The sequence below is a fragment of the Ischnura elegans genome, chromosome 7, assembly GCF_921293095.1.
Source record: "Ischnura elegans chromosome 7, ioIscEleg1.1, whole genome shotgun sequence".
Lineage (NCBI taxonomy): Eukaryota > Metazoa > Arthropoda > Insecta > Odonata > Coenagrionidae > Ischnura > Ischnura elegans.
The window spans coordinates 103759591-103903769 of record NC_060252.1 but is presented as its reverse complement, the minus strand read 5'-3'; the positions used below and the strand labels follow the sequence as shown (position 1 = coordinate 103903769).

General features: G+C 41.2%; 1 protein-coding gene and 1 non-coding gene across 3 annotated transcripts; both read right to left on the bottom strand.

Moving 5' to 3' along the window:
* Positions 1-52123: 52123 nt before the first annotated feature.
* On the bottom strand, positions 52124-132285 carry LOC124163092 (protein sprouty). 2 transcript variants are annotated; one of them, XM_046539890.1, is made up of 2 exons: positions 130627-132285; positions 52124-57036 (listed from the first exon to the last, which is right to left on the bottom strand). In XM_046539890.1, exon 2 carries the CDS (start codon positions 56920-56922, stop codon positions 55894-55896), a length of 1029 nt encoding a protein of 342 aa, XP_046395846.1. In that variant the 5' UTR covers positions 56923-57036; positions 130627-132285; the 3' UTR covers positions 52124-55893. The 2 variants fall into 2 exon arrangements, with proteins under 2 accessions (XP_046395846.1, XP_046395844.1); XM_046539888.1 differs by having other exon boundaries at positions 52124-57039; positions 130627-132283.
* Positions 132286-138131: 5846 nt separating this feature from the next.
* Positions 138132-138203, bottom strand: Trnae-uuc. The gene has a single exon. It is a non-coding gene; the product is annotated as a tRNA-Glu (tRNA).
* Positions 138204-144179: the final 5976 nt, after the last annotated feature.

Sequence of the window (144179 nt, the reverse complement as noted above, 5' to 3'; positions counted from 1 at the left end):
TTCAATCTATAGGTTCATTGAGAATATTAACAGTCGGGGTGTTGAAAGGAAAATTATTGCGTGAAACAATCATTGGAGCAATCGCTGGAGCTGTCCCTCGACAGGGATGAAAAATATGATCTTGCAGTCCAGACTATATTCGATTCGTATATAGATTCGTTGAGAATATTAACACTTGGGGTGTCTCTATTCTCCACGAATCTTAAGTACCCATGCTTTCATTGGGAACTCTATCCCTCGAGCTATCGTGGAAAATTATTGCGTGAAGCGATCATTGGAGCAATCGCTGGAGCTATCCCTCGAAAGGGATGGAAAAAATGATCGTGTAGTTCAGGCTACAGATTCCTAGAGAATATCAACACTTGGGGTGTTGTTATTCTATATGAATCTTTACCCATACCCTCATTGGCAATTCCATCCCTAAAGCCATCGAGGAAAATTATTACGTGAAACGATCATTGGAGCGATCGCTGAAGATATCCCTCGAAAGGGGTAGAAAAAATGATCATGTAGTTCAGGCTATAGATCCGTAGAGAATATTGACACTTGGGGTGTCGCTATTCTCGACGAATCTATTGTACCCATACTCTCATTGGGAATTCCATCCCTCGAGCTATCGCGGAATATTACCACTTAATTTTTTTTCTTCTTATCTTGACCTCGTTTAATTCTTGTAAAATAGTCCTCGGAGTATAGGTCAATGTATGTGATGCAAAAAGTTTTAGCCAACGTATCAGTTTATTTGGAACTATCATCAGGGATTAGCTTTGCATATATTTATTGATAAAAACAAAAATATTGAAGAAAGCCGTATGTGCAAAGCTAAGCCCTGATGATAGTTTAAAATAAATTGAAACGTTGGCTAAAACTTTTTTGCATCATACACATTTGACCTATACTCCGAGAACTATTTTACCATGAACATTATTACGTGAACCGATCATTGGAGCGAACGCTGGAGCTATCCCTCGAAAGGGATGGGGAAAAATGATCGTTTGATTCAGACTTTACCCTCCCCTCCTTCAAGGGACGAATTTCTGGCAACGCGCTCGATGTAAATAACGCGTGTACGTACGATTGGGGGGAGAGAAGGTGAGCCAAGGAAAAAGCAGCGAGTGTCCGTCGAGGAAGATCATTGAAGAAGGCTCTCATCCCATTTGTGCGTGCGGACGCTCTCTGGACGGCCCGTGCGTGCGTATTTAAATGCATTTGTAGCCGTGCGTGCGATCACATCGGTTGAGGGGGAGAGGGGTGTATATAGAGGAAGAAGAAGGAGCAGTGGAGGACCGCGCCGTTACGTAAGGAGGTGCGAGAGAAAGAGTATGAGGAGAGGGGTTGGGGGTTGAGAACCGTTCTTCAAGTCCAGAGAGAGAGAGCGGGGCGCATGCGCGTGATCCATCAAAATGTAAAGCTCAATCCCTCTCTTTTCTCTCTTTCAGCGTTGCTGACGTCACCCACCACCTCCTCCAAAACCCCATCCTCACAAGCAAACCACACACACACACACACTCCTCCATCCCTTTACCAAGAGAGAGAGAGGAGTTTCCTCGCCTTTACATGCCGGACTTCGAGGAGAGAGAGAGAAGTCCTCCTTTACACATCCTCCAAACAACCTCCCCCTTCCCCCGCACCCACCCCCAACCAACCGGTCCCTCCTCCACTCCCGTCGCCATATCTTGAAGAGGACAGGGCTTCCTCAGTTACGCGCGGGCGACTATGTGCCACGGGGGAAGGAGAGGAGGAGGAGTAGGAGGAGATGGTGGTTGGTATTTTGGCGGCGTTGCCACGTCTCCCCTCCCCGCTCGTGTGGTGGTGTGCCAGAGGCAAGGAGTGTGGTGGTGGTAGGCGGTTGGGGGGGGGGAGTGGGGTGGGGGCAGTCGGGTCGGGTGACGGTTAGCCCCGCTGCTCGGAGGGAAGAGCGCGTTGGGCTTCCTGCGGTCTCTGAAGCAATGGCACAGTCCAGTCGCTGGAACCAGCTGGAACTGTCTATAACCATCCCGATCCTTCAATAACTGAGCTTTTGGCCCTTGCATTCTGCTTGCTGCATCTTCAGCATTTATTACTGTGCCCTTGGCACTAAGAGAGCATTGGAGAATAAATCGCGACATAGGGGACATGGCATTTCAAGCGTGTGAGGGACCAGTGTATACCTTTTCCAGTGTAAGTGAAGGAGAAAATGAAAGAAAGTCTGCTGGTGAGCGTGTGCATTGCACTCTTAAGTTTTGGAAGAATAAAATTAATTACATGGTGATGAAATTTCGCTAAAATATTCTAATTCTAAAAAACTCAAATAAAAATATTTATACGGGCAAACTGCTGTTGTGTCGCCCCCCTCGCTGCGCCACTGCTACTATGCCATACCAAAGGGTACGACAGAAGAGCAGTTTGCCCGTAGAAGTATTTTGCCTTGCTGCTGGTTATAGACAGTTTAATATCAATAAATAATATTAGATTACTGCAGTGGACCGTTATTTGGCCACGTGCCGGCGCCATGTAAAGCAGATTAGATTTGAGTTTTTTAGAATTAGAATATTTTAGGGAAATTTCATCATCATGTAATTAATTTTATTCTTCCAAAACTTAAGAGTGCAATGCACACGCTCACCAGCAGACTTTCTTTCATTTTCTCCTTAACTTACACTGGAAAAGGTATACACTGGTCCCTTACACGCTCGAAATGCCATGTCCCTTGTGTCGAGATTTATTCTCCGATGCTCTCTTAGTGCCAAGGGCACAGTAATAAATTCTGAAGATGTGGTCTGAAAATGCACAGAAGGGCCAAAAGCCCAGTTATTGAAGGAACCAGGATACAAATCCTATTCTTTTCCTTCCCCTCCCTCGTTTCCCTAACATTCTACCCTCTAACACCATTTTCAACATCCCCTCCCCGATAAGCACTAACTCCATCCATACCTTCTGTCTCCTCCGTATCTCATCTAAAAGCTGCCTTTCCTCGCCAACCATGCCCAGCACTTCTTCGTTCCTTATCCTCTCCGTTTGGTATGGAATTCCCCCAATTAAATCTCGACCCGGAGAACCTCTCACGGGAATTTAAAAAAAAAACTTTAAATAGTGAGTTTTGAGTTTTTTTTCTAAAGTATGTATACCATCACCTTTAAATCCATAAAATCCCCTTTGCACTTCCATTGAAATCCTTCATAAGACTTTCCCTATACTATCTGTCACCGAAGTAGTCTGTACCTGCACTTTCTTGTTGTCCTTTTGTTTTTGTAAATGTAATTATTGTTTTCTACTTGTTATATTGCGTCTTCGTCCTCCAGTAGGAGACAATGATTTATGGTCCGTGTGATTTCGGAAAAAAACAACATGGAGCACGGGTTGATGGACGGCCGAGGGTGGTTTTCTGAAATCTGCGACGTAGTTACTTTTGACGTGGTTATTATCATACGACGCTGAGATTTCCCTGATGATTATTCAATCTCATGTGAAGAGTCCTCTATGTGCCAGTCGTATTTTGCCTTTTTTATTTTCCACTGCTGAAATTCTGCCACGTAACCTCAAACAAAACGGTTAATGAGTAGGACAAGAATCGCATGCGACGGCGCATTCGAAGAGTATCGGAACTCTTTCCGCCCTTACGTTGCATTCACTGAAGCTATTATTTAAAATTTCGGATCCAGATCCGCGACTTTGGATCCAATGTATCCGATGAATGTCAATATCCGCGGATATTTGGATCCGAGGTATCCGAACCGACCATCCCTAGTGCCGGGTCTACACTAGTAACTTAAGTGACTACTTAAGTTGGCTCTGTACTTAAGTTGGTAGTCTAGGTGTCACCAGCTTCATTTAAGTACACCTCCACTTAAGTCATCTTAGAACCCAACTTAAATTGCGTAGGCAACTGTTTCCGCACGGTTGAAGCTCTCCATGTGTTGTAAATGGCACATAATACCTATCTCACATCATCCCGTTGATTATGTTCTAAGTTGTGCTGTATTTTATGATGTGGTTATTGAGCGTTCTATTTCGTTAGTTAATTTCTAGTGTTGGGGATATTAATTCGACGAATTTATTTTGTAGTGTTTCTCATCTTATTGTTGGTTTTATTTCCGTGAAAATTAATTGCTATGCCTGTTGCTCACGGTGAAACTCGATTTATAAAACTTAGAAACGTTTTAAGGAATTTTAAGACTGACAATGAGACGACGGCAGAGGATCCGGTAAAACAGTTCATTTTCCATGGTGTCATAATCGAAAATAACGTAAACGAATGCACTCAGTAACTTCCCACACACTGTTATTGAAACTATATTGCATAGGGCTTTAATGTTAGTCCTTGGGATGCCGAGGGAGATAAGATGTGGCGATTTCATTGGACGTGGGAGGAATTAATGGTTGAAATTTAACATCAATGGTTTTAATAAAGCAGTGGAATTTGACTAGCAATAAGTGTTTTTGTTTACGTTATGAATATGTCATTCCACGAAGTCACGCTTAGTAATTCTAAATTCCTCTGGCTCCATCACCTCTCGCCATATAGCGTTCCCTCAGGAACTGAAATCGGTCTTTCCTTTTAACCTTCTGAATCCAAAATGGTTAATTCACGGAGTTTGGAATTTTATTTCAAATACAGTCGCTTTGGATCAAAGAATCACTAATTGCTCTCCTAGACCTTCATCTGTTAACATAACTGTTTCCCGATATAGACAATCACGGTGCTGAAGTCGACTTAAAGCTCAAGTGTAGCCACCGCACCACATTTAAGATTATATTTAAGTGAAGTCACTTAAGTTAAGTTTGTAGTATAGACAAGGCATAGTCTCCACAGGTTGGATGAGAGGTGCTTGCGGGCCGCATGTAGGCCGTGGGCCAAACTTGGGACACTCCTGATGTAAGGTGACAGAAAGATAACAATCAATATCGGCAGACGCAGAAGAATATATCAAAAATAGAGGTGACAGCGTAGCCTTTGGACCATGTAAACAATATTTTTGTTGCTAGTGCAATACAGGGTGTCCCATTTATCTTGACCACCCGAAATAACTTTTTGTGCAGATGTAAATTCAAAAATGTGTCAAGCAAATGTCCACTAGCCGCCAGGAGGACATTAATTAGCATGATAGCCTTCCTTGTAGCTTTGTTATTTACAAAGATATGAGCAGCGGTTTGTCTTTTTAAAATGGCACCCTATATTTTTTTATTCGGCCATTCATTTCCTCTCCTAAAGACTTATTCAAAAATGTAGCACAGTGGACCATTAACATGAACACAGTGTTATGAAAAATGACTGACTCAATAGCGCTTAGTGCGGGTATTGGAACTACTCCACTTGCTGACGTTGACAGTGAACAAATGACAACATAGTAAAATGCACACCAGTCATTCATGTAAAATATAGGGTGCCATTTAAAAAAGGCATACCGCTGTTCATCTCTTTGTAAATAACGAAGCTAAAAGGAAGGCAGTCATGGTGATTAATGTCCACCTGACGGCTAATGAACATTTGCTTGACACATTTTTGAATTTTGCATCTGGACAAAAAGTTATTTCGGGTGGTCAAGATAAATGGGACAACCTGTAAGTTGATCACAATATCAAAATTATTCATTTGGAGTCACTATGATCTTCCTTTGGACCACTAGCACCGCAAGCCTCATGAGTTGCTCCATCTTCCGTCAACGGAAGTTACTTAACGCTAAACAACAATAGCTTGAGCCTGAGTTCCATGTCATGAATGGGCATCTCAGGAGCAAATAAACACTGTGACGGCAGTGAGCTGCGGTAGCTCTGCATAATACCCTGAGAGCCACGCCGAGGGTATTTGGCAATGAGTAAGTAATCGACAGCATGCAACATATAATAAGTACCCCACGTACACACTATAATTAAGTAAAATTTCCCGGGTTTCTATCCGAATGACGTCATCAGGGCCGTTGATTCACCGTCATCAGGGCTGTTGATGAATGGAAAGTTCGGCAACGATGGAGATGGAGGATCTTACAGAGAAAGTCATCCATTCGCCCGGAGTAAGTAAAACCCTCCATACATGGGCGTACCCAGCGAGGGGTAGGGGTAGGGCAGCCCCCCCGAGAAGAAAATATCGCAAAATGTTTAAGCAAAATCAGTACTGAACTGAAACAAAAGTATACAACAAACTTTCTTTAAACCCACGAAAAATTGTATGCATTAGTATAAGATGTGTAACTAAAATAAAACTATTTTTTCAAGGAAATAATGTCATAAACTAATAAAGCGCTGTTATAATTTTCTAAAAATGCTGGTTTCATTCACCTTTTCCATGCTAAAATGTCACAACTCGCCTTCCCCTCCCCTAGTTATGATCCTGAGTACGCCCTTTTCTCCATACGCAATACATTGCAACAAAAAATTATCAGTAGTTATTAAAATAACACATATTCATGCACGTAGTCTACGGGAAGGGCTTCCTACGGTCTCTGAAGCAGAATTACTGCCTACCCACTCGAGAAAGGAGTTCACTATGATCTACATCTACATAATACTCCGCAAGCAGCCTATAAGGCGTGTGGCAGGGGGTGTTAGGACACCAGCCGTCTACGCATAAAAAATGAAGTGTTCTAACGAAGTTGGGACTAGCCTTTATTAAATTCCTTTATGGTTCGGGGGTAAAACGAATTCCCATATGTATCCGTTCGGCAAAACATCTCTCTTAATTTATCGCTAATATCGGACCTGAAAATATAGTGTGGCTCTAGTGTTCTAGTAGTTTCAGTTCGCGGATTAAGTCTTTCTGCACCGGATCCCATATGCTCGCTGCATCTACATCTACATCTACAAATTACCCTGCGAGCCACCTCTAGGGTGTTTGGCAGGGGGTGATCAATCACCAGCATGCAGCATGCATTTGGACTCCCACATGCACACCACACCGTCCAAGAAACGTCCCGTATAATAACAAACTATACTACTATATGCTGTTAGAAATAGAATATAGAATAGAAATTCAGAAACATGCAGTAAGTTTACATAGGTTAGTAGGCTACACTACAAGTCATGCAATCTATTTACGCGTTCTATTGCTGCCGTTATAATCTCTTATAGATCGTGGAAAAAATGACATTCGGAATCTGTCTGTTCTGCAATCTATCTCTCTTATTTTATTTATATGATCTGATCTTCCGTAGTACGTTGGCGTCCGCAAGATATGGTTAACTTCGTCAGAAAAGACACTGCTCTTGAATTTATCTAAAAGGTTTAGTCTATTTTTCAATCTACGGTCCGACAGAGATTCCCATCCGAGTTTATCTAAGAGGTCAGTTACACTAACAAGACTATCGTAACGACCTTTCACATACCTGGCAGCTCTTCTTTGCACGCGTTCTAACTCTGTTATTAAGCCTTTTTCATGAGGGTCCCAAACACTGGCAGCGTATTCCAAATGTGGTCTAACGAGGGAAAAGTAGCTAATTTCTCTCACTTTGTCGTCGCACTTTCCTAATATTTTTTTAACAAAACCCATTTTACGATTAGCTTGACCGGTTATTTCTCGAATATGTTTATTCCACGATAGATCATTATTGAGTCTAACCCCTAGATATTTCACAGATTCAACTGCCTTTAACTGCGTGCCCCGAATGACATAGTTACGCTGTAGGGAGTTATTCTTCTTCCAGAAATTCATTACGACGCATTTTTCCAAATTTAATTCTAACTGCCAAGCATCGCACCAAGCTTGGATAGCAGCAAGGTCATTCGTTAGTTCATCTATATCTTTGCTGGAACGGATTTCTCTGTAAATTACAGCGTCGTCTGCAAATAATCGTAACTTACTCTGCACTACTTCGCCAATGTCGTTTATATAAAGAAGGAATAGGAGTGGGCCAATGACACTACCCTGAGGAACGCCAGAAGTCACTCTAACCTCATTGGAGACTGCACCGTCTAATACTACTCTTTGGACGCGGTCGCTCAAAAATTCTCTGCATATTCAAGGTGCGGTCGGACGAGTGCGAAATAGCACCTTTCTTTCACTTTTCATCCGAAAATCTTCCCACAATACACTTGACGAATCCTAATATCTTCAGGGTCATGCCACAGATATTCCTTATATGTGTTCCCCACGTGAGGTTCGAGGTTATCGTAACTCCCAGGTACTGCACTTCGTCTTTTGCCTTTATGTTAATACCATCCACAGAATAAACATATCTATAGTTGGACGAATTCCGCAAGAAATGTGCCGACATGCATTTTCTCAGATTAAGTTCGAGTCCCCTACTCTTGGGTCCACAAATAAACGATGTTGAACGTCGGGTTGAACCACTCAGTGGAGTGACAGCGACAATCTTCGTTGTTTCCCCGAAGCATCGTTCCTGCACAAGGAAACTACCGTATTCTCATTTTTATCAATTTACATTTGAAATTAGCATAATTTTTCCAAAGTCACAAGGATGTAAAAGTACTGATGAAGTACTGATGGTTGGGTGGGGCAGCGAACTGCTCGCCCTAAGGGTCATTTTCTCCGGTTGCACCACTCCCCAACCCATTCCGTAGCTCTCTTCAGAGCCCTCCCCTCCCCTCCAACCCATTCATTGCTCCGCCGACAATTGACTCGAAGAAATTGCCTCTGCCAATTTTCCGAACCTCCATCCTCGTCGTCGTCCCTCTTGTGCTGCTCCAACATCCAAATGTCTCATCTCCCTCCAACATCTCCTCATGAGTCTTTCCGATTCATCTAGCACAGGGGTCGGCTTTCATTCATATGATTCTAGCCATGCAATAGGGTAGTTTCCTTCATCAGAGAAAACGAAAGGCATTGAATGCGATTCCTTACCAACTATTAGTGTAATAATAATATACAAATTATTTGGTTTCAGGAATCCCAATTTAGACGAATGGCAATGGTCAATTATAACCGTATTTGAAAAAGGCCATATTGGCGCCCACGCGATGCCACTCCAGGTGACGTCACAGGCACCTAGTTTCTATACGAGTAGATAGGAGTTTTACATCGTCTAAGATTACCAATGCATGCATGAGGCACAGAGCTCAGGGAAACATCTCTTAATAAAAAGTGCCCAATGTCGGAAAGTTTCCTTCGTTTGATAGGGTATTAATAATCTTAATTTAAGCCAAGCGCTACCTGCTAGCAGAGTTACTATCTATTAGGCCATGACGATTATCTAAAGGTATTTTTAAAATCTCCTTTCTTTTTTAAGGTCTTATTTAAAATCTTAAAATTCCATTCCTATGGTAAAATAGGGGAGAGTTGCCTAAATCGCAGATTCCCAAATCGCACCACTATCCTAGAAACCAATGTATTAGATATATATGCAATCTAATGGCTGAATTTGGAACTTCCTGTATCACCAAGTACACCACACTTTAATTGTAGCCACCAGTGTAGTGACAAGTCAGGTGCGTAGGTATTAAGAAAAAAAGTGTCTCTTCTGCTATTTCTATCGTCTTTTTACAAGAATATTGAAAGCAAATAACTTTTATTTACATAATTTTAGCTACATATGATTTTTTTTAGTCTATTTTGTTTCATTTAGTGCTATTAATAGCGTGGAATGATCACTTGTTTAGGCAGTGGAAATGACTTCATATTAAATGGCGCGGTAGCTCCTAAATCACACCATGTCTCTCTTTACATGTGCAATGTTAGAAGTCTTAAAAATGCTGCCGTGAAAGGACTATTCCAAATCATAAACACTTCTACAAAAGACTTGTAATTGTTTTTCAATTATTCCTATTTATCAAGCAAAGCACCGCATCTTTTATAAACGCCAAAGATATGTCTTATTTAACTTTTTTCTTTCTTTATGTTACGGGTATTTTAATGCACATGACTGTTTTGTTGGGGGATCTAAAAAATAACCTTAAATAACTTGCGTCCCTCTCTCTCATTGTATTTGAAACATCGTTTCTTAATGTTGGTCTCCAGTGGTGCAATTTGGGAAACCGGTTGCTTAAATCGCACAGTTTGCATAGGGTTGAAATTGCATTTTTATTTGCATGTGCTCAACTTGGAATTAACTGTCTCCAAAAATGGTGAGAGAAGAAGACATCCCTCCTCATATTCAACAGCATTAAAAACTTATTTTACTTATTTTTCTTCACTTCTTTTTGAGTAAATTCGTTTTTTTTCGAAATTGATGCGATTTAGGGGACCTTCTCCTATGGCATGTCCATAAATTGATAAAAATAATAGTTAACCTTCGATGATTTCAGAGAGGATGTCCGGTGACTTCACTCGGAATTCGAACCCGCGCACGGGTGCGTACTACTTTGAGTCTTTTATAATGCTGCAGTGCAGTGACACATGTCGACTATGTTGAAATAAAGTCTTGTGTGGAAAAGCGCAAAATAGTATCACGTTATATCTCATAATGGATCTTCACAAAGTATCTGCCCCTTCAATAGGGTGGTTTCCTATTATTTTTATTGCCTAAATCGAAAGATTATTACTCCTGGAGTATGCATTTCACACCCTAAGATTTTCGAATGACGATATCTATTTTTCGCGATTAAACGAAAAGTGAACAATTTCAAGCGCGCGAAAACGCGACGGCTAAGTAGGAATGCTGGGAAAACCCCGTGTGACGTATTTCTGGTTCCCGCTGTCGGCATGTGAGGTGACCTTGGGGCGAGACTGAGCGCTGATTCGACGCAGGCTGCCAGCAGTTAGCAGAGTACCCTGCTAGCAGGTAGCGCTTGGCTTAAATAAGGATTATTAATACCTTATCAAACTAAGGAAACTTTCCGACCATAGGCAGTTTTAATAGGTGATTACTAAGAGATGTTTACCTGAGCTCTGTGCCTCATGCATGCATTGGTAATCTTAGGGTGGTTTCCTATTATTTATTTATTGCCTAAATTGAAAGATTAATACCCCTGGAGTACGTATTTCACGCTTTTAGATTTTTAAATGACGATATCTATTTTTCGCGATTAAATGAAAAGTGAAAAATTTCAAGCGCGCGAAAACGCTACGGCTAAGTATGGATGCTGGTAAAACCCCGCGTGACGTCATTCTGGTTCCCGCTGCCGCAAGTGAGGTGACCTTGGGGCGAGGGTATGTGCTTCGCTGCGATGCAGGCGAAACGAAGGAAACTTTCCGAACTTAGGTATTTTTAATGTATGATTATTATGAGATGTTTCCCTGAGCTCTGTGCCTCATGCATGCATTGGTAATCTCAGACGATGTAAAACTCCTATCTGCTCCTATAGAAACTAGGTCGCTGTGACGTCACGTGGAGTGGCATCGCATGGGCGCCAATCTGGTCTTTTTCAAATGAGGTTAAAATTGACCAATGCCCTTCGTATAAACTGGGATTCCTAAAACCAAATAATTTGTATATTATGGATACACTAATGGTGGGTAAGGAATCGCAATCAATGCATTTCGTTTTCTTTGATGAAGGAAACAACCCCATTCAACATACAGGCCTGCTTGAGCACCGAGCATAATCAGACTGAGTCAATAGGAGATGAGTAGGGACAGTGGATAGGAATAGCATCGGTCTTTTGTTTTCCGATTCGCGTGCTTTCAGCAGAGTTAACCTTGGTGCCGCCGCTTAGAATCACGCCATTCGTGGCATCCGTGTTCTCCTCCAGCAACCGCCATCTCATCCGTGTCTCCTTTCCGGATCACCAAACTTAAGAAAAAGCTCGCCTTCTTTCATTGAGGATTTCCGCTCAATCGTCCAACTAATTGTAAGACCCGGGGGTGTGTGTTCGAGACTGATCCATTCATTCCGATCGGTCATCATTTCGAGCGGTCGATAACAAGGAGTTTTCATTAGGAACGCATTAGGAACTTCTTAATAAAAAAAATTCATTCGGACGACGAAATGAATCCTTGTAATGAGTCGTCGCTCGAAAATGTTCAAACTTCACGCTCCTATATAGGGTGTCCCATTTATCTTGACCATCCGAAATAATTTTTTGTGCAGATGCAAATTCAAAAATGTGTCAAGCAATTGTCCACTAGCCGCCAGGAGGACATTTATTAGCATGATAGCCCTCCTTGTAGCTTTGTTATTTACAAAGATATGAACATCGGTATGTCTTTTTTTAAATGGCACCCTACATTTTTTATTCGGCAATTCATTACCTCTCCTAAAGACTTACTCAAAAATGTAGCACAGTGGACCATTAACATAAACACGGTGTTAGGAAAAATGACTGACTCTCTAGCGGTTAGTGCAGGTACGTGGGTATTGGAACTACTCCACTTGCTGATGTTGACGGTGAACAAATGAAAACATAGTAAAATGCACACCAGTCATAAGAAACTCGTCCACAGTAAGTTTATTATGTTTTCATAACGTTGTGTTTATGCTAATGGTCCACTGTGCTACATTTTGGAATAAGTCTTTAGGAGAGGTAATGAATGCCGAATAAAAAATGTAGGGTGCCATTTAAAAAAGGCAACATACCGCTGTTCATATCTTTGTAAATAACAAAGCTACAAGGAGGGCAATCATGCTGATTAATGTCCCCCTGACGGCTAATGAACATTTGCTTGACACATTTTTGAATTTTGCATCTGGACAAAAAGTTATTTCGGGTGGTCAAGATAAATGGGACACCCTGTATATACTCTTAAACGCGCGTCTACCAATGAAGATCCGTATTACGAGCGATTCCTTGCGTTAATTATTGGTTCTTCCTGAACAAGTAAATGAGCCAAAACACTAATGACGTCACCAACTCAAGAAAAGTGAACTCATTCTCGTTCATTTATTTCATGATAGGATCCTTCGCTCAGAAAACGTAGTTTGATAAAATAATTCGGTTGACGAATGCGAAAGTCGTACTTCGAAAAAAGTCTTCCTCAATCATTTATACATTCTCATAACTTGAAAAAAATTAACTTGAAAAAAAAATTAACAAAGCATAAATTGCCACCCATTTTTCATGAGTTAGTGACGTCATTGAAGTTCTGGTTCATTGAGTCGTTCATTGAGTCTAGTTGTGAAGTCTTCGGGCGAATCTCTAGGGCGAAGTGAAAGTCTTTCAATACCAATACTGGAGCGAATGCACACAAGCCAATTCGTAACCAGCCAGATGACTGTTCATCTCCGGCTCTGACAAAAACTTAATACTAATACTTCTTACTTAACTTGTTCATAATTATGTTAGACATAAAGGCTTATAACTGTTAATCAGGGGTGTTTCATTAGATCTAGCATTATTTGGGTATTCACACGCCTGTAATGTTCGGAATAGTATGCCCTACCAGGAGTTTTGTCAGGTGGGGGAAAAAAATTTTTTTTCCGCCTCTTGATCCCCCATCTCTTCCTCCCTCCCCCCACCCCTGAAATACAATACCTACATCCTTGAGCAATTATTTTTAAGATGAGATAGCTATAATTACACACCGTATATTTGCATGGATTTTTAATAGGGATGGTCGGATCGGATACCTCGGATCCAAATATCCGCGGATATTGCCCTTCATCGGATACATCGGATCCAAAGTCGCGGAAGACATCGGATCTGGATCCGAAATATTGAATAATAGCTTCAGTGAATGCATAAGGGTGGAAAAAGTTCCTATTCTATCTTCGAATGCGCCGTCACATGCGATTCTTGTCCTACGCCACTGGTCAGTGGTCAGTGGTTTATCCGAAGATTTTTCCTATTTTCATTTCCAAACCCAAGCGCAACAGTTTAGGTCCTGAGCATGTAAAGATGTTTAAAAAAAACAACTTGAAAGCCTACAAAAATAATTTTTAATTTATGAAAATATAAAAATTAGTATGAAAATCTAAAAAGCATTCCTTCGATTGCATGTACCCAGAATAAACTTGAATAATTACTTCGTTTAATTTGAAAGGAATTTTAAAATGCATTTGGACCCGAAAATATCCGATCCGAAAGATCCGGCTCCGAAAATCAAGGATCCGATCCGAATACGGATCCGAAAAAAGTTCTGGATCCGTCCATCCCTAAATTTTAACAATATAATTTTTTAATAATTTAAAAGCTAATAATCAAAGTTAAATTATTTAATTATAAAATATAAATAACTTTGATTTAAAAAACTATTCAATTTTTGTCGCCCCCGGAAATCTGATGCCCCAGGTACGTGCCCCCCCTGACCCAGTGAGGGCCCCCCCCTCTTTGCGGGGTCACCCGTATTGCCAAACATTGCATAACCAGAATTGTAACTTTTTTATCATGAGATGGCATTGCCTTGTAAATGTGTAGAATCACTTAAATTAAAAATTCTGAAGCTGTGACGTGATTATTTTTTATTACGGTAAAAGTAGAGAAAACTCAGATATCTTATGCGGCCCCCACTCTTGAGTTTTCTTTGTACACGCTGCTGCCCTACCCCGCCCTAGTTCCAGGCTTGAGCCCTACCCGCACCTATCAAAACCAACCTTAGAGTTTAATTAATTAACTGGAGCATGAGAAGTGATATCCCTCCTTTAAATGTTATCAGTAGCCTGAGTCATTGCGACGCATTTACAGGAACTAAGTGACGATCGATTTTATTTATCCGCAGGATTTCTTAGTATTTGGAGATAAAGTACAGTTACCTGTGCCTCAACAAGATAAAAAAAACCACTCATTCACGTGTTCCTGATATGATTTGAGAACTGCCATGATTGACAAGGACGTACAAGGCTGAAAACAAAACAAAGGTCGGATGTGCAAGGAGATAAGTGGTTCCAAGACTCGATTTTCGGAATTTCCTTTTTCGGCTCTTCTTTGAAATGAAGCTCGCGCGTTTCTTTCAGAGAGTGATTTCGCGAAGAAGTTAAAACCGAATTAGGTACGACGTGTAATCGACGAAAGGAAGAAATACAAATTCTTCGCGGAAGCTACAAGAGAAGGTCAAATCAAGTGATTTTGGTGGTAGGTACAAGGTGGATCCATAATATCCAAAGTTCATGGTAGTGTATCACTTAATTTTGAGTTGTTTTGGATTGGATGTTGGTGTGACGATTGATGGGAGGAGTGCAATGAAACGGCGACGTTGAAATTCCTCGAGCTGGAAAAGCTACATTTCTTGGAGTAATTCTTGACCAAAGAATGCGATGGAAACAGCATATTACCTTCGCTACCGGTAAAGCAATGGCAGCCGCAGCTTCACTTGGACCCCTGCTCCATCGCAACTCGAAACTTTCACTGAATACTAAACTGCTTATCTACAACTCCATGATAAAGCCATTACTTACGTACGCTTCGCCAGTATGGCTCATGGCGGCTAAAACCAACCTTAAAAAAGTGCAAACAACGGAAAATAAGATCGTAAGGAAGATAGCTGGGGCTCCATGGTTCCTGCGAAACAAGGATATCCGGAAGGATTTAAAAATTACCCCAATATTAACAGACCTCAAATCTAACTTAGTAACTTTTGAGAAATCTCTAGCATCGACAGAAAATAGTCTACTCATTAATTTTTGGGATTATACTCCTGTACCTGTTGAAACGCACAAGTCCCCAAAAACTGCCCTTCTACCTAATCACTTCCCTTCCCCATAATTCTTTACTAGTTGCCACACTGTGACTACCATGAGTAATTTTACCTGAAATGACGATTTAAGAAACTCACCATAGACAGCCAAATTGGCTGGGAGTGGTGACCATCATAAAAAGGAAATTTCGGCGTGGCGTGGCGAGGGCAATGAAGCGGGCAATAATGAGCAGCAGAGGTTGAGTGGGGGCGATTGCTGTTGACGGCGCGGCATGGAGTGTTTAGGGAGTTGGATGGAAATAGTTGTGGCGTGCGGATGTGTGTTTGCTCCCAAATTTGTTTATACAGGGTAATAACAATATTTGTGAACCATTGAAGAGAATATAAAAAACGTTACATTTTGGCGCCCAACGTGAGAGGCCTGACTACTCGAGAGGTGAGACCACGAGAACCGGAGACAGAAAATGGCGGGTAAAATGAAGAAATTTCCGGAGCTGAAGTCGTCAGAGCGCATCGCAGCATGATCATTAAAAACAAAGCACTATTCCACAAAAAATAATGCTGATTTTAATTAAATAAACGAAAACAAATAAATTTAACAATTTAATAAAATAAACGAAATCTTGTCTTGATTAAGACTCTTAAGTCGTTGAAACTAGTGGACATAAATACAAACATACTCCAACCCCAGACTTTCCCCAATTTTTTTCGCGTGATTTGAAAGAAAGAGATTGAAGTGGCCATGAGTCGAATCGCGTAATTTCGTTACTGCAATTAACACATGGGATGTATTTATAATGGAATGACGATAGCCGCGAGTGAAGACATAGAATTGCGCATCCGGCCATATTGGGGAGGACCTTATCCGTTTAAATGAATGGAAGATTTTAAGAGTATTAGTATTGTACCGATTAAGGTAGGTTTCCATGGAGTATTCAAGAAGTGATTTGGGAGCCTCCCTTTCCTTCCAGCACTGCCTTCTTCAATTCACTGTAAGGCCTACTCTCTTTCAATCTATCTAAAAATCCTATTCTTTCCCTTCCCCTCCCTCGTTTCCCTAACATTCTACCCTCTAACACCATTTTCAACATGCCCCCCCCAATAAGCACTAACTCCATCCATACCTTCTGTCTCCTCCGCATCTCATCTAAAAGCTGCCTCTCCTCGCCAACCATATCCAGCACTTCGTCGTTCATTTTCCTCTCCGTCCACTTCACCCTCTCCATTCTTCTCCATACCCACATCTCGAATACCTCCAATCTTCTCTCGTCTTCTTTCTTCAGTGTCCACGTTTCCGCACTGTAGAGAGCTACACTCCAGATCAAACTCTTCACTAACATTTTCCTCAAACTCTTACATAGCGATCCTCTCAGAAGCTCCTTCCTGTTCATGAACAGCTCCTTCGCTAATGCTATTCTCTTCCTGATGCCCTTACTACTGTATCCGTTTTCCTCTAACGTACTGCCTAAATAGTTGAACTGCTCAACCTGCTCAAGTTTTTCACCACCCACCTTTATCTTAAGTCTCACATTCCTCGCTCGTGATGCTTTACAAAACCGCATAACCTTAGTTTTCTTGTGATTAATCCTCATCCCAAACGCATCCACTAGAGCCTGAAGCCCCCTCGCTGACTGGCTAATCAACGCCTGATCATCCGCGAATCTAATTGATTTGAACATCATTCCTCCCACTTTTATTCCAACTTCTAACTCATCCCATGCTTCCCTTACCATCTCTACAGCGTACATGTTAAAGAGCAGCGGCGATATAGGACAGCCTTGCCTCACACCTCGGCCAATGCTTGCCCACCCAGATTCTCCGTCCGCTACCCTCACTTGTATGCAAGATGCCCTATGAAAATGTTTCTTCAATGAAACATCATGCTGGTTAAGTCTTCAAGGGTTCTCTGACGGATAAGTAAGTGAGACGGCGGCTGCTGACGTTTAGACGCAAACTATGGAATCATCCTTAGGGCATACGGCAATTTACGCCCAGCATGTGATAACGGCCCAGAGTTGGCGCCGAATCCTCGGCATCATTTTTCTCTCGGAAATCCTCGGTCTCATCTTTTATCATCAATTATTCCTTACGTCATTTTTCTCTAATTTGAAAAGAATTCGAAAGTTAAGCAACTGGAATCCTTACTGACACTTTAAAAAATGTAGAAATCAGTCTTCTTAGGTTCTATTCATCAAATTGCAAATACGTACATACCCATTATCTTATGGTGAAGACAAATCTGCTCCCGCATGGCAATGCACGTGAGGTAATGTAATCATCATTCCATTGAATTGTGTTCACAGTATTTGACATGATAAAATTTAAGGCAACTTCGCCGAAAAAAACTCGATAAAGTGGCGGTACTTATAAGTTATACCGCAACCGTCTCTGGAAAAATTGATGCAATAGGGTAGTTTCCTTCATCAAAGAAAACGAAAGGCATTGATTGCGATTCCTTCCCCACAATTAGTGTATTCATTATATACAAATTATTTGGTTTCAGGAATCCCAGTTTAGACGAATGGCAATGGTCAATATTAACCGCATTTGAAAAAGGCCACATTGGCGCCCATGCGATACCACTCCACGTGACGTCACAGTGATCTAGTTTCTATACGAGTGGATAGGAGTTTTACATCGTCTGAGATTACCAATGCATGCATGAGGCACAGAGCTCAGGGAAACATCTCTTAAAAAGTCACCTATTAAAACTGCCTATGGTCGGAAAATTTCCTTCGTTTGATAGGGTATTAATGATCCTTATTTAAGCCAAGCGCTAACTGCTAGCAGCCTGCATCGCAGCAAAGCACAAACCCTCGCCCCAAGGTCACCTCTCACGGCGACAGCGGAAACTAGAATGCGTCACGCGGGGTTCTACCAGCATCCATTCTTAGCCGTAGGGTTTAGCGCGCTTGAAATTTTTCACTTTTCATTTAACCGCGAAAAATAGACATCGTCATTTAAAAATCCAAAAGCGTGAAATGCGTACTCCAGGGGTAATAATCTTTCAATTTAGGCAAAAAAAAAATATTAGGAAACCACCCTATTGGTGGCCAGTGGATGGTGGAATATCCTGATCGCTATGCTGCCCGTTTAACGTATTGTGTTCGCTATGGATGTTCAAATGAAATTCCATTGCGGAATATATCAGTCAGTTTCACCTTTATATCAATATACGGCATTTTTTTCTGAAGAATAAAACATATAATGCTTTCATTCTCATAAAAATTATATTGCATGAGAGTCCTACAGTGAAACCGATTAGCTCAAGACCAATCTTTACCTCAGAACTATGCTAACAATACTTTGCAGAGAGTGTGGTCAATTTCCCCGTGTTTTTTTTACATACATTAGATTTTTGTTAAGGCGCAAAAATTTAATGCATTTAAAGTTAAAAACATATATGAACTTGCGAGAAATAGCTTTTTCTATGCGAACCGAAAATTAGTAATAATTGCATCCCATTATCGTAATTTTCAGTTTCATATAGCACGCATTTTTTTCGACGAACTATCGTCAAAAACGTTGCACCTCCACCACGCATGGTGGAAAACACACATTTCCTTCCCCACAAAGATCCATCAAGCACCCAGGTGCGTTTTATGGATGGATACAAACATGTTTTTGGATTAAAATTTTTATTTTACTTTTGTTCACAGCTGACGCATCATAATCAAAACTTAAGATTTCTCAAAAGGATCATTTCATCACTGTAACCTTGGAAACTAGAATGATCACTATTATCGAGCTTCATGGGCAAGGCCCGAGAGCCTTTGCGTAGTAGCAGGTGCAAAGGCCATTCACTGGCCTTCTTCCCACTTGAGCGATGTTTTTCTATAAGCCAGATAGAGGATGACCCAGACCTTGCGAACATTTAATTCGCAAGATTTGAAAACAAATGAACTTGGATTAGAGCCGAATCGCGAACTTTTTCCACGTTTATGGCCATAATGGAATAACAATACCCCCAAGTGAAAATGCTCAAATTCTTACCTTGGGAATATTAGGGAGTATTTTATGGTATCACGCTCTATTTAAATACATGCACCACCACTCAACCCCTCATGAGCAACATCCTAAAAAACGCAGGACGTTCTACGCCTCACCTTCCTCTACATTTACCGCAATATCCTGGTTAAAGCCTTATTTTCTCCAAGCGCTCATGTTTACGTTACCATACAAGCTCTTACTAACTCGCATCACCAGGATGAGGGCAGAATTTTTTTTTATTTTAGTGACTGAATATATCTCCCCCTTCTATTCCGCAATCATCGCGTTCTTTATCCATCGTAAAGGTTAGCACGCAGTTATGCTCACAAGGGGTGAATGTAAAGGCCGTTTTACACGGTACACGGAATTGCGCAATCGGACGTACGTGCGAAGGCGCAATTAAAATTGCGTCGAGTAAAGCGGTGAATTGCCAGAACATATGCGAGAATGCGTGGATGCGAGACGGCAAAATAGCCCCTGATCTAATTTCGGTCATGCATTCGCGCAATTCCACGCCATTTTTTAAATTAATGCAGCTCTAACCTGCGCAATTCCGTGCCCCGTGTAAAACGGCCTTGAGAAGAACGAAATTTTCGAGGCACATAATAGATATAACTAACAAAAAACAAAATTAAATGTCACTTTCAAGTTTCAGTGAAGTTTTAATCAGTAGGACAGCAATGCCACAAAATCTCAATTTCACACTCTGTCGTACACATAGCATGCATTACACCGTGCACAGCCCCCTACACCAGCTAGGAACAACCAGGTATTGGTCATTTGCGAGATAAAGATGCACGGAATAAAGTTGACATAATCATCATTTATTTATTTATTTTATTTATTTATTGAATCATTCAAAAACAGTCTAAACGGCCTTTACACTGAATAGACAACTTAAAATCTGCAGCTTTAACAAATACAAACTATAAAAAGGCTATAAAAAGAGAAAAAAAAAGGATTCAGAAGATGGCTTTTCGAAGCTGCCTCTTGAATAATTTGATGGGCATTGAAAGATCCAGGGAAGGGTGAGTATTTTTAGCGGTAGTAGTTTGAGTAGGATTATTAAACAATCCTAAGATTGGTTTGACGCAGCTCTCCATTCCTCTCTCCTATCCGCTAGTCTTTTCACAGCGACGTATTTCTTCTCTTTTACATCCTTTATAACCCTTTGTCCTCTGTAACTCATTCGGGGCCGTCCCTTACCCTTTTCCCCTTCCACTAGTCCTCAAACCTTAGCCTTACCATTAACATTCAGATTATTAAAACCACTTGTCTGTTTCCACACACTTTTATTTAAACCGACCATGGTTTCGGCAACTTGTGCCATTATCAAGGTTGTCTCACAAGTTGCCGAAACCATGGTGGGTGAAAATAAAAGGGTGTGGAAGCAGACAAGTGGTTTTAATAATCTTAATACCAAAGATTTCCACCGTATCACGCCAGGAAATGTATCTTTGACCATTAACACTAGTCATTAAAAGTTAACATAGTAAGTGATTCATGTTTTTAGGTTAAGGGAGACAATTTTATCATTCGTTGCTGCTCCCCCGGTTCTAACCCGATAGGTGAAGCTCCAGGATAAGAAGGATGGTATTCCACGTGGTTCCATAGCCACCACTGCCCATCCGGCCAAATGGCACTGTGTGGACACAGAGGAGGTCCTGCGGCTGGCCGCTGACTTCCCGCCGGATGCGATTATGGGGGACGGGGGTTGGGGGTTTAGCACCAGCAGCAGGTGTCACTCTCCGGAGAATCCTCGGCGGAAGTGTGGGGAAGGGGGACTGTGGAATGGGCAGTGCACCGGTCGCTTTGGTCGGACCCATCTCAAATCCCAAAACACACCTTCAAAATACGCAGCGTACCGCAGGGAACAGTTCGGGACTCATTTTTTTCCAAAGAGGGTAGTTTTCTTCATCAAAGACAACGAAAGGCAATGATTGCGATTCGTTACCCACAATTAGTGCATTCATAATATACAAATTATTTGGCTTTAGAAATCCTACTTTAGACGAATGGCAATGGTCAATTTTAACCGCATTTGAAAAAGGCCAGATTGGCGTCCATGCTATGCCTCTCCACGTGACGTCACAGGGACCTAGTTTTTATACGAGTAGATAGGAGTTTTACACCGTCTGAGATTACCAATGCATGCACGAGGCACAGAGCTCAGGGAAACATCTCATAATAATCACCCATTAAAATTACCTAAGTTCCGAAAATTTCCTTCGTTTGATAGGGTAATAATAATCCTTTTTTAAGCCAAGGGCTACCTGCTAGCAGGGTACTCTGCTACCTGCAAGTATCCTGCATCGTATCAGGGCTAAAAGCCTCGCCCAAAGGGCACCTCACTTGCGGCAGCGGGAACCAAAATACGCCACACGGAGTTTTCCCAGCATTCATACTTAGCCATCGCGTTTTCGCGTGCTTGAAAATTTTCACTTTTCATTTAATCGCTAAATATAGATACCGTCATTTAAAAATCTAAAAGCGTGAAATGCGCACTCCAGGAGTAATAATCTTTCGATTTAGGCAACAAAAACATAATAGGAAACCACCCTATTTTCTCTGGCATTTCATTTCAACTTCTTATATCGCACTTTTGGGAATGGAATCGATGTGCTTACGTCAATAAATTAAATTTATTTTTGTGGAGTTATTAAAAATTATCTGGGAAATTTTTGTCCGATTTTTCTCTTTTTCCTGATTATTACCGTATGTTTTCATTGCGTACTCAGTGTAATTTAACTCCATTGTAATAATTTTGCTTCTTATTGCCAAAAGAATTATGCAGGGTATATTTTAACTTTTATCTTTTAGGTATATTATGTGGTATGCATTTGTATTTGCTCTTATGGGGAAACCTCGAGCATAAATAAACTTCAATCGTGTCAGGCGAAACATGATGGAACTCCTCCATGATGTGTCAGAAAGGAAAGACAATGGCAGGTTTAACAATTTATTAATTTCTGCCAGGAATGCCAACTTACAAAAAATATTGGGGGGCCCAAACTGGGGATCTTGCCCCGGGAAATTCTATAAGTAGTGAGCTTTTAAGTTTTTTAAGCATTTTAGAAGAGTCATATGATCAACATTAGAACCCTTATAACTCGAATCTCGATATCTGGACACTCCGGGGAAAATCGACAAGCCTGACACATTTTCTCCTCACACCCATAACGAATTGTTGAGGGGGCTCGGGCCCCCTCAGGCCCCATGGAGTCGGAGCCACTGATTACTGCGACCGGTTTCGATTACATATTGCCTCATGATAGTACTAAACAATCGAAACCGGTCCCAGTAACTAATAAATTGCGGAACCTGCCATTCTCTTTCCTTTCTGATATATATTAATAAACTTCATTTATTTATTCATACGCATTCGAGATGTGGGTACGGAGAAGAATGGAGAGGGTGAAATGGACGGAGAGGAAAAGGAACGACGACGTGCTGGACATGGTGGGTGAGGAAAGGCAGCTTTTAGATGAGATACGGAGGAGACAGAAGGTATGGATGGAGTTAGTGCTTAGCGGTGAGGGGATGTTGAAAATGGTGTTAGAGGGTAGAATGTTAGGGAAACGAGGGAGGGGAAGGAAAAGAATAGGACTTTTAGGGACATTGAAAGGGATTATTGAACACTAAATGGAAACATACCTTAATCGGTAGAATATTATAATAATAATTTATTCATACATCTTCATACAACCCTGCGGGTCACCTGAAGGTGGCCCAGAACGGGGTGACTATTCATAAGCATGTAATGAGCCTCATGCAAACTTCATGATCATCAAAAGAATAACATTCGCACTCTTGTGCAGGTACTGTGGGCTCCTACCGAGCATGAATCGCTCTCTGCCACAAAAGATTAAAATACAAACGAAATCACATGACAAGTCAATTTTTCTTGATTTCCAAAATTCAAATGAGTCAAGCCTCGTAAGGTTGGAACCAAACAAAAGATCGCTTAAGAGCCCAAAATGAAATATTAATTTATTTCCTATCATTGACAGGAAAACAATTCTAGGGATAGTATTTAATCAACATATCGTAAGGAACAGCAGAGGAGGAGGGGGAGAGGTAGCATGCTTCGCCTGTCCCCTAGTAGCATCAAAAGGATTATATCTGTATATTTTTAAGATTTCAAAATACATCGGTATACAGATTTGCAAATCTGTATATTATGCATATTTTATACATGTCTGATGATCCATGGTCCTTGATATATGTCAGAATCTGTATAATATACAAATAATATCCTTACGGCGTAACCAGGGATCATCAGACATGTATAAGATATGTATGTATAAAATACAGATTTACGAAGAGTTATATGCACTTAATCTATATAAAATCCATATTATGGCAGCAGATATAATACGTATAATATCTAGATATTATCTGCGTGGTAGAGGACATTCGCGTGTATTTTATACATATATAATATGTATACAGTGTATACTATGATACGTATTAAATCTAGATTTAATCCTTTTGGTGTTACTGGGGGATCTGTATCATCAATGAAATCTTGCAATTGATTTGTAACCAGGGATGGCAATCGAAACTAAACGAAAGTCAAAACAAGTAAAATTTCAATAGTATCGTTCCCGGGAGCGAAATGACGAAAGGAAACGAAATGGATTTAAACCCGGGGAGCTAAACTCGGGGTCGAAACGAAATCGGAGTCAAAACTACTTCGGGTCGAAACTTAACTAAAACTCTGGGACGTAACGAAACGCAGATAACGTTTCGCACCGGATGGACCACGTGCTTCACCTTCGAACACTTTACTTTCGACCCACACACCGAGTACGAAGTATGGTTGAATGAAGTAGAGGTTCGCCATTAGATACATGAGGCACTCGTATTTTTACCACTTACAGGAGAACGGCGAACGCAAACTGACAATTCGATTTTTAAGCTCAATGTTTTAACCTCTCTGCACGTATGTCAAACGTAATGGGTCGAAACTACTTCCTCTCATCCCCCTCTAAACAACTTCTGGGATCGAAACTTAACTATGAGCAGCGGAGTATCGATTAATTTAGTTTCGTTAGTTAATTTAGTTTCGGGTGTAAAGAGTCGTCCCGGGTTGAAACTAAAACTCCTTAATAATTTTAATTTCGTGCGATAACGTAACTAAACCAAGGTCTCTTATTTTCATTTTCCTCCTGGTCGAAATGAAATGTTTTCGTTTCACTTGCCATCACTGTTTTTAACCCACTTCTGGTTTAATCCACTTCATGATTCAACTCTAAAAAGTAGAAAATAAATAGTATTTATAAGAAATTACCAATGCAGGTGGATGGAGAGGGAAAGAACGGTGTTGCGGTCGACATAGTGGACCTCAAGAGAAAACCTCTAGAAGATATTCGAAGGAGATCGAGGTTTTTGATAGAATGAGTAATAATTCGGGAGAGAACGCTAAAAACCCTTTGTGAATAAATTTAAGTAAGTTGGGGAACAGAAGGAAGGGAATGGCACTGAAAGCGAGAAGGTGTTATCAGGAATTGAAAAGGGAGGTCCAATTTGAAAGTTGAAACTCGTAGAATGCTGCATTTAACCCTACCTGAACCGGAAGAAAAGTTCAATTATCACCCTGGTGAGGCAACAGTAATCTAGTTGTCAGGAAAAAAGTGTAGCGTCTCCTATATGTAAGGCAAGTAGGGATGGGAATCTTCACAGGAGCGTAAAGTTTAGGCTAAATTTACGTGGTAAAAAGACATTAAAACATGCACTAGGGGGTAAAAGGTACCTGTAAAGCAGAACTGAGAATGCAATAAATCAAATAGGTTTAAAATCAGTATTAGAAAAAGAGAAGGGACCTTCAAATCAGGGACATAGTTTTACGTGACAAGGTCGTTGTCTTTTTGGGGGTTTACCATAGCCCCTTGTTAGTATGCAATACCTTTCAGCTTTAATGCGCCTGCTTGTTAAGGCCGTTTTACACGGGGCACATACTTGCAGAATCTGACGTGTGTACGAAGGCGCAGTCAAAATTGCGTCGTGTAAAGCGGTGAATTGCTAGAACACATGCGAGAATGCGTGGACGTGAGATGGGAATATAGCCCCTGTTCTTATTTTATGCATTCGCGCAATTCCACGCCATTTTAGAAATTAATGGAGTTCTAACCGGCGCAATTCCGTGCCTCGTGTAAAACGGCCTTCAGAGACGAGGCTTATATATATTCTCCAGCTATGTTTAATCATTGGAAGTTAAGATTTATTGGGTTTAGCGACGATTCAGTTTTTACATTTCTTCCTGAAACTCGAGCAATTTCACTGTCATTCTTCGACGGGAAAAAACAGGTATTACATGATCTTAAAACGTTTTTGTGATGTTGAAATATAAACCTGCACTGGCGAGACACCTTTTCTAATTTGCTAGCCATTACGAAGGACGGTCGCACCCTCCCCTTTTAATCTGCGCCTACATTTATTAATCTAAATCTATACACTTCACCGGGAACCACCTGAATAGTCCAATGGCTCTGTGGCGGATACAGAAAAAACTCAAGGGGGGTGGGGGTGAGCAAAATATACCTTGAGTTACCTTTACTTTTATCGTAATAAAAATTATCAAGTCACACGCAAAGTTTAAGAAAGTTTTAATTGAAGTTATTATGTAAAAATACAAGACAATTCCATCTTATGATATAAAAAGTAAAAATTGTGGTTCTGCAATGCTTGGCAATACGGGCGGCCCCACAAGGGGGTAGGGGCGCGCTAAATTTACTAATTAAATTCAGAGAAGATTTTTTCTCGGACGACGTGAAATATATCCTTCACATATCGTCGTACTTTGTTAAACACGAGAAGAAAACAATTGAAATAGGCAGTAAACCAGAGAGATTAAAAATGTCTTTCATTCATCGTAATAATATGGATAACAACGGTGTCTTCCATAATAAAATGAATCGCGTCACTCTTAAGAATAACTCATTGCTTGTTGTTATTTTTTCATTATACTAACCCTGCATAGGTTTACTATAGGAATTACTAAACGTTGTCAAATATTGTCTTTGCATAAATTTAGGCATAGGTGGACTTAGGGGGGACACGGAGACACGAACCACACCCCCCCCCAATCGCTTAAGAAAAAGACAAGATTTTTAATAAGGTTATCATTACGTTCGTTTTGTTTTGCGTATTACGAAGCCTCAACCGTTTAATTTCATATTAATAACTTTAATATTAAAATAAAGAGAATACTTCGAACCGTAATTGTTACATGTTGTTTTTAATCTCAAATATGACGAAAACGTTTTCTTATCATACCTTTGTGTCCCCCCAGAAAAAATCTTGGATCCACCCTTGAATATAGGCATGTTTGTTAGCATGCTTAATATTTTTTTATGACCGTGTGATGTGTAGAATGGGGATGTGTACACTGCATGTGTGGGGATGCTGCATGCTGGTGATTGTACACCCCCTGCCAAACACCCTAGAGGTGATTCGCATGTTATTACGTAGTTGTAGATTGGCCTTTCTCATAACCCCCTATTAATTCGCCACTGGGTAATGTGCGCTTTACTTCTACATAATACCCTGTGAGCCGCCTCTAGGGTGTTTGGCAGGGGTTGATCAATCACCAGCATGCAGCATGCAATTGGACTCCCACATGCACACCACACGGTCCAAAAAACGTCACGTATACTAACAAATTATACTACCATATTCTGTTGGAAATAATAATAAAATTAATAAACAAGCATTAAGTTTTACATAGGTTAGTAGGCTACACTACAAGTCATGCAATCTACACTAGAATCTTTACTACAAGTCATACACTACAGCGTCGTCTGCAAATAATCGTAACTTACTGTGAACTACTTCGCCAATGTCGTTTATACAAAGAAGGAATAAGAGTGGGCCTATGACACTACCTTGAGGGACGCCAGAAGTGATTCTAACCTCATTGGTGACTGCACCGTCTAATACTACACTTACTTCACGTAAGAGTGGTAGTGGGGGATTGATTGAGGGATCTGCACGAGTGAGTACGAAGAAGAAAGAGAGAGAGAGCAACCAACTTCCGCCCCTCCTCCCACTTCTCTCCTCTTCATCGCAGAGAGAGAGAGAAGCAAATAGAAAGAGAGAGAGCATCCCCCTCCCCCTTTTCCTCCTCATCCTGCCCCCGCCCAACAACACACCCTCTATCTCGGGAAAGTAGCAGGAGTGGAGAGAGAGGGGGGGGGAGAGGAGAGGTTGTGACGGTTTGGCAACGTCGCCTTCTCCTCCTCTGGCTTTCTGAAAGAGGGGACGGAAACACACGCTCACGCACACAGGCGCACTTTTAAGGGGCGGGGGAGAAAAAAAAGGGGGAGTGGGGGGATGTTCTTCCTCTTCGTCTTCTTATGTTTGAGGAGACGCGTGCGTGAGATCGAGCACTCTCTTCTTCTTTTACTCCTGAAGGCCACAGCCAGCCATTGGATGGATTATTTACTTGCTGGAAAGACTTATTTTTATTGCTAACCGTATCAACAAAATGTAGCTTCTTACATCAACGAAATACACTGTGAACTGCCTCATGGGTGATTGGCAAGAGGTGACAAATCACCTATATAACACATGCATAACAAAATGCGAACTACCTTTTCGGCGTTTGGCAGTGGGTAACCAATCTCCTACCCACAAGGGCGTACCCAGGATCATAACTAGAAGGCCGTGGTCGTTCAAGTTGTCACGCGGAAAGGTTATGAAACCACAAATTTCAAGAAAATTATAACCGCGCTTTATTTTTTTCTTTAAATTATATGCTCGGGAAAAATATTTTTAGTTTAATTACATGTTTTAATGCTGATATAACTTTTCTAGGATTGAAAGGAAATTTGTTCTAAAATTTCGTTTTGAACTAAATTAGTATTGCTTTTAAGGGGAGCCACTGCCCCCTCCTGCCCCGCAAAATATAATAATATTAATAATAACAATAATAGAGGTAAAATTGAAGTAAATTAAGTTTTAAAATTGATTATTTTTACCCTCCTGCTACTTTCCCCCGCTGGGTACGCCCATTCCTGCTCACACTATACTGTGTGTAATACACAATTCTCCTCCATTTACATAATTCTCTGTGATATACCTCTAGGATGTTAGGTTGAGCGTGACAGATCACTTACGTAGCATCTACATTATACTTTGCCGGCTACCTCTACAGCGTTGGGCAGGGAGTGATCAATCACCCGCATGCAACAGGATTCCCATATTCTCACAACATGGTCATCAAAATATTACACTTAATGTAAAAAAATAAGCGCACATGCACGCAGAAGGCAAAACTTTTGTTTACTACAGTTTGTAACTCATATGGTAAATCCATGCTATGTCACAATAATGGGAAAAGAGAAAATACAATCAGTCGTCCAAGCGAGTGACACCATTAATTATATTATCCATACATCTTTGTTATCCCTGATGGCACTAGGAAAGAATGGCACTAGGAAAGAATGGCACTTCAAATCCCCCTGTTATCTCACAATGCGGGAAACCTTCATGCAACAGGTTCCCCACATGCACACTAAATGGTCATAGTCCATGATCATCGGCCATTTCGGCCAACATGTACCATATTACTGCGTGTAATAGCTGAGAAGAATCCAAGCCATCCGCCTAGTAATCCAGAAATATTTCACCACAAATATAATCACAGAGAAATCCAACGGTTAGTATTTATAATGGTATATTCTTACTGCTATGGAATAATGCTGAGTGATTACTGCTAAAAAATACTGGCCTAACAATACTAAAAAATGACAAGAAAAAATATCTATATACATCTACATGTAATTGCAGAGCACGTTCCATTATGGTAGCTTACACTACCTGCTTTGTTATATCCCTCGCATTATTCTAGCCATTCATAATTATTATGTGTACATGAGTTGATAATTGACCGCAGGCAAGTTTCTGCTTTCTCTATGGGTGTATTTGTCAATGGTCTCGAGTTGCATAGAACGAGCAACATCCATGCTTGGTGATAACTCGCTCCTCCTCCAGAAAGTTTACGTGTTATTTTTATTTTTGTACATTTTCAATGACTATTTTGTGTTCATTTGAGGTGCGCATTGCAAGCGCCTTAGACCTAACTCGCAAGGTTAGGCGTATCAATGGCTCGTACTGATGTAGCAGTGTATTTGTGCTCTAGTCTTGTGTTGCACGATTTTCATCGCTAACAACGAACGTGTAGCCGAAACGCATCCACCGAATGCGTTTAATGCGGGGGCAATTTATTATTTTTTTACGTCAATGATTTTTATTTGACCGTCGTGGCATTTTGCCTGTTATAATTTTTTAAAACCTTCTTAGTGCCATCAAAATTAGGTGGTACTAGCGATAAGTGACAACGTAAATTTAAAAAAATTGTGGCAATTTATTGAAATACACTAACTGAAGTAAGGTACTACTTATATTAGAAATCAATGTAGTGCTTATTTTATTGTACTGAAAAGGAATTATTTTTGGCCATTATATTCTCACAAATTGCATAAACTATAAAACACAATGTATCAACTTAATATGATTTTATATGCATCCGGTTTACGCTGGAGAACATATACCGAGCATATATCGGCTCCTGGCACTTTTCGCCCGTGAAAGAAATGCCATTTGGCATCGATGCCTCGAACATTGCGTTAACTCACACCTTCCATTCAAATTAAATGGAAGCATTCGATTTCTCCAGTGGCTGTTGTTCTTTTCGGACGAGGACTTTGAACATTCACACCTCAAGAAGGGTAAGGCATTAAAAGAAGACAGAAACCTAGAATACCGAAGCATTATCCTGTTCTTATTGAGAGGCGCCAAGGGGACCATGGCTTAACAACCTATACGACGGATAGAATATAGAGAACTTGCATATATTTCAGATATAATCAAGAGCCCCAAAATTATATAAAAATATATGTTTGCATACCACGGTGAATTTTTTTATTATTATTATCTGACGCGGTTTGCGATATTTAATTCATCAAAGTTCACGAGAATATTCAAATACAAGTGACAATCGAAAACGCCCGATGATTGGCTGGTAGAAAAGTGACGTCATTATTCAGTACGAGGAGGCACGGCCATGGTAGAGGTTGCATAGTTGAATACAAGCGACGGCGTGGTTATGATTCATTTATTGAGGTGCAGACGTATCGTAACGTATCACAGCGATGAAATTCAATATAAATATCACTTGACACTCTATTTTATTCTTAATCTTATTTTACGTCCACTTCAAGATGGCTCTCTCCTAAACAATCCATTATTTATCTTTTATCACCATGGCATCGTCTCAAACAAAGAAATAAAACAAACAACAAATGAACTTAAAAACAGAAAATAAACTAAGCATATACAAAAAGTGATATTGGTCATAAAGACACATGCATCCATCGGAGTTGTTCATTGTGACTGCAAGACTATTATTTGATCTATTTCTCCTTCATTGAAAGCGATAGATTGCGTAAAGATGAAGGAATATGGTTATTCTTAGGCTGATCCTAGCCAGCTTCCTGTTACTGATTCCTGCACTCGATGCGGCTAAACGCAACATTCAAGCCGGGATCGGGCGATATGAAATATTGCTGAAGACCCTGCTAATTTCCCGATAAGACTCAGTAATATTCGCCAGGAAAGCACCAAATCCTAGATCGGAAATATTTCCGCCCACACAGGGATTTGAACCCGGGCCGATTGGCCTAAACTCTATGGACGACACCAAATCCGAACGCCTTCCTCAGTGGCGGACTATGGAGGAAATGAGGGTGACAGCCCTCCCGTCCACCCGGTCTATACTTCTGGGAAAATAGGAACATGGTAATATAAGGGTGGATTTCGAAGGTAATACAAAGTTACATACCCTCCAGGAGCAAAGAGAGAATGAGGGCCCAAGGGGAGCCCTTCAAGGATACAACACTCCGGGGCCGGGAACCAAGTCAGAGAATTATACGCCCCATCATCCGGGGAGGGGCTGGAGAAGAAGGAAAAAGGAAAGAGGCGCCGCCGCGATAGGAGCCCGTCGACGCCTCTGGGAAGGGATAGGTTCGGAAGGGATGGGACGGGGAAAAACACCTTAACGCTATAGAAGCGAAGAGGGTCCAAATAAATAGCGAGACAAGGCAAAGCCATTACTATTCTAGCGATTTTGGAGGATTATTCTATGAGAACCCTCCAGGAGCAATGAATACACCCAGGATTAAAACTTGTATTTATCCCTCAGGTACATTCCCTAAAGAAAGTTTTGTATTTCATTGTTCAGGTAGTGGGAATAAATTTTATTTTCTGTTTCGAGCAGAATTTTTTCTATCGCCTAAAATATATTTGACCATCAAGCTCACGCTTTAATTTACAATTTCCGTCAATTGATTACAGCGCACGGTATTACAAAAAAAAATCCAAGACACCCAGTGGTAAAGTGAGTTAATTGTAAAGATTTAATATCAGGGGGCCAGCCGTTGAAAAATACAAAGGAAATGCTCTCTCGAAGTTCCGATTAGTATTTATTGAAATTGTTTACTTTTTGGGAGAAATACGAATTCCCATTTCTATAAATTCGGCAAAAATATTCGGCATCCGTATGAGTTTAAATCCGATGATAAATTTCAAAGTATCAGTGATCACTAATTTCTCTCACCAGATTTGAGAACGTCATGAAGAAAGAGCGCGAGCTGTGTTTCGAACGATCTACCCTTTCGTAAGCCGTGCTGACAGCCATGGAGGAAGTTATGACTGTCCAGGAAAGTCATGATATTGCTATCTAAGGTATGCTCGAGTATCTTACCTATAATCCCTCCTAACATCGTTGCTATACCAGCGAGGTTCTTTACAATCCCACTTAAAGTTTTTCTGAAGTATATTCTTTGATTCCTTGGTATAGAATTTCTAATCATTTTCCACTTTACATCAGTGCTTTTATCCCCTGTTTTAGCTACGAAGTGCATGTAAGAATCATTAAGCATCTCGCCTTTAATGAAGGTGCATTTATCAAAAAAATAAATATTCCGTTTTGGTTTTACAGCTGATTATACTTACTTCAAATTTTAAGGGTTCAAAAATTACTCTGTGATCACTTATACCATCAATAATATCGATTAGATTTATCAACTTATGATTGCCTGCTGCCAAAAGTTTAAAATATATTATTCCCTCTCTTAGTTTTGTGAATTACTTGGGCGAGTGGGTGATTTACAGGTGCGTTGAGTAAGATCTCACTTATTATTGAGTCGCTCGCTCGTTGAGTAAGATGCTCGCTTATTACCTCATACTGAAATGTTTAAAGATGAAATCAATAATAATCGGTAGCTCAAGGATTCTCAACGAAATAGATCATAATCACCTTCCTTCAGTTGTAGTTGGTGATCATCAAATACCGTTCAGCGACTCTGTTCGCACTCTTGGACTAACCCTCACAAAAAATTTGTCTTGGAACCAACATGTCAATGGCATCTGTAATAAAGTCAATATCGCACTGTATCAACTAAAACTTCATAAGCACTTACTTACTTTCTATATCCATCCATGTATAAATGTTAATTTCTACCCTGGTATTCCCTTCCTTTGATTATTGAAGTGTTGTTTATAATGACATGCCTAATGAGCTGGATAAAAAGTGACAAAAGCCCGGGATTCGAGCCCGCGACCTCCAGGTTGGCAGTTGAGGACGCAGTGGCGTAGCCAGGGGGGGTTGGGGAGGTCCGGACCCCCCCTGAAATATAAAAGCACATTATTTTCCTCCATAAAAGAAAATAAAATATTGAAAAATCATGAATTTACAAAATATTTCTTTAACAAATAAAGTTTTTCGATTAAGGAAAGTGTTAAAATTAGTTTAAAACCCATTATTTAGTACCCCGTTTTAAAAAAAATTCCCCCCCTGGTTTTGGACACCCGAACGAAATTCCTGGCTGTGAGGACGTTACCCCGGCGCCACCGAGGCCGACAATATAGAGTATTTATTCTAAAATTCGGTAATATAGAGCGATAATTCAAACAAGCAACTACAACATCTAGCGAAAAACCAATATTTAATCGCGGAGTAGATTGATGAAAACTCACCCTCTGCCTAACACCCCCCACGCGGCATGTAATGTATAAGTGTAGATGTCGTAAATGAGAGAGGGACTGGAGGCGGAGGACACACATCCCTGCCCCTCTCTCGTCAGCGGCGGCGGCGGCCGCCAACCCACACCCACGGCCCTCCTCAGCGGCGGCGGCGGCGGCAGCGGAGGCCGACTTCTTCCTCGCTCGTCCTTGTGCCCACGTGGCAACGTCGCAGCCGCAGAGGGGGAGGGTGAGGAGGAGGGTTAGAGGATGTACACAGAGAGGGCGGACCCCCCCACCCCCTCTCCCACTCGGCTCGGCCGCCTCCCCCCTCCCCCTCGTGCTATTTGGCCCCCTACCAGAGAGCTGTGACCTTAGGCTTCGCTCACTCGCCGAGAGATGGAGTGGGAGGGAAAAATAGGGGTGGGGGTGGGGAGAGAGAGAGATCTCCGTCCTCCCCCCCTCCTCCTCCTCCTCCTCTCACGCACGCACAGAGAACGCACGCACGCACGCACGGCCTTCCCGAAAGCAGGAGAGAGAGAGGAGGAATGGGGGGGGGGGGAGGGAGAGGTTCCCAGACGCCCCCCCTCCAAATGTTGGGACCTCCTCCACCGGAAACGCCAGTTACGACTGCCATCTGTGGAGGAGACCATCCGCACCCCAAAAAACCCCCCCTTCCTCCTCCTCCCCCCCTACGCCCAGAAATACCCCCACACACACACACACAAGAGCAGTGCATGCAACGCCATCGAAAGAGCTATAATGGGGCGGAGCGGTTTTTTAGACTTATGCTCATGTCCAACGGGACTAACATTTGTGTGTACTGGAGTAAATATTACGCTTATATAACTTCTGCAATAACAGCATAAAAAAAACGCATCCGTAAAAACAGGGGGAGTACAAAATGCCTTTTATTATTAGTGAAAAAGCGTTTACCCTCCGGTATCCCTTGGACACTAGTACTACCATTCAGCCAAATAATTAATTGCTAAAAGAGAGAAATATGATTAAAAATTCTGAGTTAACGCTGTGGAGCTGAAAATGATGAAACAATTTTTCAAGCATCAGGGAATATGCTACCAATCGTATAAACTACACTACACAATGCATTACTTTCATTACAAAAGTATCAATGGACTGAAAAACAAATTATGGTTCTGTTTCGACGCCATGGAGCCAACAATATATCACCTCATCTTTTCACACCTAAGTTTTTATTCTCTTTCACATCCTCCTTTACCTGCTCCAGAAATTTTATTCGAGGTCTTCCTTTTTCATTCTGGTCGCCTACTTGTCTCTCCACCATTGTCTTCACCAGGCCATCATGTCTCACGATTAGATTGCCACGCCTTATCAATGTCTCCACGAGGCTTCTCTTCTCTCCTAATCTTCTTAGCATGGGCTTACCCAGCGAGGGGGAGGAGGGGGCAGCTAGAAGCCAAAATCGCAAATGTTTTTAAGGAAAATAGTATTTTTTCTAGCAAATAATTTTAAAAACTAATAAACAGCTGTTACAGTTTCCTAAAAATGTTGATTTCATTCACCTTTTCCATGCTTAAATCTTACCTACAACTTGAACAACCATGGCTTTCCCCCCTCCCTTTATTTCCGGCAATGACGCTCTGCTATACGCTGACAATACCACTTTCATAGCCCAAGGTTCAAACCCTAGATCAACGGCCGAACTGCTACAGCGACAAATCGACACCTATGAAGAATGGGCAGACACCTGGAAGCTGACAGCAAATCCCAGCAAATGTGCCCATATGACATTCAGTCGTCGACCAAAAGCAGGCACCGGAAACCCAATTTATTACGGCAACAAAGAAATTAAAAGACAGGAATCAACTTAATTTTTAGGAGTCACAGTCGACAAAAAATTTCATTGGAACCAATCACACTTTACAAAACCATACTGAAACAACTCCTGACGTATGCATCTCCAGTCTGGCTGATGGCTTCGAAAACACACCTCACAAAAATCCAGAGAACCGAAAACGTCCGCCAAAGGAAAATAGTTGGCGCTCCATGGTTTATCAGAAACGAGGACATACGCAAGAACCTTCACATAACACCTATTCTCCACGATTTAAAATAAAATCTAACACAATTCAAGAAATCCCTCAGCCGTACCGAAAATGAAAAAAATAGCCAACCTCTGGAACTATACACCAAATTCAACTTTAAAACACCGAACTCCTAACTCTGCATTCCTCCCAAATCATATCCCCTCCCCCTAAATAATCACACCACCAGAAATACTAAAATGACATAACGAAAAAACACACCAGAAACTAATATTTCAGAAACACACTGGAGACAGCCAGAAGGCGAGGCCCCCCTCCGTAGTTTTGATCCTGGGTACTCCCTTGCTTCTTAGGACTTCCTCATTACGAACTCGGTCGATCCATTTGATCCTCATCATTCTTCTGTTGCGCCACATTTCGAAAGCGCCACTGTTTTGCATTACCCCCTCTCCCCTGCTGGAATTGTCCATGCCTCATTTCTGTAGAGAAACATACACCATTACTACGCTTGTAATCCGTGCGGATATAATTTTTAACACGACTACAAGAGGTATTTGCATAATTTTCTATAGTTCTGCCCTTTAGTTATCTTCGTAAACCGATTTTCCGCTGCCTGTAAGGAGAAGAATGGAGAGGGTGAAATGGACGAAGAGGAAAAGGAACGACGAAGGGCTGGATATGGTTGGCGAGGAGAGGCAGCTTTTATATGAGATACGGAGGAGACTGAAGGTATGGATGGAGCGAATACTTAGCGGTGAGGGGATGTTGAAAATGGCGTTAGAGGGTAGAATGTTAGGGAAACGAGGGAGGGGAAGGAAAAGAATAGGATTTTTAGATAGATTGAAAGAGTAGGCCTTACAGTGAATTAAAGACGGCCGTGCTGGAAGGAAAGGGAGGCTCCCAGATCACTTCTTTAGTACTCCATAGAAACCTACCTTAATCGGTAGAATACTATAATAATAACGTTAACTAGTGATTCAGAACCCGGACCGCTGAGGTCACTACGTTTATATTTTCACCTGAGGTACCCATTCATGACTTCGCGTTCGGCTAGTTGTATCGAATCGCGCTTGCAAACCTCGCCTAGTGAGGCGTTAGACGCAAGTGATCCTGGAAGACTCCTCATGAAAGAGTTTTTAAGCTGGGTATGCATTTTGCCCTAGCAACGCATGAACTGTTAACATTAGGGATGGTCGGATCGGATACCTCGGATCCAAATATCCGCGGATATTGCCCTTCATCGGATACATCGGATCCGAAGTCGCGGAAGATATCGGATCTGGATCCGATAAGGCGTTTTTCCCCGTCCCATCCCTTCCGAACCTATCCTACTCCAGAGGCGTCGACGGGCTCCTATCGCGGCGGCGCCTCTTTCCTTTTCCCTCCCTCTCCAGCCTCTCCCCGCGTGATCGGGCGTATAAGCCTCTGACTTGGTTTCCCAGCCCCGGTGTGTTGTACCCCCGAAGGGCTCCCCTAGAGCCCTCATTTTCTCTGTATTTTACATGTGCAGAATCACTTGAAATAAAATTTTCTCATGCTCTGCCTGTGACTTAAACATTTTTTTACGACGAAAGTAAAGACAACACAAGATATATTTTTTTCCCTCCACCTTGAGTTTCTTCTAAATCCGCTACTGGAAAACACTGTATTAAACCACTCGTGTGGGCAGTTGCACTCCTCGGATCAGAGCCAAGAACAATAGGAATGGCCAAAGGAAAATAAGACTTCGAGACCTAATGCGGGTGTCGAGTGCTGAAGGATAAATTACCGGATAGGGCGAGAAAGAAGGAGGTGTACCGAGGAATAGGAGAATGAAGTACTACACGACAGAGAAGGACTTGGAGAATAGGCCATGTCATGAGACGCGGTGATGCCATGGCCTCGGTGATACATGAGAAATATTATGAACGAGAAAGTAGAAGGCGAAGTCCTAGCAGGAAGGCCAAGCGATAAGTATGTATTTGGGGCTGTGTAAGAGGGTCACTAGGAAGAAGAACATTGAGGAACTGAAGGAACTACCTTGAGTTTGGGGGAAATGGAAGGCTGGAGTACAGCAATAGGGTGGTTTCCTATTATTTTTTTATTGCCTAAATCGAAAGAATATCACTCATGGAGTACGTATTTCACGCTTTCAGATTACTAAATGACGATATCTATTTATCGCGATTAAATGAAAGGTGAAAATTGTCAAGCGCGCGAGGCACTTCGAACTTTTTTTTCATCTATCATTCTTCCAATTCTTACCTACTCTTGTCCCATTTGGTCTATCTCTTCACAAACCAACCTCTCATCCCTGGACTGTGTCAGCAATTTCTTTACCAATATAGTAAAAAATAGAATACCGCATTTACGCAACATGTCCACTAATGCTATTCTCTCCTCCCTCTTCATCCCTAATCTCACTACCCATAGGCTCACAGCTGATTCAAAACTTATTTATAAGATTCTCAATTCCACCATCGACTGCCCAGCATTGCTCTCTTTTATCAATTTTAAAGTTCCACCCCGCCCTTCCCGTTCTCATCCCCTAATCCACATGCCCATTCCTAGATTTTTACTCACTAAACGTTCGTTTTTCTACCGCATTACTTCTGTGTTGAACTCACTCCCTCCACACATCGACCCCTTTGCACTTCCATTGAAATCCTTCATAAGCCTTTCCCTATCCTATCTGTCACCGAAGTAATCTGTCACTGCAGTTTCTTGTTGTCCTTTTGTTTTTGTAAATGTAATTATTGTTTTCTACATGTTATATTGAGTCTTCGTCCTCTAATTTATGTATTGTTACCTGGCCACTATAAAATGGCATATGCTGTATGTGGTTATATTTCTTTAAAATAAAATAAAAAAAAATAAAACGCAACGGTTAAGTATGAATGAGGGAAAACCCCGTGTGACGTCATTCTGGTTCCCACTGTGGCCGTGTGAGGTGACCTTGGGGCGAGGCTCTGAGCGCTGATACGACGCAGGATGCTAGATGGTAGCAGAGTACCATGCTAGCTGGTAGCGCTTGGCTTAAATAACTATTATTAATACCATATCAAACGAAGAAAACTTTCCGACCTTAGCCAGTTTTAATAAGTGATTATTAAGACATATTTCCATGAGCTCTGTACGTCATGCATGCATTGGTAATCTCAGACAATTTAAAACTCCTATCTACTCGTATAGAAACTAGGTCCCTGTGACGTCACGTGGAGTGGCGTCGCATGGGCGCCAATCTGGCCTTTTTCAAATGAGGTTAAAATTGACCATTGCCATTCGTCTATACTTGGATTTCTAAAACCAAATAACTTGTATATTATGAATACACTAATTGTGGGTAACGAGTCTCAATCAATGTCTTTCGTTTTCTTTGATGAAGGAAACTACCCTATTCTCGGACTTAAATACTATAAATACCACACATTAAACGATATAGCTTCGATATACCAGTGGAGAGGCAAAATTTCACTGATTACGTGAATTAATAAAGTGCCCAGTAAGGCCACCTTAGAATATGGCAGGAACATGTTATGTTTCTCCCTGCAGTGACTGTAAAAAAAAATTGTTAAAGAAACTGAAGGAACTAGCTGGGGAAAGGGAGAAATTTAGGTTTGCAGTGCGTAAATCTCAGGATTGAAACGCAGTAAACCCCTGCCCTTACCTTGGATTCGGCTTAGGATCAGAGCTGAAATTACGTGTGCAATTTAAAATCCCAAATTTCACCTATTTTATTTCAATTCTCAAGATCGTCATGAAATTATACGACTAATTGATCAGCGAAAAATATTTTTACTTGGCACATTCACATGCGTTGATACTTGTTTTATATTAACGCGTTTAATTAATTGATTAATTTAACTATTTGGGCAGCACATTAGAGGAAAACGGACACAGTAGAAAGGAAATCAGGAAGCGAATTGCACTAGCAAAAGAGGCGTTCATGAACAGGAAGGAGCGTCTGAGAGGATCGTTGTGTAAGAGTTTAAAGAAAAGGTTAGTGAAGAGTTTTATCTGGAGTGTAGCTCCCTACGGTGCGGAAACGTGTATACTGAGGAAGGAAGACGAGAGAAGATTGGAGGCATTCGAAAATTGGGTATGGAGAAGAATGGAGAGTGTGAAATGGACGGAGAGAAAAAGGAACGTCGAAGTGCTGGACATGGTGGGTGGCGAGGAGAGGCAGCTTTTAGATGAGATACGGAGGAGACAGAAGGTATGGATGGAGTTGGTGCTTCGCGGTGAGGGAATGTTGAAAATGGTGTTAGGGGGTAGAATGTTAGGGAAACGAGGGAGGGGAAGGAAAAGAATAGGATTTGTAGAGAGATTGAAAGGGAGTAGGCCTTAGAGTGAATTAAAGAAGGCAGCGCTGGAAGGAAAGGGAGGCTCCCAGATCACTTCTTCAACACTCCATGGAAACCTACCTTAATCGGTAGAATACTATAATAATAATAATAATTAACTGACTTCTCGTCAGAATTCAACATATGATGCGATTTACCCGCCTATTGATACTCCGAATCGGATTAATATCGCAAAGCCAATGCACGAGTGTCTCATGAACGTACTGTGAATGGATCCAGATCTCCAGGGCACAACAATGGTTTCATCTGTTTATTTAATACACATGACTACATGTAGGCTATCGTCTGTTGGTAATACGAGAATTTTAACAAATGAATAAAAAGTCTACCAATCTAACAGCATAGGAAAGAAACAGAAAATACAATAACAAGAATACCGTACTGTTACTGATATCATCAAGCTTGACTTTGTGAAACCTCTCCATATTGAAAATAAAGGAATAAAAACTTTGTAAGGTTCACTAGTGAATAAATTCGATACTGAAGGTAATATAATAGTGAACCTTACAAAGTTTTTATTCCTTTATTTCGAATACCAAACTAATAGAATAACAAATGAAAATAATCAAATAAACCAATTTCCATCGCTCCATTTGAATCACCATGATATCAATCAAGATTAGAGCAAATCTTGCTATGAAATGTTTTTAATATTTGCACGGAATACCTTGAAAATTTCTTCAGGTAGGCAATCCCACTCCTCAAGTCCGCTAAGCCGGAGGGATTTCTTCAAAACTGATGCGTAGTTTTCCGCGGCGTTGTCTAGATGATGTCTCCAAGGTTCCTTAGTTTTTCACCGCGTGGATTTATTTTGCGACGACAGTTTCTCCGGTGTTCCAACCGGCGTCTTCAGGTAGATGTCGGGATTCAATTTTTGGTGACTTATATAGTGCATTCTTGGCGACAATTTTTCATGCTGGAGAGCCAAGAATGCACTATATAATTCAACAAAAATTGAATCCCGACATCGACCTAAAGACGCCGGTTGGAACACCTGTCGTCGCAAAATAAATCCACGCGGTGAAACCCAGAAGTATGGATACATCATTTCTTCAAAATATTCGTTTTCTGCTTCTTGAACTTTGAATGGGAAATTTGGTTGGTGGAAAGTTCCCTGCCCTCCTCAGTGCGCCCCAAGTATTCGGTGGGAGGAGGTGCCGTCTTCACCGCCACGAGGTCGCCACTGAAGAGTGAAAACGACGACCCCGCGAACGCGCCAAGGACGGCGCCACCGCCGAGGACGACCGACTGACTGCCTGCCACTTCTCCCCCTACCTGCCCGGCTGTACGACGCGTCTTCGGCCCAATTCGACTCGGCGCCATTCGATATGCTGCCACGCTGTTCCATTCGAACCTCAACATCGAATTATTATTCCTCATTCATTCAATTTTGAACTCCAACTCAATGCATGGACCCACGCAGCGGCATAACTATGGGGGGCAGTGGCGCAGCGGGGGTTTTGGAGGATCCCCCCCCCCAGAGCTCAGAGAAATTTTTAAGTTTAATCAATTTTATTTAATTTGATTGATATTACTAATAGAATAGTGTAAGTATGAATAAAATATCCCTCAGAATGCCGTAAAATTCACCTTTTGAACCATTTATCTTTAAAATTCCGCAATTTATTAATCTCGCACCTACCGCTTATCCTGGTGGGTATTCCATACCCCACACACCCCGGTATTAGTTGCACCTAAACCCCCCCAGCCTTAATTCCTAGCTGCGCCCCTTATGGGGGGATGAGGGGGATAGATCTCCCCCAAAGCCTCAGAGAAATAAAAAAAATATTTTAAACTATTGTCTAGTTTTTACATATAATTACTGCGTTTATTCAAAGTGAAATTTTAAGTGCCAAAATGATGTAAAATTTATTTCCAGGCAAGTTATTTTTCAAAAAATTTCCTGGACCCCCTGTTGCTTGGAGGGGGGCCTCACCCCCAGGCCCTCCCATCCCCCCAAAGCATATTCCTAGTTACGTCACTGGAGCCACGTGTATTACAAAAGTGGATTCTCCACGTATTTAAATGTGTTTAAAAAAGCCGCCCCACTTGTCTACATCTACATAATACCATGCTAGGCACCTCTAAGGCGTTTGGTAAGAGAAGGGTGATCAATCACCAGCATGTAGGAGGTCAGTCCACATACCACACGGCCGTAAAATATCACTCATACCAACAAATTATACTTTCACAGTCATGCAAAGTTATAACTTCCCAACTACTTATGAAGACTATCTGCCCATGGCGGAGCGATGCGAATTTCACGAAGAACTAAAGGCCGTTATACACGGGGCACAGAATTACGCAGGATAGAGCTGCATTAATTTCTAACATGGCGTGGAATTGCGCGAATGCATGAACGAAATTAGAACGGGCTATTTTGCCGCCTCGCATCCACGCATTCTCGCATGTGTTCTAGCAATTCACCGCTTTACACGACGCAATTTTGATTGCGTCTTCGCACGTACGCCAGATTGCGCAATTCCGTTTACCGTGTAAAACGGCCTTAAGAAGCTCTCATTACAGCTGTGAACTATAATTTATCCAATTAACAACTTCTCAATACTGATCTTTGAGAATGAAAATGCTCAATACTTGAGCTGCAAATATAAAGAATAAATAGATCTCTCTGCCGTCAACGTAGCGCTGCAGTCATTTTTAAAACTGGTTAAAATCCGCCCTATTTGACGAGATAAATCAAGCTTCAACGGATTTAACTGATCGCTTACCGTCTCACAGTTTGTATTTACACTTAAATAGCCTATTAATGCATCAGCTAATTGTTTCGGACTGCGCATGCTGCGAATAATGAAGCGTGTGGCGCTATAGTGTGCCACGTCTAGCTCTTCTTAACACCTAATGAAAAGGCTTCGATGTTAATAATACTCTTCCCCGTACTCATCCCTAGCTAAGCATATACTCTTAACGTGATCGCAGCAATATTAAAGGTATTCGACCGATTAAGGTAAGATTACATGGGGCATGTTGTTATTTACCCCCGCATGTCCTTCCAAATCGGACTCCCAAATAAGACCTATTTCCGTGCATTTGGCCAAAAAAAATCCTGTTCTTTTTAGCCGTTCCCCTTTCTCGCTTACCTAACATTCATCCTTGTAACACAGTTTTTAAATCCTCCTAACAGGCAAGAACTCACTCCTTGGTTGGTCTATTGGTTAAATACGACATTCCAATTTTTAGACTATTTATTTTAGCCCGACGCGTTTCATTGTAACAACATTCTCAATTGCCACTTAAGAATGTTGATGCGGTAACGAAATGCGTCGTGCTAAAATAAATTCGGTCTAAATATTGCAATGCCTTATTAAACTAATTTTACTAGCTTCTACCATCTCGTGCGATATAATACACAATAATATACAATATATCCCTCCCCTAAATTCTCTACCTCCTCCTTTATCTCCAATATAGGTTTCCTCATACGTCATTTTTATGACGAATATTTCTCGGGTTCTCAGCCAGGTTAGTGCTTTTATACAAGCCAACAAAATTTAAAACAAGCTTTTAAACTTCTTAGTTCTTCGTGAAATTCGCATCGCCCCGCCGTCACCAATATTCATGGGCAGATAGTCTTCATAAGTAGTTGGGAGGTTATACCTTTGCAAGACTGTGGAAGTATAATTTGTTGGTGTGAGCGATGTTTTCTTCTTCTTTTTTTTTCGACCTGGCTGAGAATCCGAGAAATATTCGTCTGAAGTATTCACCAGGAAAAATTAAAATCGTTTGTAATTTTTATGTTTGAGATACAGGAAAATGTTGAGCAGGGTCTACCCTACTTACCCGAAAATTTTCACGATGATATCAAAAGTTTTTCGAGATCAATTCGTCACCAAAATAGACGGTTCGCGGGGGAGGAGTAAGTCCTCTAGAGTATCAAGTACGAAGTAGCATACTTGGTTCGTACTTGATCAATTGTGGCGCGATGCGGACTCAAAGGTCTTTCCCCTTTGCCACTTGGGAGTAGGCGGCCCGCGAATTTAGGACATTCCTCTCTCTCTCTCCCTCAGTTCGCCTTGCCTTTCCTACGGTGAAATTCATTCATACTCGAGCCGCCTGCTCTCGGTCTCATTACGCAACCCTCGCCGACTGCGCAATCCACCTCCTTCCGGCCTCAAAGGTTCTTCGCCTCCGAAAAAGGCGCTCCATTCATATGGTCAACATGTGAACTGCTTTCGCATTTCATAACCGCCTTTTCCCGCTCGATTTAATCGCCGGCTGGGCGCATTCTTTAGCGCAAGAACGCTTTTTACGATCCCCATTAACTCGGCAACATGGCAATAAGATAATCAAGTTTCAAAAAAATAGATAACTCGACGTAAAGTCACGCATTTTACAGTGTAATAAAGTCGCATGATTCGGCCTGGTACGCTGACAGTAAGATTGGTTACAAAGATGATATCAAGCCATTAATAAATATCCACATTTGGTAATACTGCACCGTTGAAGCCTTTATTATTTGTATAACCTATGAAAAGCGCTCAAAACGCTATATTAGAGCAAACCTCAGAACGAAAATCAGAATAGTAAAATTCAGCCTTACATAGAAACAATCTGAGCTAAGTCAACACGAATAATGTCATGATACGGCGCCAATCTGATACTAATTAGATTAAAAAGTATAAAATGCTGGAGAGATGGTTCAGCAGAGATTCAAGTTTTTATGTGAATGCAAATCGACAAATGGAGGTGCTGATAAAGGTTAAGAGTGTTCTCCATTTTTCGCTGTGCTGCGCTGCTCAGTGGGCTGAAATCGAAAAGAGGTGGACAAAATTATAAATTTACATTTTATGAGGTGATAAATTACAAAGATACTCAAAATTGGTTGAGAATCATTAAGTGGGATTCCAATGGTTATGTTCATTGGCCATCGTCAAGAATACATGCAAGCAGACGTGTAAGAAAAATCCTTTTAAAAAATGCTGTTTTTTGGTTTATTGAAAAATCTCTCGTGGCTAACAAGGAGAGAGTTCGAAATCTGGGCCTTAGAATTCAATCAAACTTTGTAGTACCATAGTCTATCGGGCAATTTTCTCGAATCACCCCCATTTGGGGTTATATATTCAGTAGTTAATAAATTGGAAAACATCAGACGCCGCATGTGCGTAAAACATTTCAAGCATTAAAGTAAAATATTCAGTGAAAATCTTGGAAATATTAGTGAATCGCAGGTTTGTGTAAAAGAAAAAGTAGAAAGATATTATGAAAAGAAAGTGTCGATGACTATTCTCGATCCAAGAACTTCTGCATGTCAATTGAACAACGTAATCACTGGACAGCGGACTACAGGAGGCGGAAAAAGAAGTTCTTGGAAGAAGAAAGGCTGTCAAGAGAAATCCATGGATTACACATAATGCCTTAGAGCTCATTGATGAAAGCACAAGAACCGAAGCTCAAACCGAAGAAGAGCAATCTAACTACTAGAAAATAAGAAACTAAATCAGTCGCTAAGCCAGATAGCTAGAGAAATGTGGATACATCTGTGAAGATGTGCAGAACAACTTCTCGCGGGGTAAAATTGTTTATGCCTATTGGGTGGTAACCTTTTCAAGGAGCGAATCTCAAGACACAAGGCCTTTAAAGTATAGGAAATGAGATCTTCTAATTGAAAATTTAGACAAAAAGAGATCTGAGGTTTAAAACGGAAAAATTCTTCCAATCTGTTGTCAAACTAACATAAAATATGTAATCAACAGGAAATATACCAAGGAACTTCGATTAGTGCATAATTATTTGTATTCCCAAAAAGAAGAGAGCGGATAAATGTGAAGATTTTAAGACCATTACCGTAACGACTCATGCGTGGAAGATATTAAAAAGAATGATCCACACGGGAATATAATCGAAAGCAGAGGGATTCCTGAATGAATACCAATTCGGGTTTAGGAAAAACAAGGGGACGAGGTAAGCCACATTGGCTCTTCGGCTGCTCGTAGAGATCGGAGAAAACACACCTACATTTATCGCGTTTGTGGACTGTGAGGTTTCGATAACGTAGATTGGAATGTACTAATGGTCACAATCCTGAGGGAAACTGGAGTGTTACATAGTTACCGGAGAATTATCCACGGTATAGGGTAAAATCGCGTGGTTTCCATTAAATCTGGATCCAGCTGCGAAAAAGCAAGAATGAAGAAAGGATTAATACAAGGATGTGATTCGTGCCCCGTGTTTTTCAATGTGTTCATTGAGAATCCAATCTATCAACAAATTCAAAGAGAAAGCCCCAGGCGTGAAAAATCCACGGTGAAAAAATTAGCATGCTGCGATTTTCCGATGACATAGCAGAGACAGAGAGAGACCTGAAGAAGATTCTTTTAATTATGGAAAACATATCACCCGAATAATGGAAACCACTGCAAAGAAAACAGAGTATTCCTCTGCAGTAGAGGCGAAGACCAACTTGAAACTAGGACACCATGAACTCCTTCAAACAATGAACAACAATGGACAGCAAATGACAAAGGATGGATTATTGTAATCAAGAAAGAAAATAGTCCGTAGAACATCCCAAGCGGAGAGGACATTCCTAAAATAGAGAAGTCTCTTGATGCAGAAAACATAGGCGTTGAAGTCAAGAAGCAATTCATCGTGACTTATATTTGGAGCATGATTCTTTATGGTAATTGGTATTGAGTCGTGGACGATGACAGCAGCGGAGAAAACAAGGTAGGATGCTCTCGAAATGTAGTGCTATGCAAGAATGACGAAGATCGAAGATCGTTCGAGTATTGCTGAAGTTCTAACGGCCGCTATACACGGTGAATGATCATGCGAATGATCATGCTGAATGGTCACGTGATCATTCACAGGATCATGCGAGCAAATTAGAACAGCAAAGCACTGCAGGAACAAGTGACTTCGTACGCAGTCACGCGCACGGGTGCAAAGTTAAATACACCAAAGGATGAAGTTCGCCATGAAAACATATGGGTTTTACCGAACAAGATGTTGACGTCACACTTTGGTGGTGGAACCTGACCGGCAATCGGGAGATCCGGGTTCGAATCCCGGCTAAGTCAAATATTTTTTCATTGCGAACTTCATCCTTTGGTGTATTTAAAATAGAACATGTTCTAATTTTCACTGTATGACCTACGCCTCCTTCCTTGTTCCTTCCCGTCCTTCCCCTTCTGGGTGCAGAGGAGAAAAGCTTGCGTTTATAGTCACTGCCCCAGGAGTGTATCCTTGCGAGCCCGCCCTGGAGTCTCGTTTCCACTGTATGATCATGCGCATGAAGGTTCATTCGCGAATTGTTCCGTCATACACGGTGAATGATCATGCGCATGATCATGCTGAATGCTCATGCGAATGAAATCATTCGCCGTGTATAGCGGCCTTAAGAAGAAAAGTATTTTCAAAATCTTGGGTATAAGACGGTACAATTTAATCGGCCGCATCATGAGACATGACTTTTTGATGAAAATTGTCGTTGAAGGACAGGTGGAACGGTAGGGATAAAGCCCACGGATGAGGTACATGCAGTAGGTGATGAATGATGCAAAGGGAAAAAGTATTCAGGTGTTAGAAGATTGGCCGATGGGAAAACTGAGGGGAGAGCTGCGTCAAACCAATATTAGGATGAATGACTATCGACGATAATGGAAAAGTAGCCGCTGACGTTATTGGAGTATATTTTTGGGATAAAAACATGGAATCATATTGAAACGATATTTCTTATTGATGTTAAAGCCTGAATCACACGATCTTTTTTTTCCATAACTTCGAATGATAGTTCATGCGATAGATTTTCAGCACTATCGGATACAGAAAAAACTCAAGGAGGGGGGTATATCTTGAGCTACCTTTACTTATATCGTAATAAAAAAATTAATCAAGTCACGTTGCGAAGTTGAATAAAGTTTTATTCAAACTCATTATACACGTATATAAGACAATATCTTACGATACAAAAAGCTGCAATTGTGGTTCTACAACGTTCGGCAATGGGGGCGCGGCCCCGCAAGGGAGGGGGCGCGCGCCCCCAATTTGTAACCGCCGCTGGTTTTCAGGGACCAAAAGAGTGATGGCTCGACCCTTCATTTTATGAATCACGTTGTCATTCACATCGTTCCTTTTTCAATCGCTTATCCCGTTACTTCCTGTAGTTACAACTGTCTTTTAATTAAAAGGCAAGCTTGAAAGCAAAGGAAAATTTTCCGAGTACCTCACCTTCGACCTGAAGACGATGACTGCAATGTCAGCGAAACTGTAGTGGCCAAAACACGACGGACGCGGTGAAAACCCGAAGAGAATGCAGAGATTACATTTAATCCATTACCCTCCCGTGTGAGTGGTGCGAAATCGAAGAAGACCTGATGATAGCATTAGATGCTGAAACCCGGGTCGTGTTATTTAAAATAAAGTGTGGAATAAAACGAAGTTATTATATTTTATTCTAGGATGAAGCAATTCCACAAAGTAACGCCTGAGACCGTGTCTTATACGAAGAAGAAAAGTTGACCCCCGGTTGCCCGATGGGGTATTTCATCAACTAACACCCCCTGTTACACGCCTTTTAGGCGGCTGGCGGTGTAGTATGTAAATGTAGATAGATCAAGCACATCAGGTACTCAAATGAAAGGTTAATATAAGTACCTCTATACACATGTGTGTAAAAATAAATTTTCATTTCGCTATGAATTTAGTGACCCATGAAAATCATAATTGCATGGTGAAGCATTTGAAAATTTTACAAATATTTTATGGGCTTCATTTCCGTTAGAACTTCTTCACTGGATTTTTCCTGGAGTAAAGTGCCATTTGATTGAAATTCAGCGCAATGAAGAAGAGAACTTATAGTCAACGGCAATGGCTTTTTACACCCTGATTTCTGAATGCATGTCGGTAAAAACTGTCAAAAGATTGTGTTAATAACTTATGGGGTAGTTACTCTTTTCAACTGGAGCTACTGCAGCACAAATTTTAAATTGTTTTTTGATTTGCCTTCATCTTAGCCTTACTCGGGTCCTTCTTTACTACATGAGGTAAAGAAGATCGTCCAACGTTTGTCAACGCGATTTACTCCGTGAATCTTCATTGTTTCGTATGATAGTTTCGCCGGCGTTGCAATCACCTTCTCCAGGTCAAGTGACGCCCCGGGAAAACCGTCGTAAGAGACAATGAAGACAGGCAAAATAAATTGGGTGGTTTCCTATTATTTTTTATTGCCTAAATCGAAAGAATATTACTCCTAGGGTACGTATTTCACGTTGTTGGATTTTTAAATGACTATATCCATTTTTGCCATTAAATGAAAAGTGAAAATTTTCAAGCGCGTGAAAACGCGACGGCTAAGTCTGAATGCTGGGAAGACACCGTGTGACGTCATTCTGGTTCCCGCTGCCGCAATTGAGGTGACCTTGGGGCGAGGCTTTGAGCGCTGATACGATGCAGGATGCTAGCAGGTAACAAGAGTACCCAGCTAGCAGATAGCGCTTGGCTTTAATAAGGATTATTAATACCTTATCAAACGAAGGAATCTTCCGACCAAAGGCAGTTTTAATAGGTGATTATTAAGAGACGTTTCCCTGAGCTCTGTGCCTCATGCATGCATTGGTAATCTCAGACGATGTCAAACTCCTATCTACTCCTATAGAAACTAGGTCCCTGTGACGTCACGTGGAGTGGCATCGCATGGGCGCCAATCTGGCCTTTTTCAAATGCGGTTAAAATTGACCATTGCCATTCGTCTAAACTGGGATTTCTAAAACCAAATAATTTGTATATTATGAATACACTAATGGTGGGTAACGAATAGCAATCACTGCATTTCGTTTTCTTTGATGAAGGAAACTACACTATTCCGCGAGCAACGGTGCATCATCTACAGTAAGTTTGCCAAGTTTCGTTGCACCCCCTTCACTGCTGGGTCGTGTTCGTGTTCACCTACCTTCCGAGCAGATCAGCCGCGCAGCAAGGAGACTGCATCACAGCTCAACAGGTAGAAAATCTCAGCATTCAGCACCACACCCTAACAGCGGCTGTTCCTGTCCCATGGAAGTCCACAACGTACACTGTTTTCAGCTTATTTACTGCAAACTCTCAGTAAAGGGCTAAAAAACCCTTTAAAAAATCTACTTGTCATAACTTGACTTAAATTAATCCAGAGCGAGGATTCATCAATCTTGAATATAATTGGACACAGGAGCGCAGCCAGGAATTAAGGCTAGGGGGGGTTTCAGGCGCAAGTAATACTGGGGGGTTCGGGGGGGTATTGCATATCCGCCAGGGTAAGCGGGAGGTGCGGAGGCCTTCCCACGGAAAAAATTAAGATAAATGGTTCATAATGGTTATTTTTACGGCATTCTGAGGGATATTTTAATAATCCTCACACTATTCTATTAGCAATATTAATCCAATTAAGTAAAATAGATTTAACTTAAAAATTTCTGTGAGCTCTGGGGGGGATTTTATCCCCCAAACCCCCCCCCCTCCCTGCGCCACTCATTGGACATTCAACCAATTACAGTCTCAAGACCTCGGATATAAGATCCGAATGTTTTTACGACTCTCGATCTATGTAAGCGTCTTCCATGCGATTGGAGAGTCGCAAGATAAATTCTGTTCTCGACTTATTATATGCTGAGTGGAGTCCCGTCGTTTTCAGTCGCAGAAAACCACCATAATCTCTCCTTAAGTTTTCCACAGCATGCATTTGCTAAATTGTGTGAAATAGGCTTTAGTTTCAATATTGATCATTCTGGCTGCGGCCAACTCTACCGCTAGGACTGGCCACCAAAGCGATTAGTAAAGATAATTTTTATAATTAAAGTTTTGGTTTTGATAAGGAGCCCGCAGATGCAATGGTTGTTTTCTGTCTTAATTTCCTCCCATACCCTTTTTACTGAATGCGAAAGGACACATGAAATTAAGTACTTCTATGCATATGTCAGTTAAATTTTGTTGCTATGAATGTAGTGAATCTATCAACATCCATGAAAATCATAATTGCATGATTGAACCTTGATTGAGTATGATACAAATATTATATGGGTTTTATATCCGTTAGAATTCTGCACTAGATTTTTCCAACAACTTTGTCTCTCGAAAATTCTTGCAAATATCAATCACTTGATAATGTGATAAATGAATCATATATTTTTCCAAAAAATAAGGAATACCAAACCTTAGTAAAGCATTTTAATCTTTCAAAGATTCGAGGTGTTGACATAGCATTCTTTTGCAGAACTTGGTGATTCTTTATAATCAATTCAATAGGATGAAAAGACGTTACTCTGCTATATTTGTTCTAATTAAATTATTTATAATATTGAACCTATTTTTCCAGGAAAATTACAAAATTAATGTAGAAAGTAAATGGGCACAAAAAGCAGACGGAGCGGCTCCGAGCTACTGACATTCTGCTGAATGAGAGAGGCTCGGTTGCCCACGATAGAAGTGGCAAGTTCATTTTGGCGGATCGCCATATTGTATCGCTCAGAGAGCAATGAGCGACAACTTTTTCAGCCGGATTGATTCGGAGTGGCTCCGTCGTCTGAATTCGCCCAATGTAATGAAGTTGATCATTCGGGTAAATTTCAATTCATGGTTTCACCTTCGATCATGTAAAAATAGACGGAGCAGTCGTTATGACAACAAATTGGACCCAAGAGCAAATATTTTTTTGTGGGGAGCATGCCCACTAAAGCGTCACACGTGTAGTGCGCATGCGCGACTCGAAACGAGAACATACATTTGCTCCTCAGGTGAAAATATGACCAATGTGACATAAGTGGTCCGGTTTGATGTCGGGAGCAACTAGCTCAACGGCAAAGTGTAGAGAGAGGCCAATATCTGTGTACGCACATGATCGAAGGATTCACCCAGGAAAAAGAATCGAAACGTGCACTGGCATCGATCTTGTGGGGGGACGGGTCCCCCCCAATATTTGATACGTAGGATATATGAGGTATTTGTGAATTAGGGGAAATTTCTTCCGATGGGAATTAAAATAGGGTGATAATTTCAACAGATTCAGGCTTCAATTGGTGGAATTTAGACATTAAAAAAAATAAAAGATTGCAGCACTTCTCCAATCTTGTGGAAAAGTGCTACGATCTTTTATTTGTTTAAATAGGGTGATAATGCTTTAAAATCATAATTTTAGATCTCTCGGAAGCCAATCATCCACAAATTTATCCTGCAATCGATGCCAATGGACACGTGTATTAACTTTAGCCTTACACCTGGAACGCCATTATGGCACAATCTTCCTAGCAGAGAATAATCACTGGCTCCAATACATCAAGTGAGTTGTAAGGCAACAACCCCTTCTGCATTTAACCATTGGAGGGCACCCCCCTGAGCGCCAATCGTTGTTGAGGAAAGAAATAATAAGTCATGAGTTTCATTGTTGGTCTCTGAATTCTATTACAGTTCGTTTATTTACAATACATACAAGCAGCATCGGCTTGCTTTGCTTATTTTCAGCGCGCCACTAACTATACACTATATGGTACATCATTAAACATTCTATATAAAAAAGGTTACACATAAACCATTTTGCTCACAAAGAGTTCAAGACTAGATAATACTGGAAAAAGTCTCAACGGTCTCACCTTTCTGAAGATATATTCATAGTTCATGAACGAATGAGAAAAATAAATAAGCATTAAATGACTGGGACCATCCTTTGATAGCTCGGCATGAGTAGACACATCCCAAAAATATTTCTTATGTCTGATATACATGCGTAATATATAATATTTATATATTTATAAATCTATACACGTAGGTATGGCAAGTGGGTTGCTTTTCCAAAAAAATGTATGGGAAATAAGGTGGTGTTTGGGAGGCGTGTGAATTACAAAAAATATTTCTCTCCCCTCTCTTTCAAATTTTCATAACAAACACACAGACACGCGACCGAGTTAATCCCGAAGCGTGACTCGTGTGCAACACTTTTCCTAATCACCACGGGCCTTATTGGAACTGCATATCGGGACGAGACGATACCCACTATTATGAACAATATATATGCATGTAATACCACCGTTCTGCGATTTCACACACTCTTACTTGTTCGACTGCACCCGACAAATATGATGAGCCGCCGGCGCGGGTGGTGGCCGTACTAAACAGAGATATAAGTGCAACAAATGAAGTGCAGCATCCGAACTCGCGCCTATTCACAGAAATTTATAAACCCCCGAATAAATCCCTTCCCGTCTTCCGGACAAAATAGTTGTTATTATTTTTTTATATAACTCCTTGAAAAATCCCAATCGTCCAAAAGTAATAATTTTTATTTTTCGAGGCGGGAAAGTTAAGGCGCGGCTGGAGGATGAAGTTTCTGACGGGGAAAATAAAACAACTATCATATAGACTCACTCTCGTAATCCCGCGATGGCCGACGGTTGGAATAACAAATTAAGTTCAACGGTGCTTATTTGTACCCGGGTTGAGAAAAAATAAATAAATGTTTCAATTCTTTATACAAAAAAATGTTTCCAATGTACACTTCGCATTAAAAATATATACGCCCCCTTTTCCCCAACCGACCCGAGCTGCATACGATAGGCAGAGAGGAGCGGGCCCTTACAATACGCCGCGTCCTGACACCGCTCCCCCTTTTCCACGCGGACGCAAAAACTTTCCAGAGTGAGCACTCAAGAGTGACTGTGAAGAGAGAGAGACGGAGAGAAGAGGTATAGGAGGAAGAACATTATCATATATTGCGTCCCGAACTAAAAAGGCGCGAAAGTTCGAAGATCTGACAAACTTGGAAGGCTATAGAATATGATTCCGATTTTTTAGAAAACGGAGTTGTTTTTTTTTTCGACAAAAACTTGTGGCAGCCTCTCCATCACACACGCACAGGGATGCATCGTTTCTTTTATATTATAAATACTTATATGACAAGCTATGAAGCCAACACGTGTGAGGAAAATATGATAGGGAATGCAGTGAGATATTTTTCTAATTGCGTTCATGAAACCAGAGTGTGCAATTGCTTCCGAAACTGTATACCACCTCTCCACTTCTCTCTCTTCAATTTACATATACACATGAATACATTATTTTTCCCATGAAAGAAGAGTATTGTGACAGTGAGACGAAACCTTTCGATACACTTAAATATTAATTGCATCAACGGCACCATAAAAAATTATATATTTCAAATATTAGTGTCCCGGACAAGAAAAAGATTGTATTAGGGCGTAGCAAAAATACATAGCTCTCAGATTCAGTGAAATGGATGGGATTTATTTTTCGTGAAATTCAGTTCACATTAACAATGTCCTAATGAAATCCAGCCGGACATGTGATTTGAGTGGCATCAAGCAGGTGCTTACCCTCCGACAAGCAAACGAGAGCGGAGCCAACTATAAATTTCAATGGGTGGCAGAGCAAATTTTAAACCCTTTTTTGTGGTTACTTAAAGCATTAATAACTGAACCAACCATCCCCAGTGCCCATTCAAACGAAGGATACACAAAGGCAGTCGAGGGCGGGGCCCACGCCAACACTGTGGCAATTAATATTAAAACGCTTCCGATGGTCGGAAATTCGCTCAGAATCTGGCAAGCTCACAGGAAGAGCCTGGAGCGAATGTATTTCCCCTGGAGCTTTTCACGATGGATTTGGCCCCGCCCCCCTCTCGAAAAAGCCAGTATCTATTCCTAGAACGCTTCACGTACTAATTTAACCAACTACGTCTGAAGGGCACGGAAGCGAAAGTTCTTCTTCTGCACAGCACGGAGCAACCAACCCAGCGACGTACCTTTCAACAACGAACAACCATCAGTCAGACATTAAAAAAAATTGAATTTCACACATCGAGCACTGATCAACAATCATTTGATTTGCGGGTGCATTTTTAATTTTTTAATGCAGGCTTAATATATAATATTTATCGGAGCAGCGCCTGCGGGATGTAGCCAATTGAGAATCTGACTCAGTCATTTATTTATATTATTATATTTTTAGAAAACTGAATGTGATTGGAATTAAATACTTCGGACGCGAACAGCTTTAAAGCGGCGATCTGACGGATAACAGAGGAACCCCTTCGTTTTCATTGAAAAAATACACTTCTGTTCTGCGTACAGCCATTCATTTCACACATTTTTCTTTTTTGAAACAACCAACATCCTTCGGTTCCCGCGACGGCGTCCTCTTTTGCCTGCCGTCACACATATACATCATCATTGTTAAGATGCGCGGGCAGTCCACCGTCTCCGGGCGGCGCCACCGTCGCCGCCAAATGTTCCTGAGAGTCACTCACACACACACAAACTCACTATAATCCCCCTTTCTTCAATTGCCGTTGCCCTGAGAAGACCCGACGACAGTTGCAGCGCGAACGAGGAGCGGAGAAATGAGAGATTCTTCTTCGAAACGGGGGGGGGGGGGGGGGCAGGAGGCGGGGGGAGTTGGGGGTGGGATGCAGGGTCTCTTGTCTGTATCTCGCGGTGGAACACACGCTTGTTCTATTCTCTCTCTCTCACTCCCTCGCCGGCCGCTGGATGCCGCCACTATCGCCCAATCGGCGGCCATGCCAAGGTCGTCCCATCCTTGCCCCCCCCTCCATTACTTCCTGCCCCGCCGAAGGAAAGGCGGGGAGCCGGACCGAGCGTCGACATACACACACAAAACATATTTTCACTCAAGCATTCGACAATTTCACGCACTCACACATTCGTGCACACACCCCCTTTCCCTCCTTTCTTCACCACGCACACAGATGCAGACACCCAACCCCAAAACTTATTAGTCCACCGCGCAGCATACGACGCAACGTCGCGTGGCACCCGAAAAACTCCCAACAACCCCCCCATCCTCCTACTCCTCGCCAAACGGGCAATCACCACACTTTACTCTCCAAAATTAAAAAAAAATACGCTGACAGTCTCCCTGACTTAGCAAAGCGATAACAACTTCTTCAGATAAATTAATAAAAAAAGTCCTCCGTGCCTCCTTTATAAAACATTTCGCAGTGACATTATTAATATTATATGTACAGGGATTTTTCGAGGCATATCTTCGGGAGGCTTCTGCGAGAGAGAGAAAAATTATTATAAAGAGTTCTTTTCGCACGCCCCCTTCGCTAGCGATAATAATGTCTGCAGAATGAGCACAGCAAGGATTCGCCATCGCTCAGCGATGGACGTCCTCAGAAGTCGGGGCTGGAGGCGAGCAGTCTCTTCTCGGGGGTGAGGTCTCCTCCGGCCCCCCGCGACCCCAGGGGGCCTCCCGCACCCCCCGCGGACGTCGTCCTCGGCTGGCAGCGGCACCCGGTGCTCGCGTACCTGCCGTAGCACCGCTCCACCGCACCCGCCACGCCCCTCAGCGGCCAGTAGCACAGCAGGCAGGGCAGGCAGGCGGTCAGGGCGCAGAGACACGCCCAGCGAAGGCATCGCCTCGGCGGGGCGCAGGAACAGGGATCGTCGGCGCACGAGGTGGCCCCGCTGCCCCCCTCGTAGCCCTCCTTGCCGCCGCAGTGGTAGAACATGCCCTTGACGCAGCACAGGCACGACGCGTAGTCCACCGTCGTCTCGGCGGAGCAGAAGCACGCGTCCCGGCAGAGCCAGGCCGAGGGAAGCGGGCGCGGGGAGCGGCACGCCTCGCACCGGCACCGGTTGCATTCGTTGCACATGATGGAGGCGCCCGGCAGCGCGGCGCCGTCCCGCGACAGCACGGCGCACTCGGCGGCGGACGCGGCCGCGCCGTGCCGCGGGATGCCCCTGGGGCCCTCCTTGGTGAAGGTGGCGGCGGCCGCGGTGGGCAGGAGGGGCGGGGAGGCCGTGGGTTGCTTGGTGATGGGAGCGGTCTTCCCGGGGGCGGGCCGGGGTGCCTCGGGGGCGACGGTCCTCCGCGCGAGGCCCGGCCCCCGGCGAGGCGCGTCGGGGGCCGAGGAGGGGACGCGGCGGAGTGCGGCGGCCGGGGGCGGGTGGTTGGGAGGCCGGAAGGGCGTCTCCACGTACTCGTTGTTGACTCGGTCGCCGTCCAGCCTGGGGGCCTCGAGCGAGACGCCTTCCGGGGGCGGCGGGGGCACGCGGCGCGCCCGGGAGGCGGGGGAGAGCGCGGCTAGGGCGGCGACGGGGCGGGGGCCGGCGATCGTGGGCCCCACCAGCGTCTCCGCCGCCGGCGTCGACGAGGGGTGGGCGTCCGCGAGGTACGCCGTGCCGCCATGTTGGGCCATGGGCGCTAGTCAGTCGGTGCGGCGCCGAAACGCGGGGATCATCGCCCGGGGGCGGCAGTTCGGTCGCGGTGCAGGCCCCCCTCACTTCTCCAACATGGCCGCCGCGGACGCCAGCTGCTGCAAAGAGAGGAGGAAGAGAAAGGCTGTTAGTGAGGAGGAACGCAACCACATGACCGTTCATTCACAATTCGCCCTCCGTGCTAACGGCGGGCACATCAGAGGTAAGGCGAGGGACAAGGACGTAGAAAAAAAATTGGAGGGGTGAATTACCTTGGGAAAGGGGTAATATTAAAAGGATGTTCAACCGCTAAATCGAAGTCACTGTACTGGATAGATTGGAAGGATTCTCACGTCTTTGGGAGAAGTGGAGAAAAATGCACACATGGCTATCTCAAATTGCACGTTCGACAACGCTCGGGTCTATATATGACTCCATGATCATCACTGTTTTTTTTAATGAATGGTCTACAAAGTATATTGTTCACGGAGAAACGGTAGCAATTCAGTCAAAATTCGCTGCAAAACATCATTGTATAACATAAACCAGCATAAACTACACAGAAGTATGAAATAAAAATTCTCAATGCATGTGAATAAAAAAGATTAGCAACATCGAATACAAATGTGTGCTGACGAATTATACCTTTCTTTCGGATAATTTCCTGCACTGGCGACCCGCTTTCAAAAGGTGAGGAATACGTCGATTGTGTTTCCATTGTATGAAGTAACAGACATCACGCTGAACATTAACTGGCAAGAAATTGTTTATCTTTGCAAGGACACATCTTCAGGAAAAGAAATAGAATATTTCAAGCGTCTCTGACATGGAGGATATCTAAATACATAAAATGATTAGACATCAATGTTCCCGCAAGATAAATAGTAAGTTAAAATTACAAAGCTTCGCCTGTTATAGAATCATCAAGTACAGCACCATGTTAGGCACTTATGGGTGACATTAGTTGTGCTTCATAACTCAGTAATGAGGTTTTAAAAAGCAACAAAATATATCGATTTATGGTAAATGTCAGTTAATCACAAATAATTATCATTCAAAAGGCTTAGACTTAGGTGGATTTAAGTAGTATTAAAGGCAATATCCTTTCATGGACTTCCATCACCAGTTCACAGTTAGGCCAATTCCTTTTCATTCTATCGAAAAATCTTATTCTCTTCCTTCCTCTCCCTCGTTTACCTAACATTATTCCCTCTAACACTCTTTTCAATATCCCCTCCTAGCTCAATAACCGCTCCGTCTACACTTTCTAGATCCTCTCTATTTCATCTAGTAGCTCCTTCATCCCATCCACCATGTCGTTCGATCAAGCGGTATGACAGGAAAAAGTTTATTTTACATTTTAATTTCAAGGAATCGTGCCCGATTGATTGTCCGAGCGTCCCAACGATAGTTGATCGAACTAGCCGTCTGAATGCATGTCCTGGCAATAGTTCGCGTAGTTCCGAACGTTGCCACTTTACGATGGTTAGGCGCTGGGAGACCGGAAACAGAAGCGACAAGAGAAAGACGAAAAACTCGTGAAGCTCTATTTTTTCATGGATTTGTCCTCGGAAGGAAGAATATGGGCGGAAGAAAAATTATTTGGTAAATACACGTTGAACACATTAATATCTTGTCCCTGCATACCTCAACAGCTTTGCTAACCGTCATTTTCCCGTTCACTTTAGATGTCAGCACAGGTTGTAACAATCGTCGTGTAAATGCACGATAGTTCCGACAATCGCTGGAACAATCGTAATGTGAATGAGGCATTATTGAGCTGAGGGAGAGAGACGGAGGAGGCAAGCGGCAGCGGTTGCGTTGTCGGGCAGGAAGGGACGCGCCATGAACGAAAGAGAAGGCATTTTTAGAACGGAGGTGATGCCCTTGGGAGGGAGGGAGGGAGGGAGAGGGGAAGGAGGTGGGGGGGAAGCGGCGATCGGAGGGGAGGGCGGCAAATGAATGAACAGTTTCGACACATCCTAGCATGAGCGCGCTCCATGTGAAATGCACTCCAAAAGAGGGGGTGAAGGGGGTGGGGTACAGAGAGAGAGAGGTAGCATAGGAGGGGCAGGGAGAAGCACCTGTCCCCTTTCCCCTCCCCTGAAGCTCCCCGCCCACTTGGGGATGATCTCCCTTCGCATCGCACCTGGCCCGCAAACAAGTGACCCCCCCCCCCCCTAGAGGTCCCATGGGAAAAAGGCCCACAAGAGAAAGAAGATGATGCTGAACGGAATGCCTCGATTCCGACCCTGCGAACGAAGGAGTGCTTCCGTGCCTAAAGGTGGCTTAACACTGGGCCCACAGTCAGACATTACGCCCGTGACGCTATCCTTTCCTCCCTCAGGATATCTAGCATAACAAGCCGCCGTGTCTTATCTGACCTCATGTTTCTGCATAGAATCTTTAGCGGTTCTCTACGGACAAACGAAAGTCTCCCTCTTTTCCGTTTTATATTCCTCCTCGCCCCTTACGAAATAACTCTCTGCCTCACATTCCGCGATTTCGTCTCCCATCTCTCAACGCTCTCTGTTCTACCGAATCCCCTCCTTGTTTAACTCCATAGCTTCAAAAATCCCTTCCCTGGACCTCTTTTCCTCTGACACTAGTTACAAAGCCACCATAAAATTACATCTCAATAATTCGCCATTGCCTAATCAATAGTGCCCCTTCTTACGTTGAAAAATGTTGTTTTCTGTAACCTTTTATTTATTGTGCAATTGTTTGTTATCTCTTAGGTATTATTTATTTAAGGAAAAGCCAATGTAAAAGCCTTTGTGCCGTTTTTGGTGTTGAAATAAATAAATAAATACCGGACTTAACACCCCTCCCAGAACTACCGAACGGATTCATTTTTACTCCTACCTTATCACTGTTTATTTTTGCAGTTAATATTTTTATTGACACATTGCTTTTATCGATACACTGCTTTAGTTTATCATTTTCGTATAAAATTGAAGCATTCCAGTCGTGGTTTTAACAAAATATGATTGCTTTAAATGCGAGGTTCGACAGTATTGCTTTGAAATTCATTTTTCTCATATGCTATATTGTTTTAATGGGATTATCACTGAGGAATTGGGTAAAAAAGCAAAGCATAAACCTATCACCATATTTATTATCATGTTTAAACGAAAAAATACTACCTAGGGTACATGGAAGGTGGGGCGTAAATTTAATAAAATAAAAAAGATTTTTTAAACAGTTGGTAGCTTCTCACTTAGGTAGCCAAAGGTAAATTTTGATTAAACGTGTTCTATTTTTTTCGAAAGCTATTTTTATCGCAAAGCCTTATTATAAGTCAAAAATTATTAAACACCACGGAATTTCAGGCCGGAATTCGAAAAAGTTTAGTCAGAGCAGGGAAATTAAAATCTCAAGGAATCAAAATGACGCGGTAGTTCTAGCGTTAAACCTTTTCGGTCACATATTTTTTCTCTCCGCTGATAAAAATTATTATTTTGACAATGAACTTAATTATGAACACTTTGTCAAAAAGTTTGGTTATTTTTGCGGCGTAAATTTTGTGTTCCTTGTTCATAATTATGGAAAAATACGCACATTGGTGGACTAAATCCCCTTTAGGCGGCATGATATCCCTTTTATCCAGCCTCGGTGTCGGTGGGGTAAAGTCATCGCCCGCCACAACGTAGGTCGCGGGTTCGAATCCCGCCTGAGTAGGTGGCCTCAATCCTGGGAATGGGTGTTCGTGTCGTGATTTGTTAACATCTGAGTTGTAAAGGCCTCTATGTGCTGTTCACGGGGAAGTTGATAATAAATAAACAAAAGTAATGTCCATTTTAATGGACATTATGACTAGAAGGGTCAACACGTCACTTTTACCGCTATAATAGTGTCCCAAAAACGATGCATCGAGGCTAATACCATCACAGAGCTGTACCAAGAGTATCAAAACGCTTCGTGATAATTCGCAATTGGAAAGATGGAAATATATGGGCGTGGAATCCATATTCCCCACCCCCCCAAAAAATTTTCAATGGATGATTCTCTAGACCCCATAAAGTGACATATCAAAGTTTGAGTCATGCATTGAGTCGGTCATACGCTTTCACACCCTTGGCGACCTGATCCACCTCCGCGACTTTAATCATGTGAGATTCACAGACCAGCTCCATCTGTTCCGACACCGATTGCACTTTTTTTTAACGACAACTTCTTGGAAAGCAATGACATTTGCCAGTCCAATCCTTTCCCCACCAGAAATTTGGCAACCTTGGATCCTTCCCTCACTCAATATAAACTCTCCCGCCACTCCCACAAGAATATTTTCAACTCCGACCACTCCTCTCTCGAGTTCTCATTAAGCCTCGTTCACATTACGATTGTCCGAGCGATCGTCCCAACGATAGTTGATCGAACTAACCGTGTGAATGCATGTCCTGACAATAGTTGACGTAGTTCCGAACGTTGCCACTTTACGATGGTTGGGCGCTGGGAGACCGGAAACGGAAGCGACAAGGGAAAGACGAAAAGCTCGTGAAGCTCTATTTTTTCATGGATTTGTCCTAGGAAGGAAGAATATGGGCGGAAGAAAAATTATTCGGTAAATACACGTCGAACACAGTAATATCTTGTCCCTGCATACCTCAACAGCTTTGATAACCTTTTTCAATTTCCCGTTATAAAATATGAGTTTGGTATTTCACGTAGAAGCTTAAATGGCTGTTTTTGAACAATGAAATGAATAATTAGAAGATATGCAGGTAGGGTGAAATAATAATGTTGCCCTTCTGTACCTCAAATTTGATTTCACATAGAAATTACGCGTTTTAGGTATTTAATGCGTCGTACAGATTTTTTGAGTTACAAAAACGAGTGATGCTGACATTAGATACTACTGTGTCAGAACATAAATGAAAAATTTACAGTAATAAATGCTGTTCCAATAAATTACGCCAAGTACGTATCAATTTGTTTCCTCTATTTAAACGTTCTCGATGTATATCTTAGACAATTCTGCGAATCTTAACTTATTTGAATCAGGCAATAAGAGATATGGGGGGCTACTTTATGGATTCAATGCCAACGGATAAGGCCAAAATCAGGTAGACAGCCAGAAAATCATCACGCTGAATGCCATGATTCAAACACAACGTACGATAAGTGCTTCCGCGGAAGGCAGCCACGTTTTTTCAAAGATTTTTCCACAAAATGGAGAAAAATATAGCTAATTATTGCAAATGGTACTTTTATATTTTATGGCTTTATCCCCGTGAGTAAATAAAAAGCTCGCATAGATTTTCAATCCCTCACAGCGGAAAGCGGCAAGAACAGCGAGAAGTTGTTACAATATGCTAGACCAGCGTTTTGAATTGTGAAATATGACAGCTTTGACTTATTTCAATCGACTCACACACATTTTACATAGACACACCAAAGATTCAAACAAAATGCGATAGTGAAGGAGACTAAATACGCACTAAGCAGTTATTTAGCTCCATATATTTCCTGGAAATAGATGCGGAGGATAGAACTCTTAGTTTTGCGATGGTCTTTAGCACTCGATAGCAATTACACGAGGGAATATAGTGCAGTGCCATTGGTTTCGGTATCAGGAAGTATGAGGTACAGGATAAATGGGGAACTCAGGTCTACAAAGAAATGGAAACTTATTTCGGTAATCGAAGACTTAGGCTATAACACTGTAGTGATAAGCTAACCGCAGATAGGCCCAAATCACAATCCCGATAACGGACGACCGGAAAAATGCAATAGGTTAAAAAAACGAAGGCGAAAACCACGAATATTACCTGTCAGTGTGGTGCCAGCCACAACAAATTTAAGTGGGGTTACAAAAATCGCCACTCCCGTCGCTGACTATACGAATATTAAGGTGCAATACGCTCAGAAATGATGCGAACAGATTGGCGGCTATGATGGGTCCCTAAACTGGATGATAATAGGCAGAAAAGTAAATGCGGAGCACACTTACTTCGAAGTTCATAACCCACCGCTTGAGACTCCTTATAGTTTCACTTTGTCATTCGCGATTATTTCTGAGGGGCTTGTTTGTTTTGAATCGCGGAGTTGCGTTCGAAACCCCGTCATTAGAGTAGTTTCCTTCATCAAAGAAAACGAAAGGCATTGATTGCGATTGGTTACCCACCATTAGTGTATTAATATTACACAAATTATTTGGTTTTAAAAATCCCAGGTTAGACGAATGGCAATGGTCAATTTTAACCGCATCCAGATTGGCGCCCATGTGATGCTACTCCACGTGACGTCACAGGGACCTAGTTTCTATACGAGTAGATAGAAGTTTTACATCGTCTGAGATTACCAATGCATGCATGAGGCATAGAGGTCAGGGAAACATCTCTTAATAATCACCTATTAATACTGCCTAAAGTCGTAAAGTTTTCTTCGTTTGATAGGGTATTAATAACACTTATTTAAGCCAAACGCTACCTGCTAGCTGGGCACTCTGCTACCTGCTAGCAACCTGCATCGTATCAGCGCTCAAAGCCTCGCCCCAAGGTCACCTCACACGGCCACAGTGGGAACTAGAATGACGTCACACGGGGTTTTCCCTGCATTCATAATTAACCGTTGCGTTTTCGCGCGCTTGACAATTTTCACCTTTCATTTAATCGAGAAAAATAGATATCGTCATTAAAAAATGTAAAAGCGTGAAATACGTACTCCAGGAGTAATAATCTTTCCATACAGGCAATAAAAAAATAATAGGAAACTACCCTATTGGTCTTCATTCCCTTTTGAGGCATTTGGTCGGGCACACTTTAGTTAAAGGTGGCTGTGTTGCGTTTGGAGGGTGGGGGGTGGTTATAGCGGGGAGACGGAGGATGGAGTGAGGAGGAGAGAGAGATATGTCCATTAGTTATGACCTTGTTACGAGAGTGTGCGCGTCGGAGCTTATCTGCCTACACTCCCCGCCGCCTAGCCTTACTCATAACTCATTTATGACTCCCAATCTGCTGTTATTCCAAGACAAGTCCTTTAAGGCGAGATAACAGTTGCCAATTCTGGGATATTGTTGTGGGATTCCGACACCAACACGGCCGATTCTTTTTATCTGCGAGTGCGTGGTCACGCCATTCGAAAAGGAGTGGCCGAATTTTTCTTCGGCCGGGTTTTCACCTAGGGCACTGCATAGAGGTGAAGGTCCCATTCTCTCCCGTGGAACCTTGATGTACGCTGCCATCTCGAGCCCTTTTCAGTCGGTTTTCAAAAATTGTCCGCAGAGCGGCGTTTACCGCGATTAATTAATTATCCCTGTTTGCGATAATGGTTTTGACCCCACGATGAATAGTATTGAAAAGTTATTATGTATGTGATAGGTAATATTATCACGAATATTAATTTCGGGAAATATCCATAGATATGCGACAAATTGCAAAGACAAGCATGGTTACTTAATTTCGTGGTATTTAAAGTGGTAAAGTTAAAAAAAATCATATCCGCTATGTCAGTGACGAATTGCCATTGAATCTGCACTCCCGATTCCCCATCAACATCATGATTACCGATGGATGTTTTCCCAATAAAATGCGTCCGAGTATAAATCGTCTATTGTGTCCTCAGCATCAAAAAAGATGGTTGTGTAAGTTTCGAGAAGGGACGCGAGTCTTCTCTACGGGCTTTCCCTTCAAAATCGCAGTCCATTCCGCGACGTCACGAGACGAGACAGAGCTGCGGGGAAAACTTTCCCCACAAGCGGCGCCACAAACATAAGGGGTGGCGAGAAGGTGGGCGAGAGGAGAAAAAAAAACAAGGACGAAAATCGCCAGTGAGCTCAAATGGACTTCTGAGTAAACATAAACAGGAAGGAAAATCTTGTATGATGTTTGGCACGATATGGTGGAATATGGTTGTTAATACTATTAAGATGAGACATTGCAATGTTTCCACTGAGGTGCCACTGAACTCAGTGAAAACATTGCAATGTCTCATCTTAATGACAATAAGAAGGACAATCGTCTACTGCGCATGGGACCAGAATGCAAGTGGCAAAATCCCATATCTCTTATGGGTGGCAGTCTACGACGATTCGGTTTTACGTAGTTATATCAATTGGAAATTTCATTTATATAAAATTCAAAAATCACGAATATGTAGACGAAGTATGCTGATTGTTGGCGCCGAGATGTTTGTATTGCGCTCCTTTGCCTGCCATTGGATGACGAGCGTACTTTTCGTTTGTGTTTCGTTTCGCTTGTCTCTTGTTTATGGTGACCAGGAGTGTGTGACCATTACTGTTGCATATACACTCCTGTGTCAATATCGAGTCAATTTGTACATTAAATTTACATTTACGATACAGTCCACTAATTTTATTTGAAGTTTTTATTAGTTTTTGCCCACGCCTTTGGCGCAATAACGCCGATTTGATTGTCAATGAGTTATAATTAGAGATGCGTGAAAATCGCAAATGCGATAAATGCGACATAGATGCGATGACTGGACTTTTATGATATTTTCACGCAAATTTGCCTTTTCGACGGCAACATTCCTACGTTTTGTACCGAGCGTAGTTTAAATGCTCCGCCGACACTCACCGCTTAAAGGGCGTGAGCGACTGGCCAGCTGCTAGTTGGCTGGGACTCTACGTGGCCGCGAACTACAAGTGGGCGCGGGCAAACTACACCTCCACCACTATATGTCTTATTCCTTAATTTATTATTGCTCTACAACGTAATTATTTCAAATATTCTGTACTTTGTCATATTATGTACTTTGCGTTTCATTACATTTAATCGTCATCTACTTCATTATGAAAATAAAAAATAGACGCTACAAAATGTGATATACTGTTATTGAAATTGCGATAAATTAAAAATGAAAGTGCGATTTTCACGTATCCCTAATTATAACCTATCTTTGGTATTTCCTCTAATATTTCCGCTTTTTATTATAATGCCCAAGTCAGATTTTCAATTCATACCACCGCTTCTGGTAGGCGCGCAGTTTCTGGCCAGCTAGCGCGCAGCATGGAGGCTGCGCGCTAGACTTAGATTGCTTGAACAATTGAGAATGGATATCTTTAAGAGCGACACAGAGAACATAATATTAGAGCCACACTATATTTCCAGGTCCGATAGAAGCGATAAATTAAGAGAGATGTTTTGCCGAACGGATAGGTATGGGAATTCATTTTTTCCCCGAACCGTAAAGGACTTTAATAAACGCTAGTCCCAACTTCGTTAGAGCACTTCATTTTTTTAAGCTGCAAACGGCTACACACCCTGCCACACGTCTTTTAGGCGGCTTGCGGGGTATTATGTAGATGTACTTCGAGCGCTCTCAAAGGTATTTTCTCCGAGAAGTGGACTTGGCGTGGTGCAAGACGAGAAGCGTGCGCCGCTTCCTAGTCAGGTGGGCGCCGTGCCGCTCCCACACCCCTTTCCCTCCCCTCCCCCCCACTGGGGTGAATGGCAGACAGGCGACCGAGGAAGTGGGGGGGAGAATCTCTCCATGAATGACCGACGAACACGGACAATCACCTTGGATCGCAAATAGATATCATGGAAAGCAGTGAGAATGTGGAACATCATCGGAAGAGCGCCTCAAACTTGTTCCCCGATTACTACGCATTTTACGTCATCGTAAGGTGCATTGTAGACAACGCGCAGCTTGGTGTAGGGACAGGTAATCACTGTTGCAAACATATTTGACCAACTAGATTCTTGACAATAAATGTTAAGAGATTTTTTTAGTCTATCTTGTGAACTGGTCCGTATAAGTTTGTATCATTTTTCGTCCTCAGGGCTAGAAATGAAAATCGTAGATAAAATACAACGATTTAGAATTAATTAAAAATGATAAAAAAAGAGTTTCTTTAAATTAATGTACTGAATTAACAACTGCATTACAACGACTTTTCCAATGAAATTCCAATCCCTGATAATGACAAATATATTTTCGAAACGTTGGCAAAGAAATAAACACTTCTATTGACCAAAGCTTAAACGCAGCGCTAAACAAATTAATGGCACATTCTTCCACAGTGGCGCCTGTGAATTGTTCTCAGACGACAGTAAAATTAAGTTCCAATAGTAGTAATGATTGAAAAACAAAGGTTTTAAGTGAGTATGTTTTGAGAGATTCGCGATGCAAATTTGAGGTGACTCGGTAGCGGCTTGGACCGGTTATCAAGAATCGGCAGCGTAATGGTAAACTTCCGGTTCGGAATGACAAATGAAAAGTCATTTCCGAGGGTCGATGAGCCCCGCTAGCACACCAAACACCCCCTGAGGACGGGGAGCGTGTGCAAAGGCACGTATTCAATCGAAAGCGACGGAGTGAGAGAGAGAGAGAGCCAAGGACGCAGCAGCCTATCGGCAGCTCCCGGCGGGGACGCGAGTATACGTTTAGAGCGGCGGAGGGGTCTTGGCGGAAGGTGCACGAATGATGGCGCACATTCACAATGCACGTATAATTATTATTATTATAGTATTCTACCGATCAAGGTAGGTTTCCATGGAGTGTTCAAGAAGTGATCTGGAAGCCTCCTTTTCCTCCCAGCAGTGCCTTCTTTAATTCACTGTAAGGCCTACTCTCTTTTAATCTATCTAAAAATCCTATTCTTTTCTTCCCCTCCCTCGTTTCCCTAACTTTCTACCCTCTAACACCATTTTCAACATCCCATCACCGCTAAGCACTAACTCAATCCATTCCTTCTGTCTCCTCCGTATCTCATCTAAAATTTGCCTCTTCTCACCCACCATGTCCAGCACTTCGTCGTTCCTTTTCCTCTCCGTCCATTTCACCCTCTCCATTCTTCTCCATACCCACTTCTCGAATGCATCCAATCTTCTCTCGTCTTCTTTCCTCAGCGTCCACGTTTCAAGTCTGTACCTCATTCATGCATTGGTAATCTCAGACGATGTAAAACTCCTATCCAATCGTATAGAAACTAGTTCCCTGTGACGTCACGTGAAGTGGCATCACATGGGCGCCAATCTGGCCTTTTTGAAATGAGGATAAAATTGACCATTGCCATTCGTCTAAACTGGGATTTCAGAAACCAAATAATTTGTATATTATGAATACACTAATGGTGGGTAACGAATCGCAATGAATGCCTTTCGTTTTCTTTGATGGAGGAAACTACCCTATTCACCTGGAACTTATTTTTTGCCCATCTCACATTGACCCTCATCTTTCAATTGACATCGAAGCCTATTCCCTTTGACTCAACCGATGAACTCTGTTATCTTTCTCCCCCTTCCTGGCTTACCCAACAGCCTTCCCTCCATCTCGGTTATCAATATCCCTCCCCTCCTCTGCTAAGTACACGCTCCATGTACACTGTCTGTCTACTCATTATCTTCTCATCAAGTTTTCTATCGTCACCAGCGATGTCTAGCACTTCCTCGTTTCTTTCCTCCCCGTCCTTCACACTTGTACAATTTATTTATTTATTTATTATGTGTTATGTTCGCCCAACATATACATAATTATAGGGCGAACAATCCAAGAATATAACTACAAAAAATTGAAAATAAATTGGTCACAGCCACAAAAATAGTAACAATCATGATAACAAATGCTGAAAAATATTAACTAAATACTATCACAGCCGCGAAACATATTCTTAACATCTTTTACAAAGCAGTATATCTCTTGATACAAGTCTAGATCGTTGAAATTTTTGTTATATACCACACAAATCCTTCGCATTGGCGTATTGGAACAACAATTTGTTTTAAACTTTGATATGTTATATGTTCTTTTAAACCGGCTATTAACATTTGGAACTATTATTTTTATTTCCTTCAATAGCACGTAACAAATGTCCTTATTGATGACATCATGCAGAAACAGCAGATCGCTCATGGTTCTTCTATTTTGCAGGGCATGGAGACCGAACACTCTTAACAAATCACTATAACAAACATAGTTTTCGAAAAGCGGATACACATGATATAATACAAAATATAGAAATCTCAAAAATCTCTTTTGAACCTGCTCTAGCATTAAAATTTGTTTCTTTAAATAGGGATTCCAAATAACTGACCCATATTCAAACTTATTTCTTACATGAGAGCAATACACATGAATGTAATGCACAATGAATATTTTCCAAAATTTGCCTTGCTAAAAGCTTGGCTGGCTTAAATAGGACAGACTACATGCCCATGGAAGTACCCCAAAATATGACAGGAGACTCTATAGAAGAACATTTTAAGAAATTTTGGAACAATTGAAAAATTTCTCCCGGACCCCAGGCAGGAGATATTCAAAATGTAGGACATGCCCGGGGAAAAGAGCTCGCATGGTCGTTCAACGCTCGTAGAGAGCTGAACGATGAGCAAAGCCATCCAATGCAAAATAATCAATCCATTGCTATAATAGGCCATACTAACCGACACTGATTTTCTAAAACACAAGCCGAACTGCTTTAATCTAAATCAGCATGCAACTTAAGTATCTTATCTGTTAAAGTAGGTTCGAAGATTTTCGCGGCGTTGATCAGATGATCTTTGCATTCTCTTCGGGTTTTCACTGCGTCCGTTGGGTTTTTGCGACGACAGTAAATACCGTAGAGGTTGCTCGCGGAGTACATATTATGTAGACACTTCTACTCTTTTTCCTTTCATTAAACGAAGTCACCAACTATCCATCTGAAGTTTAAAGTATACCTGGACTAGCCGCGGTGATAACTTTTACGGGGGTCACCCGCAATGCACAATCGTGCGAAAAATCCACAGAGAAAAAAATCATCCGCCTTGACCGGGATTCGAACCCGGATCCCCCGATTTCCGGTCGAGTGCTTTATCCAGTTAAGCTACTGAAGCATCATTCTTCCCTGTGAATATTTGTGGACACTAACGGACAAGGTGTTGCTGGACTGCTGAGCATATGATGCCACAAGCAGTCCAAATCTTGCGCACAGCGCCACAGCACAGATGATTTTTTTGTGGATCTTTCGTACGATTGAGCATTGCGGGTGACCCCCGTAAAAGTTATCACCGCGGCTAGTCCAGGCACACTTTAAACTTCAGATGGATAGTTGGTGACTTCGTTTAATGAAAGGAAGTGGAGTAGAAGTGTCTACATAATATGTACTCCGCGAGCAACCTCTACGGTATTTGGAGTGACAAATAACCAACATTTTAGAGACCTCCACTCGGACACCACACGGTCATAAAAATATTACACTCAGTAACAAATTTACGTCCACATTCATGCAAAGGTAAAACTTGCCGAAGGTTAGCAGTTCCTGAAGCAAATAGGTTAGAAGAATGGAAAAATAAAAAAATGCAATAAGTCGTCCTAGAGAGTGAAACTATTAATTTAATCGGGACACGCTGCGCTATCCATTACAGTAAGAGGATTTAATGACATTTTAACGCATGGACTACGTCAAAAGGAAATCACTTTCAGCCTGCTCATTTACACAACGTGTTTTGCGCTACTGAGGGTTAAAAAGGAAGAGGGGAGCTGCCGACCGACACACAAGACTGTTTTTTCCATAAGGAAAACCACAGCGGCCAACGAAGAGCAAAGGGTCCCAAAAATTCTTCTGAAGGAGATTTCGACAGCTGACAATGCCTTTAAGTCGGATGCCAGCTGACGACCGGAAACCAATGGCAACAGGAAAACACTTGAGGAACGCCCTAACACATGACCAGGAGGAAGAATGAAAGACTGAACATATAGCAAGCAGAGGATCTGCAGTTTGCATGCCACATACGAGGGATTCCACACCGTAAACCACTGGTACCCACGCAGTTTCCAACACTGCCTTATATTAATCACAATGTTAAACTTTGGCCAAGTCAGCCCAATCCGAAACTCCAGCTGAAAATTCCCAAATACAAAAACAAATGAACATTGATAACTGGGAAACACGACACTGGTAAATAATAAATCACTTCAAACTTAAAATCTACATTGAAGTAAATTTTTTTGAGTCGGAAGCAATATCTGTTAATATATTAATTCCTTAATGCATACTTCTGAATTGCTCCAGAATTTATAATATTATTTTTTTTGCATGTCCCAGCTTCGTAGTCCGATTCCCTTCATTGGCAGAATATAGATCAATCCCATAGCTCATGTCTCGTACGTAGCGTATATTGTCAATATCCTTATGTTTTTCCCACGTTCACTAACATCTTTTTACACTTGGTCAACGGTAACTTTGTTAACTTAAAATTTTATTTGTTGATTGAAAATGGAACTTATATTTCTTTTTATGTAATTTCTCTGCAAGTAATTTCATGAGCAACTTGACAATGTATTTAACTGCATATATTTAATGTTTGACGAGGGGTTAGATGGAAGATGGGACTTTCTAGTCCCAATCTCGCCCAATAAAAACGTTTATTTTATTGTTATTATATGTTGCGTAGCGCATGTTTGTGGAAGTAAATTTTAATCATCAGGTGTATGTTGGTGATGGCTCACCTCAGTAGGTGTCTTGCAGGTATACGTAGATATTTTTTGGGACGCCCTTCAACTTAGCCCTACATAATGGCACGCAATACAGCTGCTCTCAAGGCTCGTAGGATGGATACCAGCGCGGCTACACTTGGGTAGAGGCTGAGCGGATCCCAACAAGAAGCTGCGACGTGAGGTTTGGTGAGAGAGCGAGAGGGAGGCAAACAGGTGCGCGACCACATAGGGGACTGACGGTGGGGAGGGTTCGGTTCCCCTTCCCCTCAAACCACCCGGCGACCCACCTCTCCCCCTCCCTCGCACGGGGGTGGAGAAGGGGCGGGCGGACGCGGCACCTCCCCCCCCCATCGCCGTTTGAATGGGCTGTGACCCCTCTAGGAAGGACGCCTACGCCCCACTTGGGAGGGAAGGCCGCCCGAAGAGACAGACACCCATCGCACGAACCAACTCCCTCCCTCTCGACAAAACCAGCGATACACGACCAAAAAGACGTGGTCAAACTGTTGACTGGCTACAGCCCTCCAAGAGAAGACGAGAAAACCAAGTATGAAGTGTTGAATGTCGGCAATATTTTTAAGGTTGTGATGAAATAAACTGGAAATGAAAGAAAATCCATTCCTAAGTTTCCCTAGTAATCAGAAACTCATCCTCATATGAACAGCTTAACAACATAAAACACAACTTATGTCAATAACTTAAGAATTATTGCATTAGTGCAAAGAAACACATGCGAGAATGCGTGGACGTGAGATGGCAATATAGCCCCTGTTCTAATTTCGTTCTTTCATTCGATCAATTCCACGCTATTTTAGAAATTAATGCAGCCCTAACCTGCGCAACTCCGTGCCCCGTGTAAAACGGCCTTAAGAGAAGACGAGAAAACCAAGTATGAAGTGTTGAACGTCGGCAATATTTTTTAGGTTGTGATGAAATAAACTGGAAATGAAAGAAAATCCATTCCTAAGTTTCCCTTGTAATCAGAAACTCATTTTTATATGAACAGCTTAACAATGTCCAACACAACCTACATTAATATCTTCAGAATTATTGCATTAGTGCAAAGAAACATCTGTTATTTTTATCCGGCTATTTAATAAAAATAAACGTACCGCTTTTAACGCTCGAAAAAACAAAGCTCTACTTCGAACGATCATTTTTAAGAAAGTATAAAAAAATCAATGCAATAAAGACATTGACTCTAACCCATACACGCCCCAGAGGTTTACTTAACAATTGACAGATTAGTGCTAAAAATTGTAATCACAGATAATACTGCAATTTCCGTCATTTACATACTAAAAGAAAATTAAAGCAATCAATATTCGGCAGAGGAAAGAGGCAGTCACACGACAGTTCTTTTTTGGTTGCGCTTTCATCGTTTAAAATTTATGCAATCATCTTTAATGAGGAAATATAAAGCAGTCCCTGGTCATCCATTATTTAACTGCATCACAAATTGGAAGATTTTATCTCAGTATGCCCTCCGATGTTAAGTTCTTACATTTAAAAAACAAGAGTTTTGAAAGAGTTTAGGCCGTGATATAAGATATAATGCGAGAAGAAGAAAGAGTGATGCGTCCTATAAAAGGTACTTTAACTTTTTTCCACAAATTTACGAAAACGTCGCAATTATCTAAATTTAAATATAATAAATTAAAATATATCCTAACGGTGAAAAGATTCAAGTCAAATTCATCGCTACTTTGTTAAAACATCGCCATATTGTGAGAAAACTTGACATTACTGATTAATTAATGAAGAATGATATACACCTAGGCCAAGATCTCATTGAATTTAACTTTTATTGAATTTTAAGTGGAAATTTGGCTGGACTAAATGCGTACACGCATGAATGTGTCACCTTTCCCGCGATCACAATGCTGTTTCTACGCAGATTGTCGAGGTCAGTATCCGGGCAGCTGCCAAAGGACAGAGGGGTATTTATCACCTTGCACTCGGGCACAAATGAGAGCCTTTCATTTATATCTATTGTTTGCAGGACAATAGCTTCGACATAGGCATTGTGAATCGCTTAAGCAAGTACATCAAAAGGACAAAGGAAGAGATCAATTGCGACTTAACACCAAAAATAGACCCATCTACAGGGTAACAGCCCCGCATTCCCTAATGAATAAACAAGGCCATCAGGACATAGTTAATTGTTCGACAATGATCCGGATATTTGTTTGGTTAGATGAGTATTGAATGTAAAGAAACAAGGACCCCATCACCCCAACGATACGAGTAAATGGAATGCTTCCACGGAAATCTAACCGTACGTCTATTTGGCAATTAATTGATCCATACCCCAACCATTGCCGAAAACTTATCCTAAACGATGGGTAACCAAAAAACAACACCATGAAATCAGTGAAAAGCCCTCGAATGAATTGCATTCTAAAATTTTGCACGACAGAAAGATTTCCCAGTTAAGATTCGAAATAAGAGGAAGTTAAAATTCTGCTGAATACTTAAAAACCCCAGGTCCATGAAAGTGTGGACGTTTTAGAGTTGCTTCAACCTACAAGCAGACAAGAATAAAATTCCAACAAATCGCTAAGGTCCGGATTAATATTACAATAAGAACTACCGAAAAAACTGATTTTTCATTTCAGAACCTATGCAAAACTGTTGTCATTTTAGAGCAGATGTGACTAAAGATAAAATGTCCATAAATATTAGAGAATAGACACCCAGTTTCAAGGGTAACTATGATATCGAGGCTTACCTAAATTAACGTTAGCGTATAATATCGTTGGAATCTTAAGTCGCAAAAGTATCCACCTAAAGAAACAAACAAGTCCGTTCAGTCTCTTCCATAATATATAAAAACGGAAAAGGCCTCTATCAGATATTATTAATTACCCTCACAATGGTGATAACTAGGGAGTTAAATGGTTGAAGGAACTTCCAATTATAAGGTCAACTTGGTACACTTTGCCACGAGACCATGAAAAACTTGCTCAAGAGATACAGATTAGGTGAATTATTCACTTACTTTCGTTGGACTGAAAGCAAATTAGTCCATCCATTACAGAATCTCCTTAAAATAAAAACGAAGAATATCAGGCAAATACTAATGAATCTATTACAGCGCAGAAAATACGAGTTAAAACGAAAGGGTTTATTGTTACTGTTGTTTTCTAGGAAGGAAATTCCTGTGCCGAGGCTATCGAAAGCTTCAAAAGGCTGTATTAGTCGCTTGTAACTCCAGTATTAATCGCTGAGAAAACATAGGTTACAATAATAATGCACGTAACATTCGATCCAATAGGTTGGAGTGACCATCTATCATCATAATCCACTGTCCTGAAGTAACGTATAGTACAGAACACCGTACGATTATCCACGATTAATCCAAAAAATTTGTTTCTCAAGCGAACGACGCAACATTTGGGCCAAAATAATGAAGAACAAGACAAGAAAAAAGTGCAACTATTTCGGAGTTCCTTTGAATTACAGACCTCATATGAGGCAGTGCATAACATCGCGGGCTCAATCGACCATAACCCGTTTGATGATCAAGTCAACCAATTACTTCCACGCTTCCTTCTCCTCCAACATGGCGCGTAAAATTATGCCGTAAATATCAGTCGGAATACGCAACATAAAGGACAATTCGCTACAGCATTAGTGTTACGCATCTAGGATTAGTGCCATATGAATAGAGACCAACCAACGTACGATTCATGATAAGATGTAAACTAAAAATGGTAACTTCCACACTTAATATAAAAACTCCACTACCGACCATACTTTTGACATTATACGACATTTTAACGTTTAGAATGTCGAAACCATGGTTTGCAGAGGAGTTTTATATCAAGTGTGGGAATTAACAATTGTAGTTTATATTGTATCGTGTATATATCGCATTTGCACCACGTCAAGCCTGAAACGATTTCATACCAACTCACGAGATATAAAAAAGTGCAAAACTTTCCGCGATGGGCCTCCGATTATGATCCATTGATCTGAGCTAACGCGGCGGCGAGAGCGGCAATGTTATCCCTTCCTCTGCCCCATTTGACCGCCCGCTCCCTCCCAGCCTGCCGGCCCGAGGCTCTCCTCCGTCCGCGTATCACGCCACGAGGTTCAATGGCCTCGGGGGGGAGGGTAAGGCGGGCTGGCGGGAACGGGAGAGACCGGAGCACTGGGCCACTTGGCGGCTCGCGGAAAAACACACTCGCCGAGGATTTACACCAACGAGAGAGAACACGGTGCGTTTTCACGTTCAATTCACATTCCCGAGAGGCGGCTTACGCTCGCTTCGGAATCGAAAGGGCGGGAAAGTGAAAATTTTCTGTAAAAAAAACCGCGCTCTTACATTAAGAAGTATCCTCAAAAAACACACAACACGTCAGAAGGTAGAAAATATCTCAACTTTATAAAAAATATGAAGATTCATGCGTGATGGAGTGGAATGAACTATATTGATATGTATATAACAACGATAGTAAAATTTCAATTCTGACCTCGGTTTCAATGCCACTACATCATCTGCAAGGTGATAGTGAAAGCTAGAGAATTGAAACCCTTAAAAATGATGTAGTAACATTGAAAGCTAGGTCGCAATAAATTTTATCATCGTGGAAAATTGCAAGTATATATTTCAATATCTCGTAACTTTCATGGTGATATTACCCGGAACGATTGCAATAGCAACTGTCACCCGGTAACTTCGTTATCATAAAAATCATTAATAATTGCATACTTGAGCTCAAAATTAAAACCTCAGACTATAAAAACAGAAAAGGTATTTTCAACTTCAGTAAAGACGACTGAAGTGGCAAAATGCGATACGATGCAATGTGTATGATGATTCTGATGGGCTGAAAGCGTTTGTTTACAAGTTGCTAACTTCCATTGCGAATTGTATTTCTATTAAATGTCAGAATCTCGAAGAACTGATAGGATTCAATAAAGTATTTAATTTGAAAACTTTCTCAGTTTCCCAAATAAAAACCGAAGTTGGAAGGTATGAAATTTGGCCTCTGCTTTCCACTACTAAGCCACCTTGAACTCGTGAGATCCAACGTGGTAGTGCATGAAAAAATAATCCTTTAACGGAAAAGGCTAATTTTAAGATTAATCAGATAATTTTTCTAAAAGTTAATTTCACAACTATGATGATGACGTAGCAATGAGAGAATATACATGCATTACTCTGGCTATTGGACTTCTATGAAACAAGGATTTGTCTCGATGAAGACAGGCCTAAAAGAAAAAGGCGCCTTTGGCACTAGACCAACGTTGCTAAAAATAAGTTTCCTCCGTGCGTCAGGAAAAAAATTTTTATTTAAAAATTTCCTAATTTAAAAACTTAAAGAATAAACTCATGTTTTAAAAAAGTTACTCTACTCCCTACCACATTGTTTCTATTTTTAAAATGCACGAGCCTTAAACTAGGAGACTCGTTAAAAATTAGACTTATAAAATCATTCTGTTTGAAAAATTGTAAACACGTGCCTACCTTTATGAATAATGCGAATAAATTTCTCATAATTATTTGTTTTCGAATATTTGTCCAGACAGATAACGTGGCTATGCCTTCTTTGTTATCCATTCGAGATTTGTCATTTATTACCTTATAGTTAAATTTTACTTGAAACATATAGGAACATTTTACTTTTCATCTTTACCCTAAGTAATCCAACGGTAGTTTTTACTCACAATGATTTTCCATCGGACTTTCCAAAGAAATTCATTCATTTTTTATCTATCCTCATTCCGAAAAGGAGGCTGAAGAATCGACGTCGGCTTTTCATTCCGATATCGTCTACAAAACAAACCTTGGGGAAATAAGCGCAGAAAAACTATCCAAAGCAGACGTATAATAAGGCCACGAAAAAAACATCAAATCTAGGAAAATGGAAGAAATAAAAAGGCATATCGGTGGAAGTCTATGTGCGAGAATAACACGTATCCTGCGAGGTCGATGCTCGTCACACTATTTCATGCGAGCCCACAAAGCAGAAGTACGATGAACAAAAAAATGAGATAAATATATTTGAGTACGGAGATATTTAAGAATTCATTTCTCCCTCGAACGATAAAAGGGACCGCAACAAGCCGGGACGAAAAAAGTGAGGCTCTACACGCGCACGGGTGAAATTTGCCAAAAATAAATTATTTAGCTAGGTGACGCGACTCACACCATACCTGACCTACTATTCGGGTTCGAATTCTGACCATGCTATATGATTTTTCTTATCAATTATCATCGTTAGGGCAAAAAAAGGACCATAACAATGTCACTGCGATTCAAACCAAACCCAAACATTCGACTTTTCGGGTTATTAAAATTAATTATCCACTCCATTCAAGTGCGATTCCAAGTCCAATAAAGAAGTAAATAAAATATAAAATTCAAATCGTAATTATTACAGGTTCCACAAAGTTTCGAACATTCACATTCATCAAAAATAGTGAAACTAACCAGTTGTGAAACCAGAGAACGCTCCCAAGTTATGCCTTGGAAAGTAGAGGCAATTCCACTTGAAACATGTGAAGTCAGGGCTTTTATGCCACGGAGGATAACAACAAAATAACCATAAGAATTTGATAATTAATTCCTGATGAGAGAACTCACCCATCAGGGAATAGCGGTAAGAAACACGAAGATTCATGAATAGCGCACTTAATTACATCAGCATTCAATAACCTTTAAACTGTTGGTAGAGGGATCGTGTAGATACCTAAGGGTTAATAAGGCTATGAAAGCAAAGAAGATACCACGTAAAAGATATAGTGTCCGGCGTGATACGGTGGAAATCTTTGATATTCAGCTTATTAAAATCACTTGTCTGTTTCCACACACTTTTATTCACACCAACCATGGCAATTTGTGCCATTATCGATTTACCTTGATAATGGCACAAGTTGCCGAAACCATGGTCGGTGTAAATAAAAGTGTGTGGAAACTGACAAGTGGTTTTAATAAGCTGAAGATCCCACGTACTTCATTCATCAAATTCATTGAATCATGAATAACAGGTTCAAATGAAGTAGGCGATTAAATATTAATTTGGTTTCATTTCTTGATTCATCAGACGTTCACTTCACATACCTTAACGACCTTTCTCCAAACCTTCACGGTCTTGATTGCCATCTGAGCCGAGATAATGATCGTGACTCAAAGATAAACTTATCAATTTTCATCACTTCTGCCGAATTTTAAAGTAAAATCTATAAAAATAGTTTCCGTTGACCTCGCTTCCTCCAAAGATCTAAATAAACGATCAACTCCCACGTAAGTACCTGGAACAGACTCACTGACACACTTTCGTAACTGTCTGTTGTATTAGTATGAGGATGTGGACACATGGCAGCAAGCCAGCGAGAGGGGAGATACAGGCTAAAAAAAAATAGCGGGATAGGAGAAAAACTCATTGATTATAAATACTCAATAAAAATAATTCAGAGGAAATTGAATTAGATGGACGTAGGCACAATTCAACATATAAAATATATTTTTTAAATTAATCCCGCGTGAGTGAAAATATTCAATTCAGTTAAATATCTCTCTCTGCCGGGAAGTAGTTGGAGCAATCATGGAATAAAGAATTTGTTACATTCTAACCGATGAAAGTTGACTAAAGAAAAAAATCTACCCAATCATTCAAGCAATGAAGAGTACAAAAATTAAAGTGTGAGAATAATGGAATGTGATAATGGATGAATAATGGAATGGAATCTACACACCTCGGCTAATTTTCCAGACGATGACATGAGACCAAATAAAAAAAATAAAACAGAACAAAAAACTTCATACTTCCGCAGAAAAAAAAACAAAAGAGGGATAAGAAAATCCATCTCAAGGGGTTGATTAGAGAGTTAGACAGGCAGAGCTCTTATGGGATCTCTAAAGAGAAGAATGCAAAACTTACTACGGAATATTCTACGACAGAATAGTCTAATGCAGACATCCTTCAAAGAAGCAGTTCCATTAGGAAAAAAGATATACATTTTCTGGGTATGTAAGGCATGCTCTTGTCAACACTTAACCTTATTTCAAAAGAAACTTTAACCTCAATAGCTTATCAGAGATAGTTATTTTTCATTTGAGATACAGTTAAATGCTAAAAATGGTCTGATTATATGCAAATGGAGATGATAGCTTATGCTTTAAACGAGCAGTTGTCACCAAGAATGAAACATAATACGCTAAGCCGAGAGAGAATGATGCATCTTTTAAAAAAGTGGTAATAAAAAGGTGAGAATATTCCTTAAAGGTAAAATACTGATTGGTTTCGCTGATTTAAGAAGAAAAACTACTCAGTGACCGTATTAGAGTGATGGCATATTCTTCTAATGCTCGAAGTCATTAGCAAGGGGAATATATAGAGAAGGGTCCATTCCATTCCATAGAAGGTTGATTCCTGTTGCCACTTCAGTCTATTTTTTAATCGGATTGCAAAATTGTCCCCGGAGCAATTCCACTTAAAATATTCTGCAGTATGGCATTAAAAACTGGGAGGAATAACACTGAAAAATTATGAATTTGATAGATCACATCACCAAGAGTATAGATTTAGATCAACAGCCCTGAATACAGTTTGTCTCTCCGAGATGTTAGGACCATTTTGCCTTTAAGCCGACTTTTTTTACATTCATTTAAGTCCAAAGCACATCTATATCAACGCCTACATACTACCCACCAATAGACAAGTAATGGAGGGTGTTAGTACATCATCCGTTAAGAAACAAAAAGGAAATTCTCAAAAGAGGCTCAGCCCAGCAATCATTAAACTCCTTTATTACTCGGGGGAACAACGAATTCGCACACCTATCCCTTCGGCAAAATTTCTCTTATAATCAGAGATACGTGAAAATCGCAATTTCATTTTTATTTTATCGCAATTTCAATAACAGTTTATCGCATTTTGTAGCGTTTATTTTTTATTTTCATAATGAGGTAGATGACGATAAAATGTATGTAGTGAAACAAAGTTATATGACAAAATACAGAATATGTTAAACAACTATATTGTAGAACAATAATAAATTAAGGAATAAGACATATAGTGGCGGAGGTGTAGCTTGCCCGCGCCCACTTGTAGTTCGCGGCCACGTAGAGTCCCAGACCACTAGCAGCTGGCCAGTCGCTCACATGCTTTAAGCGGTGAGTGTCGGCGGAGCATTTAAACTGCGCTCGGAACAAAATGTACGAAATGTATTCGCCGTCGAAAAGACATATTTGCGTAAAAATATCATAAAAGTTCAATCATCGCATCTATGCCGCATTTTTTTTGCGCACATTTATTTATTTAATCCAGTACAAAAACAGCACGAGGCCAATTAAAGGACTCACAATAACAGGAGAAACAATTTAATAATATTAAGCAACGTAACCAACAATGAACTTTACAAATAAATAACAAAGAATAGTAAATTTCATCGGGCGGTGCGAGGAATAGGGGGAAAATTACGATAGTGATGGTGCAAGATGGATGAAAAAAAGGATCAAAGTTTGGAACACATTTGGCATAGGAGTTAATGGAGGAAGGAAGTCTGAATAGAGAAGAACGTTTAGAGACAGAAAGGCGGGGGCGGGGGAGACATCGCATCTATATCGCATTCATGGTAAAATAGTTCTCGGAGTATAGGTCAATGTATGTGATGCAAAAAAGTTTTAGCCAACATTTCAGTTCATTTCAAACTATCATCAGGGCTTAGCTTTGCACATATTTATCGCATTAATCGCATTTGCGATTTTCACGCATCTCTACTCATAATATATCGCACCTGCGAACATAGTGGGTTTCTAATATGATATTCTCCGCGTCTCTTGAGGCCGACTTCCACGTTCGTAATATTCGTGGACACTAGGCTCCTCTTGGGCGACAACCGCCTTCGCCGCCCTCGTTAACCCACGGCTTCCTCATCCCACGCGCTGATCTCTCCCGGACCTCCGCCCACTCAATGCATATCGCACTCCCGACTCTCCCGTCGACCTTCTCTCGCCCCGATGGAATCTCACGCACGCACCGCGCATGGATTTTCATTCACGGACTTCCCTCACAGCGCAATCCTAAGGGGGTTCATTTATTTATTAAATTATTCAAACACAGCCAAAATGGCCTTTCGCACCGCACCGGAGTTTTCTTTTATACGTTCTTCTAAGCTTCCAGCCAATGGGCTGTCTTCTCAGCGAATCAGGAACGGGGTTGGTTTATATACTATATTTTGCTTCTCAGTTAAAGTTTCAGTCCATGCATTGCTTTAGGTTAGGGTAAAGGGATGTGGGAAGGATGGAGGGAAAATTTAGGGGTTTTATGTTTGGGTTTATTCGGAATTACGTAATCCCAGAGATTTATAATTATCTCATTATTAGTTTTGCCAAGAGAGTATTGAAATTTGTCTATTGCAGATTTTAGGAATGTTAAAATAGGGGTAATTCGTAAGTCTTTTCGTATTTAAAATGGCCTTTACATTGAATACAAAACATAAAATCTGCAGCTTTAACAAATGTAAACTATGAAAAGGATAGAAAAAAGAAATATAGAGATTCAGTAGATGGCTTTTCGAAGCTGCCTCTTGAATGATCTGATGGGCATTGAAAGATCCAGGGAAGGGTGAGTACTCGAAATGGCATTGAAAGAGGTAGGGAGTCTGTAAAAAAGAGATCTCTGAGAGAGAGAAAGACGGAACGTTTACCTATGGGAGTTCCCAATCCATCCCCTAAAAACTTGTGTTACGTTGCCATTTTCGCCGCATTTCACTTGAAAAGATACACAAAGATAACGTACTGCGCACTTATTTAAATTTCAGAAAATCTACTACAAGTGTTTCCAGTGACTTGCAGTCATCATCAGGTATCAGTCATATCTTTGCATATCTTTTCAGTATGCTGTTCTAAGATATCTCTCCCGAATAATTTTTTGCCGAACGGACAGATATGGGAATTCGTTTTTCCCCCGAACCATTAAGGACTTTAATAAACGCTAGTCCCAACTTCGTTAGTGCACTTTTTTTTAAGCTGTAAATGGCTGGTGTCCTAACACCCCCTGCCACACGCCTATTAGGCGGCTCGTGGGGTATTGTGTAGATGTAGACGAATAAGATGACTGCCATTCAATCGCCTAACAAAATTTTCCGCAGCGAATGAGTGCAGGGAAATCCATTCATTACCAGTATCGGTAAGAGTGCATTCGTACTCACGAGGAATAACAATGCGAAGTTGCGAATACGACTGATTACATCGATAAGAATTTAAATTCCTGTAAACAGCACAAAATAAGTCCATTCCTCCGGGAAAAGTGAGATACTTGGGCGTCGCTAATATAGAAAACGTACGCAAAACCCATTTAAATGCGCATTTTCATGCAGAACAACAGTTTGGGGCGAATGAATCGCCCTCAAGAGTGCAAAACAGAGACGAAGCACGTGTGGGCGATGCGCGAAGTTGACAATTGACTGATAATGTGGTCATGCGCATGGGCAAGAGATCGTGACGCCATCAACTCGTATGCAAACGGGGCGATACCGTCGATTTTTCGCCGCGAATAGCAGGAGAGGTGGCGGACGGAATGAAATCAGAAGAATACGGTCCTCTTTGCTTATTTTTAAACTATGTCACAGCCGGAATTTTAAGAACAAATTAGTGAACGCGAGCCCATTTCTACGTGGCCCGCAATAGAGAGAGTGTGGATGTTGGAAAGCGGGCTGGCTCATATGGCAACGCCGCCCCGCCACGCCCGAATATATTTTAGGGTTGATTCACCAGTTCCCAGTCGAGAACGTTTCCAAGTTGGCCGGCTGCTCATGGTGCGGGGAAATCGGCTAGCCGTCTGATAGTGGCATAAGGGAAGGAGACAAAGTCGAGGTCGGGATTACAGGAGTGCTCGCAAGGTCTCTTTTCCTCGAAATACCCCTCTTTCATCATTTTATTTTTATCGTTGATTTAAATAGAGTTAATAAAATAAAGAGACTATTTATTTTGGACCCGTCGCCAACTAATCGAAATATGCGCGACGAAAAGTCGACAGCCTCAACCATATCGCAAATAAGTTGATGACATCACGGACTCAATCAAAGCGAGTCGCCGATTCCCAGCAACTCCCGTGCCTCGCGTACTTTGTCGTTGTTTACACTCTTTCTAGCGACCCCTTCCCTCAATGAAAGGTTCATTTGAACCAGCGATTTCGACGAAAAACTAACGACGTTATCAACTCATGAAAAGTGGGCGGCGAATTTCCTGGTTTCTTAATGAAAAAATACGATAGGATTGCAAATCGGGGAAGATTTTTTTCGCTCAAATCTTTCCCTTCCATTCATCGAATTCTTATAATGAAATGTATAGGGTCGGAGTTTACAACCCAAATAGCAAAAATGCCGATTTCCTTTCCATTGAAGAACGACCAAATGTATCAACTGAGTGAGTAATCAAGTGAAACTATGAAGAAACTAGGAGTTCAAAGAAGGGTGGGAAAATAGATATCTTACATAGTCTTTCAGAATAAGCATCACCCCCGGTCTATTTCTGTTTGAAAATCACAAAACTATCTTGAAATCAGGGTTATAAATCGGGGTGAGGATTAGGAAAACTAGGGTTAATTAAGTAGACCCTTGACGACATTGACCAGTATCTTCCATCTAAATATTTACCTCCATATTTTATCTTAGGTCAACCATTAAAGTTTGAGACCTAAATAAATGTTGAGAAGGGTTCTGTATGTATCAAGAAAACTTCAGGATAATGGCGAAGTTTAGAACAAGTTCTGTGTCACAATGAAAGAAAATCCGCGTGAGTTTTCAGAATGGGGTGTATTAGAACATGGGGTTACCATATCTGATCCGCTAGACTGATTAAAAGCGAAATAAAATAGGCAATACTGCGTAATAGTCATTGTGTTTTGATTCTACTTTCACAATAAACATTAATCACGAGTGAAATGGAGGGAAAATTTGAAGAAAAAGCGCCTGAGAAGGGCCAAGAGTATTTGGTGCAGCTAAATAAAGGGGTCAACATTCAAAGAAGAAGAATTGGTGTCACTGAAGGAATTAGCTTGAGAAAGGAAGGGCTGAAGCATGGAAATATTAGGATTTACTACGACTATAAATATAATAATGTCAGTTAATAAGGTCACCTTCCTCGTCTTTATCAATAAATTCTTTTCCTTTGCCCTTCAAGAAAAAGTGGTAGTAATAATTGTTGTTTAATATAACTTCATTAGCTACCCTCAAGAAAAAGTGGCCGTAATAATCGTTTTTCAAAAAAACGCAACCCTCGAAGAGGAAGTAAATAAGACATGCAATAAGCAACGCCTCCTATACGTCAGTGAATATATTTGAAACACGGACAAACCCAACGATTTTTGTCCGAAAATAAAATGGCTAGATGATGAAACGGTAACATTATACTCGAAAGGCAATCGAGAGAACCAGCTTCGAGCACCAACCAACATTTGCGCAGGGAATTCGGCCTTTGACGCACCTTTGAAACCGAAGCGCACGACGGTGCACAAGGTCGTTGAGGAGAAAAAGAGAGAGAGAGAGAGCAATATTTTCGACAGCGAAGAAGTTCCGGCGCCCTCAAAGTTGAGAATTTACGGAATTCGACGCAGTGGTACGGAGGAGCGGAGATGGAGGGGAGAGGCTGGGCTGAATAGGAGCTATCGCCGGTTATTGGAATCGGGGACCGGGCGGGGTTCAAGGCCAGCGCCATATCGGGCACATCGCCGCGGCAGATGAGAGCCCACAGCGAATGGTACAGGCCACCGCGAAAGCTTACGGCTTTTACGAATTCGGAACAGGAAGATCCCATCTTCTATATTATTTCTACTGTATAGATACCTTTTTCTCAACTTATACGCAGCCAAACTCTACAAATGAGGTACCAAAATGCACAGAATTTATCAGAGAACATGCGACGGCATATATTACTTCATAAATATTGCTATTGTTTCCTAAAATTGGTTTTTAAATAATTTAAAAAAGAAAAGAAAAAAAACAAAAACCGGTAAATATTCCTGACGTTAACGGCACACAAGCTAATACATTTGTTCATTTGCAACAATATCTCGCATTCTTTAAATAACTTTTATCAAAATGCGGCTGATTCCACATTCAAGTCTCCTGTTGATACGTAAGTATGAGTCATCATGTGCGTTCAACAGAGGATAGTGTAATTATTTCCAATGTTGTGTTTAAAGAGGTCCTCTGACCTCAATTTGTACATGAACATTCCAATTAAATTTGCACATCAGACCCTGCCTTTTTATCCCTCTGTGGACCTGCATTGAAAAGAGCGGGGGAAGCCCGCTGGGAGCAGCACGCTCGTTTTCTACAAACGTGGGTTGTGGTGGGATATTCGTCGCTAATTTTCCGTATGGCTTCTATGCACTTCAATGTCCACTGCCATTCGCCGCAGAGAGTTACGGTGGAGGCCTTGTGCTCGAGAGAAAACATGTATCAAAGCGAATTTCGGCTACTGCAATCGGGAAAAATGTTTGAAACTCCAAAAAGCAATGTAAAATATGAAGAAGAAAATCTTAAAACAAACCGAAAGAGATTCAGGGGATGTGACGGTAACAGGGTACACCACTTAGGTTGGCAGGGTCGCTAAAGGCATTGGTATTCACGCACTTGATGTATCCGGTAAGTTCAAAGGTTAGGAAGGATCTGTGCTGTTATTTCTAAATACAATTGATTTTAGTGTACATGTTCAGGAAAATATTTAAAAACGTCGCGTTTGTCAACCAGAAAAATGCTGTTTTTAGACCAAAATAACACATAAGTTAGTTAACAATATATCGAGTATTTACCTACGAGTGGCCAAAGAATGCTTTGCCCTACTTACGAGGACAATAGTATAGAATACGCGAAGAAATTGACGTTTTTTTCAAAAACGCGTCCGTGATGTCAATGTAGAAAAAACGAAAATTAAATAAATGTTTATAATAAAAATGCTGTTATTGTTGGAGATATATTACTTGAAACGAAAGAATTAAACGCTTCCTTCACTTTTCCAGCGATAAATACTCAACCGAAGTGCTACAAGATGATCAAACGTTTTCCAGGTACTCTAGTTTGCTTCTTCTGAGAAGACGAGCCCAAAACATTGCGATGTGTTTCCAGGGGCATCGTCCAAATAAATAAATGACACGCTCACTAACAATAAGTTGGCACGGATGTGGGGTTTTCCGACGGAGGCGAAAAACAGGAACACGAGATGCGGATGTCATATGCAATCCAAAGACCCTCGTACCGTATGAACTCATTTTATTGAATTACCGAGGAGGGTCGTTTCCTAATCAGCCACAAGGGTGTTATCTTCCGTCCGTAAGCATACAGAATAGGGCGGAAATGACGTCGACAACACGCCATCTCCGACACCGGAAGTTCAATGACCACTCTAGGAGGTAACAACCAATAAAAATGAAATTTCCTGCATTCTGAGCTCAAAGCTGTCACTTTTGCATTGCACGCAATACTTGAAGCAGGTTGTTTTCTTTTTCAATAAATGGCATGGAACAAACGGAAAGCAAATAATTCAAGTCTCTTTGTTAGAGCTCCAAAAAGATGCACCACGAGCTCATTTCAATGCATAAGGCCAGATACTGCTGGTATTACCAGAAGAAGAAAATGTTTACTTTCGTGTCCAATAATTGTAATTGTATAAGAAGCTATCGCGGTAGAACACTAATTTTTTTACCAGTGTTACCCTATTTAAGACTACGACCCCCACGTAAGATGATGCTGCAGACCCCTAATCTCATAGGTTGCCGATCTGTGGCTTTTAACCCTCTTGGAGCCGATTAATCGGCTTTTGCTTCTCTGCCGAATAGTGCCACGAGCCGATATGTAGGTAGGTAATTCTTAAAGGTATCCCCTTTGAGGTAGTTAATTCTTAAAAATAATGATAATACAGCAACTAAACTCTAAAATAAAAAATCAGGATCAATTATATAGCTATTTGTGCACGTGTAAGTGTTGAAATGTTTCTTAAACCCCAATTTAAAAGACCAATACGAGCTGTTTTCGGTGTTACGTAAATAAATAAATATGGTTAAAAGTTAATATAATAAGACGGAAATAAAAAAACTGCTTGTTGAAACGCAAAAAAAATGACGTAAGTAACAGATTTTTTTTCCGAGATGTTAGCCATACATTTAATCAAGATACTTGTGGCATTTCTCGCCAGAGCCACTCCCAGTGGATGGCAATGAGAGAATTAAACTTCCCTGAAGCAGGAACAGCACCGCCCGGTCCCGGGGGTTTCAAGAGGAGGCGGCTCGCCCCTTGGGGCAACAATGGCGCGTGGGCGATTGCCTTCATTCATGGCAAGAGGGCGTGAGGATCGCGGCGCGCGCTGTAAATGGCGCGGGCGGGACGCGAACTGCACGCAAGGAACCGGATCGCGCTCAAGGTGACTCCCGGCTTCGGAGGTCCGGGGTTCGAGACGTGGCGGCAAGGGGAGGAAGACGAGCACACTGCGAGCGACTCATACGACGGGGAAGGCAGGAAGGTAACGCCCCGACTGGCAAAGGAAGGGGACATTCCCTTGGGTCGACCTTGACCGCAACAGGTAACGTCCACCGTGATGCCGGCTTGACAAGAGAGACTTGACTTACCGAAGCAGATTGGACTTTAATAGACGTTGCTTTGGGACGTTTTCCTATTAACTGTTCAACGAAAATAATAATAGTGAAAATTTTATTATTTAGAAAAAAAAAGAACCCGTTACAAAATTTTCCGTGAAAGTATAAATTACCTCACGGTATGCATATTAACATATCCGAAATCCAAAATGACATGTAAAGTGGACTAATGAGGCAATAAAAGCACGATTTTGAAGTAAATATAGTAAATATGTTAATATTTATATCATTCATAATTCACGACACCCTGATGAGAAGAAAAGCATGTTCTCTTCGTTCCGTTGACTACCACACAATTTTATTTATTTTCACCGACACAAATAAAAAGTTGATTGCATGTTTTAACAAATACAAAATATTAAATACAATTCTTAGCCTACCACTTCCTTACAAAAGAGTTAGGTTCTATCATATGAATAGCTATGCTTCAAAGAAACACAACCAAAGTATTTTTCCGGCGTACTTAAAAAGTAAAGAAGTCACTGAATGAGTCACGATACTTATGTAAGGGATGAGATGACCGGCACGGCTCGGTTTTGGCTCGCTGGCAGTCCAACCACAGCAGATGGCGCTTAACGAGCCCGCCCTACCTGCATCCTTCTTCAAAGCTTTCTCCGATTCCGAGAGAGGCAAATTCCGAGAAAGAGCCCATCAAAACCTCGCAGAAATAACGTTTTGGCAATCCTACAATTGACGTCTAACACTACGTAATGACACTAATTCAGCAGCACTACGTCATAGAAACACGACTTAAGTTTTTCATCAAAAAGAAATTTCACATCTTTGACAACACCACTTTATATTACATGTTACAAATATATGCTATATTCGATACCGTATTTTTATCTCTCACGGCTAGTAATGCTAACATGGTGGGTAAAATAGAGATGCGAGTCAAGAATTAAGATTATGAAACACTAAGCCTACCTATCAATGGAGCCTTGGAACATTAGAAACCTGTCGATTCAAGAGTATTTACGCGACTTGCCCAAGCAAGGAAAATTATGCTTCCTGCGTTTGTGTAGGTAAGTATATTCATTCCACTGAAGAAAGTCAGAGGTAACACCGATTAAGATATATAAACTATTGCATCTGTTGTAGGGTTTCAGCAATTGTTTTAAGCTATGCATTACCGGAGGACTAACAGCAGTTCTTACCATAAGTAATACATTGCATATCGCGTCATCCTTGATGGTATGCATCCTTCAACTCACACGTGAAATGCAAGGTAGTGGCTGGCACGGATTCGACCTGACTGCAAACTAATTGCTCGACAGTAAATAAACAATAATTCTCACTTAGCTGCGGTCCTCGGAAAAATGTGGCTTAGGTCGCAATTAAGTAAAACGAAATCTGCCGACACGAAAAATAGCTAGGTTTAACTCTATTCGAGGCCACGGGCATCAATACGAACCTTGCCCAGGATTCGAACTTGGATCGTACATATTCTTGCCAAGAACTCAATAACTTGCGCTAACAAGGCACCTTGTCCCCGAAACTCCACTGAGGAAGAATAATCAATAATCGACCTCCGTCGAAAGTTTTCCGGTCAAAGTAAATGATATTCCCTGTGAAATTTTCGCACTCCACGTCGAATCCGCGAACTGAATAAAATACCAAGGAAGGCTGCGCGTTTCGTCAAAAACTGCTACGGGCGTACAGACACTGTTACCCAGATGTTAAGCGAATTAGGCTAGGAGCCGCTGGCGACTCGGAGGCTGCGCGCTAGGCTTACATTGCTTGAACAATTGAGAATGGATATCTTTAAGAGCGACACAGAGAACATAATATTAGAGCCACACTATATTTCCAGGCCCGATAGAAGCGATAAATTAAGAGAGATGTTTCGCCGAACGGATAGATATGGGAATTCGTTTTTCCCCCGAACCATAAAGGACTTTAAAAAACGCTAGTCCCAACTTCGTTAGAGCACTTCATTTTTCAAAAGCTGTAAACGGAGATGAATTTCGGATCAGTACGTAAAGCATCTAGTTAGTCTGCGTAATTTCCTTGAATTAGGTTGCAATAATAAAATAATAATAGCATATCCATTATAAGAACAAGGTAAGCACTGCTTACATTAATACCGATGTACTGTTTGTCCAAGGACTATAAATTACTCAACATCCGTTCAACTACAGCATTTCCTCCGTTTCTCTTAAACTCCTCAACACCGCACTACGCAACCACGGCATTTCCTTCCTGCTATTTCCTCGATGGGCATGCCATGGCAGGAAGAAGCAGTCCCAACTCCTTTCTCCACGAGCGACGGCGATGCTTGGCGTACCTACCCCTCGCTTCTCGGAAGCGGCGAAAAAAAAAAAACGGAGACGACCCCAGGAACAAACAAAAGGAACGCTCTCTCTAATACCAGTCTTCCCGGATGCAAGATTGTTGCCGACGTATTTGCGGAAGCAGAGAAAACGCTATCTCGGCCCAGATCGTAATCATTTCACATTATCATTGTTTAACCTCAAGGATGTTATACCACACTCCCTAATGATATTTTTTTGAGTCCGTATGTCACACACAATGAAGAAAAATTCCCAAATGAAATTTGCGCAATGAAATTGTAGCACACACACAAATAACAATTTAAACCAACTTAGCTTCAAAAAACTACAGAAAACCAAAAACTGGTATTTTTACATATCAAATTATGTATTGTAGCACACACCTAAATAACAACTTAAAGCAATTTAGCGCAAAAAACTACAGAGAACCAAAAACTGGTATTTTTACATATCAAATTATGTAAGTTTCCGTCAATCTTTGCGCTTATAATAAAGATCGTCTTCAGTTAAATAAAGTAAAGTCATTAGATATTCACCAGGCAAGATAACAAATAAAAATAGTCTGAATGATCTTCAGGAGTTTGTTTACTGTAGGTATATTTAAATTAATACAATTTTACGTGTTTTACAGCAGTAAAGAATGCGTACACGGCATCACAAGGAAAGGCCAACAAGCTAGTTTATAATCATTCAAGTTAACCAACCAAAAATTACGTGCACATAAATTCACTCCTAAAAATAAAAGGTAACATATTTATGTGAAGACGTGTCAACAATTCACAGACTCAAAAACGGTAATACTAGAGAGACATTCTAAAAATGAAGACACAATAAATAGCAGCACAATTTTTTAATAAGAAATAATTTTTCTACAGAAATTAGTCATTTCTATAGCTTACGAGTACAATAAAATTGAAATCAAACATAAAACTTCAATGCTCATCATAAATCAAAAGTGTATCATCATGTTCCAACGATTTTTTCTATTCGAATCACGCAATTCATTGACACTTTGAGTTTCGCTTTAAACGGAGAAAAGCTTTAAAAGGTCAGGAGTCATAGTGCCCCTTTAATGTGTTTCTAACTTACAATTAATTCCGAACGATCTTTCCATGGAGAGAACGGGATTTGGAAAGGGGAGACTTTTATACAAGGATAAAATTGGTTGCAAGATTAACATTTATAAAAGTTTACACAGTTTATCCGATATATAATTATGACAGTACTCAAGAAAGAAAAAATTTAACGTGTGATCATCTTCTAAAACTTTTATAAGCAAAAATGGCATTTTTTGGAAGCATCAGTAAATATTCGACCTCACTCACGGTTGTCATACGTCCACTTCATAGCTGTCATGATGTAATCAGACTGAGGCTATATCAATAACCTCACCCTTTCAACCCACAACGCTCCCTCAACATGCACTCGCAAAGACTCTTAGTTTTACTTCCTTATACCCTTATTCTTCCACATAAATTCTATCTATTACGAACGTGTAGCGTTCACCATTTTTGTATGTCTTCGGTAAATGAAAATTAAAATGCACGTAAAATAAAAAAGAGATAAGGAACTTTTTTATGCAAGAGTATCACTTTTTGTTTCGACTCTCTACCTAGAAATGTTCAGCTAAGGGTTTAATTTTTGGAATTTCAATGGAAAATTGAGTAAGGACATTTATTTGCGAAAACTACTCAACTTACGGACATTGCTAATGGACGAGAACTAAGGAAAGAATAGGTTTGCCTCATTGAGTGAACACATTTTTCGAATGTTCATGCTAATTTCCAGCTTTCTGACACGAAAAAAACCACTCCTGCCTCATGACAAGTTCATTACTGATTTCAGATAACAGTGCGATGAGACGGCCCTGGGAAGACGGGGGGAAATCCGCAACCCCTCTGACTTTCTCGTGTTCCCGGTTGCCGAACCCCCATGAGGTTTCCTCCTTCCGAACAGGGTCGCGACCACTGGAGGCTGTGGTGGCCTCCAATCCTAAGCGACAACGCGACATTACACGATCTAGGAGAGCTAAACTACCTCAATGCACAAAAATATAGAATTTTATAACATCGAGCGATAATTCGAGGACATAAGTAAGTGTAAATTATTACAGAAACTTTAATTAAATTTCCACAGAAAGGTTATTGGATTGCCTAGGGTTGTGGCAAAACACTGATGAAGTACTAACACCGTGGAAACAGTTGCCGTTTGCTTGGCTGAAACCTAGGTCGAGGTAATAGACTTATTGGGGAATTTTAATAAGTAATTCTCTAAATAGCTTAGTTTTTTGTCACCATCTGGTGGAAATAAGCGACTGAAAACATAATCACAAAGAATAACGTTTTATAGGAATATTCTGCCATCTGCCAAGTTCTGCATCCTCCAAACCACAATTAACTCTGATTACTGATTCGTAAAACTACCCGCTTCTCCAGGAGTACTTAACCCTTTGAGTGCCACGCAACGATATATCGTCGTTTGCAGAATGCGCCAGAAGTGCCAACGACGATATATCGTCGTCTATTATGAAGCCCGCTAAAACAATATTTTTTTCATACAATCAATATTTTTTATTGTGTATAATACCAGAATGGTTTCTTTTTTATCGCGTTGCATTATAATTTGAATTGTTAATTGCAACGATCAACATATTTTTAAATTTATATGACCATATGACGGATGGAAATTTCCGAGGACCATTTTAGGTCTTTACGAAACAGCTTCTTGATGTTGTACTTCATAAGCCACATTGTTTGGTCACCTAAAATCAGTTGACTACCATCTTATACACCCTATTTTGTAGTTCTACCAGTTCTATTATTTTTTGCGAACACCTATTTCTTTTTAACTTATTTGAAAAATGTTCTCCCCTGCGAAGCGCGTCGCATTCTTTTTCACAGCGCGACGATATATGATCGTTACAGGAAGACAAGAGGTTTATATCTCTGCTCAGTTACTTCCAAACAGGTCATTTGTAGCTCAATGTGCCATTTCAATCGTGTTTTTGATATTTAGCACCGTAAGAGAGAAGAGAAGATACTATGTAATTGATACCGTGCTATCTCTCACAGCATATGTATCGGTCAGCTGGAGCGCTGAGTCGACAATGTGACTCCGATTTCCAACCTCGTTTTCATGGCATCTAAGACAGTAGTAATTGAAATATGATGATGGTGAGCATAAAACAATACATTGTGTGGCGTCTTTTGCTATCTTCTACACAATGACATTTCCCCACCTATATAAAGCTCACAGTTCTGTTTGCGTAGCCAGTATTCTTCTGCGACGAGCGGGTTTGTAATCGCATTTTGCCTCCTCGAAATTGAAGTAGCCCATTGATTCAGTAAATGGCGTCAACGTCGAGAAATGAATTTACGCTTGGTGTCGATGATGACCGACTAGTTGAATATATAAATTCGCTAAGTGATGGTGACGACAACTCTGTGATAAGTGAGGACAGCGCCCATTCTCGTCGAAACAAGAGTGAAGAGGAACTGACATCAGACTCAGATGAAAATGTGATATTATTTGCTAAGAAGAGACCGGCAAGAATTGATTATAGTGATGATAGTGACAGTTCTGATGAACTTGAAAGTGGAAGTGGAAGCAGTGATCGTTCTCCTGAATTTGTTGCAGTTCAGGACAATTGTGATTTACCCCAGGCTCCAGGTTTTGAATTCTTGGAAACTCCTGGGCCCAAACGTCTTCCGCCTCAACATTCTCCTCCAATCGCATACTTCGACCTCTTCTTTACAAGAGCATTCTGGAACTTGGTTGTGAAGGAGACTAACAGGTACGCAGAACAGTTTTTGGCTTCACATGATGGACTGTCACCAAATTCGAGAATGCAGAAATGGCGTCCAGTCACAGTGGAGGAAATGAGGGCTTTTACAGCGGTGTTCATGGAAATGGGTATCACGAGAAGAACATCCATTTTTTCCTACTGGTCTACTAACTCTCGCTTTATCCCTTGGTTTGGAAAGATGATTTCCAGAAATAGGTTTCAACTGATTCTGAAATTTTTCCATTTGACAGACAATACGAAACTATTTCCATCTGGTCATAAACTCTACGATCCCTGTGCTAAATTTCTTCCCATTGTTGATCATGCTAACTATGTTTTTCGCCACCATTTTACCCCTCATCAGTACCTAAGTATAGATGAGTCATTAGTAGGCACTAAAAATCACTCTATTGCAGTATTTGCCTAACAAGCACCATCATAAATGGGGAATAAAATTCTGGATGCTATGCGATTCTGTGGTGAATTATTGTCTGGCATTTTATTGTTATAAAGGGGTAAAAACCAAAAAAGACAGCGAAAAAATAAAAAAAACACGGCTTAGGGCATGTAGTAGTAAACAATTTACTGATTGCTGGAAACTATTTTTTGAAAGGGTATCATGTTGTAGTGGACAATTTTTTCACAAGTATAGATTTAGCTCGTGATTTGTTCAAAAAAAGAACATTTTTAACTGGTACGTTGAGACGTAATAGGAAAGGAATTCCTCAACCCCTCAAAGAAAAATTCAGCGTGGGTGAAAAAAAGTATGTTAGGTGGGAAGAGCTTCTCCTCATTGGATACCGAGAAAAAAAATCACAGAAAAATCCAGTGTTATTACTTTCAACTAACTCGATAGCCAAAAGCAATCACGTTGTTCAAAAGGGTCAAACATTGCCAAAGGAAAGGCCACAAATCATTGAGCAGTACAATCGGTATATGGGTGGGATTGATACTTCGGATATGATGCTTTATGGTTATTTAGATGAGAGAAGATCAATGAAATACTGGAAGAAAGTAGTTTTCAATGTAGTTTCTAGAATGGTACTGAATTCCTATATCATCTATAAATCAAGCAATCCTGGGAAAAAAATTTCAAGATTGCAATTTATGTCTGAAATAATAGACAGTATTGAGGGTGAATGGTTTCTCACTAAGAATAATCTGTCAACTCCCAGCGCAGTGTCAACGGGAATATGCGGGATAAGGAAATTGCCAGGGAGGAGGGAAAAAGTTTGTGTAGTATGCAGTAGGAAAGATGGCGGCCTCGTCCACAGATCTAGAACAGTTTGTGTTAAATGTTGAAAAGGTCTACATGGACTGTGTTTTTCTTATCATATTTGTGAATAACGTTACATTCATTTATTTCATTTGGAAGTAAGTTTGAAATGTTGCAATTTTTTGTATGAATGTCAACTAACATATGTTTAATAACTTTTAGAGTAACTGTGAATAATTTTTTTGTAATAATAGCCGCAAGGTTCTGCTATTATTATCCATATATCTCTGTCATACAGTTTTCACATGTTTAAGACTCATGGGTGAGAAAATATTCGTATTATAATTTTCTTGATATCTCCTGAATTTTATGCAACTGTCATTGCAAGAATAAAATGTAAAAAAACTGAAAATTTGTGCAATTTTCTTTGCGTTTATGTGACAATTTTCTAGAAAAACAATGAAATTTTATGTCTACTCTTGTTTTGTTGATGTAGAAAGGATTTTACGTCTCGATTTTTGGGTCAAAAGTGAAAAATTAAATTATTCAATCTCGTAAAATCAAGATTAAGCTACAACAATTGCGTTTTACCAAGAAAAAACGGGCAATATTTTTTAATTTTTATTTTAAAGAAAGAATTTACTCCTAAATACAAAAAGAATTATGCAAAAACAGCTATAAGTAAGCAAATAATTAAGTTTTGAAAAAAGGCCTACAAAATTAGCAAAATACCCATGGCACTTCTGGGAGTACCCACCAAAAAGCCGGTGGCACTCAAAGGGTTAATATCGTCCCGCAAAATAATTATCAGCAGAGAGATTGGCTGGGTACTTACACTGACTTATTATCCTCGCTACTTGTTGTTGCTGGTGAGATTTATACGTAGATTCGCTAAAATTATATTACCTCTTTAAATAACGAGATGGCTTGAGGAGGACTTCGTGACAACAATTATTTATTCATAAACATGCCCCCGGAAAATACAGGTACCTACTTGCTTCTCAAGTAACTCGATCCATTATAACATGCAGCTTCCAGAGGCAAAATGTTGACAACCATCTATCTATCAATCGAATAAATGGAGAATCAAGGGAAGGATTCGCCATAGACAGTTCAATAAATATCCCATTGTTTCAAAGAAATACTCATCGCTGGACTTCTTTTCCCGAACACCGCAGTGAAACAAACGCACGATTTGAACACCGTCTACTTGGCCTTATTTGTACATCAAACACAAATGGAACACGCAAAGAGTTATGATTCCTATTTAGATCAATTTAATGATTACATCGTCAATATTACCCCACCTGGTAGTCACCATCCACTTTATCGTATCTCCCCATTGATCCTCATACTCATACAACTGATAATAGCTTCTATTTTAAGTTGACAAGCCTGATATATTGAATCGGTATCTTTGATGCTCCAGGTCAGATGATTTCACTGACATTTCGGAGGTCTACCAAGTAATCAGGGTAAGCGCAGCAGTCTCTCCACCAGTGACGTAACTTTAGGGTATCCCCCCAAAAAGCCTCAAAAAAAACAAAAAAATAATTAAAACTATTGTCTAGTTTTGGCATACAATAACTGCATCTGCTTTAAGTAAAATTATATGTGAAAAAATGATGTGAAATGTACTTCCAGGTATGTCATGTTTAAAAAATTTACCGGACTTATGTTGCATGGGAGGGCGGCTCCCCCAAAGCATACTCCTTGTTACGCCACTGGTTTCCATCGTAACTGGAATTAATTGAAAATAAACACCTCATTATGCATTGCATTGGTGCTTCAAAGGCGCACTTACGTGCTGATTCCGCGCAAATAATAGAAATAAATGAATTGTCACTACCGAACATGGAGTGTGTGAACACCAAATGTGATTTGCAGAGCATATTTTTCCTCATCGCGATGATTACTTTAGAGTTTTGGCATAGAAAGTTATCGGCGGTGAAATATTTCTCATTCATCGAAAATAAACCTACAAACCATTGATATATTTCTATCAAAGCACTTGTAAATGCAAGATTCAACATATGAAAGAAGACATTAAACGATTTATTTTCGAACACTATATCAAGAGTTCCTGAGAAAACACTCAGCACTTAGATAACACTTCAATCCAAAGATTAAGGTGACTAATGCGAAAGATCGAGAAAGTTTAATGTGTTTATCATATAGCAGTAGCTAAATCACATTAGGGAAAAATAAAACAAGTTAACTTCGTCAGTCGTCCATGAACTCATTTTAATTTCCTCTCTCATTAGCAAAACTTGGCCATAGAATGTCAATGGCATTCAATAAACAGAAAAATTTGGTATTCACTGAAACCGTTGTTATATAGTCATATTCAATGTAGACTTTTGAGGAAATATTTCAGACGTTTCCTGACGAAATACAAAATTTCTCAGAATCACACGATAAATAAAAGTTTCAACTCACATTACGATAGCAACGAGATACTTATTGGAGACGAACTTTATCTATTAGTAGAAAACCTACTTACGTTAGCAAATGAATTTACATGCGTTCATCCAGCATGCATGAATATCAGAAAATGTGCCGAAGCACAACAAAAGGAATACAGCCAGCGATACAAATACTTCATAGCGCAAAACTCTCTTACCTTAAGTTTTCCTGCATATCAGACAATTACTTATACCACTTACTTTTTATCAGAGCGCGACCCGGGTTTCAATGAATTATCATCATCTTCAGGCGCTAATTATGATTTGTTTATCTTATTGTTACCTAGTTACTTAATGCATTTTAAAACGGACGCCAGAATAGAGGAAAAGGATGGGTAGAGATATTCATTTATTAGAGTACCGTCCTGACTTTCAATAATTTTTAAAATTTCTAACTGCTCCCTAGAGTCCAGTTCACGGCGGTCATAGCAAAATTTTAAAATATTCATTTTAAAATCGCTCCTACCATACCACAAAGTAAATCAAGTATTAGTGAATCTCTTACTTCCGAAAAGAAATCAGTCTCTAGAAATGCAAATGTTTTACTACTTCGACGGGGATAAACATGGACAGTTTCGAATTTCGAAACGAGCAACTTTGAAATGGTTCAAAAAAGGTATATACGTCGGCAGGATAATGAAGCAGATGTGATGGCAAAACAGACCAAAAGAACAATACAACTAAATAAAGGACTTCTTAAAGATGAGCACAAACAAAAGCGAATTGATGGGACAGGCACGCCATAGATTATGTCACCTGGGTTTGGAATGTCTCCATCAAAAGGCTATCAACGCTCGTCTCAGCGGCATTACCTCACCAGTTGCGCCACTGTCGACGTATTTGTCGTCGGAAGGAATCCACAATGAAGAGCGCCAGCAAAAATACTAACCTAAAGCATTTATCCCACCAGCAAAGAAAATTCAACTAAAATTGGAATAGGAATGAAAGATTTACCAAATTCATTTCTATTTAATCGTTTTAAAAGGGTTTAACAGAACCAATTACGAAAACAGAAAATCCACAACCGTAGGAAAGTTTTCTACGTGATTGGAAATTGACGAAAAACTATAAACTACACACTAAAATATCCAATTCTGTGTCATGACATACTATACAAGTTAGCTGAATAGCACGAAGAGTTAAACGACAATATAACAGTAGTTTGACTACCTTTGGCGAGAGAACACAATATAAGCAAGACATCATTTATCAGTCGTAATCCGCCATAAAGTAATGAGAATCATGGCAAGTACAAGGGACGGTAAACGTTCTAATGGCGGATGAACTCAACCGCCCAACGACGAAAGCACGGTGGCGAATATATTGCAAGCTCGATAGAAAAAATATGCGGTACGAAATAATTCAGAAGTTGCAAGCGTTTTCGTCAGGAAACGCAAACATCAACTTTCACTCTGTAATTCAAAAGGACGGTCGATTTGGATATGCGAGGGTAAACCTCAACCCAGACTAAGTCACACCTGTGTGAATATCACACATTCAGTGTATGGGGGCCAGTTCCTGTCACTGCCCTCCTCGGAATTTGAGGATATTATTTGCGGTCGACCAAAATCTTCACAAGGGTTTTGAACCCGAGACCCTGGGGTCAGCGGCCAAGCGCTCTAACCACTAGGCTGCCACGCTCCAATAAAATGGAATACTATAATAAAAATCTAAAACTCAATTTCATAAAATAAAAATAAAACTTAAATTTGCACCCGTGTTTCACTCGCTCATCACAAAAAATGCCGTTCTAAACGGTAAGAAAGACATTTTTTTTTAATAAGGTAAAAATCAATTTTTAAAATGTGTTGTGATTTTTTTCCAATTTCTCAGAGACGTTTGATTTGGTAAAGAAGGGTTTGAATTATATGCGCAGTTGCAACTCTGCTGCTGGCCCTGACTATTGTGGAACCCACGAATGTTACAATGGAGGATTCTGAAGTCGGCCTCTAAATGTGTTGTCACTTACCACGAATTTAAATGGGTTTACGAAAGTGGCCACTCGCGTCGCTGACGAACAAATTGATCTGAGTTTCACGGGGATAATGAGATATAACTAGGTGTGTTAACGGAAATGTGTGCGCATTTTGACGTGATCCATCACATTTATTACTTTTCAGTGCTACTCTTCGCCATTACAAAGATATTGGTAAAAAGTGGATCGCATTGAATACAACACTGCGCCGCGGCCGTTTTTCAAAACCGATTAAAATGCGACCGGCGAAGTGACAACACAAATCAGCCTTCTATGGGATTGTAACGTCGCTCGCGGCGTGATTGATTATGCATTGATGTTTGAATTGTATTTTTATTTTGTATGCGTGTTTTGTTCATATTGCTGTTTTGGAGTTGAGGGTGTTATGGTGATGGGGGAGTAAACAACGAATTGTTTCTTAAGAGAGTTATTTTTGGATGGAAGAGAGGAAATAAAGCTCTAAAGATTATAAATGATAATTATTGTCTGAGGAGAAAAAAAGGTTGCGACATCACAGATGGAATTGGGCCTCCTCTATGCGGTCCCCTTGGTGCAACCAGTAAATGCACTGCAAGTGCATTTCACCGAGGGAGTGGCAGATGCACTGATGCAGACGCGGGTCATGGGGAGCGGGCGGGTTTACTTTTCTCTCTTCCCAAGTGTCTGTCTTTCTTCTTTGCCAGCCAGCGAGGAGGAGGCGAAGAAGTATCAGCGGCTGAGAAGGGAGCAGTTGTGTCGGCGGCTGCCCTCCCCTACTTCCCCTCCGGCCCTCCCCCTCCCCTCTCTTTCTGTGCTGGTGAATGAGCGCAACGGGGAGACTTGGCAACGCCGCGCCAATATCGGGGGCGAGATGACGGGCGGGGGGCGACGGCCTCCTCTCCCGCCGCCAACACGCGCGCCGCTCCAACACGGTCGACGGGGCTAGCGGTCGACGCATGGACAGCGCCGCCGACTTCGTAGTTTTAAAACTGGGTTTTTAGACGACGAAACCGTCTGCTAGAGCAATCCGAATATTATTACAATAGAGGATATTTTTTAAATCGGCCACCAGGAGCGCTGTCTCAAACACCGCGCGTTTGAACGAGTTTAACTCGCGGCACTGTACGCGAAGGCAATCAGAATTTCATGGGTAAATATAACTATAACTAGGGTTTTCATGGTGAAACAAAACTCAGTACTATTCAACAAACTTTTATTTTAACAATCAACTAGTTTCGACGTTTATACCGTCATTATCAAGACTATCACTCTTCAATCGTCAACAGTCTTGATAATGACGGCATAAACGTCGAAACTAGTAGACTGTCAAAATAAAAGTTTGTGGAATAGTACTGAGTTTTGTTTCACCATGAATATTTCATCGTTCCACCAGGTAACACCCGAATCAGTTGATTTTATAACTAGGGTTGTTAACCGAAATTTATATCCGAGATGCTATACAATATCAAATGCAAAACATTCCACTGCTATTCCTCGCGAGTACGATAACTATATTGCGTTTTTTTTGGGTAAGCAAACCGTCTGAGGGGCAATGTTGTAACTAGCGATGAATTCTATTGTGGTCGAAATGAAAATGCACAACCTTGGTAACTTTTCACTGGAAAATTATTTATTTATTTATTGTATTGTAAGTTACCAAGATTGTGTATTTTCATTTCAACATGGATTTTCACAAAGTAAAAGCTGAATCGATTGAATTCTATTGTGGTCTCTTACTAATCAAGTAGAATAGTAGCTAAACATCAGGATAATTAATACACAGGTGAACATACAGAGGTTCAAAAATTCATTTTTCTCGAGAACGAATAAGGACGACAATGGAATTCATTGCGAATTAAAACAGGGATTACCTTGGGACGGTTTAGCTACTTATTTGTAGCTGATTTCTCACTAAATAATCAAGAAGATTACGCCTTAAAGTACCAGCTTCATGAACGAAGTTTTTCTTAGAATTCTATTTGCTATGCATATTGATGTGGGCCTAAGAACAGTTGTGTTTTAATCAGTGCTGCATGCTACGTGAGACAAAACCCCTGCCATATGGGTGTAGGTGCCATTGCCTCTGCCGAATACCCTGCAGGTGACTGTCAAGTTTTCGTGTTTACAAAGACGTGGATGCCTGAATTGGACACGAAACGTCATAAACTACATACGACGACTCACCATTGCCAGAAAAACTTGAGTACACGAATAAATGTTCTTATTTCGTCTCGGTAACAACTCTCACGAAACATTTAACCCATTACAGCCCAATTTTGCTTATAAGCAACAACAAAAATGTACACATTTTCAGCGCTATTCAGGAAATATCTAAAATTCGTATTATTTTGTGGTGTAAATTTTAATGAAGAAATATTTATCTGCCACGATGATTATGATTGAGTGCAAATTTTTCAAGTTTTAATAATAAGAAATCTTGAAATTTGGTTCCACTTAATAGTACCTCTGGGTTAGAAAGGGTTAAGCAAAGCAAGACCCAACTACATGCCGTGGATTTTTTTTTGATCCTTCGCAGCGTGGCGTAACGTCTCCCGGTGCGTGGTAGCCTTTAAACGCGTGGACCACGACCGTGCGACAGCCCCATACGCTTATCGTGCAGTTGCTATGGAAGAAGAAAGAACAAGGAGCGTGGGATTGAGTCCTTCGGACACAAGAGGGCGTGTACACACGGTCACGACCCCTTCCACTACCAAGGTATCCCTGATCCGAAGAGAGGGCGACACCAGTCAGTGGAAAGACACGTATCAAGGGTGGAAGACAAAGAAAATAGTCTGGATTACGGAGAGAATTCATCTACATAATACCCCGCAAACCGCCTAAAAGGCGTGTAGCAGGGGGTGTTAGGACACCGGCCGTTTACAACTAAAAAAAATGAAGTGCTCTGACGAGGTTGGGACAAGCATTTATTAAAGTCCTTTATGGTTCGGGGGAAAAACGAATTCCCATATGTATCCGTTCGGCAAAACATCTCTCTTAATTTATCGCTTCTATCGGACCTGGAAATATACACGGAAAAAAAAGATTTGATTAAAACTATCGAACTGGTGTGATAGGGAGTATTTTTGTTAAATATACTTAAACTTTGATGCAAATTATTAAGCACTTGATTTATTTTACCAAACGCTAGCGTGAGCTCTTGATATGTTTCATCAAACACTTTGGTATTGCATAATTTGGTCAAATGTACGGAAGAGTTTCGTAAAAATAACCGAATTAATTCAATACGATTCTGAGTTTGATAACTTTTATCGAAGTTATAATTAATTTTACGAAGGTGATTGCTTGTTTGGTAAAAATTATCAAACTCTACATTGCTATGCAAATTTGGTTTGATAGAATTTACCAAGTGTTTCGTAATCTATCGAACGGTCTATCGTTCCTCTTATGTTTATACCAATACACATTTGCAGTTGAAAGATTCTTTAACAGGCCTTACATAAAAGATAAGTTGGTAGAAATGATTTTGTTTTCATTATTTGTGATGGCGATAACGTTTTAATTTTGTTTACGTTTTTTTTCTGTTTTTTTCCTTCTTTAAATTGCAATACTACCCGTTAGCTGGTGCATCAAAGACATTGATTGAACCGCATATTATCATAGACATTAAAGCTGTAGGGAGATGTTTGTGTATTTCGACACATTAAAACTTTAATGAAAGGTATTCATGAGGTATAAGCATTCGCGATCATGTTTAATAACATGTGATAAAAGCCGTGATACTAGACCCAATCCATGCTAAGGATATCACCCAGCACGTTAAAGCCATCTCTATATCGATGTAATAAGCCTGCAAATAAAGTTTTCTTGCGCATCTGCACTAGATATTCATATGGAGTAACTACGTAATGCAATTTAGTGCATCAAGTATTCCTCTTTAGCATACAAAGGGAAACTGTAGTCACACCTTATTCACACTTCAAAACAAAGGCTGATTATTTGCAATAATAATATATTAGAGCGTTTGAGTAATCAATTATTATGACAACCGATTTGGACTAGTTGTTAGAGTCCGTTGCTACCACGCGGAGAGCCCACGTTCAATGCTTCATGCAGGCTTGTAATTTTTCCACTTTTTTTTTTGTATTTTTTTGCAGAAACTTACGCCAAACTCCTAATTTTATTATTTTCAATCATAATAGTGTTTTCTGGGTTGAAAATCTTTCACATGTGCACGCTACGTCGATTTTATTACCCTTTCGATTTTGATAGTTTTTATCGAACTGCTGTAGCCATTTCGGTAACAATTACCAAATCAGTTTGATAGAATGTATCAAACTGGTTTGGTAATAATTACTGAATTTTTCAATGTGCCATATGAACCCAAAAGTTTGATAAATTTCATCAGAATTCGATACTTCTAACTAAACTTTTTTTTCCGTGTAGTGTGGCTCTAATATGAGCTTTGTTTGCGTCGCTGCCACTTCTGCACTTTCCTGCACCTTTCTGCCACTTTTGCGTTCGCGTCGCGGAAGTTGCAAGTGACGAACGCTGTTCGCGTCGCGGTTGCAGGTTCAAAAGGTGCAACTTTTATCTGCACCTTTTGCACCAGCTTCGGAGGTGGAGCAAAAGGTGCAACTTCAGGAATCATGGGTAATAGCAGACGAAAACAGGCGGAAAGCAAATGGCCATGATAGATAATTGGAAGGTATTTCATTTTGACGTTACTTCTTCGGAAATAAAACATCTGATATTTGAAATACATCTGACTGGGGGAAATATTAATAATAATAAATTTTTTCAAGTGGTTAAATAGTACCTAAACAAAAGCGAACTTATAATATATAGTCAAATGAAATGGACGTTTCTCATTAAACGTAGCAAAAGTGCTTATTCAAATAAAAAATACCTTAGTTTTAGCATAGTAACCTATCAATAAACAATTTTCTAAAACGATTTGTTCGCGTCGTCGACTATACATTTACTATAACTCCCACGGAGGACTGATGCCAATCGAATAGCAATTTTTTAAAACGTACCGTAGGTATATATTCTTTTCTCGTGAATGAAACAGTATCGTGAGTGGATCCATGTAGTGTTGTCAAAATGACAGCTATACCAATGTAGACAAGCACAATGAATTACTCTTCGATGAGGATGGAGTGGTATTTGTCGCTATGGTAGGTGATATTGTGATTAATAAAAATGTTTTTTTGCCATAACTGACACTTAGAATTATGACTTCGAATAATATGATGTCTTTCACACCACCAACCTTCTCAATGAAATGCACTGATATTCCGTTAGTTCGATTCATGAATGTTAATTAATCTTTCCGCAGTATTGAATGAGTTTTTCATTATTTTTCACCATGATTTCTATGAAATAGATGGTCGTTTACAACGATAAAAATACTATCTCAGATTCTAGATAGGGGCAAAGAGTTCCTCGACGATCTTGGGAATACAGAGGTAATACTTATATTATATACGACCATGAGTCCATTGAACCAACGAACCACTTGGACCAATATGGAATGAGGCAGCCACAAATATATCCTTTCATTCATATGGGTACGAAGGAAATGCCAGACACAAAAATATTCGGATAATGCCTTCCAAATGACCAAATTGCCTTTGGTCATTACACTTAAGAATTTCATTACGGACCACTTCGTGCTCCCGAAAAATTCGAACGAGATTAGCAAAATTGTTAGTCCCGGTGGTCACGAATCCTTTTAAAAAAGTTGTTAAGTAATTTTCCCTATCTACTGGAAGTAATCGAGTAAAGAAATTAATGCGTAATAAAAATGTAATAACCTTTAATAAAAACAACTAGCATAACTAAAAGGCGTATATGAAGTGAAAAGGCAATGTTTACATCTAAATGGTAACTTTAGCTCATTGACACCTTTCTCACACCAATTAATAAACTTAGGTCTAGGATATCGATATCAAATTTGCCATAATTGCAAAAGTTTACAACCTTATTCTTAATAAAGGAAGACGTAGAGGCATTTGCAACGCAATGACAATACAATCAAATAACAAACAAGCAATAAACAAATGTGTTCAATATTAGTTCAACCAGAATCATAACAAACCCGAGTAAATCGCAACAATTACTGGAATAACACGTTATATCTATCCCGCGGCTGAATGAAAGCTGGGAAAGTAACATTACAGTCTTCATAAAAATCCTCTTCGACAATGTTTATTATAATCATGTCCCGCGCCATTTTTGTTGTTACGTTGCCGTTCGCGTCGCACGAGTTGAACCTTCCTGCACCCGCCTGATTTTCATTGCACCTTCCGGTGCAGAAGGTGCAGATGGTGCAAGCGACGCGAACAAAGCTATTATGTTCTCTGCGTCGATCTTGAATATATCCATTCTCAATTGTTCAAACAATCTAAGCGTAGCGCGCAGCTTCGGGTCTCCGACGGCTCCCAGCCTAATTCGCTTAACATCCGGGTAACACTGTCTGTACGCCCGTAGCAGTTTTTGACGAAACGCGCAGCCTTCCTTTGTATTTTATTCAGTTCGCGGATTAAGTCTTTCTGCACCGGATCCCACACGCTCGCTGCATATTCAAGAATTAAGATGCCATTCCCTCCTAGGACAATCAGGTATAAATGCAGAGGCTAAATTCATACAATACAATACTCCACTCGTTAGGAAAATTACTGTATATATGTTAGAACGTAGGCGAACGAAGTACAATGCGGCGATTGTTTGATCTCTCCATTCTTCAGGGTTTTCTTCCGCGTCAGCTTGTTTGTAGACAACAGTTTCGCTGGCTATCCTGCCAGCGTCTTCAGGTCGAAGGTTTTCTACAAGCAAGCTGACGCGGAAGAAAGCCCTGAAGAAATGCAGAGATCATACTGTATGCAATTCTTTTTCCACCTTATCATTTTTGAGTTGTATTTCGCGGTTCTTATTCGCGGGAAACACTTTGTTGAATACTAGCGATTCAGGGATAAACTTATTTTAGAAATAGAATGTTAACTGATTTATGCTTTCCATTAAAGGATATTTTTTGCCATAGTCCGGGTAGCACGGAGCGATGCACGTTTGAAGTGGGACTTCAAGTTTACCTGCACCCAAGTGCACGTATTATTATTATTTCGATTTCTCTATTAAGACATCCAGCATGTGCGCGAACCGCATGCGCATGCTGTTGTATATTAACACCCATTCAAACATCAATGCGGGTGCTCGCATGGTAATACGTAGATTTAGACACGCACATCGCTGCGACGAACAAAAAGCACGCCAGCTACCGCAAATACATTCTGCGAAGCGAAGGCCGTTCGCGGCAGTCAACAGAAGAAGCACGGATGGAAGCACAGTTGAAAACACACGAAGATAAACAGTCAAAACAATTTCACTTCTAACCTTCCCGGGCTACTGTCCTTAGCGACAACTTGAAAACACTTTGAATGCTCGTAGGAAGACAATTACCATACGATATCTTAGATGAAGGATCTACCTATGAGCCTTAAATTTTGTCAAGCGATTGATTTACCTCTTTTCTGAGAGAATGCCTTCGATTTCCATTTCAAAATTGCTAATCACTGATCAAAGCTGCCTAATCACTGACCTCAAAGAAGAACTGAAATCAACAAAAAATACTTCTGCGACAGATGCGCATGACAGTAATTAGGTTTTGGTGTATTCATGAAACAAATGTAATAAATTTGGCAGAATGCATGACCACCTCCGTATGAAATGGAAGAGGCTTGAAATTAAAAAAAAAACAAAGCTAATGCAACGAGAGCATAAATTAGAACAAACGAAATAAAGTTGGATCCCAACCCAGGATTTTAGTCCCATTTCGTAGCATTTTTACAGAGGGAGATAAAAAATTCGACCCGCAACACAGTAACCACGGCGCGGGTCATATGCTCAAATTATCCAAGGAACGACCTTGACCCGCTGCCCACGTTTATTCGCGTTTCTCTCATACTAACCAACTAACATTAATATTGATTATCAACTAGAATTTATTTCAGTCAAATGAAACTTTATATAGAACTGGCATGGAATACAAAGATAATTAAGCTCAGGAGAAATTAGGGAAGTGCAGAATGACCCACACAATAAGAAATGAGGTCTAGGGACCCGGTTCGAAACAGCTTACGCAAACATAGTGTTTTAAACTTAGTGTGCTTATGAATGGAAAATCTAAATTAACGCATAGGAGTTTTTGATCCTAGGCTTGTGAGGATAACGGATGAGTATTATAAGTATTCTTTTAGCAATATAATCTTCTGTAACAAAGTCATTGTGGTTTTTTGTCACGGTCTTATAAGTGGTCCACCACCCGCGTTTACGGGTATATATTAAAGATTTCTTTAGTAAAAACCTTTCACGCTTTAAAAATAGCCTCTCGTGCAAAGAGTGTTTTACATGTTCCAGAAAACTCCACCCAGGTGGCTCGCATCCTATAGATACTTATGAGTATTTTTCTACCTTAATTTCTTCGCAGCAAACTCTTTGAGCTCAAACTCAAAACCTTGCACATAAAAACTTACTTTAATCGCTGACCATCAACATATTTCAGCTTCCTATGTGGATAAATTGTTTGGCAGTCTCAAGTTCCAAGGAGACTTACATACTTGATGGGATCTAACGCCACTTGTAAAATGTTTTATACGTACTTTTGATAACCATGAGGTGTACATGAAGTACATTCATGCGCAATGCTGGTGATTATTCACCCCCCTTGGAAAAAGCTATTGAGGTGTCCCGCAGGGTATTACTTAGATGCCTATGCAATTATACTCAACATAGGCCCAATTCAATGCTAAGAGAAGTCTCCATTTAACCCGGTTGTGAGCCATTAAATTGACACCTCAATGCTTTCTTTAGCTCTGGCCTATGAGGAGTCTTCTCAATTTCTCCAGACTAATATTTACGATGTGAGCCAGTAAACCAGACCAGTGGCGTTGCCAGGAATTTCGTTCGGGGGGTGGGGGTCCAAAACCATGAGGAAATTTTTTTGATAAATCGGGCACTAAGTTTTTAACTAATTTTAACACTTTTATTACCGAAAAAACTTAATTTGTAACATTTTGTAAATTCCTGATTTTTCAATATTTTGTTTTCTTTTCTTGAAGGACAATAATTGAGTTTTCATACTTCGGGGGGGGGGGGGGGGGGCGCGGAACCCCCCCCCCCTGGCTACGCCACTGAACCAGACGCTTTTGGGTTTATATATATTTTTGATTTGATTTTAATTCCAAATTACGGAAAATTACGCTTTGATGGACGATGCTCAATGGAGGCTTCTCCTCGATAGCCGGCGCCGTGGTTCGCAGATCACACAGCAGATGGAAACCGGGCGTGAGGAGAGAGAGAGAAGAGAGAATAGCTCATACGCATCGTCGGCGGCGGGCGCGCGCAGCGGGAGTCGCTTGTCTGGCGTGGTCTTCGCCGGCGACAGAGGGCACCACTCGACGAGAGAGCCGAGGGAAGCGCTCGAAGTCACAAGTGCTGCGATACAACCTCATGGTGAACGCGTACAAGTGGGCTCACGGTGACTGAGGCAACATTAAAACTGCTAACATTAATGCTAGTGTGGGGAATGAAAAATAAACCTAGCAAACTACAACCTTATAGGCCGTTTTACACGGTACACGGAATTGCGCAATCTGACGTACGTGCGAAGTACGCAATCAAAAGTGCGTTGTGTAAAGCGGTGAATTGCTAGAACACATTGCAAGAATGCGTGGATGCGAGACGGCAAAATAGCCCCTGTTCTTACTTCGTTCATGCATTCGCGCAATTCCACGCCATTTTAGAAATTAATGCAGCTCTAACCTGCGCAATGTGCCCGTGCCCCATGTGAAACGGCCTTATTAGTAGATGATATTAAAATCCAGGTACTTCTACTACTTCCTGAGAATTACATTTCATGGAAATGGAACTCACATTCGAATAAACAACGTGTTTACGAACGCTATGGTCGGCATCGGCATTGACCCGTCACAACGGACGATTTTCCTACTTAAACCAACAAGTTTTCACAATACCATCTCAGAGGCAGCGAAAAAAATCGAAGGAGATGGCAGCGTAAAAGATTTGTCAACTATTTCGCTTAAAAATACTCAACCCCAAACAAACAAGCTTGAAGTAATTTGAATGGTATTGTGTCGATGAATTCGAAAAAGTAATAAGCAGCAGAATGAATGATAAAGCCTTAATTCGGTTAAGAATTTTGTCCATTATATCCCAGCCACACTGAAAATCCCTCTTCGATTCACAGTAAGGCCTACATACTATCATTGTATCCATCAACCCGTTTATCTTCCTCGCCCGACCCAACTTAACGAAAGTCCTTCCTTCTTTACCACTTTCCAGCATCCCAAGCATTGTTAGAGGGAAGAATATTGAGTAAACGAGGGAGAGGAAGGAAAATAAAAGGATAATTAGAAGGAATTAAAGGGAGTAAGCCTTATTGTGAATTGAAGACTGAAGTCCATAAAGGGATGGGATGCTGTCAGGATGTTTTGAATACTCCATACCAATCTACGTTTGTCGGTAGGACACCATAATAATAATTTTGACTATAGAATAAAATAAAATAACTTCGTTTTATTCCATACTTTATTTTGAATAGCACGACCCGGGTTTCAGCATATAATGCTTTCATCAGGTGCTGAAACCCGGGTCGTGCTATTTAAAATAAAGTGTGGAATAAAACAAAGTTATTTTATTTTATTCTATAATGAAGGAATTCCACAAAATAACGCCTGAGACTGTCTTATAATAATTTTGACGGTAGCTGATTCAGAATCCAAAAGGAATTGACAAATATCTTACACTTTCTAAGTAGTTAGCATTTGACCTTACAGTAAAGATTGGGTCTGAGGAGTAGTAGTGAAGGAAGTAGGCAGGAGAGAGACACACCAGGGGTGGAACCAGTAGCGGGCCCTTGGGACGAGGCCCGACCTTGCCCATGGCGCCCGGAGACCGTGTTTGAAGGCTGAAGCGGAGAAGGAATTTGGCGCCGCTTGGAATGCAGCCTCGTGTTGCTTCATTCACTTGCTGAGGCGGCCAAATAAGCCCACGACGCTCGCATTTGGGAAGCCGTTCTCGCCTGCTTTTCTGCCTCATTCCTATTACGATGGTCCGAGCTATCGTCCTAACGATAGTTGGCCGAACTAGCCGTCTGAATGCATGTCCTGGCAATAGTTCACATAGTTCCGAACGTTGCCACTTTACGATGGTTAGGCGCTGGGAGACCGGAAACGAAAGCGACAAGAGAAAGACGAAAAGCTCGTGAAGCTCTATTTTTCATGGATTTGTCCTAGGAAGGAAGAATATGGGCCGAAGAAAAATTATTCGGTATATACACGTTGAACACAGTAGTATCTTGTCCCTGCATACCTCAACAGCTTTGCTAACCGTCAATTTCCCGTTCACTTTAGATGTCAGCACTAGGGGGCAGCACAGGTTTTATCGCGTCCATGCACGATGGTTCCGACAATCGCTGGAACAATTGTAATGTGCATGAGGCATTCCTCTAGCAAGCATGGAAAATCGATGTGCGATACGACTTCGAACTCTCCACAAAGCGCTAATGAAAGCACGTAGCGCAGCGAGAAATACCAATCCCCACAACAAAAATCTGGCGAGATAAACAGAACGATTTAGTCGTGTTAAATGGAAGAGAGTAAACAGTAATTCTTCCAATATTAAGTGTATAGTAATAGTAGTTGTATTATAACTCCGTGGTAATGGGGACTTTCAGTCATTGTCACGCCGGAAATCGTAATTATAAGAATTCGGTAGATGGCAGGGAAAGATGACCTACGACGAAAAACATTAAACCTCATTCAGCCATTTTCTCGAAACTTTAAAATGACAAAATCCAAAAGTTACCAAAATATAACAGCATTTTTTTACATTCACCTTGACTGAATGAAAATCAAAAGTACTCCTTTTGCTGTGCGCAAACTCTGACATTATCACAATCTTTCACACACTTGGTGATTCAAGGGGCCACAATTTTCGCTATTACTCATTCAACTGCAATAAAAAAATTCATTGGAATTTCACACGGACACTGAACTTATAATCCGTGACGCTCAATCCAAACAATCATGGAATATCAGCAATATAAAAATTCTTCCTCACTAACTGGCAAATTAATAATAAAAATTTTACACTTACAAAATAGGGGACATATTACGAATACCCATCACGCTCTCAAATAGCCAGGCCAGAACAGAACAGCTTTATACTGGGAGAACTACTCTTAAAGGTCTTTCACAAGTGTTAGGAAGATCCTAACCCTTTGACAGCTAGTTCCAAAATTGCTGAAGCCGCATGAACTTGCTGTCTGAACGCAGTCACGATCGCAATCCACTAAGCAACTTCTCCTCGTAATATATTCGCTACTCACACTCCGTACTCACTTTCTCCAATTTGCACTTTTGGAACCTCAACGCAAATTACTTCCGTCAATTAACAATTAAAAGGACTGTTAAAATCAACTAGATTCCGTCGTCAGTAACCGGTACCAACTGGCGGACTCAAGGTCTTGAATATCCTGCGACGCAGGCATTGCGATCGGACGATAATACTCCAGCAATGTCACATTACCCCCCACCACATTAAAATAAACATAACTCTATAAATAAACACACAGTGTTTTCACCACGAAAGCGACAGAAAGCGCAAAACTAGGACCATAAAAATGAAGAATGGGAAGAAAAATAGAGATGCCATTTCGGCAAAGGCAGGCCAGCAACTACCACATACATAAATTTTATTACTGTGCACATCAATTCGTCGATAAGTAATAGAATCGGAAAACCACATTTTCGACATTTTGGTAATAGCCATATCCATGACCTAATTACATAACCAAAAGACACAGGAATACAATTAAGAAAACATAGAAATCAATAAATAAGGCCGCTCAAATAACAATTTGAACAGATTCATATATTTTATTCCAATGCGTATTCGATCTTTAAGTTTACGATGACTTTCGAGAGCTGAGAAAAATTAAGAACTTATAATTACTTTTTACGGAAACTGCTTCACTTTGATTACACACTTTTTACAAGCATACCACCACATACATTACACGCCACCTTCACAAAATGAAGAGATGATTTCCAAAAAGGCATAGTTAACTTGGCAGGTAGGTATACCGGATGAATGGATTTTTTGTATTTCTTTAGGCATACCAGCTGCTGCATAGATTTTTGAACTAGGAATAAATAATCCATTATTAATTCATGAAGAAAAGTGAAAACGATGGCTTTTTTTTAACTTTGAAGATTAACTGAGTGCAATGTTAGACACAAAGCCATGCTTAATATCCTCCAGCTGCTTTGTAATACAGATCTTCAATTGATTCTATCCCAAATTAAGACATGTAGTGAAGAGTGCGAAACCGTTAGCCCGAGAATTTTGCCATACAGCTAAGTGTACTTTTAACAAAACAACGTGAATCTTTAAAAAGAAGAACGACTATGTATACTGGCATCTACTGCATCGCGTGGCCCACAAGAGCGACTGACATGCCACCTATCGGATCGGACACGAGACTTAGGCAGCCGCCTACGCTGGGACAGGGGAGGACTTGGCCGGAAGTCTATACAGTGTCACGGATAACTAACTGTCGCAATCGAACACCAGATATATTAACGGATAACGCAGATAAATTTTGATATTGATTGGGGGACAAAAAACAAAATCTCAACATAAAAGTTAAGTATATAAAATAAATATATAAAAAGAAAAGAAAATTTTTGTTATCAAATCCTTAGTTTTCGGTGATTTATTGGGCACCTCCAATAAAAGGTAAGACAAGACCTACACAGAAAACTTACAATTTAAGTACATGTTATTTTTCTGCAAGCTAATTAGGAACCAAGAGATTTAATTTACCTATACGATGACTCTCAGGTCTCGGTAAAACAAGAAATGATGAAGATACAAAGAGAAAATATTATACAGATCCCCCGAGCGTCTTTTAAATGAATATAAATCAACATCAAAACTCAACAACAGAATATATGGATTTAAATAATGAAATCTTGTGAAATGAATCTCGTGGAAAAGTGCTACGATCTTTTATTTATTTAAATACGTCTTAACTTCTTCCAATTGAAGCCTGAATCTGTTGAACTTATTCAGAATATATGGAATTTATTATCCTATTAGCTATATGCCTCTATCATCACGCTCAGACGACAACACGAGCGTAAATAATTTCCACGGCAACAAGCGAACCGGTTGCGTTGAACTTGCAGGAACAATATCAATAGCGCTGCTCCGCGAAGCCCTTCGCTTCGGCTCTGAAATTGGCTCATTTTCAATCCTATACCTCCCTTCTATTACCCAATCCTTGCACACCTCGCAAACCCCCACCCCTCCTCCTCCTCCCCTCCAGCGGACCCTCCTCTCCACTGTCACAATCACTGCCCCCCACCACTCCCCCTCCCCTCCCGCCATTCACTGCTCCTCCATTAATCTCTTTCGTCGCCTCAGCAACTCCCTCAGTGCTTGTCCGAACCAGCCGAGCATGCTCTTCCGAATATGAACCCCATTATCAATGGGCATCACCCACCACTCTTCATTCATACGTACTCGAGCACATTCTCTCCATTAGCAATGTACTATTCAAACACATCAATTATTTTTATGAGCTACATTTCCATATTAAGATCTATCGACATGAAGTTATATCTTAAGGTTTTATTTTCTCCTATGATATTGAACGTACCAGTACGAAATTTTCCGCGTAATACCTGATTGACAATATGATTATTTAGTGATTGTTAAGTGGCCATGCCAAACATCGTTTTAATTACTTATCGATACCCAATATCAGTGCAATGTAAAGAGGATAAACCTCTAATCCTTCTCTATACGATTCTATCTATGCGAGATAGATGAAATTTTAATGATATAATCCTTGATTGTTTGAGGCGTAACTTGGTGAAAGCGATTCATTATAAAATTTAAAAAGAAAGTTCTTCTTTTTAATTTTGATATAATCCTTATCAAGAATGTCACATTTGTGAATTATGGTCGCTCCAAAAAATCTATTTTTCTGCGAGTAAGACCAAATCGACTTTCGTATTCGTTTTCCACATTTTGATAATAATTTTTTCATTCATACGTACGCGAGCACATTCTCTCCATTCTCTGTATACACACGAATCCTCGCGCGACCAGCCAGGGTACTCATTCCCGAGCGGAATTCCTATTCAGGAAAGAAAATGATTTCGCAATTTTCGCGAAATTGTCGACCAACATACACTAGGCACAGTAAATAAAAATCTCCAATTAACACTCTCTTTTTAGCATCACACCTCTCCGACCATGGCCAAGCCATTATAAGCGTGTTGAAATCGCAGTCGAAGGTATAACGGTTAAGAAGCATGGAAATTCAACCAACAATCGTTTTACTCGCAAGGAATATCACTGGTTTCCACAAAGTTGATGCCGATACGCTTTCATAATATAGGAAAACAAGGTGATTTAGACGGCAGGGACTTCAAATTGCCGTAGAGGGAAATTTTGGTGACCGTGACTCATAAAATACGACAAATGATGAAACACGTGATGACCCGAAAATTTCGCAGAATAGGTGCGCAGTCGAATTACGAAGAATACTATTCAAAAGGATGACATTCGTCGAAGTCGTGTACACTAATCTCGTGATAGTCTCGTGGTTCCGCAACATCAAATTTGTAACTGAATGCAGCACCTCATGGTATCCTGTTTACCCCGAACTCTCAAACCATTCTGCGATTCCTCTGGACCAGTCAAAATAGTATACGGGAATTTTCCCTTCGGTCGAGTGATCAATGGGCGACAAATTTACCGGAGTGCACATTCATAGAAAGTGCTAGACGCGTTTTAATGGGTAGTTATTGAGAAAAAGGATTTAACAACCGAACAACATATTTTACATCAAAAGCCAAACAAATAGCAACTCTGTATGATCAACCAGTAACTTTAGTACGACTGATAGGTTGGATTTATTAATTCTTATATTAGTAAGTGATATTTTACACCAAATTTCAGATAAATCTTCTATTAGATATACATAGGGCTTTAATTATCAACAGCTTAGCGTCAATTAACACAAGCATAGGCTGGTTAATTAGAACATACAACAAACACTGATCCTAACGCAGTCATAATAACCTTAAATGATAGCATTACGACACTATGTAATCTACACAGAGTCCTACGCCTATGAGAACACATTTAGCCACTACAGAGAGACTAGAAAGTATCTCACTAATATGAAACAATCTTCCAGTGAAAGTTAACAACTGTGAACCAAGCAACGACCTTCTATATTGTCTGAGAGGTTATTTGTCACGATGGCGACCATAGGCTTGTTGTTGGAGGCAAGGTCCAACGATACAAACTGCCATCACCAAAGTTACTTTTATAGTAACTGCCATTAGGGCACTAATACGTAAGCGATGTGTAAACGCAGAAGTACTTTGCACCTTTTGGTGGACACAGCAGTTCTTGCGGGCTCCTCAAATGAGGACAGCAAGAAACTGTGTAAGAGAAACATAAGAGGGTACTCGACCATTGCGACCACAATGCCCTCACGATGGCTATATCAGCAAATATCGAATACCTGTACGACCTATCTCATCATTTCACACACGGGTTGTAATTTCAAACCAGTCAGTGGACCAGCCTTAGTGGTCAGTGAGGCAGATACTGTTATCGCAAGCCACCCTCACGTCCTTCAACACTGGGTCATCAACCTCAATATCACTCTAGACCTTCCACTGATTATAATCAATACCTACTTCATTACCATATTTAAATTTATACGGTCATACACCTCTCTTATTTACGCTTGACTGTCTTCCCAACATTTCCCAGGCATTCTTTTGTGAAATGGAGAAATATGGACGGTATATTCGAGCTGAAACATGAACCCAAGCTACGTGTCCCAATTTCTGTCACTGATTATTACCATCTTCCTTTTCCAGGATTAAATGATAAGTTTTTATCCCAGAAAATGGAAACAGCTGATGTGATAAGAGCATTAAAACATCCTATATTTACTGCTGGGCAACGAAATATCATCGTATTCTGAAAACCCTTCACTTTTAAAGCACAAATACTAGCGTTTGCACTAACTATTACCAAGTAGATTAGTTTCACATACAAAAATTCACTAAAATCTCTAGATACCCATTAGTTTTATCATAAATCAGCGTCTTACCCATCCTTGCCTCACGTATCTTCGCGTCAAATACAACCCTGGGCCCTAAATCATAATCCTCTCATTAACACGAGTTACCTCAAATTACGCAATAATAAGGTACTCCCTAACGTTCCACCTTCGGTTACGGTGAAATATTGCATGTTCTCTCAGACCGTACACGTACTTCCAAATGTGAACTACAAAATACGCGACGCAAATTCTGATGCTTTCCCGGCGAATATATTCGAAAGAGGCTATTCGGGCTTCCAGCCGGGTGGTCTCCCTGCATTCAGCCGAAGATTCATCTGTGATTCATTATACCCGGCTGGAAGCCCGAATAGCCTTTTTCGAGTACAAAATACGCCTCCAACTTCCTTCCTAACCCCCACATTTAACATAACTATTCCTATAAACATTCTTACAATTATCACTATCAAATACTGCAAGCATCCAACAAGTATACTTAGCATCATCGCTCACTTTAAAGTTACAAAGGAAGAAATAAGTGCCTCAAAGTAACTATTATGATGAAGACTAAGCAGTTCATGATATTTCAAGTTGCATTACGTGATTCGTGAATCCTCACGGGTGGAGGCACGAACGGATAGTAAAAAACTTCCACTAATTATACCAGGGATGCTCACACGGGTTAAATTGCTCGGGTAGGTACACGCAAAGCGTAGGTAAGGTTTTACGGTAATCTTTTCTCCGGGGGGTAACTTATATTACTATCCCATCTTACCCGAGACGTATACCAGAAACACATACTACAACCACTGGGGCAAACCACAATCATTGCTTCTCCACAGCTTATCTGAATCTGATTCCATAACCAAAGGCCAGCAAAATTCGACATGTGATCCAATCCGATGGTTGCTTTGGTTAGGCGAGGGTATAGCTCACCCCTGACTTGGCCATAACCATATGGAGGTCACAAAACAGGGTTAAGTGACCAGATATTTTCTCTGAGCCACATCGCGCTATCATTAAATCCAACAAATATAATATATAAATTATTACAAAAAGTACTTCGTTTTAAACGAACACACAGACAATTCCTTGCAATATGAGAGAGGGGAAAAGAAGAAAACAGAGCTGTACCCGTGGGTACTTTGCATAAAACATACAACTTTCTCTCCAGCGACACTTAAAACGTCAGCTCTTACGAGAATAACTAGCTCCTGGGGAGAAGGCAACAGTCAAAATATTTACTTACGGACAATTAAAGCGTCAAGCTGAGGATTGTGTCCGCAGATAAAATTACCTGCGGGCGGGGACTTAAATGGACAGCGAGAGATTAAATAGCTGGCGTAATATTCAAGAAATTAACCACTTATGCCAAACAACTTTCTGGCGCTGTTAAATAATTAACAGAAAATGTTATCAACGTGAGGAATACGAAACGAGGGAAGAGCATGAATGGAAGACAGTTACGTACACAGGATTTGATAAATTTAGAAAACGTGTTCTTGATGTCAACGGCTTTCGGGAGCAGGTGCGTATTACGCTGGCCGTCGGCACCAATGAATCTCGCAGCGAAAGACTACGTTCCAAAAGGTGTATTTGACGAATGGTTCGTTTTCGAATATTTAAGGTACAGGGCCTGAATACGAGAATAAAAATTGGGCTCGTTCGATGATGATACCTTTTTATAATCCCTTGAGGATGACACATTAGTGTAGACACAGGGTCGGCTTTGCCAAATAAAAAGTTGTGTTGAATTCACCAAGTTATATTTAAATAAGTAAATACACCCTGTGCCATACACCCCTCAGGTGAAGCTTACAGGGTATAATCAAGATGTGGGTGGGAGTTGCCGAAAGCCCGCGGGCCCCCGTTTAGCACAAATGTACCCCCGTGAGACGGAGCACGTCGGGGTGGGGCCTTGACACACATTTACTTTTGCCTTGCAAATAATTTTCCATTGCAAGGCGCCCGCCCCCATCCCCTAGGTTACGCACAGAGGGGGGGGGGGAGGAAGATCATGAATGAGATGGAAAACGGAGGGGGGGGGGAAGAGATGCCGGTCATGGACGGGGGGGGGTTCTCCGCCGTCGTTCGGACACAGGCTCCCGGGGCGGGGGGACCACGCGTCGCGGGGAGGCAACGAGGCATGGGCACACACACATTCGACGAGAGCGCCAATCGATGTGCGACGGCGGACGGCGGAAACACGGACACATCGCGAAGAAAGGGAGCGCCCTAAGTATACATTATTAATTCTTTTTCGAGCACCCCAAGTTGACATGCATGCTTGAGATTGTACTCGAATGTAAATTTTAAAAATGTTACTATGGAGACCACACAGGTACCTCTCAGATTATTCATTTCTGAACATAAATCATCGCTCGTGTCATAACGTCAGACACCACTGCAGAGAAAAGAAGCCGATTTTACGTCAATTCGATTTTTATGCTCGACTCGTACGTGTGGCCAGTGACTAAAAACTCCTGCGAGGAGAGAAGCACCATGATAATTTTTCGCAGCCGCTACTCATACGTACCAGTCAATCCTTAAAAGTTAGGGAAAACCAAGACGCGCAAATCCTCCTTCATTACCTTCTACGCACGATTAGTGCAGCGTACAGACGATATGTATCACGCCTTCCTTACTACTGCCTAATTTCACGATATCTCTGCGCTTATCTCAACTAAGAACCATTCAGAGCCGAATTTCATCGCTCTAAGTTGTTTTGAACCTGTATACAGACGCTCCTTCACTCCTCAGTAACAACAATCCAAGCTGTTGAAAAACGAAGTCTATATACCCCTAAAAGAATTAAGACGATAGCTCTTGATAAAGAAAAAATACTAAGGCATGGAATTTGGAGTAGGCAACGGACAGCTGAGTTAATCCACGTCATGAAGGATGAATATGGACGAGAGGGTCCAGAGAGACCAGGGATTGGCATAAGCCTACTCTTAAGGCCTGGTTACACGGTACATTAACACGTACAAGTTAATGTGCGTTTGCGTGAATGATTTTGGTGGACCGGAACGGAACATTTACGAATTCATGAACCAAATTAGAACAGGTTCTATTTTCTATGCATGCATTCGCACAAGTTGAGTCGTTACACGGCGCATTTTGGCGTTCATTCTCGCGTTCATACATTTAGACATTAACCCGCACGTGTTGATGTATCGTGTAACCAGGACTTTAGCGACAGGCGCCGAGGGGACCACTAGTTAACGTCCCATCCGACGGACGGACGCGCTGAACTTGAAATGCCCCCAAAAAAAGCACACAAGCAAGAATCGGGTGACATCTCAACAATCCCTGCCACTGCTGCCGGGATATGAATCCGAACCCAACGAGTTGGGAAGCCACCACACCGATCCGATCCCCAAACAAATACTACGTCACGAGAAAAGACGGGAGTGATGCGTGCTCTTAAATTAAAAAAAGGGGGCCGTTGCTTTTTGGCGGACGACTTTCTTGGGGAGGAGAGGTGGGGTATCTTCCGTGGGCGTGTGTTGCCCTCACCTCCGAAGGAGCACGCACGCTCCTCAAGGGATACGGGGGGGGAGACAGCAATAACCCGCGCGTTTATTTTCGACTCTGCCGCACGCACTTCCTCTCTCTCTCAGCCCCCCCCCCCACCAAATCCCCTTCTTCCTCCCCAACCTCCCCCTATACTTCCTCGCAAACATGACGACTTCCTCGATGGACACACCACCACCGTCTGAAACGCAACACCGCTCAAAACCTTGGGACTTTAAAATTTTTCAAAATAAGTTTCAAGGCGAAATATTCTCAGACGACGTCAAGATACATAATTTTTACAGGAATACAGGGACACAGGAATTTCGTTGGGGTCCAAAACCAGGGAGGAACATTTTTGAAACACAGGGTACCAAGTAGAGTGTTTTAAACTAATTTTAACGCTTTTCAAAATCGAAAAAAACTCTATTTGTCAAGAAAATTATAAATTCCTGATTTTTCAGAATTTTGTTTTCCTTTATGAAGGAAAATAATTGTGTTTTTTATACTTCGGGGTCGGGGGTCCGAACCCCCCCTGGCTACGCCACTGTCTCCCAGCCCCCAAGTGATTAACATCTTAAATTCTTGTTCACAAAAACTTGACTTGACGCAACACTGGAGTCGTTAACTCGAAAAAAGCATTCAATGGTTCAAATCTTAAAATAGTGTGACTCGACTTGGCTCAGTCATTACATAAGAAGGACCCATACTTGTCTTAAAATTAATTAATAACAAGAAACACCATATTCTATCTATACCAGAAACACCATAAACACCAACAAGATCTAAACTACTCTACAATTGATGTCAAAGTTGATGAGTGGATTATGTTGTGATTGAAGGAATGTGTCTGAAATCGATCGTGTTCATAATGAGTTAAGTACCGCCAAGTTAAGTTGTTGGTAGCGGGAATTAAGTCTTTTCACTCAGTTGAAAGGGAAAAATTCAAGTCTTTGAGAGGTTTCATGTCCTCAGACATCCTGAAACTACTTGAATAACCTCCTTACTGAAAAAGTATAAAACTGTACGTGTTCCGCAAAGGATATAAAAACACAACTGAGTTCAACCTGAATAGAAAACAAGGCATTTTGCTCTGGCAATGTCGTTCCATTTCCTACTAGTTTCCATTCAGTGATTATAACAGGTCGACGTGCAAGTTTGCCGATTACGCTTAGTTATTAATAAACTGTTTTATGGGGCAATCTTTAGTACCAGAAAGAATGGCGCATGCTCGGTGAATATCCTATCATACATGTAAACTAAACGGAGTAACAAGTGGCGTAGTGGTTGCTTGTGAGAAATAGTATATCCCTGCCATGCACCCTGGACTTTCATGCAGATGTAGAAACGTCAAAATACATTGTTTCGATTGTTTGATAACTGGAGTGGGAAGGAAGCTGTCGCGACCAAAAGACCAGTCTGTGATGCACCGTGTTGATCATTGGAACGTGCTCCCAAATGCGTGTCCAATTGCGTGCTGTTGTCGGCACGAAGCTACCCGCTTACACCTCGAACCTCCCCCATGCCGACTGGTAGCGCCTCTAGTGGATGTTTTGCAAAAAGTCATGCGCGGGCGACACGACAGGTTCGATCATCAAAACGTCGAATTCAGAAGGATTTGCAATTTACTCAGCGCCTATTATGTTGACATATAATCTGGATAAGTTCAAAATCGAGATTCACGCATGGTACTTTTTCACAGATTTGAATCCAAGGACAACGCAAATCCGCAGCACCATTATCAAGTATCTACGTGGAATACTTTGTCGACGGGAATTTCATAAAAAGAAATGAAAATGGATGTGAAACTCACGATAAGATTCAGCACTAAAAAAAGCCGCGTTTTACACCAAGTTCATTTTTCAAATTTAAATTCATCGCACAGGATCTTACTCAGAGAGGTTGTTAAATCACTGACCCCGGAAAATCGTAGAATTCATATTAATAAGTGGTCGCAAAGATATAACTAAAATTAGATTAGTATGCAATTAGAACAGCCAAATGATGAGATGCCATTCATGACATAAAGTAAAATCAACAAGGAGATTTAGGTAGCATTCTTTTCACTGGTAACGCAAATTAAATAGATAATCGCCAAAGACATAAACATCAACTAACAGTATTATTGGAGTTACAGAAAGCGCCAACGAGTCTATTTTTGTCCGAGAAAAACATTGCATCACTCAATTAACTATGAAGTTTGGAATGACAATGAGGAGAAGGACATTAGGTTTTATCGAGACACCGGGTTAGATCAAGGGCCAAAGAACAAACACCTTTCAAAAGCGAAATTTATTTTTTAAATGCCAAGAAACACCATTTTCGTTACTATCGTGTACAAAACATAGAGGGAAATCTGAAGGCTACTAGCACCAACTAAAAAAAGCAGAAATTTTGGATACGTAAGTAACAACGATGCTATCTAAGATCATACCAACGAAGCGGTTATTTTACATGTGGTTTTGAAATAGATATAAAATTTCTAGCACTCATAAAAGGACAAAGATATTAAAAACATTATTAAATTACATGATCAGCGTGCATGGGTAGCAAGAAAGTAGGTGGGTGACAATCCTTTTCTTAACTATTTCCTCTGATGCACTGTCTTTTACATGTTTCGGCTAATCGTTCCACAGCTTTGAGGCAACAACTGTAAATGACTTCTGAACTGTAGCTGTGCGGAACTGTGGGGCATACAAAAAAATACAGGGGTCTTGTCTTGTAACAACATTAGTGTGTTTGCAACTGGGGGAAAAAGATCCTTTAAATACAGAGGGCTACCATATTTAAAGAGATTGAACATTAAACAAGCCATTCTATATTTTCTCCTTGATTTATACATATCCAATATCGTAAACAGTCAAAGAAGACACAAAGTACTACGCCCGAAATAACCCTTAACCAGTGACGTGCAATTCTTGTTACACTACCAGTGACGTGCGGTCTGGGAGACCGCAATAAAACATAAATTCGTTAAACGTTGAAAAGTCATTTTTTTTGCTTAGTTTTAATGTTTCTTTGGCTTCTCAACAATTATAAAACTTATTTTTAATATTATGCTTTCCCAATACGAAAAAACTTTTTCAGCAAAAATTGCTTATTGAAACAGGATAAAAAAAGTGATATAAAAACACTCGAGTTGTTATTTTTATCGTACTTTTTTAAATTAAGTACTTAATTATCCACGTAATGCAACTAAAAATGCTTCCTTACAAATTATTATTATTCTTGAAAAATCACTAGGAATTGTTTTTAACAACTTTTTGAAACATTTCCACCAGCATTACGTACTGTAATGGTTTTCCCAATTTAGTGACGTGAGGTCTCACAGACCGCTACTAAAATTCACTTTCAAATTATAGGAAATAAATAATAAGAACGTTGAAATTTAAGAGTGCTATGTCCTTATAATACAAAATTATGACGCTGTCGAGGATGATGGATATTTTGAAATAGCAATTTTTAAAATATTCATAATTTTATAAACGCAGCGGTCTCTCAGAACGCACGTCACCGGGTTAACGCCGGCGATGGTTCGAGCGAGCAACGCGGCAATCGCGGGCACCGATAATAAAACTCTCACACACAGCAAGCAACTCGCGCCGCTCCCCACCGCGGAGGCCACGGGAACTCATTGACTGGATGGAGTGCTGGACCAAGGACACAGCTTCCGTCCTACCCATTTCCCCCATAATTCCGCTATATTCACGCATCGCTTCACTCACACACACACTCACGCACGCACTTAATATCACCTCCCAAGACTCCAAATATACATCTCCCATTTATGGTCTCGCCTCCGTCACATTCAAGCGTGGTGGTGGCGGTTCACCATTCACTCCCGACTCTTCAATAAATCCATTTCGTTACTCTCTCTCTCCTCTCTCGACATGGCTAAGAGCGCGCGCTCCCTCCATATCTGAGCATCCATCCATCCCACATTCTTTCAAGTGCCCACTCATTCTCGGCCTTAGACCAACCTACTTTTCGAGCAAACGCTCCATCCACACCCACTGAACTACAGCCTACTTCTATGGACACGTAAAAGCGTGCCCACGTTTCCTCACTTCCTCCTATAAAGAAGGCAGAGAGACTGCACCAAATGTATTTACTTAGGGGCATTCGAGAGCGCGAATGAATTAATACTTGCATCTCCCAGCTATGAGTACTCGTACGAAAACGTGAGAAATTGAAAGAATACACTAATACCTCGATGTGTACAGGGGAACTCGAGTATCTAAATAGATTTACCCAAATATTCGGCCACAAGCACCGCAATCCTTGGAGGTGGATTTCTCGAATACTATTTGGGCCATTTATTCGAGTTCCGGCACACGTGTACTCATTGAGATAATCAAATATTCATTCAGTACACATGTACTCTTCCGATTACTGAAAACCTGCATCTGGGAAAACTTTGGCACATTCTCATTTGAAGCACTATTCAACATGACGTAACTTTCCAAATTATGCAGTTGCCGGCATATATTGCCGAATTGGTTTACACCAGTAACTACACATAAAGTATTGAAAAATTAATTAGATAGCCAACTTTTTCTCAATACTTGATTTGTCAAATATTCATTATTTTTCCGAAAAAAATCTGGGAAAACCGATCAAACACTATGCAACTATATCATTAGTAAGCAAGTAACATTCAACAAGTACCTTTTTCAAAGGGAAGCAAACATGTGAACAGATCCACAAGAAATATATTTCATACATGATATCAGTTTTGAAGCATTATAGGCAAAACTATCGGGTCTAAGTCCAGGGTCTTTTAACGAAAATATTTTAAGTAACGGAGTCATTTTGGTTACTCTTGTATGCCTTTCACAGCATTTACTAATAACAAAATACACTCTTAACCAATATCCGTTAGTCCACCAGCATTTACTCGATCACATAACCGGTGCAGAAAGACTAAATCCGCGAACTGAATAAAATACAAAGGAAGGCTGCGCGTTTCGTCAAAAACTGCTGCGGTCGTACAGACAGTGTTACCCAGATGTTAAGCGAATTAGGCTGAGAGCCGTTGGAGACTCGGAGGCTGCGCGCTAGGCTTAGACTGCTTGAACAATTGAGAATGGATATCTTTAAGAGCGACGCAGAGAACATAATATTAGAGCCACACTATATTTCCAGGTCCGATAGAAGCGATAAATTAAGAGATTTTTTGCCGAACGGATAGATACGGGAATTCGTTTTTCCCCCGAACCATAAAGGACTTTAATAAACGCCAGTCCCCACCTCGTTAGATCACTTCGCTTTTTTAAAAGCTGTAAACGGCTGGTGTCCTAACACCCCCTGCCACACGCCTTTTAGGCGGCTTGCGGGGTATTGTGTAGATGTAGATAAATTAGGAGAGAGTATATAAACATGAGGATGGGCAGATTCGGCTGACACATGTAACTCTAAAATAAAGCCGACGACTACTGCGAGCTCACGCATCGATTTTAGCACGATGAACTAGCCTCACGCAATACGCCAGGAATATGCTCTGATAAGCATAATAATAAAACTGCTGGCGACGGTAACAGCGCTGACCCCTGACCGCCAGACTAGACACGAGCCCCGGCCCTCGGCATATCGACCCTTCTCTTTCCTCGGCGCACGCAATGAATGAAATAGTCGATATGCCCACGACGACTGGTCGTCCGACTCCCACGGCGTCCCGCCACCACGTGGGAGAACGGGCCTCGCCTTTCTCAACCGCCCATTGACGCACGAGGGGGGCTTCAATGGTCCCTATGGGCCGCGCCCCAACAGACCAAGTGCGACAGCATTCGGTTCCTTCAGTCCTGAATGGGTCTCCACGTTGCATTACTCCCCATCCATTCTATGGAGCCCGCACGACCGGCAAAGCAAGAAACCTTTTCACCAGCGAAAAAAGAATTCCGGCTGCCAATATATCCCGACGGTCCTAATTCAACCCTCAAAATCGCCTTTTCAATGCCCAACTCTCATTAAAAAGCTTATAGCAACGAAAACATAATATATACACTAATAAATTACCTTTACAGCCTGTATACGCATCTCTATACCTTTTCATCGTTCGTTCAATTCCATATTTAATGAATGGTTTTATTCTTGACCTGCCGAAGGGGATTATTGTTCATCCTACCGATTAAGGTAGGTTTCCATGGAGTACGAAAGAAGTGATCTGGGAGCCTCCCTTTCCTTCCAGCACTGCCTTAAGGCCTACTCCCTTTCAATCTCTCTACAAAACCAATTCTTTTCCTTCCCCTCCCTCCTTTCCCTAGCATATGGGGATAAATATTGAAAATACCGTAACTTTCCCAACTCTTGAAACATACTCTCGCAATAACCTCAACTCTCACTTCCATAGCCTTTCTGCCTAATTCCCTAACTACGCTTGTACGAATACTTGTTTTCGATATATTTTTCTACCACTTTGAAAACCAAATTTGAAGGACTCGGAACTGTTTTCTGGGCGTAATAAATAAACAAATGGGAAGGAATAAGAGAGAGAGAGAGAGAGAGAGCGGAATCACGCCCTCTTCCGGCCACAGGGGGCATTTGAATGACAGCCCTTTTTTTCCCTTCCTTTTTTTCGATCTTGGCGCTCTCCGTGGGCGTTGTAGACTCGCCTCGGAGGCGGCGGCCGCTTTCTCGCCCCGACAGGCTCGCCGACCGGCCCGCATGCCGTCGCCCGCCTTCTCTCTCTCTCCGCCGAGAAGCGAGCGAACGAGCAAGCATTGCTCTCTCCGTATCCTCTTCCCTCGCACACACCGGCCCCGACTCCCTTTCTATTCATAAAGGTTGGCTCAGAGGGAGGGGAAGAAGGACGGGAGTGGGAGGGGACGGTAGGGGCGGAAGGAAGCGGGCGAGAGAGGGGAGGTGGAAACCAGAATGGAAAAAATGGGGGAGTTGGGGGGGGGGGGGGAGGAAAGGCCGCCTGGGGGACTGGCGGCAGGGAGGGAAGCCAAGAGATATTGGAAGGATTGAGAGAGTGAAGTCCCTTGGAACCAAAGCGTACAACACAGGATATGGGTGAAGGGAGCGTATATTGAGGATATCACAATTATTGTTATCAATGACGGGGAGGAAAACGTGTTCCTGCTGTTATGAGCTCGAACGTAAATCGCGCGTGGCGATCACGTAATCCCTATTGCTCCGTAGACCACACCACTCACACTAAACCCAACTCCATTCATTAAATACGTGAAGCAGTACATTCTCAAGTCTCTTGGTTAAGCGTAAATATAACTGAACATTGAACTGAGATGGCCTTTCGGCGGTTTTACGGGCTGCCCGCCGTCCTTGTGAATGCCGAGCCGGTACCACTCCCGTACATACGTCATTCTTGTGAATACAGAGGATACGAGACCCTAAAACGGGATTCTCGAAAGTATATAGTACTAATTTTCGTCGTACATTCAAGATAACGCAATACATACGACGTGGAGATGTTCCCTTACTGCATTGGAACTTCTGTACGTATTTTCAATTCATTACGATCTGTAGAAATTACAACTTGGATGTTTCCACAAGAGTAGTAATATTTGCAACAATAAAGGTGTATCCATGGTTTCTTCACAAAGTGTAGCGAAATCATGGTTGTTAAATATACACGCTCATGTGGCAAAAGCCAGGCTTTTCTTAAGGCGCTGCTGCTGTGAAGGATTTGCAATTAGTTTCGTATCTTGTCTTACATAGAGGAACGACACGGGAAAATAAAATTTACTTTGGACATTCCACACTGAAAATTCATTACCGATGTTGGTGTGAACACTTAGGTCATCATTAAGGTACGGATGTAAGGGTCGATAATTATTTGTTATGGTGGAACATACATAGTGAATTTTATGTTCCCAGTACTAGTACCCATTTACTTTCCCTCCTCGTTAATAAAGTTTCCTTACTAGTAAGTAAATTTCATTCAATTTACACATTTATCCAACTCACAAAACTTTGCCCGCTCAGCCGAACACACTTGCATACGACTATGACTGAAGCTAACTCAATGGACTCGGCGAATGTGAGAGAAACGGGTTTCTCCCCGTGAGCTCAGCCGACGAACGTACACGTTCGCATTCCAAGAGTTTGGACATCCGCAACGTTCCACGCCACCGAGAAGCGAACTTCAAACCGCTCCCACCATAGAGATAGGCAGGCAACTGCAACGCTCATCAGTTATACAGATTGCCGACTCCCCCGAAAAACACGAGCAAATCAGAAATTCCGAGCGAAGCATCAATTTGAACGCACCACGTCGGCTGGACAGTAATGCGACTGCAGAATATGGCCTGTGTTCATGGAAGAGCTACTACCTAGCTCAACTCGTCCTAATCCCAGAACGCAGTCCGGGGAATCTCTGCAAGAACAAAGAGAATATCTATGACCAAAGCTTGACGTAGGAATGAAAGTCTTGATCTCGAAAATCTTGGCTCATTGCTTTTCTAATGGGTTTCACGAATTATCCACCACGACAGACAGACAAAACGTTTGGTGGCTGACATACCACCGCCCTAAGGATGAATTAAGTAAAGACAGGTCTTTTCCCGAAGTCATGAAGGTAGTATCAGTCATAGAAACTTGGCTGTTCACAAATACGATGACATGAAAAAGTTCAAAAACAAACCCACATTTGTAATGGAGGTGTGGCCTCGGTGAAGGCTATTCAGGCTCTAATCATGTCAATTAGCCCAATTTTGCGAAGGCCAAGTAATTATTCGCAGCTATCGCGCGTATAGACGATATGTGGAGAACAGCAACAATGTTCACTGATGGCAAACTAAGTCTCAGTAGAAGCGGAGTTAAGCCTTGCCTGCACCCCAAAAAGTTTCAGCGTCTAGTGGGTTAATTCCATCTGTATGTACAAATACCTAAACTAGTAGGTGCACATGTGATTCCGTGTACTAGCAGATGTAGACGTAATAAATGACTGGATAAGCAAAGTTACACAAAGAAAAAGGCTGAAATAATCATAGTTCTCGATCGAAATACCGATGAACTTATTGGAAGAAGTTCGGCATTTGCCACGAAAGAAGGATAGTGCACGGAGCGTTACGGAGTGAAGTAAGCTTGGTGGGAACTCACACGTCATGCATTAATGTTAAGTTTTCATCCGATAATTACATTTTAGGACCGCATACTGCGCACGTGGATGGACCTAAAAACTTCAGAAGGTTGGTCACCCCCTGCCGAACACCCTGAACGTGTAGGATAACATGTATATGCCTATGTTGGAAAGGAAGTCTTCAAGGGGAGCGGTAGTGTCGCGGTGCCGTCGTCACGATTCGTCTAGCCTGCAGTCACGGGTTGGCGCCGGCGCGTCTGACGTGACACGAGGCGCTGACGGCGGTGGTGGGGGGCAAATGCATGTCCGAGGACATCCGGACCGGACAACCGGACGCGGCAATGGCGACGGGAAGACCACAACGGAACGGGAATCGCAGGAGAACCGGATGAATGACAAGGAGGATGGGGGGGGGGATGAAAGGGAGGAAATCCTCGGAAGTACAATGCGTCCAAAACCGTTTCCGGTAGTGCGGGGCACGTGCCCACCCCATTAATCTCACGCACCGCCGTGAAACACGCAAAATCTCACGGGTGGTTTATGCACGAGGCATTACAGTTTACTCACACCTAACTGTAGTAATTTGCGCAGTCCAATTTGAACATTCGCACCCGAAACCACCTTTATACAATCGTCTTTCACTGCACCTCGGCAGGCACATCAAAAAGTTACAAGCAAAAGCCTCGTGTTAAACGGCATTTGACGTGCATGGTTATGTGACGATCGTGAAGTCAATGGATTGAACCTCCCTTCCCCAGTTATCCGAGCAAACCGGCGACTTACCGATCGGTACGCTACTCGGCGAAGTAAAAGCGGAACCACTTCCTAGATGTAGTCGACAGTTTGCTGGGCGAAGACGTAAAATGCAGAGAAGGCACTTTCCAATGACTGAACGATCGTCCGCATTCCACGCAGGGGTGCCGACTTACAAAAAATATTGGGGGGTACGGTAAATATAATAAGAATTGAATTTGAAGTTTTTAAGCATTTTAGAAGAATCATATGATCAACATTAGAAACCCGATCACTCGAATCTCGATATCTGGATACTCCGGGGAAAATCGACAAGTCAACAATCGACAATCACACATTTTTTCATCACATCTGTAACGAATTTTTGGGGGGGCTCGGGCCACCTCAGGCCCCATGGAGTCGGCGCCACCGATTCCACGAGAACTTCTCTCTATCGCACTCGTTCCTACACCGACTCTGTACATGAATGAAACGACCGGACGGCGTAATTTTATGGAAGAGGGAAAAAAAGGGAAGTTAAATTTGAATTGATGTATGGGTTTGCTTTCTTACTTCGTGGTTGCAGAGTCCGGATGGTGCAGAGGCGGCGGCGGGCGTCTGGAAGGAGCCGAGGTGCCGGGCATCACGTCGTCCGTGGCGACTCATGCGAGCGCGGTGCGTGGGTTCGACTCTCACACGCACCACACCCACCGTGTCGAGGTGGCACTGATTTCGCTGCACAGGGGGAAACAGAGCACCACTCCGGTAGCACCAACAATACAAGTAATGGGCGAGGCACTAAGAGGCGACTATGATTGCATCCAAAAAAATAAAGCCTCTTCCTCTCTCTCTCCAGCACTATGAAGATGAATTTATACTCCTCTCACGGAGTCACAAGAAACACGTGCACTATTCCGGCAATCCACACGCATGATACATTTTTACACGATCAAATCAACACCTCCCGAGACCAGATTCTTTTTTCGTCGTCAGCTCTTGGAGAACCAGGGGGGGTGGGGAGGAGGAGGATTTTTCGAATTATCAACACTTTTTTCTCTTCTTGAATGGCCTCCGGTATCAATTCCAAGGGCGGAGGACCGGCAGAAGAACTTCACTCGCATACACTCGGAACACACGGCCTGCTATCCCTCTTCCTCCTCGCTCTCTGCCCGTTCCAAAAGCACTTCGTGTCGAAGCATTACGACGCTATTCCATTCACACAAGCCACTACGGGGTAGGAAGGGCGAGTGAGGGGGTAAGGAGGGGAAGGATATACATGAGAAGGGGTGTGGGGGAGGGGAAGACGATGAGAGTGGGGGGCGAAGAACACGAATGCCGAAGGGGAGGAGAGGGGCTGCTGGGAGCGGCGGCGGAGGCAGGCCGGGAGGATGGGGGCAGGCGAGCGCGGAGGCGGTGGAGGCAGCAAACAACACAAGAGCCCCACGGAGGTGCGATGCCCGATCTCCTTCCCTCTGAAAACCAACCACTCCTTGATGACAACGAGGGCACAAGGCAGCAAAACCACAAACCAATTCTCTCTCCCGAGCTGTGCACACGAAGGAACAGCGGACGTCGTACGTGTGTATGTGTGTGTAAACGTATATGTATTTAAAATATTTCCCCGGACTTTCTTGACTTCGCGAGAAATTGTATTCGAAGTCGTTGGGCGAGGTCAAACACGAGCGGTTACACCGTCCGACAAGGCGAGGAGGTCATCCCAAGGCACGTGAACAGCGACATGTGTGAGCACAAACACGGAAAGAAACAAGGCACGAAGGTTAATTCCCGGTCTTCAATGAAACGGGCCACCAAATCAGGCAACAGTACCCGGAACACAACTATCCATCCGCAGTCGAGGAGAACACAGCCCACACCCGGCTGTTAAGCCTTCCGCCTGCGCGACGCAAAGAAGAAGAAACCTCCTCTCTGAAGAGACACGACAAAAATCCTCACAAGGAGATGACTGCTCGCAAGAAGGCACACGCGGAGGGAGTGTCGGCACGCTCTCACTCCCGAGTCCCGCGATGGCACCCGCAGAGGTCGTGCGGAGCTACAATCACGGGCAATATGTCGTGGCCAGTGCGGCCGACAACGAGAAGAAAAGCAACAGGGTTCCCAGTTAAAAAGAGGGCGAACGACGAGCGTCGCCACAGCCTTCTCGTCCAAACCACACCACGCAGGCTCTCCGACTGAAGCAGATCACCGCCGCCAGCGCTACCTCTCGGAGGACGGCGGAACGAGTGGAGGGAGGGGAAGGGAGGCAGAGAGGCGACGCTGTTGGGTTGGCCGTGCCGTCCTGCTGCACCCTCCGAGAGGGGGAGGTGGTCGGGGCGGTAGGGGAGGAAGGAAATGGGGAGGGGAGGTGACCCGCTGTGCCTCTCTCGGAAAAGGAGGAGCAGGATGGAGGGGAGGGGGTGGGGAAAGAGAAAGCTGCGCCGCAGCTGCCACCTACCGCCGTCTCCGCACAGCACGCCGATTACGTTTTTATGAATGGGAAGTCTGCTGGCAAAGGGAGAGAGAGGGGGGCGGGGGGGGGGGGGGTTTGAATGGGGCGGCGGGGGCAGCAGCAGGAGAGAAGAGTGTTGGTGGTGCGTTCTCTCTCTCTTCTCGTAGGTGTGCGTGAGAGTGTGTTAGTGCTTGCTGTCTGTTGGGGGGGGGGGGGGGTTTGGGTGGGGAAGCAGCGGAAGTATTAGTTCTGTTTTGGGGGAAGAGGAGAGGGGGCGGATGTGGAGGGGGGCAGGAAGAAGTAGGAGAGCCCCCCTTTCTGAGCAGAGAGGAGAAGTGCGCAAAATGCTGCTCTTTCTCGTATTCTAGGGGGGTGGGGAAGGGGTCGGCCAAACCCCCCCCTTCAATTCCCCTCTGGTCATCATTCCCTCCCGAAGAACTCTTAAGAGGGAGGGGAGGTAGAAGAGAGAGACCCTCGCGTCTATCCTGACCGGAAGTGGGTGGGGTTGTCTTGTGTGCCTCGCATAACTTGTTCCTTTTGACCGGAAGTGCATCTCCTCTCTCTCTCCCTCTCCGTTGTCGCTTTAAAAAGTTACGCTCTCTTCATCCTCCATGTATCTCACTTCACTCGTTTCCCTCCTTCCGATTACTCTCAACCGCCGCTAGCGCCACGTTGACTACGGACGAAGCTCGCACGGATTATCGATCCTGCCGATTGATCGAGTGTGATCAATCGAGTGCTCGACATAACTGATAACTTTCTTGAGCCTCGCTCACTCGTCTAATGCCTCGTTCACATTACGATTGTCCGAGCGATCGTCCTAACGATAGTTGGCCGAACTAGCCGTCTGAAGGCATGTCCTGACAATAGTTCACGTAATTCCGAACGTTGCCACTTTACGATGGTTAGGCGCTGGGAGACCGGAAACGGAAGCGACAAGAGAAATACGAAAAGCTCGTGAAGCTCTATTTTTTTCATGGATTTGTCCTAGGAAGGAAGAATATGGGCGGAAGAAAAATTATTCGGTAAATACACGTAGAACACAGTAATATCTTGTCCCTGCATACCTCAACAGCTTTGCTAACCGTCAATGTCCCGTTCACTTTAGATGTCAGCATTAGATGTCAGCACAGGTTTTAACCATCGTCGTGTGAATGCACGATAGTTCCGACAATCGCTGGAACAATCGTAATGTGAATGAGGCATAAGTTAACTCCAATGGTAGGATCTGGCAATTGACAACTATTTTCTTCGACTTTCCCCAGGGGAGATGATTGCGAAGAGAGGAGTTGTTGAAGCATATGTTCGATCTTCAATCGATCAATTATTTCTGGTTAAATAAATTTTGGTTAAAACGCCGAAGTTAACTACTATAGCAGTAGCTCAAAAACAATGTATGTACGACGAATCTATTTCAACGAATAAGTGGTCCAAGAGTGCCAACACACTTGGTGATGGCACTAAATAATAAAAATAAAATAAATGAACCTTGAAAATGACATAAAGTGTTGAAACCATGGTCAGTCGTTGAGTGTTAAAATTAAATAGTGAGGAAATTAGCATTTGTGTTTTTATAATGGATATAGCTAACTTCCACAAAATCAAGCCTGAAGCGGTTTTATACATCCAATATATATAATCTCATGTACTCATACCAATGCAATATAAACAGTGAAATATCGATATAAACTCTCCCCGACTTAAACTAGTGAATTCTTTAGGACCAACTAGTGCACTGTGCGCTATTTAAATACTTGAAAATTCACTCAACTTTTTCTCGGAAATATGATTCGGACTTCGGACCCTCCGGCCTTCTCTGGTCACTCTGCCAGTTCTTACAATTTCTGTTGAGCCCTATGACGCAACACCGTATCTCCCTCGATTTTTGAGACAATAATTTACGAAAAAGTGAAACTATACTATTTTTAGTCAAAATTAAAAGAGCTTCGATAGTTCTGAACACTGGTTTCTCGACGTCTCACGTAGTCTAGATTGTAAAAATGATATTTTTGACAAAAAGTAATTTTGACCCCAAATTCCACCGTTAAAGTTTGGCATTACCGTAAAATTAAAAAATGTAGTATTTCGAAAACTTTTCCTATGCTTTCACACGATTTTTGAAGGGGTAGAGTCAATGACTTTTTGTCGTATGTCGTATCGTTCACCCCAAAAATTTAGATGAATCGGTCAGTCACTCAGTGATCGTAAGTGGGTTTTAATTTATGTACATTAAGCTTGCCACCTGGGTAATAACTTGATGGGACCATATACGAATAATTAAGGAATTTATAAATCACTAATCTCCCAAAAGAATTCTTTTTTTTTTCATTAAAAATTCATGTCAGTTGACCATGTTCAGAGTTGGCTTCGGCGGGCTGGCTTCAGCCTATCTCCAATTCATCCCGCGCAATCCTTTTATTCTACAGATTTAAGTGAAACGCATTGAAAGTTTTCGAGTTCAATGCGATGCACTCGGGCCGATTAATGGGGTAGAAATAATCCATCACTCGATTCAACGACAAATGGATTTCTTTGGAAAACCAAGACAACGCCTTCGCCATAATGCAACCGTGGGCGAAACCCCAAAGTTATGTCAGAGATAAAGTTAATTGTGTGCAATATTCTTGGCGAAACAATAGCTATTTCAACCACCATGGCTTTCACTAGGCCTTAGTGGGTTTTCATATCGTTAAATTAAGGTTAATCTTAGAGATCGTAGATTTAACACATAGAGGATGAAATGGAGTGCGAAAAAATTAAGTTCATTTTTTCAAGTATGGTGGTGATATGCCCATTATTTATTTTTGGTATAATTCTCATTGCAGTGTGCTAATTATATCAGTATTTATCATATTGAAATTTATATTTACCCATAGTCAATAGCTTTCGCATACTTGCCATTAGAACCATCATAAAAGTGTGGATTTTATGATTTGTTTCCAGAAAATAAGGCACGGGAGGGCTATTTTTTGAGGGCCTCCGTGGATGAAATACAATTAGAAGATGAAATACAATTTTGAAACTTGCATGAATAAATATTAGTCGTTTCTCGAGCCAATCCCTTGAATTTGAACGCAAGGGTTACAACACACAGGGATAGGCTGAACTATAAGCGGTATTTATACATATAGTCTTATAAGTGGTGACCTTTGGTAGACAGATGGCTGAGTGGGGAGTTTCAAATATAAACAAAAGTGTATTTTTTCCATGTGCGATGATTGAATGACGAATCTGGATCACAAACATATGAACATATAAGGTTAGTTCAATAATTCTGAAATACAATATGTCTGTGATTTTGCGTCCTATTCATCGATGGCAAAATGTCTGTCAAAAATAGATTTTTCGAATAATCTGTTTTACATCAAAATTAGAAGGTCGAATTTTCATCATAAATCGCAATTAGGACCGAAATATCGATTAATCGAAAAAATTGACGGCTCTAGTTTTGAATTCGGTTTGTACAAAAATTTTTATTATACATTGGAAAAATACTCAAAACACACATTTGAAATTAAAAAAAAAATTAAAAATTTTACTTAGAATACATACCTGAATTATTAGAGGTAAAAATTTTCAAATGCACGAACATTAAATTTTTGGTTTATGTCTCCGTGCTTCTGGGTTTCACCGCGTGGATTTTATTTGCGACGACAGTTTCTCCGGTATTCCAACCGGCGTCTTCAGGTCGATGTCGGGATTCAATTTTTGGTGACTTATATAGTGCATTCTTGGCGACAATTTTTCATGCTCGATGCTGATTGGTCCACCTCCTTTTTTCTCGTATGACCCTCTTCCACGAGTTGTGGAGAGGGTAGGCGTCTTCTCTATTCATGTTTTCAGGTGTCTTGAATATTTCGATAGCCTCCTTTATTAGCCTGGGATGATATCTATTTTCTTTTGCAACAACTGATGCTTCGTCAAACAGTATCTGGTGTCCGGGTTCAGTCCATGCATGCTCCGCAATGGCGGATAGCTGAAATTGCTTATTACTTGTGGCTCTTCTGTGTTCCTGGATGCGCACTTTCATTGATCGACACGTCTCTCCTATGTAGTCTTTGCCACATGAACATGGCACCTTACAGACACGCTCTTGAATGTTGTGCGGCAAAACGTTTTTAATTAAATTTTTGGGATCGCAGCTTGGAATCACTCAGCTCCTTAAAATGTTATAGAAGGATCAACTGAATAAGATGCTTTCTTGATGATCAAGAGCGTGCTTTCCAATTTTACCGGCCTTCGATAAAATTATTTAACATGGGGCAGTTGACTTTATCATCGGCCGATAGTGATGCTGATGATATTAAATCGAAATCGAAAAATCGATTTTCGATCAAATAATCATGGATTGATATTGATTTTAGGATTTTTTTAAGATTTAAACTAGATTTGCGATTGTAATGAAAATCGATTTTTCCATCACTAGTCCTATTAACACGAGCATTATTGCAAACTATGGTTGCAGTCATTCATGGCATGCCTACTGCCGATCCAAATCCCGCTATTGAGCTTCATTGAGGCCCGTGCCTCATTTTGAACGGGTCGCGAGCATCGTATAAATGAACAGCGCTGCATTATCTTTCCGCTTGAATTATTTCATAAATATTTGACATGCACTGGTGCCCGCGTGAGAGACAAACGGAGTGCGAAGCGGCAAAACATCCTCTGCTTTCACTTTTTCTCGTTACTCACCGAAGTGTTCAATACATATTTTATCGCAACGCCACCAGCTTGAAAATAATCACCTTCAAACTAATACATGCCATCATGAATTATCACAGTATGTAAGGTATTAGAGAGAATTATTTTCATGTAGTTGTAAAGCACAATGTGAGCACTCAATTACGTATGCTTAAAATCACAGGAAAGTAGACGAGAATATGTCGAATAAAACAGACATTTTATGTAGTTTGGACAGATCAATCCGACATAACTACTTATATGAAAAGGATATCATTAGATATTTGGTAATACCTTTAAATACACTTTGTTTCTCGTTCGGCAGCAACGGTCTTGATTATGGAATTTTGAAAGAGAAAGAATTGCCACTATTTTTTTCGGGTTCATCAAAAAAATTACGATTGCTTCAAAGTTTAAGGTAAATAATACTACCTTTTTCAAGGTTCATACAGGAATATGTAAAAAGGAAAGTTTTTTAGGACATAGGAGAGATTAATACTTATCTCAAGAGATTATGTATCAAGGCGAACCGTTTACTTTTGCCATTGGTTACACTGTTAAATAAATCTACATCTAAATCTTCATACTAAACCGCAAGCCACCTCAATAGACATGTGAGGGGTGGTGTTACGATCTGTTTACAAATTAAGAGGAACAAAATTACGCATAGCGTTCATTAAACACCTTTGTTGTTCGGTGGAAAAACAAATTCTCTTACTTATCCGTTCCGGAAAATATCTCTCTTAACCGTATCTGTCGGGCTTGGAAAAGGGTTCTTACATGAACTTTCGTGTCTTTCTTAAATTTAAGCATTCTCAATTGCTCAAGCAACCTAAGCCTATCGCGCATCTTCCAGATCTAAAATTAAAGAAATTAGCTTACGCAATTTAAAATAATGGCGTTGAAAAAACTGGCATCAGTTTCCTCACTTTAAAAAAATCATAAAATTTCATGCGTCGGCCGAGAATCGAACCCGTATCAACTGCTTGAAAGGCAACTATGCTGACCATTACACCACCGACGCTATTAGTAACAAGCGATTTGGACTTTGGTACATTGCGAGGCTTAAACCGATAGTTTCATCTTTCCTTTTTCTCTTTATCATTTTTCGATTACCATGCGGCGTTATGTTTCCTATTTCAGTTGCAATATGATATTGCGGACGCATTCTCACAATACAAGCCTAGTTTTCGAATTGGATTGCATTATTAGTTGCAATTTCCACAACGTTACCCTTACGGAGAAGGAAAAAACTTAACCGGAAAGCAATATGAATTGATAATTCTGTAGATGGAAGTTAAGTAAAAGTAAAATTCACCAAATAGATGCATCTCAGGAGCCTTTTGTTACAAATGGCTCGCGTTTAGATTTGTGACCGCTCGCTGAGATGGTTGACCATCATTAACTTCGGCTCGCACAATCTGGATTTCAAGGATTCTCTTCAAACGATTCGAAAAATAGGCTTCAATTGTAAGAATGAGTCCACAATACCGTGACGAAATATAAAAGGAAACCAAGCGTATGCGAATCCTAAAAAACGAATCATTTTGCGACATGCAAATAAAACAATTCAAAGGAAGCTTCCGTATGAAAAAAATGAGGAAAACAATCAGATTCCATTTGCGCACAAAAAGATTTTCCTCGCAAATAAATGAAGTTTTTTAGCGAATATTATGGAATAATTGCGTAAACGCAAAAGTAGAAAGAAATTATGAAAAATAAATTTCGTAGCGTTTAGGATCAGATAATCTAGGCACGGGAATAGAACACTGTAACCACTGGACCATGGTCAAAGGTCAACGAATGTCGATGAAATCAATGGTTGGCGAGGTTATTCGGTGAAATCTTGACATGATAGATAAAAATCCATAATTTTTAATTGTTATGTATCATAATGGTGATGTTACTTTCGATGATTTTATTCTTCAGTTTCATACATTTAATATGTATGTGTATCTATCGCTAAAAGCCCTCGCATCTAAAGAGAGATTAAACTATGGTGTTTCTTTAATGTGATTTGTGCGCACACATTTAAAATGTAACAATGTTGATAAACGCAATGTCAGAGGACAGGATCCCATAGGAAACTGATGTCCTCAGCGGATGATTCGCGGGCTGTCCCCACAAGGGGAAAATTTTCGGATAGGGGTGAAGCTCCGAAATAACCTCTCTCCTACCCCCGCCCCCCGGCTAAGGGCTTAGTTAGTAGTAGGTTTGATAACTAAAAATTAAGAAGTTGCGTTGGATGGCAAGAATTCTCATTATTTTTTATCCGAGTGTTCCGAAAGGGATGACGAACATTCTCTTCATTCAGGCGCATCGACTTAAATAATTTTAAAGCATACTATAGGTAGTTGTTTTTCAATACATTTTTAAACGTATTTTATACGTTTTTAGTTCTTGTTCGTTACTTACTATGAGTGAGGGTATATTTCTTTTGATTAGGTAAAGTTATATTTTTAAAATTAACCCTTTCTAACCCAAAGCTGCTTCTGGGAGATATTAAATTTGAAGACTTTTCATTATAAAAAAACTAAAAATTTTCTACTCAATCATAATTATTGCGGCAGTTACTTATTTCACCATTAAACTTTACTGCACCAAAAAACACGTAGTTTAAGTCTTTCCTGAATAGAGCTGAAAATTTATACATTTTTGATGTTACCTAGAGGCAACACTGCGTTATAATGGGTTAACTTTTCAACCACATTTAATACAAAGGCTGTTCGTCTATATTGGCACATATTTTCAATCTCAACACCTCTACCAAGGTACGTCGTTCCTCAGCATATCAATATACTGGTTCACAAACCGTAAGCACTGACTCCATCCTTAACGGTGGTCATACATGATTATTATCTTCTCTGATTTCATCTCTTTTCTCTTAAATACCTAAACAAGTTTAAAATAATATAGACAACAAAATGTACTGCCATGACGAAGCACCGAACCCTGGCCCCCTAGGTGTGAGTCACACACGCTACCACCACCCTACCTGACCCGGCTGCTGAGGGATGCGATATTTTGTAATTATATACGGCTTGTAAAAAGTACCGCGTGAAAATTAATTAATTACAGTCAAACTAAGGCCCATTCAACGGAACCACTACTAGTTCAGGGATGTGTTCACCATCCCGAATGCCATAAAAAATACGGCGTTGAAAAAGGCGGAGCAAGGTACGTGGTCTCCCCTTGTGAGTTATCCTTAACCGCAGCGTTTGAAACACTCAAACCTCTCCATTGGAGGCTCACTAATCTCGCACCCCGCAAGCCATTTAATTACTTTACTTCCTCATTGTCATCCGTTAGGTTGCAATTTTTTCCTCCAAATGTAATCTGAGTTATAAAAAAGCATTCGTATGTAGTCAGAGGCCATTAAATTTCACGCTTCAATTAGTTCCTTTTTTCAAACATATTAGTTAGTCTTTTTCTTCAAACAAGCTGCAGAAATCACTAAAACTCGGCTTTTGATCCACCTATGCTTGAGGTTTAAGTTCCCTGCAATACCTCATCAAATGCGCATGAGAAGTCTGCAGTTGGATGTCAAAAACTGGGATTCTTTGAAAGCTAATGCCTAAAACAAATCACCTTCAAATTGGTTACACATACATAAATTTTGACTGAAATTTTCATTTTTAATGATTCTTTGATAGTTTCTCTCACGAGTAGAGTCGAAACGAAATTTATATGCAAGTTGGATGCAAGGAATTCTAGTCCCTATGGAGAATTGATTTATAGTGGATGTCTAAAGTCTCACCCGGATTTGAACTCGGGACCATTTAATCAATAGCCAGACGCTACCAAACACGCTCTTTTTTCAGATGTATTGTGTGATAATAGACACCAAAGATTTCCTTATTTTTACATTATCTTCCTACCCGCGCGTTAAAGTCTCCAGCAGTAGTCGGACATTGACGTAATTTTCAGCATTTCATTAAACGAAAGACCAATTTATTCCATATTTTGTATGGGTCCACGTCGTGATCTGAATCTATATCGGTATGGAAACATCATCGTAAATGAAACTACTGAGATTAAATTTTTCTATGCGAAATTCATTAATTTACGCGTATATTCAACCGATCCTGTTCTAATAAACAGATCGTTTTCTCTCGTAACAATCCTGGGAGGCATATTTCCTTACTCTCCGGATTTCATTTTTGTTATAATCTAATAAGATTGCATGTCCTTGTCCTTAGGTAGTGAATTACATTTCTAATTTGACTTTTTTATTTACCAAAAACAATGAGCAGTCAAATTGAAGTTTATTAATAATGATTTTAATTTTTATGAAAATAGTTTTTATAAGGGACAGAATGCTTAGCTTTTACTCATTCTATAAAAGTATCGAATCCTGCAGTAATGGTAATGTTTTGACATAAATAACTTAAATTTGACAAAAAATAACCGAAATTGAGGATCAATCAACTGATCATCGGTCGTAATTTTGGCGGTCCAACGTTTATAAGAAATAAGCTTCAACTTAATTAAAACGAATGAGCGTCACGAGACCTTATCTTAACTTTGCTGCGAAAGGGGTAAATAGAAAGACAGTTCTCCCGAATGCACGAGAATATTGCACGAGCAACATTCGATTTTAAAAGCCTCATTGGCTAAATTTTTGCCACATTTCGTTTAAGTATGATATGGTTGACGTTTGGCCCAAGCTATAAGATTTCTAGCAGGAATACTCAGTAAGTCGTTCAAACACACTATTACGTTCTCTGGGATCCATTCAGCAGTTTCCCCTCCTCGCTCAGGACTTTGCGCACCACTATAATCATCTTTCTGTCCGCCCATTTTGCCTTCTCCGCTAGTATTTACATATTCATATTAGCCTACAATTCAGCGAATTCCTAAGGGGAAATAACCAAGATGCCATCATGCTAGATGACCAGGCATTCTCTTTTTCCCGAACGTATTTGAGAACCCCGAGTATTCCATGCAGGTGCGGATAATAGCCTTTGTTTTGGATACGCAGATCACATCTTTTCTGGGCGCCTTATGATATTCAATACTTCCTAACACAGCATGGATTTCAGTCGAACATTAATAAGACATGAACGCACAAGCATTCTGCGTTGGACTGATGAAATAATGCCTCACGCCAGTAAAACTCGTAAGAGTACCAGATATTTCCAGATATATAAAGCATTTCATCGGAAATCATGGGGGTGGAGAAACAGGCATTAGTTTTTTCAGAGGGAACTTCGGGTTTCTACGTCGATTGAAATTATCCGCCATAAATACAATTCTAGGTGGTAAAATGTTTCTTCCCAAAGAAGAGTATCGAATTCTTATGGCTAAAAAAATTACGTAACTTAGCCAAAGTTTAAAAAATTTAAGTCGTGTAATGAGTAAAAATTAGTCCCAGTCTGTCATGTTCATTGTTAGTAAGTGCATTCTTCAGAATGCAGACTATGATAAGGGAAATTCCCTTTCAGGCAGCGTATTTTGCAATATATTCGTCTATCACGATATTTTTAACCTTCACAGATTGACCTTTCCAACGTGAGACCACTTCATCGGATCAATTCGTAAAAAGCTTGGTCTATAATCGCATCGTCGATGAACAATCGAGAAGTACTGGGAAAAATCTCCTAGGAAGACAAAAGGCATTGGCAAGGGATTGAAAATTCTGATAAATCTCCTAGCGTACGTTTCCCATTTCTGTCACGCAAATGCTGGCGAGATTCGGAGAAGAGTGCGAAGTCAATCCCATCATTCTCACCAGACAGATATTTTTTATGAAGGAATGAACGTAAAAAATAGCGGAAAATAATTAAAAGCGACGACGATAGTAACGAGTCACGAAGTACTATGTAACATTTTAGTACGTTAGCACCTGGGTTCTGGGAATAATTTCGAATAATAACAGAATGATCCATGGTTAGAGAAAATGGATGAACGCCTAATAGTTTAACGATGTATCGCCATTGTGCACATGCACATTTCAATTATATTCAGATTGATGCTATTCGGTCGATAATACTTCAATCAAGAAATCGTCATCTAAAAATATATTTTATAACGTGTATCTTGCTCTGCATTAAAAAAATATGCATCAAGAGATTTGAAAGAGGGATATCAGTATGAGATGGATGAGAAAGTAAAAGAAAGGTGCTATTTCGCTCTCGTCCGACCGCACCTTGAATATGCAGCGAGCGTATGGGATCCCGTGCAGAAAGACTTAATGCGCGAGCTGAATAAAATACAAAGAAAGGCTGCGCGTTTCGTCACAATCTGCTAAGGGCGTACAGACAGTGTTACCTAGATGTTAAGCGAATTAGGCTGGAAGCCATTGGAGACTCGGAGGCTGCGCGCTAGGCTTAGATTGCTTGAACAATTGAGAATGGATATCTTTAAGAGCGACACAGAGAACATAATATTAGAGCCACACTACATTTCCAGGTCCGATAGAAGCGATAAATTAAGAGAGATGTTTTGCCGAGTCTCCAGCGGCTCCCAGCCTAATTCGCTTAACATCTGGGTAATGCTGTCTGTACGCCCGTACCAGTTTTTGACGAACCGCGCAGCCTTCCTTTGTATTTTATTCAGTTCGCGTCTTTCGTAAGTCTTTCTGCTCCGGATCCCATACGCTCGCTGCATATTCAAGGTCCGGTCGGACGAGTGCGAAATAGCAGCTCATTGTTCTGTTCTGATAAATTTTTTCTTACTTCTATTTTTGAATTTCCCACTGAGTGGATAAAGTCAGTGGCGTAACTATGGGGGTGATGAGAAGGATAGATCCTTCCCCAAAGCCTGAGAGAAATAAAAATAATATTCAAGAGTATTGTCTAGTTTTGACATATAGTAAATTTTAACGTAACCTTTCAATGAAACCCAAATTTAAGTGCTAAAATTATGTAAAATGTATTTGCAGGCGTGTTATTTTTCCAATTTTTTTCTAAAAGGGGTGAGGTGACTAAAAGGTCTAAAAGGGCTGTCTTTATCTACTCAGTGGAAATTTAAAAAATAAAAGCAAGGTGTGTGGGAGGTC

Bases quoted from the DNA above. Each gene is read 5' to 3' on its own strand.
- LOC124163092 (XM_046539890.1), bottom strand. From the start codon at position 56,922: ATGGCCCAACATGGCGGCACGGCGTACCTCGCGGACGCCCACCCCTCG.